Here is a 119,696-nt window from a genome sequence, read left to right on the forward strand (position 1 = left end):
AACTGTGTGGTTACCTTTCGACGGCTTTGAGATGCTCCGGCTCAAGTGGAAAAACAAAATCGAATAACATTTCATCAGGCAATGGTTTTACTCATGTGGTCTCTACCCCAAAGGTCATGGAACAAGCAAGTCTGGTGATTTAAGTTGTCTGTAAAAAAAAAAAACAACCCAATAAATGAGTTGCTCTTCGGTGGGGGAAAAAAAAAACCCTTGTTATTTCTTTTATTCTCTGGGTAAAGAAAAAATGCAAGGTTTAGTGGTTTCGACGCAAGGTTTCTAATCGTTTGCCAACACACGTTCAGAAAAACAATTGGGTTTGTCTCCAGCGAGTTGGTCTCATCGGGTGAGAACGCAGAGCAATCAACAAGCCCAGATCCAAACTGAGACCGACAGCTTGCATTTATGTAGCGCTCGTGGCCTCGAGTCAAGCTCTGTGCGAAGCTGGCGGAGTCTGACTGAGCAAGGCGGAGGGATTGAGGGAGAGAGTGCCAGCGTTGTGTGGCTAACGGCACGGCATTCATACAAAAACAGAGCGAGCTGGGCAAACTCAGCAGGTCAGGCAGCATCTATGGAGAAAGGAGAGTGAGTCAACATTTCGGGTCCACCACCACCCTTCGCCAGAGTTATTTCAGATCCCCAAATCTGAAGCGCGTGCGCCTAAAGGATCCGAAACCGAACAGCCTGTGAGCTGACTGAAGGCTCAGTGGCAAATAATGTCAGGGTCTTTCCAAGTTACACAAAACCACTTCTGTTTTGCAGCCAATGACCTTTCCTGGGTCTTCCCAGGATTTCAGACCACTGTGGCGATGACTCAACTGTCTGACAGCTCGTGACAGTCACAACAACATGCAAAGTGACTGTGAAAATGATTATTAGAGAAGAAGAAGAATAATAATAAAAATAATAATCCCTTGCATCTGATATAGCGCTTTTCAAGATAATGTGATTTACACTGAATTCTCTGCAGGATGTTCTCCAGCAGCTCCGGCTTTATTCCAATCTCGTCTTTCCTCTCAGATTCATTTGGTTTTACAGTAGAGTCCTGTCGCTCATTGGTAAAGGCACTCTTCTCGCAAGCGAGAAGACCTGGGTTCGATTCCCGGGCAGGGCAAAACCTCGGGCAAGTTTCCTTTACTCCACACACACACGCCTCTCTTTACCTAACAGTAAGTAGGAACCTGGTTGTTATTCGATTGGCGGATTGCTTTTCCAGAGGTAATAATCCCTTCAAAATAACAATAATAATAATTTGGTCACTCAATCCGCGACGGTTTGTGGGGACGCTGCTGTGCGCAATTGGCTGCTGCGTTTCGCCCACAAAATACACAGTCAATTCACTTTACAGTATATTCTGTGAAGCGCTTTGAGACGTCTCGAAGACGTGATAAGGGGCTGTATCAAATGCAAGGATTATTGCTATTGAACTGTTGATGTTCAAGCTCTGTGCGGAGCTTAACATACCTCTCCTAAGCTCTTCACAGGATGTTACTGTGAAGTGTGGTGACTGTATTTGTCGGCGAACGCAGCAGCCTTGGCTCTTGCCAACCTGTGCCTCATACTTTACGGAATTAGGTAAGCAGGATACGTTTCTCCAGAGAGAGAGAGAGAGTTTGCATTCCATTCCAACAATCTATCTCTGTAATTTCCACGTGCGGGAGGGAGGTCAGGAATTCTCAGCTCGGTTTGGATGCTCAACTCCACTGTTGTCTTGGTCGCTTTCTCAGCGTGTGTGAGATCACAAGTGCCTGTCGTGAAACCGTTGTCCTTGTGTCACACTGACATCGACTGAGCCACGGTCCGCAATACAGTGACCAGGGCACCTGGTGTGATCTCTCTGAGGTGTTAGGTATTACAAGAATAAAATAAGAAGAATCCTTGCATTTGATACCGCGCCTTATCACGTCTTTGAGACGTCTCAAAGCACTTCACAGGATACACTGTCATATTCAACCAATTGCGCACAGGAGCGTCCCACCAACAGCCGTGGATCGAGCGACCAATTTTTTTTTGGAAGGAGTTACTACCCCCGGAAAAGCCATCTGCCTATCCCCTAACAACCGGGTTCTTACTTACTGATGGGTAAACAGAGGCGTGCGGAGTGAGGAAACTTGCCCAACTGGTTGGGAATCGAACCCTGGTCCTCTCAAATTGAAGGATTATTATTATTAGTATCATCATTAATATTCCAATGAGTGACCATGTGAAAAGGGGATGTGGGAGCCCTCGGTGTCAGAGATCACCTGTGATTAAGGGTCTACTTGCAGTCAGATTATTAATAAAATGTCATGGTACTGAGAAAGCGTAGCCTGGCAGACACGAAGGAGGAAGTCACAAGACACATGATAAGGGCTGTGCTGTTGTTCGCAGCAGTACCCAGAGTTTCCCTGATTACAGTCATTTCTCATTTGCTTCTTGTGATACTCTTAGGTTCAGGAGTTCATCAGTAAATAGACTCAAAGAGAGAAAAACAGAGAGAGAGAAAAACAGAGGGAATCTGTCAACATTTTGATGGGAATTTCCAATTGTTTTATCCAAATTTGCATGTCAACTGATCATAAATCTTATCCGCTGAGAATCCCCTAATGGACAGACAGTGTCGAGGGAGTTAAAGGCAAATGTTGCCTAACAAATCTAATAGAATTTTTCGAAGAGGTGACTGCGTGGGTTGATGAGAGAAATGCGGTGGACGTTATTTACATGGATTTCAAAAAGGCCTTTGACACAGTACCGCATAAGCGATTAATCCAAAAATTAGAGGCCCACGATATTAAGGGGACAGTGGCAGTTTGGATTAGGAACTGACTGAGTGACAGAAAGCAGAGGGTGGTGGTTAATGGGTGTTTCTCGCAATGGAAGGAGGAGTGCAGCGGTGTCCCCCAGGGATCGGTATTGGGACCACTGCTCTTTCTAATATATATTAATGATCTGGACTTGGGCACAGGGAGCACTATTTCCAAGTTTGCAGATGATACAAAGTGAGGTCGGGTAGTAAACAGCGAGGAGGACTGTAACCAACTGCAGGCAGACATACAGAATGGTGGAATGGGCTGACATGTGGCACATGGATTTCAATGTGGATAAGTGTGAGCTTAGGGAGGAAAAATGATCGGAGGCAATATAGACTTGGCAGCTCAATCTTAAGGGGGGTTGAACGTACAGAGAGATCTGGGCGTTCAAGTAAGCAAATCATTAAAGGTAGCGGTGGGCAGGTAGACAAGGCAGTAAAAAAGGCATTTGGTGTACTGAGCTTTATTAGTAGGGCAGAGAGTATAAGAGTAGGGGTTATGGTTAATCTATACAAAACACTGGTTAGGCCTCATCTGGAGTACTGCATCCAGTTCTGGGCACATTACATCAGGAAGGACATTAAGGCACTGGAAAGGGCGCAGAGGAGTTCACGAGAATTCGATAACAGTTTAGTGTCTCATCCGAAGGACGGCACTTCCGATAATGCAATCCTCTCCCTCCCCCCCTCAGCACTGTATTCAAGTGGCACCTTAGACTATGTAATTCTAAGCTGAGCTGAACTGGCTCCAAGGTGACGTGCCTGGCAACGGAAGCTCGGAATTCAGCCAACCCTCCGTGGCAGTCTCTAGTCCGGTTCCTGAGCCGGGCGGGTCCGCAGTATTCCAGGGCACTGCTGATGACAGCTCAGCCCGGCCTGGCTCATCGGCAGGACCTGAAGGGCAGAGCAGTAACTGGGGGCCGGAAGTCAACTCACTCAGCTCCTGTTAACCCTGCAAGTCAAAGCCCTAGCAGGTAGGCTGGTCCTAGCCGGACAAGCAGCGGGAAAGCTTGCCGGGCAGCAATATCAACGGCTACAAGGGCTTAGCTGGTTTGACTCCAGCAGTTGCCCCAACGCACACTCCGGGGTCCCCAAGTCTGGGCTCTTGCCAACCTAATGGGGTATCTCTGGAATTTCCGTGTGTAGATGGGATGCATGGAAATCTCAGCTTGGGTTTGGATACTCTTAAGCAATGGTGATGGGTTTCTGCACGTGTCAGACACCTGGCTGACCAAACTAAACCAATAATAAAATATTTCCAAGTCTTGACGTAGGGACTTGAACCCACACAAACCTTGTGGCTTAGAGGGGGGAGAGCTACTGACGGCATCAAGCTTTACACAGGAAATCAAAACAATTGAACGTGGCTTGGAGAAGCTGCTCATCAAAAAATAATCTCATTATTTTGGGCAGTTCCTTTTTCGAGAAAGATTAGAAACCGAAACACCTATTCTCTGCCTCCAGCTGTGTAAATGGCAATGTCTCATGTACGTTCAGAGGTAACTACGTATCACCTCATGAAAATGTGGGGTGGGTTAGAGATAGTACTTAAGACTATACGTGATCGTGTAGGTGTCCGGGTAGGTTCTGTGTGTGACTTAAACAAATTGGCTGTTGAGTTTGTTTGTTCAGCATCGGTGCCTAAGCTTTCCAGTTCAACACCCCTAACTGCTGGATCTAAGGTACTCTATCTCGCTCTGTCTCACTCCCCCTCTATCTCTCTATCTCTCTCAATCTCTCTCACCTTTAAACCAAACTCTTCGACCGAGCCTATGCTTCCATCTTTTCACCCCTATCCCTCTCGCCCTCCCCTCCCCACCCCATTGGGCATCACCCACTGTAAATCGCAACCTCCCCACCGCCCCTCCCTTATATAAATATAAGATCCTTGCTTGTGAAATAGCTTCTTATCACAGGATATCACCGTGAAGTGGATTGACTGTATCTTGTCGGGAGATGCAGCAGCCATTTTGAGCACAGCAATGCCCCAGAAACAGCCGCGAATCGGTTTTATTTGGGGGGATTGTTGGCCAGGATACGGGGAGGGAGGAACTCTCTTATTATTAATGATTCTGAACGCCACGTGATTTGCATGGTTTGCAGCAACACCGAGAGACGGAGCGTGCAAGCACACACATCTGCAGCTGTGAAGCACTTTGAGACGTCTCGACGACGTGATACGGCGCTATGTCAAATGCAAGCGTTTTTATCACATTACTAACTGTAAAGTGTAGTGACTATGTATTGGTAGGTGAACGCAGCAGCCCGTTTGCCCCACAAAAGGCGGTGACGCTGGGAGAGACTCCCTTCTCTTTTCTAGTAGAATTTTCACAAAATATACAGTCAATTCACTTTACAGTGTATTCTGTGAAGCGCTTTGAGACGTCTCGAAGATAAGGCGCCGAGTAGGAACCCGGTTGTTAGTCGATTGGTTGATTACTTTTCCGGGGGTAATAATTCCTTCAAAAAAGAATAATAATAATAATAAATTGGCCACTCAATCCACAATTGTTTGCGGGACGCTGCTGTGCGCAATTGGCCGCCACGTTTCGCCCACAAAATATACAGTCAATTCGCTTCACAGTACATTCCGGGAAGTGCTTTGGGACGTCTCGAAGACGTGATAAGGCGCTGTGTCAAAATGTGACGATTATTGTTATTATTATTATTATTATTCATAACCGTCTTCACGTTGGCTCAGAGATTTGAGGTCACTTGATCTCATAGTCGTCTGATATTCTTCTTGCAAAATTAGCTCATCTTTTTATCTTTGTGTGTGGAGGTGGCAGAGTTTCAAAGACGAAGGTGATGGTAAACAGCTCAGTGATGTACGAGGCTGAGACGTTAGGCTGGTGCGTGACCACTTCCTTGCTTTCACTCTCTCTGATCTAACCTATTTTCCTGTCCTACTTTTCATCCACCTGTTCTCACTCTTCACTCTAACTCTGCAGAGATTAACCCGTACGGTCTTTCAGAGATGCGCAGGGTGTTACAGGAGCCAACCATCACCTTTCTTTCTCTCCATATGAAATGCCTCGTCACTTTTTTTTGTGTGGGGTGGGGGGAGGTTGGGGGGGGGGGGGGGTGTGGGGGTCAGCTGGGTGGGTGACCGACACCTGCGGAAACCCGTCACCATGCTAAAGAGTAGCCACGCCAAACTCAGAATAACCCGAGATGGTTATTCTCAGAGAATAGGTGTTTCTCTTACGTAATTCCGGAGAGTATTAGGTGCAGGGTGGCGAGAGCCGAGGCTCGGGGACCCCAGAGTATGCATTGGGGTACTGCTGGAGTCTAACCAGCTAAAACAAAGCTTGCCATTGAAACGAATCTCTGGCAAGCTTTCTTGCTACTTGTCCAGCTAGGACCACCCCTACCTACCCCTTAGGGCTTTGGTTTGTAGGGTTAACAGGACCTACCCCCCCAGTGACTGGTCTGCCCCTGCATGTCCTGCCAATGTCCTACCAGGTTGGCTGTGGTGCCATCAGCAGTGCCTGGAATACTGCAGACCCACCTGGCTCAGGAACCTGACTAAAGACCAGCACAGAGGGTTGGCTCGATTCTGATTTTCCGTTTGCCAAACATGTCACATTGAAGCCAGATCAGCTCCAAGGAGACACTGCTTACCTCCCCCCCACCCTCCTCCTCCAAGGAGGACAGTCACTAGTTGGTCCTTTGACAACCGACAAGTGCAGGTTTGAAGCCTCACGTCGAAATCTCTCGTCTGATTGCCCGTCGTTGGATTCACTAACTACTTGTGGTACATTGGACGTTGTTGCGTGTGAATGGGCTGCTGGGTTGTCCCACAAAATACACAGTCACCTCAATTTACAGTAAATCTTGTGAAGCGCTTTGAGACTGTTCTTCCCAATGTGAAAGGTGCCTGTGTCAAACACGTGGGTTATTATTGATTTGTTCCCCCCTCGACATTTGAGAACTCATGGATATTGAGATACCGAAAACCACAATGGGGGATAGTTCCATTCTCTCGTCATCTTCCCAGAACATCATCATAATAATAATAATTCTTGCCTTTGCTACAGTGCCTCATCGCTTCATTGAGCTCAAATGTTTCACAAGATTTTAATCACTGTGCATGATAATTGGGGGACTCAATTGGGGCTACACCAAACGCAAGGATTGTTAGATTATTATTATTTAATGGGTAAACCCGGCAGCCGATTTGCGCACAGTGGTGTCCCACAACCAGACACAAAGTGAGCGACCAATCTTATCTTGGGGTGGGGGGGGGGGGGGGTGTGGATTGTTGACCCCGAAACATGGAAAAAAATCAACCTTTTCCTTTTGCACAGGAATCTTTAACATCCACCTGCACAGCCGGACCCACCGTCTGACTGACATTTGTAGCTTCCTGCAGTTCCCAGTCAAAGTTTCCCTGTTTGGAGGGTCGCCCTGGTTTCTGTCGCTCGATGGTTTGTGGTTGAATGGACTTTTCCATAAAATCCCAAGGCAATTGACCCGATTTCCCCCACAAACAATCTCTACATCTGTCCTGTGACACCGTTCGCCCTGAGTTGGAAAAAACCTTTTTTCTTGCCCTATTGAGTTTTTGATTTTTGGTTTCAGAAAGTCACTTCCTGAATAAACGTCTACCAGCTTCGCTTCATTGGTCCACAGCTGAGGGAGTCTGTGTGGTGGTGACGAAGAGCGAGACACGCAGGGGCAGATCCAGCGAGTAGGAGGCAAAGAGTGGGAGTCAAAGAATAAGTGGGAACAGAAAGAGATAGAAGTTTAAAAAAAAGTGTGACAAAGAGAAACAGATAGACCAAACAGTCAGTCAGTCAGACAGACAGACAGAAACAGCAAGAGAGTGATTGATAGTGCGAGATAGAGAGATCAAGACCGCAGACAGGCACAAAGCTCCCAGATCCGAGAGATTGCCGAATTTGCTGGGATCGCAGACCCCGTTTCCAGGAGAAATTTAACATCGCCCCCACCGTGAGTGAACAGGTTTTTTTTTTCTTTTGTAACGTTTTCTTTAATGTCTGCGATCTCTGAAACGGTTTCCGATTCCAAACCACTGTACCATCACCTTACCCCGTCTAGGCAGCGTGCGAGGTGTGAGTGAGTGAGTGAGTGTGCGCGCGTGTGTGGGTGAGAGTGTGTCTGTGGGCACCAGTGGGCAAGTGCATGAGAGTGTGCACATGTGATTTGGTGTGCATGGGTGTGTGGCACATTAATGAGAGTGTTTGAGCACGTATGGAGGCTTAGTCTGTATGAGTGAGTTTCTGTTCGAGTCATTTATGGATGAGTTTATGTGTGAGTACCTGCTGACAGTTTCACTGGATGTTTCATTACTGAGTCTGGTTTGTGGGTCACAGGCACTGCGGTTCTGACTATTGGTTCTTTCCCGCTGCTTGTCCAGCATGGACCACCCTCCCTGCCGGAGGTTTGGCTTGCACGGTTAACGGGAGTCAAGTGGCAAGAACATGTGTCCCTCTCCAAGTCCTGCCGAAAAGTCAGAGGCTGGGCTGTGCCCGGCTCTCAGCAGCAGTGCCCTGGAGAACTGCGGACCCGACTGGCTTAGGAATCGGATAGAGAACCTCACAGAGGGTGGGCTCGATTTTGCCGTTCCGCTGGCAAGGAAGACAGCAGACTCCCCCCCCCACCCCCAAATCCTGTAGCTCAGTGGTTAGAGCACTCGCTTTGCAAGCGAGAGACCTGAGTTCAATTCCAGGCAGAGGGCGAAACCTTGGGCAAGTTTCCTTACTCCACACAGAGCCTAATAATAATCCCTCCAAAACCAAAAACAATAATAAATTGGTCATTTTCAATCTACGACTGTTTGTGGGACATTGCTGTGCGCAATTGGCTGCTGCGTTCGCCCACAAATATACAGTCAATTCACTTTACAGTGTGTTCTGTGAAGCGCTTTGGGACGTCCTCCCGACGTGAAAAGCGCTATATCAAATGCAAGGATTATTATTATTATTATTATTAAATCATTAGTTGGTCACTTTACAACTGACAACTGCAGTTTGGTCCCTCACTCGGTGGACGGCAGGTACCAGGAACTCTTCCTAGTGGACAACACAGCTCAGTGTGAAATAGGCAAGAACATTGCCACCAGCTTCCTGCCCACAACTCTATCCACTGAGCACTGGTTTCACCAGTTGGAGGTGCAGAGCTTGAGCAACAGCCGCTTACCTCTCTGCAAACCAATCAAGGTGGATTCCAAACCCCGTATGTAGAATTCATAGAATTATACAGCACAGAAAGAGCCCATTCGGCTCATCGTGTCTGCGCCGGCTCTTTCAAAAGAGCTTCCAATTCACTCCCACTCCCCCCCTCTCTCTCCCCATAGCCCTGCGAACTTGTCCTCCCCAAATAATTATCTACTTCTCTCTTAAAAGTTGTTATCGAATCGGCTTCCACCAGCCTTTCAGGCAATGTATTTCAGATCAGAACAACTCACTGTGTGAGAAAATTTCTCCTCCCCTCCCCTCTGTTTTTTTTGACAACTCTTTTCAATCGGTGCCTTTGGGTTACCGACCCACCCGCCAGCGGGAATAGTCTCTCCTTGTTCACCCTATCGAATCCCCTCATAATTTTGAAAACTTCTATTAAATCCAAGTTGTTGTTGTTGATATATTGCCTCTCCTCATTCTTCCTCTCAAAATACATCACTTCGCATTTCTCCACATTAAATGTCATCTGCCACGTGTCTGCCCGTTTTACCAGTCTGTCTGTGCCCTCTTGCAGTCTACTACTATCCTCCTCACTGTTTACTACTTTTCCAGCTTAGTATCATCTGCAAACTTGGAAATTGTACTCCCTATACCCAAGTCCAGGTCATTTATATAGATCTATGCAGCAGTGGTCCCAATACTGATCCCTGGGGGACACCATTGCACACTTCCCTCGAGTCAGAAAAACTAACGTTCACCACTACTCTTTGCTTTCTGTCTCCCATCCAGTTCTGTATCCGCTGCCACTGTCCTTTTAATACCGTGGGCTTCTATTTTGCTTACAAGTCTATGTGGCACTTTTATCAGACGCCTTTGAAAATCATCCACCCCTCTCCGTTACTTCATCAAAAAATTCTATCAGGTTTGTGAGACACGATTTGCTTTTAACAAACCTGTGTTGGTTGTTAACCCATATTTTTCGAAGTCAAAATTTATTTTGTCCCGGATTATAGTCTCTAGAAGTTTCCCCACTTCCGACGTGAGGCTGACTGGCCTGGAGTTCCCGGGTTTATCCTTCTGCCCCTTTTTGTACAGGGGAGTAATATTTGCAACCCTCCAGTCCCCTGGCACCACCCCGGTGTCCAAGGATGATTAAAAGATCGTGGCCAGAGCCTCCGTTATTTCCACCCTTACTTCCCTCAGTAACCTAGAATGCATCCGGTCCAGACCGGTTGACCTATCTGCCTTGAGCACCGATAACCTTTTTTAGTACCTCTTCTCGGTTTATTCTTATCTTGTCCAATTTCTCTCCCCTCTCCTCCGATACTGTGGCATTGGCTCTATCCTCTTCTTTTGTGAAGACAGATGCAAAGTACTCAGTCAGTACGTCAGGCGCGCCCTCTGCCTCCACAAGAAGATTTCCCCTTTGGTCCCTAATTGGACCCACCCTACCTTTGACTAACCTTTTATTCTTTATATGCTTATAAAATACCTTAGTGTTCCCTTTTACGTTACCCGCTAATCTTTTTTGATACAATCTCTTTGCATCTCTTATTTCCTTTTTAGTTCTCCTCTGTACTTTCTATACTCTGTTTGATTATCTTCTGTATTTTGAACCTGACATTTAACAAAAACCTCCTTTTTCTGTTATTTTGTCAGTCTATGTTAGGATAATTGAAGTCCCCCTTTATCACTTCTCTATTGGTTTTGCATATTTCTGAAATCTGCTGCAGATTTGCTCGTCTATCTCCTTCCTACTATTCGATGGTCTATAATATACGCCGAACAGAGTAACAGCTCCTTTTCTGTTCCTTAACTCTAACCAAATAGATTCTGTTTTGGGACTCTCCAGCACATCTGAATGTGTGTTCACAAACTCAGACTCCAGGTAATGCCTTCCAGCAGCTGTCATTCCAAGCCTCAGAAACTCCTCATCACTTTACAGTATGTTCTGTGAAGCGCTTTGAGACGTCCCGAAGACGTGATATCATAGGCAAGGATTACTATTATCAGCTATCTGACTGAACATCTGCCTTCAGTGCGGTGGGAGGACCTTTACAGGGCAGCTTGTGACATGGCTCCTTGATGCTCCAAAGGTCCAAGCCCAATGCTGTGTATAGGCTTAATCAGGATACCAGCTGCTTGAGCCAGACCCTTGTGCGAGTGAGGGTCTTTGGCGAAGAGTCATGCCCCATGGAACGCACGCACCTTGGTGCAAGGCTGTACAAGCAGATAGTACAATTAACCAGTGGACCGACCGCAGTTTAATTGAGGGACGTAAAGGAGCTGTATTTACTGCTCACGTCTCAAGTGACGCCCATTCCGATCTACCCCTGATCTAAGGTGACACTGCAGAGCAGAGCAGTGTTGGCAGACAGGCCTGTGGTTGTTTTGCACGAGTGTCTACGTTAGAGGATTTTACACAGAAACAATCACAAAAGGCCTGAAGTTGTAATGTGCAGATACATTATAGTGGAGTCCTGTTGCTCAGTGGTTAGAGTACTCGCTTTGCAAGCGAGACACCTGGGTTCAATTCCAGGCAGAGGGCGAAACCTTGGGCAAGTTTCCTTACTCCACACAGAGCCTAATAATAATCCACGACTGTTTGTGGGGACGCTGCTGTACGCAATTGGCTGCCGCGTTCGCCCACAAATATACGGTCAATTCACTTTACAGCGTATTCTGTGAAGCACTTTGAGACGTTGAGAAGATGTGAAAAGTGCTGTATCAAATGCAAGGATTATTATTATAGTATTATTATACTCTGACCCCACACCCCTCTCCCCCAACTCATATAGACCCCTGGTGACTGCTATCATTAGTGTCTGATATCTGTTTCATTTGCTGAGGTTTGTCTATATCTCTGAGGGAAACCATGGGATCGGAGCGAAAACCCACAGCACCTTTGCCTCTCAGTGTCACAATCAGCCGCCCCTCAGTCGCTGAGCAGAGCAGAGCTGAGTGACTGAGAATCTCTCACACACACACTACATACTGCGACTGGAACCCGGGCAGGACAAAAACATCGGGCAATTTTCCTTCCTCCACGCCCCTCTGTTGACCTCGCAGTATATAGGAACCCAGTGGTTAGTCGATTGGCGGATCTCTTTTCCAGGGATAATAATCCCCTTAAAAAAAAATCAATAATAATTTGGTCGCTCGATCCGCAGCTGTTTGTGGGGACACCGCGGTGCGCAATTGGCTGCCGCGTTTCGCCCACAAAAAAATACAGTCAATTCGCTTGGCAGTGTATCCTGTGAAGCGCTTTGAGACGTCTCGAACGTGATCAGGCGCCGTATCAAATGCAAAGACTATTATTGTTGTTGTTGTCATTCACACAGGGCTCCCTGTGGCTCAGCTAGTTTATCCAATCTATCTCTTCTCACCAGCAGCTATGATTATGATTATGATTATTATTATTATTATGATCTCCTCAACCTCCACGGTCTGTCCCTCAGGTTTGCAAAACCTGTGCGTGACCCAGGTGTCAGGTTTTCCTCCCCTCAGCTGTCGTTCCTATCTCACATCCAATCCCTGACCAGGTCCCCTTTCCTCCATCTCCGTCACATTGCCTGCCTCCGACCGTGCCCGTGTGCCAGCCTGGCTCAGTTGGTAGCACTCTCGCCTCTGAATCAGAAGGTTGTGGGCTCAAGCCTCGTGTTAGGACCACTTTAGTCTGAAGGCCGACACTCCAACGCAGTACTGGGGGAAGTGTTGCATCTTTGAGGTGCCGTCTTTTGGTTGAGAAGCTACACAACACACTTGCCTGTTTCAGATGCAGGTTAAAGTTCCCAGGGGGTTATTCAAAGGGAGAGGAGTTTTTCCCCATCTTCCTGGCCAGCAATGCTGCAAGTAAAATGGGTGATTCACTTTGTGGCTGTTTGTGGGACAATTGCTGCGTGCAAGTTATCTCCTGCATTCACCCACAAGATACTCGGTCACTGCGATTTGCAGTGGATCCTATGAAATGCTTTGAGGCATCCGTCTGATGGCAAAGTCGCTATGTCAAACCTGAGGATTATTTTAGTATTGATTTTATCAGTAGCTGAGACATCAGTTGTAAATGATATTATGTTTTCTCAGGACAGAACCTCAAATTCATTCCTTGTCACTGATGTTGTGCTTGAAATGAGATCCAGCCTTTCTGTACCTTTTCTTAAGCTGTGTCTCTCGACTTGTATCTGGGGTTCCTGTCCATGTCTTCCTCTTTAATTCGTGTCGTCGTGAACCTAGAGGTAAAAGTCTTAATCAGATGAATATTTATTCTAATACAGAGAATCAGACGTGACCCAAAACAGAAACCGCATCTGTTTCCTCCCTCTTCACCAAAACTTTTACTACTTCTGCACAGCTCGTTTTTGGAAACAGGAGAGCTTTTAGTTTACCTCAGTTCCCTAACTCTATCTCTCTGCCTCCCCCCTCAATTCTAGGACCGCTGCTATACTGACCGATTGCTCGTCAGACATTTAAGTCCCAGACATTCGCCCACAAATATACGGCCAATTCACTTTACAACGTGTTCTGTGAAGCGCTTTGAGACGTCGAGAAGCCGTGAAAAGCGCTATATCGAATGCAAGGATTATTATTGTTATTATTATTAAGTCTAACTTCCTTCAGTTGAATGTTGACCAGACCGAGGCTCTCCTGAACACTTTGAGACATCCTCCTGACGTGAAAGGTGCGAGATAGCTGTGCTGTGCTGGGGGGTAGCGCCGTGTTATCGGAGGTGCTGTAGACGAGACACTAAATCGAGGTGCTGTCTGGCTGTTCAGGTGGCCATCAAGGATTCCATTTTACCGTTCGTAAAAAAAAAAAAAGGGAGTTTCTCCTGGTATTCTGGCCAACCGTCTTCCAGCTAAAAATGAGTCATTGACTTTATAGTTGTTTTCGTACGACATTGTTGTGCCACAAATCGTTTGCAGAATTCACCTACAAACGCACAGTGACTCAACTTTCCAGTAAAATATTGCGAAGAGCGCTGACGTCCTCGAATTATAATTCTTGCTGGAGATGGTTTCACTCCAAAGAACGAAAGTAGCCGCGCTGAGAGACGCAGCCAAATCAAGCTCAACGCAAACCCAAGTGGTGGGGCTTTTGCAATCTTCGCAACTCGATTCGCAATTTAATCTTTTAAGCTATTTATCACACCGGAAGTTCAACGCCTCCCCAGCAAACATTACCAGAGCTTGATATACCTGTGCATCAAGCGGTGAATGCGTACATACAGCTCACGCTTACTGAAGGTACATAAGCTTTATCTGTCTGCTCAGGTGGACTTTAAAGATCCCACAGCGCAGCTCAAAAAGGCACTGGAGTTTCCCTCTCTCCCTGAAATCCTGGCCAACAATCCTCCCCCCTCTCCCTCCTCACCCCGATAAAATTAGCTGTTTGGGACACTACATTGTGCAAATTAGCTGCCGCTTTCACCTGCAAATGCACAGTCACTGCACTCTACAGTTCTGTGAAGGGCTTTAAGACGGTTTTGACAACGTAATAAGGCGCTCCATCAAAATTCAAGGATTATTATCATTGCCTTCATTTGTCGTTCTGATACACAAGAGTGTTAATTGCAGACCCTCTGATGCGATTCAGAAGGAAATGCTTTATTTATTTATAATAATGACAATCCTCACATTAGAGACGGTGCCTTCCGCATCGGCAGGAAGTCTCGAAATGCTTCAGGTCCTGAATCCGCTTCAAAGAGTATTTTGTCACCGTGTGTCTTGTAGGTCAACGCGACAGCCATTTGGCACACAACACGGGCCCCATAAATAGCGGCGAAACGAGTGACCAATTTTATCTGGCGGATTGTTGGCTGCAACGCCGGGAGAAACCCCCTTCTATTTTTGGGTCGTGCCGTGATTTGGTTGCCTCTGTCTCGGCGCAGTTAGTCTTATCCTTTTGAGTGAAACTCACTCCAGTGCTGGACGGTGAAACGAGAGAACATTAGAATCTGCGCTTGGCCCATCATTGGCCACGCGTGGCTGATCTAACCCCACTCTCCACCTCGCTCCCCTCACAACTGGAAAGGCTGAACAGGCTGGGACTCTTTTCTCTTGAAAACAGGAGGGTGAGGGGTGAGCTGATGGAGATCGTTAAAATGAGGAAGGCTTTGATAAGGGAAGATGTTTCCAATCGTGGGGTAGACCAACACCAGGGGCCATCGATATAAATCAGTCACAAGTAGGTCAAATAGGGAAGTTAGAAGAAGAGTAGGGGGGAGGTGGAACACGCTACCACAAGGGGTTGTTGAGTCAAATAGCATAGATGTGTTTAAGGGAACGATAGATGGGTACATGAGGGAGAAAGAAATGGAAGGTTCTGCTTGAAGGCTTAGTTGAGGAAGATTCGAAGCCTTCGCACCATTTCAGAGTTAAGCATTTGTATGTGTATTTGTGGGCGAATGCAGCAGTCAACTCGCACACATTCAGCCTCCCACAAACAGCAATAAAGTGCGGGACTGATTTTATTTGGGATTAATCCGGGACACCGGAAGAAACTCCCTTCTCTTTTCGAGTAGCCTCTTGGGCCTCTTTAACGTCCATCTGAACAGACTCGGGCGGAAGTCTGGTTTAACACCTCTGAACGATGGCACCTCCAACAGCGCAGCGACGGTGCTGGAGTTTCAGCCCTCGACAAAGTCTCAATGCGGGACTTTTTGAACCCACAAACTTTTTTAATCCTTTCAAGAAGGATCTACTTTAATCCTGTTTTAAAAAAAAAAGGATCGATCGCTGCCTGATCGTCAGTAGAATTCCACCTTTCAAGCAGCTTCTCTGTAAAGAACTTGCAACCTCCTCTTTAATTCGATCTTGTCATTGTCTTAAATGTTTGCCGCGTTAAAGATTATCTATCGCTGTTCGCGCTCAGAACCTGTACCTTCGCGTAACCTCTAATATTCTAAAACCATGCAACATTAATAATAATAATCCCTCCAAAAAACCAAAAACAATAATAAATTGGTCATTTTCAATCTATGACTATTTGTGGGACATTGCTGTGCGCAATTGGCTGCCGCGTTCGCCCACAAATATACAGTCAATTCACTTTACAGTGTGTTCTGTGAAGCGCTTTGGGACGTCCTCCCGACGTGAAAAGCGCTATATCAAATGCAAGGATTATTATTATTATTATTATTATAACATTATGTGCGCGTCCCACCAGACGACACGAACGTGTTCGACTTCGCGGCTGCGTGTGGGACACGCACAAATCGGACGCTGCGTCGCTCGACAGACGCACGGTCACTACACCTCAGGGCTGCCGTCAAACACAGTCCAAGCGATTAGACCAGTTGTGTGTGTGGGGGGGGGGGGGGGAGGAGAAAACAGTTGAAATATTGCTCATTGTGCTGTAATAAGGCGATTGTAACAGGAGATTGCATATTTTAAGCTGTTTCATTGTGTTCAGTCCCCGCTCACACTTTGTGGGTGGAAAGTCTCTCTCACAGAACCTCAGATAGAGAGAAGACGAAAAGCCCCCTTTCCCTCCACTCCGCCTCTCCCCCCCCAGAAACTCGACTAAGTGTCTAATAGAAACCAATCCCTGAGATCACTCACACTCTGCGCCCGTCAGATTGAAAGCGAGAGTCTGTCTGAGCAGCTGCTGGTTTCATGAGAATATCTTAAAGTGTGCTCTCTCTGCTCTTGTCCTCTCCTCTCCCCCTCCTCTCTCCCCCGACACCCCCCCCCCTCCTCGTGCTTCCAGGCATGTTGGGCTCTCAATTGCTGCACGTTCTCTCAGCCTGGCTCTCGACTCTCGAGTCAGAAGGTTTTTTTTTTAAACCCGTTTGGACTCACTAGGCTGACAGCGCAGCGCAGCGCAGTCGCAGGTTGCTGGGGTGGGAAGCACCGGGCTGTCGGGGGTGTCGTCCCTCAGGTGGACCTTGAGGTTCACGCATGACATCTCCTCTCTCATCCAATACAAAAATCCCGTTTGCAAAACGCCCTCCACGTCAGGAGGACATCCCGAGGCGCTGAACAGTCAGGGATTTAGGACCTGAGCGGGGTGGGGGGTCTTCATTTTACCCCCCCACCCCGCCTTTTCAGACCAGACTGAGCCTGTACAATAATCTTGATTAATCCTGATAACCCTTATCAATAAAACCCTATTCCTTCTCAATGAACCACTATCCCTTATCTACAATTACAATTACCTGGTGTGATAGAGCATAGATCAGGACATTCGACCCAACCGATCCAATGTCGGGGTTTATACCCCAAACTAGTCCCCACCCTTCCTAATCCCCTCTCCTATACGCCGCCATTCCCTTATCCCTTGTGTCCGCATCGAGTTTCTTAAATGTTTCTTGCAAGTGGAAACAGCCTATTAAAGTCCACCTCATTGAATTAATTCCTAACCTTAAACACTTTGATCAGGGCCCCTATGTCAGGATAGCTACAGCTGTGCCCAGGTATCGAGGAAGGAAGGTAAAAGGAGAGCGCGACTGAGAGAAGGAGAAAGATGTGCCTCAGATTACTGAGGTGTCTGAGAACGTTGAGGAGTGTTTAAGAAAGGGAAGTGAGAAACGTTGACTAATAAGTGACCAAAAGTTATTCAATGGACGTTGGATCCATTCACGTCTTCGAGACTGAGGTGGAGAGATATTTGTTGGGTCGGGGTATTAAGGGATACGGGGCAAGGGCGGGTAATTGGACTTGAGGTATTAGATCAGCCATGACCTTATAGAATGGTGGAGGGGCTGAATGGCCTCCTCCTGTTTCTACGTTTTTTATCTAAATTCCGCGTGAATTCGCTTCTCCTCTGCTCTGTGACCTGCCATTGCTTGTGAGACCACGCGCGGTGACCGAGCTCTCGACTCCTTCGTCCTCAGGCCTCCGACGTGACCATGACGGAGCTACTGGGGTTCGAGTTCACCACCGAGGATTACAACGACGTGGGAACGTTTGACCCGAATGTGGACTACCGTGACTTTGTCTCGCAGTGTGAGATGCAGGAGGTGAGGTCTTTCCGGGAGAGCTTCTTGCCCGTCATGTACGCGGTGATCTGCGTGCTGGGCGTCCTGGGGAATGGGCTGGTGGTCCTCACCTTCATCTACTTCAAGCGGCTCAAGACCATGACCGATATCTACCTGTTGAACCTGGCACTAGCGGACCTCCTCTTCCTCTTCACTCTCCCCTTCTGGGCCGTGTCCGTGGTCAAGCAGTGGATCTTCGGCCAGCCCATGTGCAGGACTGTGTGCGTGCTGTACAAGTTGAGCTTCTTCAGCGGCATGTTACTGCTCATGTGCATCAGCATCGACAGGTACTTCTCCATTGTCCGGGCCGCCTCCGCCCACCGCCACCGTTCCAGAGCCGTCTATTACAGCAAGATCATCTCCGGCGGCGTCTGGATCTTGGCCTTCATCCTGTCTATGCCCGAGCTGCTCTACAGCGAAGAGATACAGAGGGGAGGCATCTTGGTTTGTAAGCTGAGGTCCAACAACAACACCATGATGTTCACCACGAGTGCCCAGTTGGCCATGGGCTTCTTCATCCCCTTCCTGGTCATGATCTTCTGCTACTCCGTCATTGTCAAGACCCTGCTGATCTCCAGGAGCTTCGAGAAGAACAAAGCCATCAAGGTCATCTTTCGGTGGTGGTGGTCTTCATACTCTTCCAGCTTCCCTACAACAGCGTCATGCTCCTGGACACCATCAGCAGCATCAAAGCCAACATCACCAACTGCGACGTCAACAAGCGGCTGAACATGGCCCTGGATGTGACCAAGAGTTTGGCCTACGTGCGCTGCTGCCTGAACCCCTTCCTCTATGCCTTCATCGGGGTCAAGTTCCGCAAGGACCTCCTCAGGCTGCTCAAGGGGATGGGCTGCCTCAGCTCACAGAGGCTTCTGGCTTACATCAACGTCAAGTCCAGTCTCTCCAGCAAGCGAGGCTCCATCGCTACCGACACAGACAGCACCACCACCTACTCGCCCTGACCACACAGTCACTTTACACACAAGGTTTCATCAGCCGTCTGTCTTCAACAGCCTCGCAGCGCAGACACTGAACCTTTGGACTTTGGGGCAGAGCCTCGTTCGCTGAGGGAAGTGCAACAAGACTGATTCTGCCTTTTTTTTATTCCCCTGCTTTTAACCCTCGTCTCATTCACTCATTCACTCGCTCGCTCGCTCCCTCCCTCCCTCCCTCCCTCGCTCACTCACTCACTCACTCACTCACTCACTCACTCACTCACTCACTCACTCACTCACGCACTCACTCACTCACTCACTCACTCACTCACTCACTCACGCACCCTCCACACTCACCGCCCACTGACCGCACAACACTCTCTCTCCCCAACCTTCGATCACAACAAACCAACTCACAAAACCCGCACCAGTTCTGCTCTCACAGCCATATGTGCGTCGGAGACTTTACTCCGCCTGACACTGGCCTCCGGGTCAGAAAGGTTGTGGGTTCAAGCCTGGCTTGAGGACTTGAGTTCATATCTCGGCTGACAACTCCAGTGCGGTGCTGGGGGAGCACTGCGCTGTCAGAGGTGCCGATTCATCTGCCAGTTCCCAAAAGAGGAGTTTCTCCTGGTGTTTTGGCCAACAATTCCCCCCCAAATAGAATTGTTCATTCATTTCGCGGCCGTTTGTCAGACATTGCTGTGTGCAAATTGGCTGCCGCGTTCGCCCACAAATATACAGTCAATTCACTTTACAGTGCGTTCTGTGAAGCGCTTTGGGACGTCCTCCCGACGTGAAAAGCGCTATATCAAATGCAAGGAATATTATTATTATTATTATTATTGTTCATTCATTTCGCGGCCGTTTGTCAGACATTGCTGTGTGCAAATTGGCTGCCGCGTTAATAAGAATAAGAATAATACTAGTGTTTCCTACAAAATACACAGTCACTACACTTTGTAGTATATCCTGTGAAATGCAAGAGGCTTCTTGCCTCTGGAAGATATGATCTGGGCAGTTTGGCTGCTGGCGTCTCTTTTGAATGTAAGAAATCGGCTGAGATTTAAAGCTAATCAGGGAGAGAGAGTCAGACAGACGGAGAGCGAGAGCGAGAGAGACAAAGACGGAGAGAGATAGAGAGAGCGAGAGCGAGAGAGAGCGAGAGAGAGCGAGCGAACGAGGCGCTGAGAGAATAAGCTTTTAAAAATTCAAGTTAAAATCTTTGCACTCTTTAATTAATCGTTTCTCATTTTAGTAATTCCGCTTTGTGTTGGTTCAGATCCTGAGATCTGGGAACGTCTAAGCCAGAAATGTCGGCATCTGGGAATGCCCCCCCCCCCACCCCCCACCCCACCCCCCCCCCACCCCGGATCTGGGATTGCACTCGTGTTGCTTTGCTTTGCCGCCATAAGGCCGGCGTTCCGAAGGATTCCGTTTCCCAGAATAGGTTTCTCTCAGACGCTCGTGAGAAATCACAGAACAGAAAGTGACTGACATTGAAACCCGGGGGTGGGGGTAATTTGGAGGGTGTTTTTATTCTCTGTGTGAGTGTGAGTGCGCGCGAGTACGTGCCCGCGCGCGTGTTTGTCTGTGTGGTTGTGTGTCTGCGAGTTGCGTCTGAGTGCGAGAGTGCGTCTGTGGGTGTGTGTCTGTGTGTGTGTGTGTGTGTTTGTGTGAGTGTCTTGAGTGTGAGAGTGAGTCTGTATGTGTGCGTGTGTGTGAGTGTGAGAGTAAGTCTTTGTGTGTCTGTGTAAGTATGTGTGTGTGTGTGTGTATCCCTCACACAGGTAGTGTTGATGGGCGGAGTACAACACCTAAGCCCTGGTCTATTCTCCCTCGCAAACCTTCCAGTAGGTCCCAACACCCCGGTCTGAGACCGGTGATTGTGTGTTTGGGGGAAACGGAGATGGTGAGGAGGTCATTCTCTATTCAAAATAAATGTTTTTAATCGAATAAAATCCTTTATGACCGAAAACTGTCCGGGGCGAGTAAGGTGTGAGGTTTGCCGCTCGCTGTATCTCACGATCAAACGTTACTTAGAACCTCGTTCACACCCCAAAGGAGCAACTGACAGACCTCCGCTTGCAGGTTTCTCTGCAGCTCACCACACCTCAGCGCTGAACTCAGGCAGCAACGGAGATAAAAGGCAAACAGGTGCAACGTGAGCCCAGTCACTGATCCTGGACCTCGTTATTAACAGCCCTCAGCGTTCCTGGGCACTCGCGCTCCCTGTCCAGGGATGACCTGCCGGTAATTACACAAACAGAGGATGGATAAGGACTGTTATACAACAACAACAGCTTGCATTTACATCACACCCTTCACTCTGGGGGCTATATATGACCCTGCCCATCAACACTCGCTGTCCCTGACAATTACACACACATGCGCGCACCCTTGACAAATGTTTTGATGAAATTAAAATGGACTGTTGCTGTCGAGGTTCTTGTCTCGATGTAGTCTTAAACCGAGGTGTGTGTGTACAAGTGTGTAAGTGTACAAGTGCACAAGTGTGTAAGTGTATAAATCTGTAGATATAGTATAAAGGAAGAGTTTGTGAATGGTTTTCTCGCACTGCTAATGGAATATTTGTAACATGGTGACAGAATATAAATTGTTGAGACGGTGGACCGAGGTTTGAGGGGTGGCAGTGGGGTGGGGGGCGATGGGGGATGTGAGGGGGGGGTTCGGAGCAGGTGTCCACAACAACAACAACAACACATTGCATTTGTATACCGTCTTTCATTCATGTCAGGAGGACGTCCCAAGGCGCCGAACAGTCAAGGATTTATGTCCGGGGTCTGATAAAGTCCTGAGTCGCTGCTGGTGAATATCCCATGTAATACCCCATCCATCTGAACCTGCACTTTAGACTCCCTACGCTGCCATTTCAGGAACTGACTGACGTCCGCCAATACCAGGGACGAGAGGTCGTTGATCTGCCCGTGAATGTCTCCCGCTGGGTGCCCTGGCGAGGCACAGCCCTCCTGCCGGCCCCTCGCACCCTCTGCCCCACCATCGGAGGTCGCGCTTTCAGCCCCTACGCCAGTCTGAGAACCTTCCTCTTCGACCGTGCTCACGGCTACCTCCCCCCACCCCCCGCCCCCCCACCCCCCCCCCCCCCCACTCTCCTCCCCTGGCTCGGAGTCAGGCTCCATCACTGTTAAGCGCTCTGAGGCGCTACCCTGAGTAGAGGATGTAGTATCCCGATGTGAAAGGCGCTCTATAAATGCAATCTTGTTGTTGTTGTTGTTGTAACAGTTGCAGTGCAAGCAATGTAACAGAGTCACCTGCGAACATGTTCCAAGTCTCTCGTTTTAAGCTTAAAGGTGTGTCCTTTTCTGACAATAAAGGTTTGAAAGTGAACCGCGTTTGGGTGATGTTTTATCCGCCCTTCTTTCGACAGCGACTCAGGAACAGCGGGAGGCCATTCAGCCCAACCGGCCTGCTCCAACGGTTTACCAGGCCTTTGGTTTATTACAGAGTCCTGTAGCTCAGTGGTTAAGAGCACTCGCCCCGCGGGCGAGAGGACCCGGGTTCGATTCCCGGGCAGGGGGCGAAACCTTGGGCAAGTTTCCTTACTCCACACGCCTCTGTTTACCTCGCAGTAAGTAAGAATCAAATGCAAATATTATTCTTATATTATATGTCTGATTGGCTGCCGAGTGCCTCCCACAAAAATACAAGTGATTTATTTCGTCCTGGACAGCGGAGGTGAGGGGCAGCTTCTCGACGATCAAATAATAATAAGAATAATAATAATAATAATAATTCTTGCATTCGATACAGCACCTCATAAAGTCGTCGAGATGTCTCGACGCGTTTCACAAGAATGTACTGTGAAGCGAGTTGACTTGTGTGCTTTGTGGGGGAAGTTCTCGGAACATTCCCGATCTGATCACTTTTCGAAACTTCGATTGGAAAGTCGGTGTTGTTGATTTCCCAGCGGAGGAACTGGATTTTTTTTTTTGGGGGGGGGGGGGGGGGTCCACCAGCTGAGTTGTCTGCAGAAACCCCATCATCCTGTTTGTTTATCTCAGCCAAGGCCATGGATATACATCATCTAAACGTGGATATTTCCCTGTGTTTGGAATGGAATGGAATGCCACACTCTCTCTCTCTCTCTCTCTGGAATGATGAACTCATTCCAGAGAGTACAGAGAGTAGCACAACGGCAACAACAACGACAACAGCAGGATTACATTTGTATAGCGCCTTTCACGTTGGGATCGGGGAGGTCAGGGACGGCGGCTGAAGGCTATGTCGAAGAGGAGGATTTTTGAGACGCTCCTTGAAGGAGGCAGGGGAGGGAGCGAGGCGAAGGGAATGTGGGACGGAGTTCCATAGGGTGGGGGCAGAGAGGCTGAAGGCCTGACCGCCGATGGAGACGTGGAGCAGGAGGGAGCCCACGGGTAGTGGGCGCAGGATCGCAAGGATCAGGCAAGGCTTCGTGACCCCACAATGTAGAGTTAGGTCCTGCTGAAGTCTAACCAGCTAAAACCATCTAGAGCACTGTCTGGCAAGCTTCCTGCTGCTTGTCTAGCCAGCACCACCCTACCCGTCAGGGCTTTGGCTTGCTGCGTTAACAGGAGCTGAGTGGGGTGACTTCCCTGTCCCCAGTGACTGGTCTGACGTTCCAGGTCCTGCTGATGAGCCAGGCCGGGCTGTGCTGTTATCAGCTTTGCATCAGAAGCTGAGAACGTTGCTCATCCCTTCTAACATCTGTTCCATCTCTCTCTCTCTTCCCCCCCCTCTCTCTCTCTCTCTCTCTCTCGTTCCTCTCTCTTCTCTTTTCTTTCTCACCTTCCAAGCGACTCTCTTCCTTCTTTCCTTTAGTCTGTTCTTTCCGTCTTTCCCTTCTCCCTCTCCGCCTCTCTGTTTTCCTTTCTCTTGCCTCCCCCACCACCACTCTCGCTCTCTCTCTCGCTCTCTCTTTCTATTTTCTCACTCTCGCTAGCCTCTCTGTCTCTTGCCCCCTTCTCGCTCCAGCCCTCAGCCGTCCTGATGCGCTCACCTTTCCCCATTCGCTGTGATCATAAGAGGCAGTGTGTGTGTGTGTGTGTGTGTGTGCAGACGTGCTTACACAACTGTGCACCAATCTGTGTGTGTGTGTGGGGGGGGGGGGCGTGGGGGGTGGGCTGTTGTGTGCACGTGGCGGGAAGGATGTGGGAGGTGGAGGCGGGGGCTGTACATATGGGGAGTGGGAGGCTGGGGAGTGTGTGTGTGTTTTATTTTCAATTCTTAGCGAAATTAGCTCGTTTGATGAGCCGGTGATTGCTGGTGAGATTAGACCCCAGGAGCAAATGTCACCCACCCCCACCGGTCTTCCTGTTTGTAAGGAGACCGAGAACTGCTGAGAGCTGGAAATTCATCGCACTACAACAACAACAAGATTACATTTGTATAGCAGCTTTCACACCGGGCAGATTAGGACCGACCCACACGTGTCTACAAAACACCCAGGATAATTGGTCTACATTTGGGAGCAGGACTGAGACTAACCGTGGTCACCCCAACATAAGTTTGTGGAGTCCTGTCGCTCAGTGGTGAGAGCCCTCGTAATAACTCCTTCAAAAAACATAAAACATAAAAAAAATTAAGTCGCTCAATCCACAACTGTTTGTGGGACGCTGCTGTGGGCAATTGGCTGCCAGGTTTCGCCCGCAAATCATACAGTCAATTTGCTTCGCAGTATATTCCGTGGAGCGCTTTGAGACGTCTCGAAGACGTGATAAGGCGGTGTATCAAATGAGAGGATTATTATGAAGGATCATTATTATATAGAGGCAGTGCTCAGGAGAGGATGATCCCCAGTGTTAAGAGGAATGAGCTACGGGCCACAATCAGACAAGCTTGGGCTCTTCATCCCGAGAGAAAAATGACTGCGAGGGGCTCCTGATAGAGAAGTATAACATTTTAAGTGGTTTTGAAAAAGGAAACTCAGAACAGTACCTTCAGTATAAGAGTAGAACAAGAGGATATAGATTTAGAATTTGCAAAGGGGTAAGTTCAGGACAGACACCGGGAAATATTTCTTCGCTCAGAGAGGGATTAACGCGTGGAACAGAGTTGCCAGGAAATTGGGTGGAGGCCGGGAAGCTGAGACCGTGATGGGAGGACAGTGTGGTGGGTGTTCAGGCAAGATGAGATCAGATGGGTTAAGGACCGTCTTCACCCGAATCGATCCGGTGATCGATCGCTAGTTCCATAGATGGTTGTCACGCACAGAATACGCTCAGTACCCTGCGGTTATTGCACGCAGAATGTATTCCAGTACAAGAAAGATGCCGTTAGATGTATATTGTACACTAATAATAATCCTTACACTTATTGGCACCTTTTGTACCTGAAGGACGCCTCAAAACGTTTCACAGGAGACACTGTAAAGTGTGGTGACTCTTCTGTGGGCTAATGTGGAAGCTCATCTTGCGCACAGCAAATATCCCACAAAGAGCTATGACGTACGTGAGCGACCAATTTTATCGGTGCGTTGTTGGGAGGTCACTGGGAAACTCCCTTTTCTTTTTGAGTAGTCCCAGGGGATCTTTGACGTCTTCCTAACCACTTCACCATGAAGTGTTGATGCAAAAAAGCTGCCGACCTGCAACCCCTCACACTCTCACATCCAACCCCGCGCCCCCTCACACCGCACCACCCCCCGCCCCCCCCCCACCCCACACCCTACACCACCACCGTCAGCTGGTGGGCTTTCAGCCTTTCTGCTCCCAGCTCTCTGGAACTCCATCCCAGAGGTCCCCCTCCTTCTCCTATTCCAAGCCAGGCCTCCAAATGTACATCTTTGACGGTGCTTCAGGTCATCTTTCCCTTCCCCGCCTCGTCCCAGCACCTTGGGACGTCTTCCCGGCGTGAAAGGCGCTATACAAATGTCATTAAATTATGTAATCCAGCACTGGGAATGCGCTCTGAGACGCCCGTCTCTCTGTGTGCATGTAAAGTGTCTTGCCAATCCGCAGAACGATCAGTTGCTGCCCACTGGTGGATTTCATCTGTAACTATACCAAGTCGCATTAATCCAATTTGTAAACCTTGTACAGACCAACACAAAGCCAATGGGCGCAAAGCAATAATCCTATTTGTTATAAAGACCCTTGCACTTGAAGATAGCTCCTAATCACGTCTTCGAGACGTCTCAAAGCACTTCAGAGAGTGAATTAACTGCATATTTTGTGGGTGAAACGCAGCTGCCAATTGCGTACAGCAGTGCCCCACAGACACTCGTGGATTGAATGACCAAATTATTATTAATGTCCCATAAACAGCCCATGAAGGGAATGAGCAATTTTATCAGGGGGATTGTTGACCAGGACGATTCCCTTCACTTCTCGAATAGTGCTGTGGACATGTGCGTTGTTGTGCAGCTGTGACCGTGGTTTAACCCTGTGTGATCAGAAGTGAATTTGTAAAATGTGATCAGATCGGTCAAGTAAATTATTAAAAATGTTTTAGTTAAGTTGGGTGGTCTTATTGTTTATTGCTTATTGCTGTTAGCCAATTGATACCATAACTAATTCAAAGTAAAAAAAAGGTATAACCAAAACTATACTTTAAGTTAATGAGACAGTAAAACAGGAGCAAATAGGTTTAGATTTGTAAAGGGTAATTTCAGGACAGACACCAGAAGTTTTCTTTGCACATCAGGAAATTAACGGCTGGAACATGTTGCCGGGAAGGATAGTTGAAGGAGGGACCACGGAACACATTTATAAGACAGTTTAATGCTGCAATAAAATTGCTCATTCGCTTTATTGTTGATCGTGGGACGCTGGTGTGCTCAATTAGGCTGTCAGGTTCTCCAACAAAACACAGTCACTTCACAGTAAAAATCCCTTTGAGAAGTCTCGAGGATGTGATCAGGATTATGACTATTATTGTTGTGAAAGGCTTCTTTGCAGCACATTTGTAGATTTACCATAGTACAAGTGCTGCCCTGTGAGCAGGAGCGGGTTTGAACTATTTTGTGATGGTGCTGAAGGCAACACACTCGGAAATACAATTTACATTGACTCAGCGCAGTTCAGATGGGGAGGACGTCTTAAAGCTCCTTAGTGAGCTGGCTGGGCATCTGAGTCTCAGGACAGGAGGCGGGGAAACGAAAAACACACAGATTGACCTCAACATTGTGGATTAGAAGATGTCAGAATCCTGTTATTAACATAATCTGATTGCTCGAAGACCGCGCTATCGCTTACTCTGTATTCATAGCAATCTTTATTGCCCTTTAATCCTCTCACTGAAACTTTGTTGTACGAAGAAAGCAGTGGCTGTTGCACTTAACAGTAAAATCCGGTCCAGTTTGAGACGAGGTGTGGTGTTTTTGTCGGTGGGTTGGGTTTAAAGCACCCGCTGAAGTGCGAACAGACAGGAGCCAAACCCTCCACATCAAAGGGAGATAGACGGAGAGAGTCGTTGCCCCACGATAACACCGTTCTCTGTGGATAGGAAAGTGCTGATACTTTTCTTTAGAAACTTGCAAATTATAGCACTCTAAGTCACATCATAAGTTCCAAAGGTCAGGCACAAAGAAAGGCTGTTTTTACAGTCATCTCAAGAGTTTCTTCGGATGAAGAAGCTCCTTCAGCTCATTTGATCTCGTAGCCACCGTCCCGCCCTCCTGTCGTAGCATCAGCTTGTTTTTTTTCGAACGAGTCCCAGCCTCCTGGCCCGACCCGAAACACAGTCACTACACTCAACAATAATAATCCTCGCATTTGATATAGCGCTTTTCAAGTCTTCTCGACGTCCCAAAGCGCTTCACGGAATAGACTGTAAAGTGAATTGACTGTATATTTGTGGGCGGACGCGGCGGCCAATTGCGCACAGCGATGTCCCACAAACAGTCGTGGATTGAAAATGACCAATTTTATTATTGTTTTGGTTTTTTTTGGGAGGGATTATTATCCCCTTCGCAGTAAACTCCAGGTCCAGTTCGAGAGGAGACGGTTTTTTTTTTTTTGGACCACCCGATGGCCGACGCCGGCATCGGACGCGAGCGAAGATACTCCCGATAGTGACCGACGGCGGAGTGTGGGTGTCCCCGCGAAACGCCTCGCGCGCGCCTCGCGTCGGTTGGGGGTCCGCGCCTTCGCCGGGGCTCGCGCACAGGGCACAAGAGGCGTAGACGCCGCGGGGGCCCCGAGAACCCGGAGCAGAGGCGGAGCGAGAAAGGTCGGGCAGCATCTATGGAGAGAGGAAAGTGAGTCAACGTCTCCAATCCACCGCCCTCCTTCGTTCCCGCATCGTTAATACCACTTTAACCCATCACCAAACCCCCCCCCCCCTCCCCTATCCTCTCCCCCCATCTTCTCCTGTGTCTTCCATGCCCTGCCCCCCCCCCTCACCCCCTCCCCCTCCCCCCTCTCTAACCCTCTCTCTGTGTGTCAAACAGTCCAAGGCTGAGCCGGAACCTTTGTCCGGGCCCCGTGGGCTGGTCGGACCTGGGGGCCGGGGGGAAGCGGGCAGCGGGCGGACCGGAAGTCTCGGGAGGTGACGGAGCGGTTTTGAAACTCCCGCCGTTTCCGCTCGTGGCGGCGCGACCGGAACCGAACGGAACGCGGCGCGAGATGGACCCCGACACCGAGCGGCGGCCCCGCGGGGGGTACCGGTGCCGCCTGTGCGACATCAGCGCCCCGAATGGTGAGACCCGACCCCCAACCACAACCCCGACCCCAACCCCCGGCCACACACACTGCCCCACACACACACTCACACACTCCCCCCTCCCCCCCACTCCCCCCACACACACTCCCCCCTCACACACACACACTCCCTCCCCCCCCACTCCCCCCACACTCCCCCCTCACACACACACACTCCCTCCCCCCCCACTCCCCCCACACTCCCCCCTCACACACACACACTCCCTCCCCCCCACTCCCCCCCACACTCTCCCCCTCACACACACACTCCCCACACACACCACTCACACACTCCCCCTCACACACACACTCCCCCTCACACACACACTCCCCCCTCACACACACACTCCCCCTCACACACACTCACACACACACACACTCCCCCCTCACACACTCCCCCCTCACACACTGCCCCACACACACTCCCCCTCACTCACACACACTCCCCCCTCACTCCCCCCACACACACTCCCCCCTCACACACACACCTCCCCCCACACTCCCACCCCCTCCCCCCCACACTCCCACCCACACACACTCCCCCACACTCCCCCCCACACACCCTCCCCCCCACACACCCTCCCCCCCACTCACACACACACACAAAAGAGCAACGTTAAGTCAGAAGTTTGGAACAAATACATTGAAGAAAATGTGAAGAAAACGTTTTAAGTGTTCACAGGGTTGGAGCAAGTGTGACAACAACGACAACTTGCATTCACATAGCGCCCTCCACCCCGGGTGATCCCGAGCCAAGGGGAGAGGGAGTGGGGAGGGGAGGGGAGGGGACCATAGGCACAATCAAAAAGGAGACTGGTCGGGTTGTACTGCGTAAAGCAGAGGAGAGATAGATGGCGGGTGTCTTTCCTGATGCAGTTGCGGCCTTTTTTTCTTTTTAATTGCGTGTGTTTTTTTTAATGTATTTACACATATATAGCTCCCAGTTTAGAGAGTCACCTTAAAGGAAAAAAGCATCAGAAACTGATGAGTGTGAGAGCCACCAGGAAGCTGCAGGAAGAAAACAGCGTGTTTGTGAGCGGTTTCCGTAAAGGCACACCCGAACTGGAACTCAGTGACTACTTTCAAACGTTTGGCACAGTCGCAAGCATAATAATGGACAAGGACAAAGTAAGTGCAATTTGACACACAGTACAATACGAAATTATATTTGTATAGCGTCTTTCACATCAAGAGGATATCCTGAAGATTACTTAAGGGCTACAATGAACTGTAAAGAATCGTAAACGTGTGGAATAGTCCCCGAAACGAGGCACAAAAGAGAGCTAATGGACCAGAAGGAACAGTTTTTAGGGCATAAGGACTTCTTGCTCCTAGTTTTTCATTCTTCTCACTACAGTGATACTCACATAAATCTTTTATCAATTGTAAAAGTAGGAACCCGGTTGTTAGTCGATTGCCGGATCGCTTTTCCGGGGGTAATAATTCCTTTGCAAAAAAATAAATAAATTGGTCGCTTCGATCCACGACTGTTTGCGGGGACGCTGCTGTGCGCAATCGGCTGCCGCGTTTCACCCACAAAATATGCAGTCAGTTGACTTTACAGTATATCCTGTGAAGCGCTTTAAGATGTCTCGACGTGATAAGGCGCTGTATCAAATGCAAGGATTATTACAGTCACCCAAGTTGTACGTGTATCTGAGTCCTGTTCAGTCGCCTTCCCAAAAAAAAACACTTAGATTTTATTGCACTCGTCCTTATTTTATAAAGGAAATCATCTCATAATTTGTAAGGCCGTTACAGCACTTACCGGCTGCATTGAAGCTCCTGACCTGTCACCGCATGCACACTTACCAGCTGGTTGCATTGAATCGCGGGAAATTTAATCTTGACCCCCTCACGGATTGTGCACTTGCCGGCCGCGGTCACGAACAACAACAACAGCTTGCATTTATTACAGCGCCCTTCACGTGGGGTAGCTTCCCGGAGAGCCTCACAGTGGCGGAGTCTGACAACGAACTACTGCGTCCGCACTTACCGGGTGTGTGGGTTTACGCTTGCGCAGTGTGGATTATTGATTAAATCAGATATTATACGACTTGTGCAAATTTGCCCGCAACTCGGCACTTCGCGCAAATCATATTAAATGTTACGGTCACGACTGATAACAACTTGCGTGAGTTTTACTGGACTCGAATAAACGGGGTGGCCATTGGATAGAGTTCCAGAGAACGGCTGAAAACTTGCCCACCAAACCACACTCGAGACCCACATACTGCAGGCGGTTGAAAACTGGTCAGTGTTTGGTTTGGGAGCTATTATCAGGTATTCCTTGTGATATCTTGTACTAAGCAAAAGTCAAGTTAAGGGAGGGGCGGGGGAGAAATTGCATTAATTACTGTGCACGCACACTGTTTAACTTGATACTTTTGTTTTATATTAGTTTTTTTTTAAGTTGTTCATCATTAAAAAACTCTTACTTCGTTAGACTCTCATGCAGTTCCCTTGCTTGCTATCCGCAGGGCATCTATGCAATTATACAGATGGACAGCACAGAAGAAGTGAAAAGGGTGCTGTCTGTGTCCCAGCACTGTATGAACGGCCAAAAGCTGCGAGTGAAGGCCAGAGAAAAGAAAGACTTCAAATACGTCCCCAAAAAGAAGCAGGCGCCCGGCAAAAAGCAACTGATTAATTTCGAAGAACTGTCGCAGATTCTCTGCGGAGCTGCTGACGTGAGTACTCTGGAGTGTCGCTAGTCTGTTAAAAAAAGTGGATTTGTTTGTGGAGTCCTGTCGCTCAGTGATTAGAGCATTTGCCTCGCAAGCGTGAGGACCTTGGGGTTCGATTCCCGGGCAGGGCAAAACCTTAGGCAAGATTCCTTACTCCACACACACGCCTCTGTTTACCTAGCAGAAAGTAGGAACCTGGTTGTTAGTTGATTGGCGGATCGTTTTTTCATGGGTAATAATACCTTCAAAAAAGTATATTATCTAATAATAAATTGGTCACTTCGAGCCGAGAGTCCAGAGTGAGCTACATCCGGTGTGAGGCGAGGCCAGAGTGTGAGGGAATTTGGTGAGAGTGGGAATTAGATGCAGAGGGGGAAGTGGGGGCAGGCTATATATCTTTGTATCTATATAAAGTTTGTGAAGATGGTGTGACAGGTAAACTGCGAGGTCTGTCACATGTGAGAGTCAATGGAAGGGGCCTTAAGTCCGGGCGACTTCGTCTGCCGCAAGTATCTGGAAATCAGAGAGCTCCAGTGAGAGTAGCTGAGCTGGAGTCTCAGGTGAAGACGCTGCGCAGCATTAGGGATGGAGAAAACTTCCTGGACAGCTTTATCCTGGAGCCGGACACTCCCCTGAGTCCCAAGGAAGAAGAATGTAGCAGCGACGGACATGACTGGGTGACAGTCAGGCGGGCAGGCAAGCGTTCCCGAAAGAGAGGGGCTGAAGAATCCCAGACTTTAGCCTTGTCTGACAGGTATGAAATATTGGCAACCTGTGTGGACAAGGAAATCTGCGAGGAAGACGGGCAAACTGACCCCAACACCCCTGTGCAGGAGGTTAAAAATGTAATTCTTATTGGGGATGAGACAGTCGGGAGGACTGATACAGTTTTCTGTAGCCGTAGCAGGGAGACAAGAAGACTCTGTTGTCTTCCTGGGGCCAGGGTGAAGGATGTCACCGCCGGGCTGGAGATAAATTTGAGGCATGAGGGAGAGGATCCAATCGTAATGGTACATATAGGGACCAATGACATTGGTAGGACCAGTAGGGACGAGTTAAGGAGCGAGTTCCGGGAATTGGGAATTAAACTAAGGAATAGAACTTCCAAAGTGATGATATCGGGACTGTTACCTGAGCCAGGAGCTAATTGGTACAGGCAAAAGAAGATCATAGATCTGAATGCCTGGCTAAAAGAGTGGTGCGGAGAGCAGGAATTCCAATTCATGGGCCACTGGCACGAGTATTGGGGAAGATGGGAGCTTTTCCAAAGGAATGGGCTCCACCTAAATAGGGCTGGGACAAATGTCCTGGCTACACGAATAAATAGGGAGGTAGAAAGGGCTTTAAACTACTAAGGGGGGGGGGGAGGTAAAAACATAGTAAAGTATAGTCCACCACAGTTAAACTTGAGATCAACAAAAGCAAGAGAGCAGATTAACAAGGGAGAAGAGCAAAGTGTGTCAAGCCGGGAAAGGAAGTACAGTGATAGAGTGCTGGTGAATAGGGTTAATAGCCGGAAGTCAGAATTAAGGGCACTATATCTGAATGCACGAAGCATTCGTAACAAGATAGATGAATTAGTTGCACAAATAGAGACAAACCGGTATGATCTAGTAGCCATCACCGAGACATGGTTACAGGGTGATCAGGGATGGGAACTGAATATTCCCGGCTACGTGGTATATAGGAAAGATAGGCGATGTGGTAAACGAGGAGGGGGAGTGGCCCTGCTAATAAAGGATGGGATAAAAACAGTAGAGAGGAAAGATTTTAAATCTGAAAAGCAAGATGTAGAGTCAGTATGGGTAGAGATACGTAACTTCAAGGGGCAGAAAACTATAGTGGGAGTAGTTTATAGACCCCCAAACAGTGGTCAAAGTATCGCTCAAGGTATAAATCAAGAGATTAGTGGAGCATGTAGCAAAGGAAAGACACTAATTGTGGGTGATTTTAACCTGCACATAGACTGGGACAACCAAATTGGGAAAGGTAACATAGAAGAGGAGTTTATAGAATGTATTAGAGATAATTTTCTAGATCAATATGCTGAGGAGCCGACCAGGGAACAAGCCATATTAGACCTTGTTTTGTGTAATGAAACAGGGCTGATCAGCAAACTGGAACTTAAGGCTCCTCTCGAGCAAAGCGATCATAATATGATGGAATTTAGCGTTAAGTTAGAGAGGGAAGTAGTTAAGTCTGAAGCAAAAGTCTTCAATTTAACTCGAGCCAACTTTGCTGGTATGAGAGAGGATTTAGCCAAAATAAACCGGGAGACTAAACTGTAGATGTTCAGTCCATGAACATTCTCAAGTCTGAGACTGATAGATTCTTGAAAAATAGAGGTATTAGGGGATATGGGGATAGGGCAGGTAATCAGAGTTAGGTGAGAAGATCAGCCATGATCTTATTGAATGGCGGAGCACAGGCACGAAGGGCCGAATGGCCTACTCCTGCTCCTAATTCTTATGTTCTTATGTTCAATCCACGACTGTTTGTGGGGACGCTGCTGTGCGCAATTGGCTGCTGCGTTTCGCCCACAAATATTCAGTCAATTCACTTTACAGTATATTCTGTGAAGCGCTTTGAGGTGTCTCGAAGACGTGATAAGGCACTATATCAAATGCAAGGGTTATTATATCTAACGATTAACTATACGTGTTGTCTGATAGGTTGATGAGCAGCTGCAGCAATTGTTGCAGTTGTTTCAGTTCTCGGACAGCGAGCGGAGCCTGCGAGAGCTGCTCATGTCTCTGATGCAGGAGGTCTTCTCCGAGTTCTTCCCAGGTCAGTGGTCTTCACGGGGTGTTATGGGATCTTTAAGAAGTGTGCAATGCAGAATGGTCCGTATAATGTGGTCTGTTTTTACCGGTCAGTCTCTCAATAACCCCCATTCTCTTAATTCTCCCCGTAGCCCCATAAACAGTCCGGTAGCCGGTAGCCCTCCCCACTCATATCCAGTCCTTAATTCCCTGCTTCATATTGCCGTCTCTTCAGTGACTCTTCCCCTTCTGCCCCCATACACCTTCCTTCCTTATAAACTCTTCTAGTAGGTTGGTTGAATCTGTTGCAGTAGTTAATAATAATAAGCCTTGCATTTGATTTAGCGCCTGATCACGTTATCGAGACGTCTCAAAGCCCTTCACGGGATTTACTATAAAGTGGAGTGACGGATTGAGCACTGTGTTATTTCACAGATGCTGTTGCAAACTATTGATAGTTTCTCCACGGATTGTAATTTTGATTTACTGTGAGTTCAAGGCAGGTCAGTAGAGGTTGGTTGGTGGCTAACTGTTGCTTTTACTCAGGTTGCAAAATCCTGCCCTTTGGATCATCGGTGAATACCTTTGACGTTCGCGGCTGTGACATGGATTTATTCCTCGATCTTGAAAACACAAAGACTTTCCAGGCCACTGCCACGGAGGCAAAGACTGAAGTAAGTTCCACGTGTGACAACCTGCATAATGTCTAAGACTAGCACCTATATATTCACCATCTCAACCGTGGACATGTTAAAAGATTCTCTCTTGAGCTCGCATTAATGGAATACGATGGAAAATAATAATAATACATGCATTTGATATAGCCCCTTATCACGTCTTCTAGACGTCTCAAAGTGCTTCACAGAATATACTATGAATCGTATAGACTGTATATTTTGTGGGCCAAACATGGCAGCACATAGAGGTGTCCCACAAACAGTCGTGGATTGAGTGACTTTTATTAAGGAATTACTATCCCCGGAAAAGCGATCCGCCAATCGACTAACATGCGGGTTCCTACTTACTGCTAGGTAAACAGAGGCGAATGGAGTAAGGAAACTTGTCCAAGGTTTCGCCCTGCCCGGGTCTCTCGCTTGCGAGGTGAGTGCTCTAACTACTGAGCTGCAGGACTCCACGTTTAAAATGTTTAGAACAAGAGGAATGAAACTTCCTGTTGTACATTCACTCTTCCTAGAATAGGTGTTTATTTTTAGCTGTGGTTTGGACATCACCTGGTACATTGTGCTGATTTCCTTTAATTGGAACAGTGTCAAGGCAGGTGAAACAATTACAATGATGGATGGATGCCCCACAGAGCAACCTTACCTTTCTCCCTTATTCTAATTCATTCTTTTTTCCTGAAAGTATTGACATCAGGTTTTTAGGCTGTTTCGCCCTACTGGGAATCAAACCCACATCCTGTCGCTTGTGAGGCGTGAGCTCTAACCATTGTACTACAGGACTTCACTCCAAGATCTCCCAAGATTTCTCTGTCGAACAGAAAGATCTTGGGGTGGAGGTGGTGTCTCCAAAGGTGGGAGGGTGGGAGAGGCCGGGCTGGGGGTCTCTAAGATGGAGTGTGTGGGCAGACTCTCGATCAGCTTCAGTCACAATCCAGAGACAAACCCAGGAGCAGCTCTCGCTCTACCCATAACTTGTGGGTTCTATATATAATATACACATATAGATAAAGCCCATGTTTGCTCAATCTCTAGGAGGTATAAAGGTTTCAATTTTCTTTTCTATTTTTCGTGAAAATATGTTTTAAGTCCTCCCTCTAGACTTTGGTTTCCTTTTCCAAGGCTGCCACACATGGGTTAAAGTCATTAACCCACGTGGAGTCCTGTAGCTCAGTGGTTCGAGCGATTGCCTCGTAAGCAAGAGGACCTGGGTTTGATTCCCGGCCAGGGCGAAACGTTGGGCAAGTTTCCTTACTCCACACGCCTCTGTTTACCGGCAGTAAGTAGGAACCCGGTTGTTAGTCGATTGGCGGATCGCTTTAATTATCCCTTTTTTTTGAAAAAAATATTTGGTCACTCAATACCCTCAGCGCTGTTTGTGGGGACGCTGCTGTGCGCAATCGGCTGCCGAGTTTCACCCACAAAATATCCAGTCAATTGACTTTACAGTACATTGTGTGAAGCGCTTTGAGACGTCTCGGAAGTCGTGAGAAGGCGCTAGGTCAAATGCAAGGATTTTTAAGGCCATGTTTCCTCAATTTCTCGGAAGAGATGTTGAGTTTCATTTTTTTTTTCTATTTTTAGTGGCAAATCCATTAATAAGTCCTCCCTCTAGGCTTTGGATTCCTTTTTAAGAGCTGCCACACGGGCGCTGAAGTCATGAGTGTGCTTTGCGCCGTTGCAGGGAGTTCAAGGAGCCGAAAGTGACATACAGTCAGACACCCGTTCTGAGGATTCCATCTTGTCTGACATCGACCTGGAGACTTCGACTCCAGCTGAGATCCTCGAGTTAGTGGCCACTGTGCTGCAGAAGTGTGTTCCAGGCGTTCACAAAGTTCAGGCCGTCACCACGGCCAGGCTACCGGTGGTTAAATTTATCCACAAGGAATCAGGGTTGCAAGGAGACATCTCTATTAACAATAGGTACCTTATTTATTTATGCATATCTATATATATATCACACACGTACACCAGCTAAAAGGCATATTCATAACCCATCTGTGATTTTTTTTGTTTGCTGTACGTGTTTGAAAAATGGAGGAAGTCAGTCGAGTGTTGCAGTGTTTAAAATATTAATGAACGTGGCATTTTGCTCAGTGGTGGCTAAGCCGCTGAAAAGCCCTTTGGGACACAACCCAGCGTGAAAGGTGCCATATAAACACAAGCTGTTGTTGTCGTCGTCAAAAAGTGGCCTGCCGAACATTTGCGGTCATAAGGGCGAGTCTGTTTTAAAATCGATGGCATGTTTCTGTTTTTTTCTTAATTGAATATTTCTTGATTCCTGCCATAACAATAATCCTCGCATTTGATACGCCTTCGAGACGTCTCAAAGCGCTTCACAGGATATACTGAAAGTGAATTGACTGCATATTTTGTGGGTGAAACGAAGCAGCCAATTGCGCAAAGTGGTGCCCCACAAATAAGTCGTGGATTGAAGTGACCGGTTTATTATTGTGACTTTTTTTTCTCTTGAGGGATTATTATCAGGAGTGTTGTTCAAATATTTGCAAGCGAGAGACCTGGGTTCGATTCCCGGGCAGAGCGATACTTTGGGCACGTTTCCTTGCATGGACAGGTAGACTGGAAATAAAACAATAACTTGCACCTTTCACCTACGAAAATGTATCACAAGGATAGAGTTGCAGCCCAGTTGGGGGTAGATAAGGGGCAACAGCAGGAACATACTTTACAATATGTTCTGTGAAGCGCTTTGAGACGTCTCAAAGATGTGATAAAGCGCTATACCAAATGCAAGGATCATTATTAAATTATAAGTCTGAAGTAATAAGAAAAAATGGGAATTCTTAAAATATAATCAAAGCATTTTGTAATTAAAGTGTAACTGTGCCTTTGCATTGCACTGTTGGATTCAGTTACGGTAATCGTGCCTTTTAACCATACGCTGCCTGGTCGAGTCATCGCAGGCAGTCAGTCCGAGTTCAGAGACAATGTTTATTAAAGCTCCAGCGCTTCTCCGGCTGATTGTCTCCTGAAAATGCTAACTCAGCAAACACTGGCCTGCTTCATGTCCCATCCTCTGCCCATTCCCACCGTTGGTGGGCGAGCTTTCGTTCTCTGGAACTTCCCCTCCCTGCTTTCAAGACTTATCTCTTTGACTGTGCTTTCCGTCATCTTTCTCCTCCCCAATCTCTCCAGCTCCCCCCCACCCCCTCCCCCCCCCCCCCCCCCCGGCTTGGGTGCCCAGCAAACAGCTGTCCTTTCTCCCCCACATCCGCACCATGTCCGGCATTGCCTACCACCACCTCCGCAACATTGCCAGACTTCGCCGCTGCCTCACCCCTCAGGCGCTGAATAAATGTAATAAATTTCATGTCTGGAGGACGTCCCAAAACCCTGGACAGTCAGGGGTTTGGATGTGAGCTGGGGGTTGGGATCAGGAGGCAGGGAGGGTAGAAGGGAAGAGGCAGACGGCAATGCAGATTTGTCCCCCAACCCACCCGCCCCACTGGCTTCAGCCACTCTGCCCCCAACCTCTGGAATTCCATCCCCCAATCACTCCGCCTTGCCTCCTGCTTAGCCTTCTTCAAGTCCCGCCTCAAGACCCTCCTCTTTGACCATGCCATCGGCCACCCCCCTTCCCCTCCCCTCCCTTCTCCCCACCCCGACCCCAGCTCGGGTCTGAAATGCTGTACTCTGTCCAGTGCCTTGGGACGTCCTCCCGACATGAAAGGCTCTATACAAATGTAATCTTGTTGTTGTTGTTGTCTTGGTCACAGGCCTTTCATGGGTCAGTTGGACTGCTCCACAGGTTAAAAGAAACGCAACACAGGTTGTACAGTACGTCTTTGTCATATTTCCAACAAAACCTAACTGTGTGGACTGTTTCCAGGAGTATTCAAGACTTAATTGCCAATGAGTCACTCCTGCTTTCAGGAACTATATTTTTCCATCCTATTTGCGAATCCCATTCAACAATGAATGAAGCCACATGACGTTGGGTTGTTAATCTTTCAAGGAAACTCGCAATAAAATGAGGCAGTAATTAGGAGCGTCGTCAATCCAGACTTACCTGCAGTTTAGCAATCATTCATAGTTGACCTGGCTGGTTGCCTCAGCACTTCACTGGGTATCTGACCTGTGTTTTACCTGACCTGGCTGTAGCATTAACAGCAACAACTTGCATTTGTACAGTGCCCTTCACGAAGGGTAACGTCTCGTAAGTGTTTTACGTAGACAGACCCAGGCCATGAGCTGGTGGATGAGTTTGGGCCCCGTTGAAGAGATCGTTTTTTAGTCAGCTTCTGAAAATAGAGCTGGAGGGATTGAGGGAGATAGTTCCATTGGGTGTGGGTGTAGTGACTGAAGGCCAGCCACCAATGATGGCACAGGGGATGCACAGCCGGCCCTAGTTTACCAAGTAGAAGGGTCATGTCGTTGGTCGGTTGGGACACAGTGGAGAATGGCAAGGGTGGGGGTTGATGGACGTGCAAAACTTTGCGCTACAGGGAGAAATAGAGGGGATGGAAGAGCGAAACAGGAGACAACAAACACTGCAGGAATCAAACCATGGTAGCAATTAGTGACTTCAGATATTAGTCATACGTTTGAGCTTCCTTGTAACATCTTAGCTGCCTCCTCCGCTTTATAAATCAATCTCAGTGGTATCAGCGGCGATCTACGGACCTGCCACCTTGATCGCGGAAAGATGTCTTATGAGCACCTGTAACCAATTTTGCTTGGGATAACTTGGTGAATTGGTTTTCCAGGTTAGCTGTACGCAACACAAAATTCCTTCAGCTGTGCTCTTCGGTGGACCAAAGGGTGAGGCCTCTGGTTTATGCCGTTCGTCACTGGGCAAAGCAGAAGCAGCTCGCTGGTAAGGTATCACTTTTTATCTCCTGTGTAAGAATAATAATAATCCTTGCATTTGATACAGCGCCTTATCACGTCTTCTAGACGTGTCAAAGCGCTTCACAGGATATACTGTAAAGTGAATTGACTATATTTTTGTGGGCGAAATGTGGCAGCCAATTGCGCACAGCGGGGCCCCACAAACAGTCATGGATTGAAGTGACCAATTGAAGGATTGAAAGCGATCCGCCAATCGACTAACAACCGAGTTCCTATTTACTGCTAAGTAAACAGAGGCGTGAGGAGTAAGGAAACTTGCCCAACGTTTTGCCCTGACCCACCTGGGAATTGAACACAGGTCTCTTGCTTGGGAGGCGAATGCTCTAACCACTGAGCTGCAGGAATCTCTAGAGGACAAAAGCTTTCCATCAATAATCTCATCCTCGGGATGTATTGGGTGGTTCACTAATTCCCATCGTGAGATCAGCTATTTTCATATCATCATCTTAATGCTTTTTGTGGACGACTGAGATTCAATATAATAATTTACTAATATTCCTTACATATGATACTGTGCCTTTCATGTCGGGGGAGGCATCTCAAAACGTTCCAGTGTCTACGGTAAAGTGTAATTACTCTGTATTTTGTGGGATGTGGCAACCAATTCTCACAGGCTTGACGAGAACGACCGGTTTTATTTGGCGGGTTGGGATTGTGGGCTGGTTGGGGGGGGGGTGTTGGCTGCAACCCCAGAGTGCTATCATCTGAGCAAGACTGAAACCTGACATCTTTTCTTATTGAAGAAAACCTTCAAAAAGTAATTATCTAGAATTTACACCTTATTTCTTTCTTTTCCTCTCTTGTCTTAGGGAATCCCTTTGGAGGAGGACCATTGCTGAATAATTATGCAGTCACACTCTTGGTCGTTTTTTTCCTTCAGAACAGGACGCCTGCCATTCTCCCGACTGTGAACCATTTAAAAGAGCTCGCAGGTAACAGAGCTTGTACTGATCTACCGAATGCAGGCTTCGTAAACTTAGCACATCAGTAAAACCTATGATAAATAATAATAGTCCTTGAAATAGGTTTCGAGCCTTATTACATCTTCAAGCCGCCTCAAAGGGCTTCACAGAATATACTGTAAAGTGAATTGACTGTATTTTGTGGGCGAAACACAGCAGCCAATTACGCACAGCGGGACAAGACAGCAGCACCTAATGATAGAAAAGTAATAATACAACAGGAACAAAAATGAGAGCTGGAACACTATTTGAGCTCTTTTAATTTGTGAGACTGGGTTTGAATCGATGGGGTGAAAACTTTCTCATTGTTGCTTGTAAGGATTATTCAGCAAATCATATTAGATTTTGGCAAACAGCACGAAACTGCTTGCAACGTGGCACTTGTTGGGCCTTTGCAATCCCAGGAAATAATCATTAAAAAATGCAGTATATTATAGAATCATCGAATGTTACAGCACCGAAAGAGGCCCATCGTGCCTATGCCTGTTCTTTGGAAGTGCTACCTCAATCAGTCCCACTCCCCGCTATTTCCCTAAACCCCCTGCAAAATTTTCCTTTTCAAGTACCTATCCAATTCCCTTTTGAAAGTCGTTATTGAATCGGTTTCCATCGTCCTTTCAGGCTGTGCATTCCAATTGCTTTAAATTAAACATATTGATTGAGGCCCAGAAGCGTGGTGTCTAAATCAAGTCTAATTTAAAGAATTGTTTGCAGTTGGGCGGGATGTTCTAACAGCTTAACACGAGGTGGAATATTCCGCTACGGGTGTGAAATGGGAGCTTTTTTATTAAATTAGAGTCTGTGCGTTTTTTATTTAATTGACACTTTTGAGAACTATTGTAATGTGTGCAACCTTTTAGTAAATGGCAAACTGTTCTCTTTATCGAGAAGGTGAAGATCACTGTATAATTGACGGTTGGGATTGCACATTTCTGAATGATCCAAGCAAAGTGGACGCCAGTGAAAATTCTGAAAGCTTGTGTAAGTATTCAGCTGCTCCCGAATTTTATACCGAACGGTTTCTTTTTAAACATTAAAACAAACCAGTGCGCCAAGCTTTTGTTTCAGTGCCGTGAAAGTACTCAGGAGACTAGCCTGCAATGTACAGCAACAACAAAATTACATTTGTGTAGCTCCTTTCATGTCACGAGGACGTCTCAAGACGCTGGACAATCAGTGTTTCGGACCCGAGCTGGGGGTCAGGATCGGGGAGGGTGACCGAAGGCACGGGCAAGGAGGAGTAGTCTTGAGACGGGTCTTGAAGGAGGCAAGGGAGGGGGTGAGGCGGGGGGACTGCGGGATAGAGTTCCAGAGGGTGGGAGTAGAGTGGCAGATGGCCCGCCCGCCAATGGTGGGCGGGTGCATGAAGGATGCAGTATGAATGTAAGTATTGGAAGCCTAATCATTTATCGTTTCCCAATAGGTGTCCTCCTTGCAGACTTTTTTAAATTGTACGCGCAGTTTGACTTTGCCGGAACTGTTATTTCTCTGAGAGAGGGCAAAGCCCGGCCTGTAACAGAGTTCATTAAACCCGATTCACACAGACACCTCAAATTTGGGCCGATTAATATCCAGGATCCCTTTGAACTGAGTCACAACGTGGCTGGAAACATCAACGAGAGATCAGGGCAAAGGTTCAAGAGGCAGAGCGACGAGGCTTTCAAGTACTGCCGCAGCCTGCAATTCCAGAGGAAATCCAACAAGGGCAAAATGTGGGGCATCGTCAGATTGTTTCAGCCTCTGAGCAGCGCTGACTGCTCACCCGCCTCCTCCCCAGCAGTGGATCAAGGCCAAGGTAAAGAATCGACTTGCAGTGAGAACGTGTTAACTATCCCCTTCAAGCTGTCGGCCCTCTCTGAGCAAACGAGAAAAAGCCTTCACGGCTCTCTGGACTTCAGGGAGGTCTGGTTTGACAAAGTGTGTCACGCCGTCCTGTACGTCATGGAGTCTGTCCTCAAATGCAGTTGCTTCGGTCAGAGCGGCGAAGGAGACGACACAGCCGGTGGAGCGGACCGAAGCCTCGACGCGGTGGACGAGAAAGAGGACGAGGGTTTTGAGGAGGAGATTTGCTCCGGATCGAAGAGGCCGTGCGAGGCCGAGGAGCTAGCGGGAACTTCAGCGCCTAAGAAGCCAAGGCTGGGCGGCCTGAGGTACCAGGGGGAGGTGAGGTGGCACTGCTCCGTTTGGAACAAAGTCTGGGTCGGGCGCAGGAAAATGAGGCGCCAGCTCTACAGAAGCCCGAACAAAGCTGACGCAGAGACGAGCGACAACCCCGGCGTCTTAGACCTCGAAGAGAAGGTTACCGACGCCATGTTGCGACAGGAAGGGAACGAGGCGAAGCCCAGCCCGCTGTTCGAAGTCCAGCTCGTTGTCTTTCTGGTCGGAGGCAACGGGGATACCAGGACCGTGATCCGGGTCACGCCTCTGCAGCAAACCGCGCTATTTCCCGAATTCTTTCACTTCCTGCAGTTATTCGTCCCGAAAATGACTGAGAAGTACATCGAGAGATTAGACTGAAGAGAAAATAGTGACCGCTGACCGGTCATTCGCGGCGAGGGGTCGCGGCTGCCGTTTCTGCGTTCTTGCAGAAAGCTTTATTTTTCTCCCCCACTGAAGTCGAGTCCAGTCTGAGGCGGCGCTGCGCAAGGGTCGTGGGTTTTTTTTTTAGCGTGAGCTGCGAAAGACCGTATTTTCTTCTAAAACGGCGACTCGGAGCAAAATATTTGGAGCGGGTAAATCGCTGGAAGTTCTGGAAGGGAAGAACGTGGTTTAGTGCCTTGAACGTCAGAAGTCTCAAAAACGCTCCTCCATAATTCTCGTTTCTAAACGATTCTAAATCTGGGTTTCTTTTTTTTTCCCATTCTGGGCACGGTGAGATGTCGTGTGAAACTGCGTGGTTGGCTTCACGGTAGGTTCCCGATCTCGGCTGAGGCTGTCCGGAGAGAGGTAGGGAGAAAATCATCCGATGCTGGAAAAAGCTGCGAGGTTCATGGCTTATCCTGGGACTGGACAGATTGTTTTCCTTTTGACTTGCACAAGGATCTCGAACGTATCGGGAAGACTCACGAAGTCTACGCGCCGCAAAACTTGTCCAGTTCCCTTATGCCGCGTCTGCCAAAGGCGTTACGGCTGCGGTTAGTTCAATTGGGGTAACAATGTCAAACTGTCTCATTTTGAGAGAAAGAAATAAAACCGTCTGATTTAAAACTTTTTGCAGACTTTTTATTACCACGTGAACTCTGTGCCGGGAGTAATTTAATTGCTTTCTTCCCACCGACTTTATGTGAATGCACGAATTATCGTTTAATGTTTTCGGTGAATTTTAATCACGCAATGCGCTGCGGTAAGTTTACACGTGTGTCGTAAGTAATAAACCTCGCATTTGATATAGCGTCTTAACGCGTTGTCGAGATGCGTCAAAGTGCTTCACGTGATTTGCTGTACAGTGAGGTTTCTTTCGTAGACAAACACAGCAGCCGATTTGCAACCAGTCCCACAAAAGGTCATGAAGTGCGATTAATTTTATCTGCCGGAGATGGGAACTCGGATTAACGTCGTCCAAAGAAAGCGCGATTAATGGCGTCCGTGTCGCAACGCACAAGTTTTACGCCCACCATCCAGTTTTGGTTTGGGCAAAAGATCCGGTTGTAATCCGTATATAATACAGGAATCCTTTCATGGGACGCAGAAGACGATGTTGAAACGTGTCGCAATGATAATTAATAATAATCCTTGCATTTGACAGAGCGCCTTATCTCGTCACTGAGACGCCGCCGAGCGCTTCACGGGATATACTGTGACGCAGTCGGTGTTTTGTGGGGGAAATCGGATCGAAGGCACGTGGTGCAGGGCATCACGGGGGGGGGAGACGTCCAGAAACCTTCCCGAACGAACACGTGGAGAAGCTCCGTCAACAGAGCTCCCGACGACGGGTCTCCAGGAAGCGTAAGACGATCGCGGAGAATTATCACCAATTCTCTGCCTTTCCCTCCGGGACTCGCAGCGGGTCAGGGCGTCGCAAAGCCCCTCCCGGGATTTTACAGAGGATCGCCTTTCGCGGTTAATAATCCCTTCTAAGTCGTTAAATAATAATGATGATAATAATAATAATAATGATAATTGGATCGCTCGATCGGCGGCGCAGGTGCCCGCGGGAGACACAGTCACCGCACTTCACGGTGTACCCCGCGAAGCGCTTTGAGACGCCGGGGGGTCGCGTCGACGCGCGGGGACGGCGTCAATTATTAATTACCAATAATAACGACGACAATGACGACGAAACTTATCATCGCCAAAGTGCGCCGACCGCCTAATAACAATCCCTCCGAAAAAAACCAAAAAACAATAATAAAAAAAAATTGGTCATTTTCAATCCACGACTGTTTGTGGGACATTGCTGTGCGCAATCGGCCGCCGCGTTCGCCCACAAATATACAGTCAATTCACTTTACAGTGTGTTCTGTGAAGCGCTTTGGGACGTCCTCCTGACGTGAAAAGCGCTATATCAAATGCAAGGATTATTATTATTATTATTATTATTATTTTTACTCGACAGACGTTCCGAAAGGGGTTTTTCACGTCTTTTCATCCGTCCGTTCATTTAAAAAAAAAACCTAAACGTAGTCGGGTATCGTATTAGGTCGATAACGTAATTCCCGAATCGATCAGTTAATCAATGAATGAACGAACGAATGAATCCGATGTAAAAAAAATCGATGTTTGGTGCGGATTTCCCGTCGTCTGAGGGTTCCGGTAAAAAACACATCGCTGTCGTAAATAAAAGAAATACCTATATTTTTTTTTTGGATGGACAAACCCAGAGAGTGTTTGGTCCCTATTAATACACATATATATATATATATATTTTTTTTGGGGGTTATTTTTTTTTATTTGGCGTTAAATAGTTTTGTCACAAAAGTGAGGTCCCACCGAGATTTGAACTCGGATCGCTGGATTCAAAGTCCAGAGTGCTAACCATTACACCATGGGACCGGCTTGCTAGGCCGACTCGAAAAGGTCCCTCATCAAGCAAGACGGGGGCGGCGCGTCTCCCCGCCCCCCCCCTCCCGCCCCCCGCCCGCCCGCCCCCCCCCCCGCCCGCCCGCCCGCGGGGAGGATCAGCGTGAGGTAACGCCGGCGGGAGAAGGCGCGACGTTTGAGGCGAACGGACGGACGGACGAACGAACAACAACCACAACAGCGGCGGCGGCGGTTTTTATTCCCCGCCCCGACTTGGGCCAACTGCCGAGGAGGGAGCCGAAGGTTCCCGAGGGCGCCCGAGCAGCTCGGATTCCATTCGGCTGAGTTCGGCGCTGCACTCGGGGCACCGTTCGGGCCGCTGCTCGGCCACTCGGGGGTGGGGTGGGGGGGGGGGGCGGGGGGAGGGGCTTCGCTCGGCTCCGCGCGCGCTCGGCTCCGAGGGTGGGGGGGGGGCTCCACGGAGCTGCGCGCGCAGGTCAGGGCCCACGTGCTGTCAGTGCCGCGGTTCCCAAAGCCTTTCCCTTAAAGGGGACACCGTCGGCTCGAGCTGTCGAATTCCCCCCCGTTCCGTACCCCCAAAAGGTGGGGGTGAGGGGAGAGGGGAGTGGGGGGGGGGGAGAGGGGGAGGAGGGGGAGAGGGGCGCCGGATATTTCCCGTCTCCCAACCGCGTATTTGCCAACAAAGTGTCGGGGCCGCCGCCTCCCTCCGCGCCTCAGGGTCCGGGCGGCAAAATGGGAACCCGCCCTCAGTCGGTGGGGTTCACCGCGAGAAAATAATCCCTTCGAACCCCTCCCACACACCTCCACTCCCCCACACTCCCCCACACACCCCCACTCCCCCCACTCACCTCCACTCCCCCCACACACCCACTCCCCCCACACACACCCCACTCCCCCCCACACCCCCCACTCCCCCCCACTCCCCCCACTCCCCCCACACACCCCCCCACTCCCCCCACTCCGCCCCACTCCCCCCACACACCCCCACTCCCCCCACACCCCACTCCCCCCACTCCCCCCACTCCCCCCACACACCCCCCACTCCCCCCCACACCCCCACTCCCCCACACACCTCCACTCCCCCCCACACCCCCCACTCCCCCCACCACCCCCCCCCCCACTCCCCCCACACACCCCCACTCCCCCCCACACACACCTCCCCCACTCCCCCCACACACCCCCCACACACCTCCACTCCCCCCCACTCCGCCCCACTCCCCCACACACCCCCACTCCCCCCCACACACCTCCCCCACTCCCCCCACACACCCCATTCCCCCACACACTCCCCCACTCCCCCCACACACCCCCCCACCCCCCCACACACTCCCCACTCCCCCCACACACCCCCACTCCCCCCACACACCCCCACTCCCCCCACACACCTCCCACACACCCCCCCACACCCTCCACTCCCCCCCACTCCGCCCCACTCCCCCCACACACCTCCCCACTCCCCCCACACACCTCCCCCACTCCCCCCACACACTCCCACTCCCCCCACACACTCCCCCACTCCCCCCCACACACCTGCCCCACTCCCCCCCACACACTCCCACTCCCCCACACCACCTCCCCCACTCCCCCCACACACCTCCACTCCCCCCCACTCCCCCCCACTCCCCCACACACCCCCACACTCCCCACACACTCCCCCACTCCCCCCCACTCCCCCACACACACCTCCACACACCCCCACTCCCCCCCACACACACCTCCACTCCCCCCACACACGCCCCCACTCCCCCACACACACCCCCACACACACCCCCACTCCCCCCCACACACACCCCCACTCCCCCCCACACACACCCCCACTCCCCCACACACACCCCCACTCCCCCCACACACCCCCCCACTCCCCCCACACACACCCCCACTCCCCCCACACACACCTCCACTCCCCCCCACACACACCTCCACTCCCCCCACACCCCCCCACCTCCCCCACACACCCCCCCACACACCCCCACTCCCCCCCACACACACCTCCACTCCCCCACACACACCCCCACTCCCCCACACACACCTCCACTCCCCCCCACACACCCCCACTCCCCCACACTCCCCCCCCCACTCCCCCCCACACACACCTCCACTCCCCCACACACCTCCCCCACACACCCACACACCCCCACTCCCCCCACACACCTCCCCCACACACCCACACACCCCCACTCCCCCACACACCCCACTCACACCCCCACACACCCCCACTCCCCCACACACCCCCACTCCCCCACACACACCCCCACTCCCCCACACACTCCCACTCCCCCACACACACCCCCACTCTCCCCCACACACCCCCCACACACCCTCCACCCCTCCCCCAACCCCCCCACACACCCCCACTCCCCCCACACCCCCACACACACCCCAGACACACCCCCACTCCTCCTCCCCCCCCCCCCCACTCCCCCCACCCCCAAAAAAATGCTAAGAGTTTGGTCACTTGGGTGCGCAGCTGTTTGCGGGGGAGGGGGTCGCGCGGCGCCAATCGGCCACAAAACACACAGTCCGTTCACAGTGTATCCGGTGAAGCGCTTTGAGGCGCCTCGAGGACGTGATCGGGCGCTGTATGGAAGGCCGGGATTATTATTATTATTATTGTAATGAGTGCTGTGGGATCTTTAACGTTATATAATAATAATAATAATCATTGCATTTGATATAGCGCTTTTCACGTCGGGAGAGGACGTCCCAAAGCGCTTCACAGAACACACTGTAAAGTGAATTGACTGTATATTTGTGGGCGAACGCGGCGGCCAATTGCGCACAGCAATGTCCCACAAACAGTCGTAGATTGAAAATGACCGATTTATTATTGTTTTGGGGTTTTGGAGGATTACTAACGTTCACCCGATTTAGGGCATAAGGGGACGTCAGTTCAGCGTCTCATCTGATGCGTCGGCAGCTCTGGGCAATTCAGGGCTTTCCCGCCCACCGCGTCCCGTGTCCCACCGCCGCCGGCTTTCTCTGGCGCCGAACGGCGACCCTGTGATCCAGGGTTTTCACTCCCGAACCCATTCGAGGGCCGGTCCCACCGCACACGGTGTCCTGATTAGCTGGAACCCCAACTACTGGAGGGCGGTTCCACCCAATCAAAGGAAAACTGGTGCCATTTAATGCGGCTGCACCCAGGTCGAGAGCTCTGTCACGCTCACTGGCAAGTCCGCGGGGGTAAGTCTCAGCAAGATGACGATCAGGTGAGTGGTTCAGCCCCGAGCCAAGCGAAGGTCGCTGTATCCAGCGGCGTCTGTGCAGAATTTCTGAGGAGGGTAACCCACATAGGCAATCATTTGTTAAAATTACAATGGTTAATCAGTTAATCCTCGCGTTTGGTACAGTTAAGTCATCACGTTTTCGAGACGTCTCGAAGCGCTTCACAGGTTGTCCTATGAAGTGAATTGACTGTGTATCTTGTGGGTGAAGCGCGGCAGCAGCCGGTCAAGCAGTTGGATCGTTCATTTGCTGCATCGGATGCGGTGCGATCCATGTCGGGAGGGCATCTCAAAGGGCTTCCTAACAAATTACATTTGTGCAGTGCCTTTCATGTTGGGAGGACATCCCAAGGTGCTGGACAATCAATGTTTCGGACCCGAGCTGGGGGTTGGCATCAGGGAGGCGGGAAGGAGGCTGACCGAAGGCACGATTGAAGAGGAAGGTCTTGAGAGAGGTCTGGAAGGAGGTAAGGGAGGTGGCGAGGCGGAGGGACTGCCAGAATGGAGTTCCAGAAGGTGGGGACAGAGTGGCAGAAGGCCCGACCGCCAATGGTGGAGGGAGCGGGAAGGTCGGTAGAGGGTTAGGAAGTCGCAGAGGTAAGTGGGGGGAGCGAGGCCATGGAGGGCTTTGAAGGTGAGGACCGGGATCTTGAACTATATCCTCTGTGTGATGGGAAGCCGGTGGAGTCAGGCAAAGATGAATCATAGAAGTGTAGTGACTGTTTATTTTATAGGGGAACTACAGGAAATTCTGCAGTGCATTTGCTTCTTTCCCCAGTACATCAGGCAGTTCAAGACGGGAAGGAAAAATAGCATAGGTTCTCCTGAGTTTGCTGTCATGACAGCCTAGGATAGGAGTTAAAGGAGTTCCACTGTGGGGTTTAAACCCATCACTTCCTGAGCCTCTACCTCTTTGCTTGTCCTCTCTCTATCTTTCTTCAAGTTCTTAAACTTAAAAACCTACTTCTTTGACAATGCCTTTTGTCACTTTCCCCATTCCTCCTCCTCCTACCTTGCTCAGCGCCTGACCCAGTCACCGTAAAGCACTCCGGGATATTATCCTAACGTGAAGAGTGCGATATAACCTCACAGTCAGTCCGCGAATTCAGGTCATTTAAGTAAATTGGTTTCCTGGCCAAAAAAAATACCCAGATTAAATTGACCATTCACTTCAGGGCTGTTTGTGGGATGTTGTTGTGCGGAAATTAACTGCCGAGTCAGCCTACAAGATACACAGTCACTCCACCCTACTGTAGACCAAAGTATTTATTTTTAGAGGCGCGATATCAAAGGTAAGGATTACCGATGAGGAACTCTGGGACCCTACCTTGCAGATGCAAGGTGCTATATAAATGCAAGTCGTGGTTGTTGTTGTTAGAACAGAAAGGGTTGTTGGTATCATTGTCTGCAAATGTTCATTAAGAAATGCTATGATTATAAAACGTCAGGACGGTTTATGTTCAATAAACACTAAAGAAACATTATATTGTGCAACTTCTATGCTCCTTCAATTGTTGAGCCCAACAATGTAAATCAATACTGCTCGTATCTTTTTCAGGACTCAATCTAAGACTTTCTGGCTGCTCTTCATGTTAGTTGCATCGGTAACATTTCTGATCAGTCTTTACATCAACAATAGTATTATCCTGTTCAGGACGATTGCTCCCACTGAGAAGAATATCACCTCTGGAATTATCCTGAACTTCAACTTCACACCGAAAGAAAATCTGAGTGTTCTCTCTCCATATGGAAAGCACTGGTAAGATTATTAAAATAATATCATTCCTAACATTTCATAACTCACCTGTCCACACCAAGAAGATGTCTCAAAGTGATTCACAGGATTCACTGTAACGCGATGACATGGCAGTCAATTTGCACCCTGCAATGTTCCACAAACAGCCATGAAGTCAATGACTAATTATATCCAGGGGATTGTTGGCCAGGATCCTGGGAGAGACTCCCTTCTCTTTTTGAGTAATGCCATGGGATCTTTTAACGTCCACCAGAACAGGCAGAAGGATACCTTTGACAATGCAGTGCTCCTCTAGCACCGCACTGGAGTATCAGCCTGGACTGCGTGAGCTTCTAGTCCCAAGATGGGGCTTGAACCCACAAGCTTTTAACTCAGAAGCAAGAGTGTGCTACCAACTGAGCCAGGCTGATATGTGATGTGTGATATTTTTGAGATGAAAATGACCATTTCGGCCTGCCTGTTTCTTTTCCTGCATTTAAAAAAAACCTTGTCCTTGTTAGTTCTGCATTGCGTATTTTGTTTTAATTAAAATAAAACATATTGTTAGCATTGAGTGCATCACTGAGCAACCGTTGAGCATAAGGGTGCGGCATGCTTTCACTCTTTGATTCCACAAGGTCACTATCACCTTAAGATATGTTCCTGGTCAGCGATCGCTGGCATTCTGTCAATTCTCAATCTTAAGCTCATTTCTCCTGTACACACTGAATTAGGATCTGGGCTGCCTATTATGCCCATTGGTGAGGTAATGTATGAGCTTCAATTGCAAAGAATACAACAACAACAACAAAATTACATTTGTAAAGAGCCTTTCACGTCTGGAGGACGTCCCAAGGTGGATTTTTAGGGGCACTATTTGGGAGAAAAATAAGAAACGATAATAATACTTGTATTTCATAGAGCTCCTGTAACTTGTCAAAGGGCATCACTGGTTAATAATTGCAATTGCAATATGCCTTATCACATTGTTTTGATCTATATAAATGACCTGGACTTGGGTATAGAGTGTACATCTTCCAACTTTGCAGATGATACTAAGCCAGGAAAAGTAGTAAATAATGAGGAGGATAGTAACAGACTGCAAATGGACATAGACTGGTAAAATGGGCCGACATGTGGCAGATGAAGTTTAAAATGGAGAAATGCGAAATTATGCATTTTGGGAAGAAGAGGAGAGGCAATATAAGCTGATGGTACAATCTTAAAGGGGGTGAAGGAACAGAGAGACCTGGGGGTCATATAAGTAAATCTTTGAAGGTGTCAGGACAGGTAGACAAAGCTGTTAAAAAAGCATACGGGATACTGGGCTTTATAAAGAGGGGCATTGAATACAAAAGTCAGGAAGTTATGATGAACCTTTATAAAACACTGGTTAGGCCTCAGCGAGAGACTGCGTTCAGTTCTGGGCATTGCACTTTAGGAAGGATGTCAAGGCAATGGAGAGGGTGCAAAGGAGATTGACCAGGATGGTACCAGGAATGAGGGACTTCAGTGATCAGGAGAGGCGAGAGAAGCCGGGATTATTCTCCTTGGAGCAGAGAAGGTTAAGAGGAGACTTAATAGAAGTTTTCAAAATGATGAGGGGATTCGATAGTGTGAACAAGGAGAGACTATTTCCACTGGTGGGTGGGTCGGTAACCTGAGGGCACCAATTTTAAAAAAATAGGATTGATTTGGACAGCTCTTTCTTAAAGAACAGCACAGACACGATGGACCGAATGGCCTCCTTCTGTGCTATATCATTCTATGATTCTATGATTGTCGAGATGTCTCAAACTGCTTCACGGGATATTCTATAAAGTGGTTTGACTGTGTGTACTTTGTGGGGGAATCTTTAATTGCAGTAAAGTACATTACTCTGTTTGTAGGTGAACACTGCAGCCAATTTGCACAAAGCAAATTCCCACAAATATAATCTTCATAACATTGTTTGTGTTTGATACAATGCCTTTCACGTGGAAGGTCGACTCAAAATGCGTTTGAGGATTCACTGTAAAGTGTAAAGTAAAGTGACTGTGTATTTTGTAGGCAAACTGAACGATTGCTGGCCAGTACACAACCCCCTTTTCTTTTCAAGTAGTGCAATGGGACCTTTCACAACCTCCTGAACAGGTAGACGAGATCTCATTTTAATGTCTCATTCAAAGGACGGCACCTCCAAAATTGGAGTGTCACCTTAGCCTAGACTATATGACATTAAACTCCTGAGCCAGGGCTTGATCCCACTCCCTCTGATTCAGAGATGACTGTACTATACTTGTGGAATCCTGTAGCTCAGTGGTCAGAGCACGCGCTTTGCAAATGAGAGACCTGAGATCAATCCAGGCAGAGGGCGAAACCTTGGGCAAGTTTCCTTACTCCACACAGAGCCTAATAATAATCCTCCAAAACAAAACAATAATAAATTGGTCATTTTCAATCTACGACTGTTTGTGGGACATTGCTGTGCGCAATTGGCTGCCGCGTTCGCCCACAAATATACAGTCAATTCACTTTACAGTGAAGCGCTTTGGGACGTCCTCCCGACGTGAAAAGCGCTATATCAAATGCAAGGATTATTATCATACAAGACCTTTGCTAAACCTAATACATCCGGTTTGGCAATAGCCTAACATCCTGTATGTTTTTTTTCTGCCTGATATTATTACAATGAAGTGAACAATAAGTAAACTAATATATCACTTGGCTATTTACACAAACCTGCCCTAGGTTTGCCTGAAGTACCTCTTTGATTGCCTTCTGTTTGCTTCCCGTCAGTCGATTGCAAAGCCAAGCCCATGTTCTCCCCTTGCCATCCAATGACATCAGTTTGTGAAGGAGTCTTCCTTGTAATACTTTGTCAAACGCCTCTTCAAACATGCCCACAGTCACCTCGCCTTTCTCCCCAGCTTGGGGTCAAACGTCACCATTGTTCAGCTCTCCGAAATGCTGCTCCACGTGAAGGGCGATATATAAAAGCAAGTGGTTGTTGCTGTTGTTGTTGTAATGGATCTGGTATTTATCACAGTGGGTAAACTCTGTGTTCCTTCCCTCTGTGTCCCCAGGCTGTATCCCAGAAAGGCCTGCAGCTGTGAGTTTGGGATGAAATCAAAGCTTTTGGAAAGTTATTTCAAAAAGAAAGACAAGGTGTCGGTCAAAAAAAGAAGAAGCCTGGAATACGCACATTATAAAAAAAGGTTCTCTGTGTACCAACTTAAAGATTCCACCCTGTTTGAAGTGCTAACAATAATCCTCACATTTGGTACAGCACCTTTCATGTATGTCGGGAGTATGATCCAAGGAGCTTAACAGGATTTACTGTAAAGTGTGTGTTTTATGGGCAAATGTGTGTTTTATGGGCAAATGTAGCCTTGAGCTTAGCCTCAAAGCTTATCTGCCAGTGGTAAATAGACTTTGAAATGAACACAATGATTCGTGGTAGTTACTGGAATAATATTAATCCTCGTGTGCCGGCTTTTATTTGAGAGCAAGTCTCAAAGCACTTCACCTTATTTACTGTAAAATGTGGTGACTGTGTGTACAGGGCAGCCATTTTGCATGCAGAAATGTCCCATAAACTGCCATGCAGTGAATGACCAATTTTGTTTGGGCAATTAGGACACTGGGAGAAACCCCCTTTACTTCTTGAGTAGTGCTATGAGAGTGAGGTGAGGCCTCAGATAAAGCCAAACGCGGATTACCAGGTCTTAAGATTGGTTTGGCTCTTCCGATCTCAACCCTCCAGAACAGCCACCCTACAGCAACAAGCTGTTTGTTTTACCCACGCATCGTTTTACCCACTACCTCACCCCTCAGGCCACTGAAACTCTTGTTTATGCCTTCATCACCTCCAGGCTCGACTATGCAAACGCCCTACTTGTCGGCTTTCCCAACTCCTCCCTCCCACAGGCTGCAGATAATTCAGAACTGCAGTCTGTGTCCTCTCCCGCACCAGACTCCACGACCCTATCTCCCCCACTCGCACCCAACTCCACTGGCTCCCTATCCTTCAGAGGATCCAGTTCAAGATCCTGGTCCTCACCTGGAAAGCCCTCCATGGCCTCGCCCCACCCTACCTCTGCGACCTCCTAACCCCTTATCAACCCGCCCGTTCCCTCCGCTCAGCCGGCTCTGGCTACTCCACGTCCCCCGATCCACCCGACCCACCGTTGGCGGGAGAGCCTTCAGCCACTCTGCCCCCAACCTCTGGAATTCCATCCCCCAGTCACTCCGCCTCACCCCCTCCTCAGCCTCCTTCAAGTCCCGCCTCAAGCCCTCCTCTTCGACCATGCCCTCGGCCACCCCCCTTCCCCTCCCCTCCCTCCCCCCCCCCCCCCCCCGGCCCCAGCTCGGGTCTGAAATGCTGTACTCTGTCCAGCGCCTTGGGACGTCCTCCCGACATGAAAGGCGCTACACAACTGTAATCTTGTTTTTGTTGTTGTTGTTGCCTGGGGATTTAAGACGTTCCTCTCATGTGTCAATATCAATTGTATTTATGGCGGTGTTGCCTTTGGCACCATCATAAATTGCTTGCATTGGATTGTTGATGCAACGCTTTATCACATCGTTTGAGACATCTCCAAAGGCTTCACAGGATTTTTACTTTGAAGCGACTGTGTATATTGTAGGTGAATCCAGCAGCCAATTTAAAAAAAAAGAATTTGGTCACTCAATCCACGACTGTTTCTTGGACGCTGCTGTGCGCAATTGGCTGCCGAATTTCTCCCACAAAATATACAGCCAATTCACTTTACAGGATATTGTGTGAAGCGCTTTCAGACGTCTCAAAGACATGATAAGGCGCTCTATCAAGTGCAAGCGTTACTATTATTAGTTTAATTTGCACACATCAGCGTCCAACAATCAACCACAAAGCGAATGATCAATTTTATTACAGCATCGAGCTACTTTTTAAATAAGTCCCAGTGTCCCGGCCTCAACCACCCTTCCTGGAAACCTGTTCCAGTGGTTAATAATGATAGTAATAATCCTTGTATTTGATACAGCACTTATAAAGAAAAATCTCCTGAAATTGCCCTTTATAACTTTAAACCTATGCATCCTTGCAAGGTAATTTCACTGTGTGCTGATTTTGATGTCTATTTAAAAACAGGAATGAGTTGCCTTTGAAGCAAATAATTATAGCAGAAGCCAATTCTCCTCTGAGCTACCCCAGCCAAGGGGTCGAAGTAAAGCCTTTATATTCCATCGTCATCCCAGGTTAGCAAACTCTATATCCTTTTCACTGTGGGGTGAGAGGGGGTCAAGGGATGGGGAGAGAGGGAATTTAGGTGTTTTTTTTTTGTAGATATGTACATCTACATTGGCTTCCAATTTCTGTACGGATTGATTTCAAGATCCTCTCACTCGTTTTCAAATCCCTTCATGCCCTCGCACCTCCCTACCTATCTGACTTGCTTCCCCCCCACCCCCACTCCCCCACCTGCTACCCCCTCCCTCCCCACCATCAAATCCCGCCTAAAGACCTTCCTTTTTGAAAGTGCTTTTGGTCATCTCCCCCATTCCTCTCCCCCGGCTCAGGGGTCAGACTCCGCCACTGTCAAGCGCTCCGGGACTCTAGAATGCGTGAAGCATGCTATATCAATACAAGCTGTTGTTGTTGTTGAGTAAAAACCTGTTTTAATTGTTTATGCCAAAATTGATCTCTTCACTTTTAGGTTTAGGTGTACACGAGCTTCAAAGAGAGATCATCACGGTACGTGAACCCTTAACGAGACATCCATTGAGTCGATTACTGACCTACTTTACATGGAAATTCATTGGCAATTTCAGTTTGTCAAATTTAATGTCATTCATTTTGCAGGATCTTTCCCCAACCCTCACCCACCCCCACCGAAAAAAAGCGGTTGGGAAATGTTAACTGGATGGTTTCTTTTTTAGTGGCTCTCGTCAAATTTCCCAACCCCCCCCCAACAACACTTTATTCTCTTTGATATTGTGCATAAGTCCTCTGAGATGTTAAGGGCAGAATACAAATGCAAATTAATGTCATATGACTGTATATTTTGTGGGCGTAACACAGCGGCCAATTGCGCACAGCAGAGTCCCCACAAAACAGTCGTGGATTCAAGTGACCCATTTTATTATTTTGTTTTAAAGGATTATTTATTTAAGGTCAGGTTTTGAATAATTTGCCTATGAAATGCTCCCTTTATCCAGTTGCTTGTCCTGCGCATTCTGTTGGCCGCCAATGATTAAACAGCTCCAAATTGTTGCCACCTTCTAAAGTCCCAATTCTTTTCAGTACATCTGCACTCCGAATGCAAGACTGAGAAAGAAAATAAATGAAAACAATAAATGGTCTGATTTGCACATTGCATCAGTCAATGCACCACAACACTAATAGTAAATTATCCACTTTTGCTGGCCAGGTAACACTGAAAGCCTCAAAGGGAGTATTTAACACAATTGTTGATGTCCCTGAGGATTCGGTACATGGATCTGGTGAGAAAGAAATGACAATAACAAGCCCAAGTTTGGATATTGTCAACGCTATTCTCAAACATGTTACTTACACCAGCACTGTGTATCACATCAACTCGGCTGATTTAGGTAGGAACACGCATATTCTATTCATTTCTTTTCATACAGCGTCTTTCATGTTGGGAACACGCCAGGATCCAATGTAATGTTCGATGACTGTACTTCGTAAGGTTTTGTAGCAAAGGATCTGCATTATATAAAATAATAATAATCCTTGGATCTGATATGGCGCCTTATCACGTCTTTGAGGCATCTCAAAGCGCTTCACAGAATATGCTGTAAATAATTATAATAATAATAATAATCCTTGCATTTGATATAGTGCTTTTCACGTCGGGAGGACGTCCCAAAGCGCTTCACAGAAGACACTGTAAAGTGAATTGACTGTATATTTTGTGGGTGAAAAACTATTACAAAATTTGTTTATTGTGTAAAATAACTGATGGATCGCTTCTGCTGTTTTGCTGCCCTCATAATGAGCAGATAATGGATTTAGCTGTGTGGAACTTTTGTAAGATTCTTTGCAAAAATTGCCTTTTGGTCAAATGCACGTACAACCTTTTTCAACTTCTTTATTTCTAAAAGTACATTTTCAGTTTGAGAAGCACCTGGCTATTTTTTCGATTGCTATAAGGCAGCCCACTTTGCCACGCTTGTTTGATCCTGGACCAGGTAATATTATTTTATAAGAGTCCATGTGGGGGGGCGACAAGTTTGCAGAGTTATGGGGCGAGAGCGGGGGAGTGGGATTGATTTAGACAGCTCTTTTAAAAGAACCAGCACAGACATGATGGGCCGAATGGCCTCCTTCTGTGCTGTATAATTCTATGATTCTATGATGTAATGAGTATTAAACTGGGAACGTATTTTATTCACAACTAGTTTTATATAGAATTGGTAATGCTGAAGAATAAATTATATTAATATTACCCACTGTTAATGTTTTGGGATATCTGTAGTGCTTTAAATCACTGTAAATGAAATGGCTAGCAATTCAGTGAGTTATGTTTAAAAATCTGTTTGTTTTCTTTATTCCAGCCAACAGCATCAACTCCTTGGTTACAATTATAACAAAGACATTTTACAGATATCATAAGTTACAGAACTTAATAAATAGCATTCGGGCTTTTTACCCAGAAATTCAGATCATCATTGCAGATGACAATAAATATACTGAAAAGATTGAAGGACAGAACATTGAACAATACTTTATGCCTTTTGCAAAAGTACAGTAATATCTTTTCTTCAATTTATTTAAACAAAAAATAAGTTTATCCAGACACTATTAATATTTTTATTATCCTGTATACTTCTTGTCATACGACTAGTCTCATTTGCCTGGTTTTATTACTAATAATAAATAATAAATTTTAATTAATAATAATAAGAAGAAATCTTGTGTTTGGTGTAGCACTTTTCCCATTGAGAACATCTCAAAGTGCTTTACAAACATTCTGTAGTATATTTGTAGGCTAATACAAGCTTTTCCTGGGATAAATTGTCTGTATTTTTCACACACAGCCATGAAGGGAATAACCAATTTTATTTGAAGGGTTGTTGGCCAGCACTACTGGAAGAGATTCCCTTCTCTTTCCAAATAGTGCTTTAAACAGCCATCATTGCAGGCAGAAGGGAACTCGGTTTAACAGCTCATCCGAAGGACGGTACCTCCGATAATGCAGCACATCACCAGCACTGCATTGGGAGCGCAGCCTAGTCTAGGAGCTCAAAGTCAAAGTACCACCACAAATCAGAGGGTAGAGAGGGGAAGGATGGTCAAAGAGGTATGTCTTGAGACAAACTACTTTTGTTGATTAACATAGGAGTACATTAAGAAACATCATCACTCCTCATCATTCAGGATACAGTTCAAGATCCTGGTCGTCACTTTCAAAGCCCTCCATGGCCTTGCTCCGTGACCTCCTAACTTCCTCTCAACCTGCCCGCTCCCTCAATTCAGCAGACCCCAGCCTTTGCCCGCACCACCATTGGCAGGCGGGCCTTCAGCCTCTTTGCCCCCACTCTCTGGAACTCCATCCCAGAGTCCCTCCATCTTATCCCATCTGTTGCCTCCTTCAAGACCTGTCTCAAGACCTTCCTCTTCAACTGTATCTTTGGTCACCATCCTACCCCTAAACTCTCCGCCTTCCACCCCTCCTGATCCCAACCACTAGCTTGGGTGTGGATCTCCAACTGTCCAGCACTTTGGGACGTCCTCCTGGTGTGAAAGGCGCTACACAAGTGTAATGTGTTGTTGTTGTTGTCAGCACTTTTCCCCAATATCAAAATAACCAAATTGACATCTTGCTTGAACGTTACCGCTTTGTGTCTCCCAGGGCTGGTTTGCTGGAAGGAACTTGGCAGCTTCTCAGGTCACAACTAAATACCTCCTTTGGGTAGATGATGACTTCTTCTTTACCAAAAAGACAAAAATCGAGAAGCTGGTTGACGTGTTGGAAAATACAACCTTGGACTTGGTGAGTACAGGAGGTGAGGGGTTTGGGTTATTTTAGTGTTCGAATTCTGAATCAGTGAAGAATACAAATAATAATAAACCTTGCGTTTGATATAGCGCCTTATCACGCCTCCAAAACAAAAAAAACAATAATAAATTGGTCATTTCAATCTACGACTGTTTGTGGGACATTGCTGTGCGCAATTGGCTGCCGCGTTCGCCCACAAATATACAGTCAATTCACTTTGCAGTGTATTCTGTGAAGCGCTTTGGGACGTCCTCCCGACGTGAAAAGCGCTATATCAAAATTCAAGGATTATTATTATTTATTATTCGCGACGTCTCAAAGCGCTTCACAGAATGGAATTTTTGTGGGTGAAACGCGGCAGCCAACTGCGCACAGCAGCGTCCAGAGAATTTGAAGCTCATTTCCTACGGAGGATATACTGTAAAGTGCTGTGTGCTGCGTCTATTTCATGGGCGACTTGTCGCAGGAAGATTGATGTGAAGTACCTCAGGTAACCGGAATTGTCATTTCACACTACAGGTTGGTGCCTCTGTGAACGGACGCCGTTTCTTGCATAAACTTTGGTATGAGCAAGGAGACGATGATGGCGACTGCTTATTCTTGCAACCCGGCACGTACCAAGCACTCGATGGATTTCCAAATTGTGAGATAACCAGTTGTGTTGTTAACTTTTTCATGGCCAGGACAGAAAAAGTATGGAGCGTTGGCTTTGATCCTCGTTTATCAAGGATAGCTCATCCAGGTAATTGAGCCCAATAAATCCTGTTCCACATCTGTTCATGGCAGAGTTCATGGAATCAGTTGTAAAGCTAACAATAATCCTTGCATTGGATGCAGCACTTTATTACGCCTCTACAACATATGAGAAATGCCCTTTCCTTTTCCAATGGTGCCCTGGGATTAACCTTGAATTAATCTCATTTTGTAAATTGTACTGTGAACAAGCAACAAAAAGATCATTTTCCTTTATTCTTCCATGCCTTTATCGCATCCTGGCTTGACTGCACTCTGCTCACCCAACTCCTAGCTCTTCCGTACCTAAGTCCCAGACTTTCCAGAACTCTGCAACCAGTGTCCGGGCTCTGTGAACCCATCGTCGCTTGGCTCAATTGGCTCCGCATCCCCAGCCGATTGAGTTCAAGATCTCATTCTCACTTTAAAATCCCTCCACGATCTCTCCCCATCTTATCCCTGCGACTTCTTTCAACCTTTCGCTCAATGAGCATCGGCCTGCTTCACGTCGGTGGATGGGTATTCAGCCATTCTTCTCCCTCACTGGCACTCCATCCCGGAGTTCAAAGCATGTCGTAAGATATGCCTCAACCTGAAACATTTGAAAGACGTTCTCTGTAAATGTTCCGATTGTGATTCGGGAGATAAATCCAGCAGCAAATTTGCAAACAGGAGCCACAGCAATCATCAGATGAATGGCTTATTGTTTCGATCTGGAGTAATGTTGATCAGGCAATCAGAAGTAATTCCTGTTTCAGTTAAAGCCCATAGCACGGAAACCGCCCTGGTCAAGGTCACCAAGGACATCTTGACCATCTACGACCAGGGCTCCCTCTGCCTCCTCGTCCTCCTCGACCTATCGGCTGCATTCGATATAGTCGACCACTCTATCCTCCTCCACCGCTTGTCCTCCCACCTCAACCTTCAAGGCCCTGTCCTTGAGTGGTTTAGGTCGTACCTCTCCCACCGTCTTCATTTTGTCTCTGCAAACGGTTTTTCCTCCACCCCCGCACTGTCTCGTGCGGTGTCCCTCAGGGCTCTGTCCTCGGTCCCCTCCTCTTCACCCTCTATACGCTCCCCCTGTGGTGACATCATCCGCAGACATGGAGTTAACTTCCACATGTATGCGGATGACACCCAACTCTACCTTTCCTCCTCTACCCTCAACTCCACGACCACTGATGTCCTGACAGCTGTCTGTCCGACATCGAGTCCTGGACGAGAGACAACTTTCTTCAGCTCAACGTGCGAAAAACTGAGGCCCTCCTGATTGGCTCACGTCAGCGCCTCCGCACCTCAGGCGCTGACACCATCAGCATCCAAGGCTGCACTCTCCGCCTCTCAAAGCCAGTCAGGAACCTCGGCGTTTTGTTCGACCCTGAGCTGTCCTTTCTCCCTCACATCCGCACCACAACTGGCACCGCCTTCCATCACCTCCGGAACATCGCCAGACTACGGCACTACCTCACCCCTCACGCGGCTGAAACTCTGGTCCACACCTTTATCACCTCAAGGCTGGACTATGGGAACTCTCTCCTCGCGGCCTTCCCGGCCCTCCCTCCACACTGCAGGTCATTCAGAACTCTGCAGCTCGTGTACTGTCCCGCACCAGTGACCACATCACTCCCACCCTCACCCTCACCCTCACTCCCACCCTCGCCCTCGCTTGCCTCCACCGGCTCCCCATCCCCCAGAGGATCAAATTCAAGATCCTCATCCTCACCTACAAGGCCATTCACTGCCTCGCTCCCTCCTACCTCTCTGACCCACTATCCCCCTGTCTACCTGCCCGTACCCTCCGTTCCTCTGGCTCCGGTCTGCTCCACATCCCCCGCCCCAACCGCCCTACCATCGGTGGCCGGGACTTCAGCCTCTCAGCCCCGAGGCTCTGGAACTCTATCCCCCAGTGCCTTCGCCGCTTCCTCCCTTTCCTCCTTCAAGGCCGATCTCAAGACCTTTCTCTTTGACCGTGCCTTCAGCTCCCCTCTCGACTCTCTACCCCCTCCTCGCTCCCTCCCTTCCCTCCCCTCACCCTGACCATTTCCCCCTTGCTCGGGTCCCGACCCAACTGTCCAGCGCCTTGGGACATCCTCCCGATGTGAAAGGCACTCTATAAGTGCAATCTTGTTGTTGTTTATGTGACCAGTAATCTATATTAACATCTGACAACCAGTTGGGCTGAATTCCATGCTGGGGTCTCTCTGCCTTGTGCCCTCCTTTCCTGCTTTCATAACCTGCCTTAAAACCCATGTTTTCGAACCATTCTTTTCGTTTACCTTCCCTCTCCCTTCCCAGCATTGCCCCGTCCTCGACACACGCACAAATTTACGCTCCCGTCAAGTCCAGTCAGCTTTGAGGCGTCCTCGCGACATAACTTGTTGTTGCTGCCCCTAGAGTTTTTCATTGACGGACTTGGCCAGCTGTCTGTGGGATCGTGCAGTGACGTTGTGATCGGTCATCAATCAAAGGGTGAGCCGAGCAACCAAACACTGGCTGGACTTGAAAAAACATACAAAACATTCCGAAGGAAGTCTCAAACTATTTTCAAGAAATCTTTGTACTATTTCAAAAATCACCTGAAATGTATCGTCGGAAGGAATCGTTGACTGAATTTGGATTTGCTTTTGTACGCTTACGGTTTGATGCCAATCGCAGATACTTCTGGTTTTTACTTGTGAGTCAACTATTCTGTTGCCAAGAAATGAGCTAGTTTGCCCGGGCATCCAAAGCTGAGCCTCACGCAGACTCAGTGACCTTCTGACTCAGGGGAGAGTGCGTACGCAAAAAGCCTTGTTCTCGGCATTAAAAAAAGTAATAATAATCCTTGCGTTTGGTACAGTGCCTTATCACGTCTTCAAGACATCTCAAAGTACACTGTGAAGTGAATTGACTGAATATTTGGTGGCCGAAACCCTGGCAGCCAATCACGCCCAGCAGCGTCTCGCAAACAGTCGTGGATTGAGTTTTTTTTTTAAGGATTTATTACCCTCGGAAAAGGGATCCACCATTCGACTAACAACTGGGTTCCAACTTACTGCTAAGTAAACAGATTAAGGAAGTGTGGAGTAAGGAAACTTGCCCAGCATTTCCCCACTGCTGGGAATGGAACCCAGGTCTCTCTCTTGCGAGACAAGTGCTCTAACCACTGTGCTACACAATATACAGAATATACGCATTTCACCCACAAAATATACGGCCAATTCTGTGCTTTGAGACGTCTCGAAGACGTGAAAATATTCAGAGTAAATATCGAAGGTTTGGAGGCGACAAGTCAATCTCAAACATCATTTGTCTTATTTCAAAAACCGGCTGAAATGTTCTGTGTTTCATTAACGGCGGAGATGCTCAGGCGCCTTTTGGATTCAACAAGCTCTGAATATGTACGAGCCTCGAAGCTCTGGGGGATAGGGAGGATAGCATGATGGGGTTTGGATCTAATCTGGTGATGGACGTTTGCTATTTGTTGTTTCTTTTGGTGAAACAGTCAAAATAATTAATGTGTTTCTTTTCTTCTAAATTTTGGATGGGTCTGGTGTCCGGGTGCTCCGTCTACGTTCACAGCGATGTGAGAATAAAATGAAAATAAAAGCAAGTTTGCTTCACGGCAGTAACTTCACTTGAGTTAATATTTCTTAACGTTTCAATTTATAGTCGAGATTTGCGTCGATTTTTCTTTTGTTAATTGACGGAAAGCTGTTTGGAAAGCTTTAACCCTACACTTGTGTGTTTTTAGGCGATTTAGGCGATTTGGCGCACAGCAATGTCTCCACAAACAGCCGTGCAACGGGAATCGATAGCCTCCTTGTGGGAGAAACTACTGTTTCATTTCAAACAGTGCCATGGGATCTCTAATGTCCACCTCACCAGGCGCAGAAGGGAACTCGGTTTAACGTCCAAAGGACAGAGCCTCTGACAAAGATGTGAATGGGGCAGCCCAATGGCGCACAGCAATGTCTCACAACAACAAATTAGATTTGTGTAGTGCCTTTCACGTCAGGAGGGCATCCCAACAGCCATGAAGCGAAGGAGTGAATTGCCGCTCACTTCATGGATGCCCGCTCCCTCCCTCTGTTCATCGGGCTCCGGGCTGCTCCATGTCTCCCGCCCGACCCGCCCTACCATCAGTAGCCGGGCTTTCAGCCTCTCTGCCCCCACACTCTGGAACTCCATCCCACGGTCCCTTCGCCTCGCTTCCTCCCTCGCCTCCTTCAAGGCTGGTCCCAAGACCCTTCTCTTCGACTGTGCCTTTGGTCTCCCTCCCACCTCTCTGCCTTCCCTCACCCCTACCCCACCCCTCCCCCATGCTCGGGCCCCGACACTTGACTGTCCTGCGCTTTGGGACGTCCTCCCGACGTGAAAGGCGCTCTATAAATGTCATTTTGTTGTTGTTGTGGTTGTTTGTGGGACATTGCTGCGTGCTAATTGGCTGCCAGATTTCCCGACAGCATAGTTGTGAATGATCAATTGTTTTACGTTTTCAGAAAATAGGATAATGCCCAACTGTACTTGAGAACATGACATCTACAATTGCTTATTTTTTCCCCTTGAAAATCCCTACGGCATACCCCACATTAATTATTCAAACAGACTCCTCCTGCCTACTTGTTGCAACAGCCAAACTATGTTGTTTGGAAAACCTGTTAATTCAAAGCACTCGTTGAAAGTGAAAGTACTTCAATTCATTCGCAACTTAACGCAGAATGAAGCAGGAAACCTGTGCAGACAAACACAATGAACAAACTTATTCCAAGATTGGGAACGTAAGGGCTTGGAAGACAGCGTCATGGTGAGTTGTACACTCCCAAGATTATATTTGTGTAGCACCTTTCATGTTGGGAGGACTTCCCAATGGGCTGAAATTTCTTTGAGACAACTTTGCTGTAACTAAACAATCGGAAGGCAGTGATTTTTTTTTTGTCAAAATAGTCGGGAGTATTTGTGTGTCTCGGTGCGTGGAAACGGATCACGGTTTTAACTTTTCTGTCCAGATAAAATTTACTTTAGCCGCTACCTCGTCCTCTCTGACCCGCGTACTCTTCAGAGGCAAGTAAAGTCGAGCAGTCAAAATTTGTTCACCCACACCCAGTTACCTACACCGGAACAGCCCGGACAGATTTTCCGATATAAACCTTTAGCGTTTCTATATATTTCCACAAAAGATACAGGCAATTCACTTTGTAGTATATTCTGTGAAACGCTTTGTTACAACGCAAGAGTAGCAATCTACACACAAGTCATATCGATTAGGATGATACATTTAGTACAGTAAAAATCACATAAGTCCAATCTGTATAAATCGAGGAATCGCCTTTGTCCTAATTTCCTATTAAATCCACTTAAATTGAAATGCAATAGCGATATTAATAATCAAACAGCTCTTAACACCGCTACCGCCCTTATCGCGACTGGATGCCCGGCTAAAACATTTCTCACGCCTACATGAAATCGAAACGCTCGTCCATCTGTTTCCTCCCACGCACTCACCTTTCAATGTGTAACAAAGGATCCAAAGTGTCTTATTCTTCCAGGACCTGTCTTGTGAGATAATCAAATAAAACAATTAGAATAAAAAAAAGTCTAATTTGATTGCTGCTTGTATCTTTTACAGGTTACCATGGAAGCTCTGCTTGTTGATTTTTGTGATCTTGGCTTTGGTGGTTACCTTGTGGTTCACTGACACAAACAACTTAATGTTACATTGGAAGTTGCTTCACCCCAAGCACGTTAATAACCTCAAAGGCAATCCACACGTCAACTTCACACTAAAGAAAACCCTCGCGTTTCTGTCCCCGTTTGGAAAAGACTGGTAAGCTTTTTCGAATTAAAAAAAAATGGAGCAACAGAACGAGAATTGCCTGATTCTTTATTTGCATATTACAATGTTTAAGTTATGTCGCCAAAGCTGTTGCAACCGATGCTTTTGGAATCTTAATGGCACCTTCTCCGCGAGTGGATTTGGGTCAGACTACAACCACATTTAAACCACAATGCTTTAAACTAGATAATAGCAACCTTAAGCTCTCAACTCCACGACCCCCGATGTCCTGACAGCTGTCTGTCCGACATCGAGTCCTGGACGAGAGACAACTTTCTTCAGCTCAACGTGCGAAAAACCGAGGCCCTCCTGATTGGCTCACGTCAGCGCCTCCGCACCTCAGGCGCTGACACCATCAGCATCCAAGGCCGCACTCTCCACCTCTCAAAGCCAGTCAGGAACCTCGGCGTTTTGTTCGACCCTGAGCTGTCCTTTCTCCCTCACATCCGCACCACAACTGGCACCGCCTTTCATCACCTCCGGAACATCGCCAGACTACGGCACTACCTCACCCCTCACGCTGCTGAAACCCTGGTTCACGCCTTTGTCACCTCAAGGCTGGACTATGGGAACTCTCTCCTCGCCGGCCTTCCCGCCACCTCCCTCCACACTGCAGGTCATTCAGAACTCTGCAGCTCGTGTACTGTCCCGCACCAGACACCGCGACCACATCACTCCCACCCTCGCCCTCACCCTCACTCCCACCCTCGCTCGCCTCCACTGACTCCCCATCCCCCAGAGGATTGATTTCAAGATCCTCATCCTCACCTACAAGGCCATTCACGGCCTCGCTCCCTCCTACCTCTCTGACCTACTATCCCCCTACCTACCTGCCCGTACCCTCCGTTCCTCTGGCTCCGGTCTGCTCCACATCCCCCGCCCCAACCGCCCTACCATCGGTGGTCGGGCCTTCAGCCTCTCAGCCCCGAGGCTCTGGAACTCCATCCCCAGTGCCTTCGCCGCCTCCTCCCTTTCCTCCTTCAAGGCCGGTCTCAAAACCTTTCTCTTTGACCGAGCCTTCAGCTCCCCTCTCGACTCTCTTCCCCCTCCTCGCTCCCTCCCTTCCCTCCCCTCACCCTGACCATTTCCCCCCTCCTCGCTCCCTCCCTTCCCTCCCCTCACCCTGACCATTTCCCCCCAATGCTCGGGTCATGACCCAACTGTGCAGCGCCTTGGGACGTCCTCCTGACGTGAAAGGTGCTTTATAAATGGAATCTTGTTGTTGTTGTTAAGCGCTTTCAACGGGTAATGTTTCCAACGCATGCATTAAAGAACAGAAAATATAATTATTATAGACAGACAGGTGATGTAAAAGAGGGGTGACCTCTTTTACATAATGTTAACTTCGACTTGAACCAGGAAATCACGGTGTCACTAAAGTGGACGATGGAGGATATGATAAAAATTACATTTGGCAATGTCAGTGTTCACGCCATCTGTTTTCATAGGACGGATCCCAGGAAGGAATGCAGTTGTGAAATTTGGGGACAGTCAACAAATTGTGAACTTTCCTATGACAAAAAAGACATTGCAGCAGTCAAAGAAAGAAGAAAACTGGAATATGAGAAATACCAAAAGAGGTATCTTTATTAATTCAAATAATTTTATACTTCTGGCCCAATATGGGAATATATTGAAGACTTATGTAGACTTGCATTTAGCTTTATAATAATAATTCTTCATAATAATCCTTGCATTTGATATAGCGCCTTATCACATCTTCGAGACGTCTCAAAGCGCTTCACAGGATATACTGTAAAGTGAATTGACTGCATATGTTGTGGGCGAAACACGGCAGCCAATTGCGCACAGCAGCGTCCCCACAAACGATCATGGATTGAGTGACCAAATTATTTTTGTTTTGCATTTTATTTTGAAGCAGTTATTACCCCCAGAAAAGCTATCCGCCAATCGACTGAGAACCGAGTTTCTATTTACTGAACGGTAGACAGAGGCTTGTGGTGTAAGGAAACTTGCTAACGTTTCGCCCTGCCGGGAATCAAACCCAAGGTGCTCTTGCTTGCGAGGTGAGCGCTCTAACCCTTAAAGGACTCCAGAAAGTTAAGTATAGAGAGTTAAGGGCTGTTGATGGGGAAAGAAGTATGATTTTGATGTCTATTTGAAAACAGGAATGAGTTGCCTTTGAAGCAAGTAATTATAGCAGAAGCCAATTCTCCTCTGAGCTACCCCAGCCAAGGGGTCGAAGTAAAGCCTTTATATTCCATCGTCATCCCAGGTTAGCAAACTCTATTTCCTTTTCAGCAGAGAAAATGTTTGTTCTGATTTAAAAATTTCAAGATATTTATTTCTGTACTGAAAAAGAAGTAATCTTTGAATTTTATTTTAGGTTTAGGTTTGCATGAAACCCAAAGGAACATTTTCACAGTACGTAAACCTTGAATAATATTTGCATTCACATAGAATTAAGTCGAATCCCTAACAGGCATTGTGGTGCTAACTGAACACAGTATTCCAGATAGAGTCTGACCAAGTCAATATTTTTGAAGAATCATTTCCTCTCCTTTATATTCCAGCCCCCTTGAGATAGAGACCAACATCCCATTAACCTTTTGGATAACTTTTTTGCACCTGTGAGCTTGTTTTTAGCGATTTGTGTCCGTGGACATCCAAATCCATTTCCTCTTCCACAGTTCTTAGATTCTCACCATTTAGAAAATATTCTGTTTTGCTATTTTTGGATCCATAGTGGATAACCTCACATTTCTCACATTGAATTCCATCTGCCACAGTTTTGCCCACTTACTTAATCTATCTAAGCCCCTTCGTAACTTCCTGCTCCCATTTACACAATTTGCTGTGCCTCCTAACTCTGGGTCATCTGCAAATTTAGTTATAAAACTCTCTATTCCTTCATCTAAGTCATTTATATATATATAAATAAGGCCCCAGAACAGACCCCTGGGGAACACCACTTGCCATGTCCTGCCAATGGAATCCCGCAAGGATTATTATTAATATTATGTCACATCGGAAGGTATCTCAAAGTGCTTCACAGTACATATCGTAAAGTGGAGTGACTGTGTTTTGTGGGTGAATGCCATCTTTATCAATTACCAATTTGTTCACCATTGACAATGGTGACAGTAATTGACAGTGATTGTTTCTTGTTTCCTGGCCAGGTAACCTTGAAAGCCTCACAGGGAGTATTTAATACAATTGTTGAAGTCCCTGAAGATTCGGTACATGGATCTGGTGAGAAAGAAATGACAATAACAAGCCCAAGTCTGGATATTGTCAACGCTATTCTCAAACATGTTACTTACACCAGCACTGTGTATCACATCAACTCGGCTGATTTAGGTAAAACTGATTTTCAGAGAATCATAGAATCTTATAGCAAGAAGGAGGCCATTCGGTCCATCGTGTCTGTGCTGGCTCATTGAAAGAACCACCCAATCAGTCCCATTCCCCTGCTCTTACCCCATAACCGTGCAATTTTTTCCTTTTCAAGTACTTATCCAATTCCCTTTTGAAAGCTATAATCAAATTTGTTTCCCCCACACTTTCAGGAGTGCATTCCAGACCGTAACAACTCTCTGGGTAAAAAAAAATCTCCTTTTCTTCTGTCTGGTTCTTTTGCTAATTATCTTAAATTGATGGCCTCTGGTTACCAACCCACCCACCACTACCCACCTATTTACTCTATCAAAACCCCTCATAATTTTGAACACCTCTATTGAATCTCTCCTTAATTTTCTCTGCTCTGAGGAGAACAACAATCCTTGGTCTCTCCATATAAGTGAAGCTCCTCATCCCTGATATTGTTCTGGTAAATCTGTTTTGCACCCTCTCCAAGGCTTTGACAACCTTCTGAAAGTGTGGTGCCCAGATTTGGACACAATACTCAAGCTGAGGCCTAACCAGTGATTTGTAAAGGTTCAGTACAAGTTCTGTGCTTTTACTCTATGCCTCTATTGATCAAGCCAATGATCTCATAAGCTTTCAACAACAACAAGAAGATTACATTTGTGTAGCGCCTTTCATGTCGGGAGGACGTCCCAAGGCGCTGGACAGAGTACAGCATTTCAGACCCGAGTTGGGGTCGGGGGGGGAGAAAGGAGGGAAGGGGAAGGGGGGGGGGTGGCATGGTCGAAGAGGAGGGTTTTGAGGCGTGACGAGGCTAAGGAGGGGCCGAGGCGGAGTGATTGGGGGATGGAATTCTTGAGGTTGGGGGCAGAGTGGCTGAAGGCTCTCCCACTAATGGTGGGGCGGGTGGGTCGGGGGACATGAAGCAGCCAGAGCCGGCTGAGCGGAGGGAGCTGGCGGGTTGGTAGGGGGTTAGGAGGTCGCAGAGGTAGGGTGGGGCGAGGCCATGGAGGGCTTTGTAGGTGAGGACCAGGATCTTGAACTGGATCCTCTGAAGGATAGGGAGCCAATGGAAATCAGGCAAGAGTGGGGGAGATGGGGTCGTGGAGTTTGGTGCGGGAGAGGACACGGGCTGCAGAGGTAGTTCTGGGTTATCTGCAGCCTGTGGAGGGAGGAGTTGGGAAGGGCGACAAGCAGTGCATTTGCATAGTCGAGCCTGGAGTCCTGTAGCTCAGTGGTTAGAGCACTCGCTTTGCAAGTGAGAGACCTGAGTTCAATTCCAGGCAGAGGGCGAAACCTTGGGCAAGTTTCCTTACTCCACACAGAGCCTAATAATAATCCCTCCAAAACCAAAAACAATAATAAATTGGTCATTTTCAATCTACGACTGTTTGTGGGACATTGCTGTGCGCAATTGGCTGCCACGTTCGCCCACAAATGTACAGTCAATTCACTTTACAATATATTCTGTGAAGCGCTTTGGGACGTCTAGAAGACGTGAAAAGCGCTATATCAAATTCAAGGATTATTATTATTATTAAGGCATGAACAAGAGTTTCAGCGGCCTGAGGGGTGAGGCAGTGGCGGAGTTGGGCAATGTTACAGAGGTGAGGGAAGGCAGTGCGGGTCATGGCTTGAATGTGGGGGAGAAAAGACAGTTGAGGGTCGAACAAGACACCTCGGTTCCTGACTGTTGGTGAGTTGCAGTGAGTAACCATGGAGGTTGATGTTGCCGGAGCTTGAGGTGCAGAGGCGCTGACGTGAGCCATTCAGGAGGGCCTCAGTCTTGTTCACATTCAACTGAAGGAAATTTGCCCTCATCCAGGCTGTGATGTCCGACAGCTTTGTCACCTGCCACCTTCAAAGATTTGCTTATGTGGACCCCAAGGTTTCTCTGTTCCTGTTCCCGGAATAAGCTCTGCCTCGCCCCTCCCTTGCCTCTTTTAAGGTCCGTCTCAAGACCTTGCCTTTGGCCACCCTCCCACCCCAGACCCTCTACCCCACTTGATTCCAACCCCCAGCTCGGGGGCAAAGCCTTAACTGTCCCGGGTCTTGGGATGTTCTTCCTACGTGAAAAGCGCCATATAAATGTAATGTTATTGTTAATCTGCCTTGTACATTTATTATATTTGATTCTGTTTTTCCTTTGTAAAAGTGCATTTTCAGTTCGAAAATCACGAGGCTTTGTTTTCGATCGCTATAAGGCAGCCACCCATGCCACACCTATTCGATCCTGGACCAGGTAATGAATAGTCAGTAAGACAACGCATAACAAAATATTAAACTGGAGACTATTATTATTAATAACTACCATCCTACATCGAATAGCAATAGGGAACCTGATTGTCAGTTGATTGGCGGATCTCTTTCCTGGTGTAATAATCCCTTAAAAAAAAAATAATTTGTCACTCAATCCATGACCATTTGTGGGACACCACTGTGTGAAATTGGTTGCTGTGTTTTGCCCATAAAATACACAGTCAATTCACTTTGCAGTATATTCTGTGAAGCGCTTTGAGATGTTGCGAAGATGTGATAAGGCGCTGTATCAAATGCAAGGATTATTATTATTACACGTGCCAATGATTATGCTAAACTGCATCGTTATGGGGTATTTTTCCTCTTTGCTTTGAACTGATTTGCGTATTTATCTCTCTTTCAGGCAACAACATCAACAACTTGGTCACAGTAACAACAAAGACATTCTTAAGATATAATAAACTTCAGATCTTAATAAATAGCATTCATCAGTTTTACCCAAACATTTCAATAATCATTGCAGATGACAGTGCTAACCCTGAAAAAATTGAAGGACCGAACATTGAACAATACTTCATGCCATTTGCAAAAGTACAGTAATACTCTGGTGACAACTTGGTTCAATTGGTAATACTCTTGCTTCTGGGTCAGAATATTTCGGATCTGACTTGAGAATCATAGGCTAGGCTTGCACTGCAGGGTGGTACGGTGCTGGGGGGAAACTACTGCATTGTACTGAGGTGCCGTCCTTTGGTTGAGATGTTAAATGGAGGACCTTTCTGGCTCTTCAGACAGCCGTTAAATATACTGCCGTACTACTCGAAAGGAGAAGGGAGTTTCTTAGAGTGTTGTGGCCAACAAGTCTTAATAACAGGTTGGTCAGTCACGTCACAGCTGTTTGAGGGACTTGTCTGTGAAAATAATTGGTTGCTACGTTTGCCTACCATATGCACAATCACTACACTTGACCACACTTACCCGTGAAAGTGAACGCCTTTCATGTCAGTATGACGTTTCAAATCACTTCACAAGGTTTACTGTGTATTTTGTGGATGAACACAGCAACCGGGAGGTGAATGACCAATTTATCTGAGGGAGTGTTGGCCAGGACACCAAGAGAGACTCCCTTCTCTTTTACTAGTGTAATGGGATCTTCAAGGCCCACAGACAGAACTTGGTTTAACATCCCATCTGGAGGATAGTGACAATCCTCCTTAGGGTGGAGGTAATCGGGGTCTATTTTGAGCTGACTGGCTTTAAGGTGACATGCCTGGCAATGAAATGTCAGAATGGGGCCAGCTCTCTGTGGTGGTCTTGGTAGTCCGATTCCTGAGCCAGGTGGGCCTGCAGTATTCCGGGGCACTGCTGATGACAGTACACCAGTCTAGCTCATTGGCAGGACCTGGAAGCAATGAGTATTGCAAACTGACTTCCACAGACTTTTAACGTGAGCAAAACTAGGTTAAATGAAGCCAAATCGACATCGCTCTTGAAATGTTAGCACTCTGTGTCTCCCAGGGCTGGTTTGCTGGAAGGAACCTGGTAGTTTCTCAGGTCACGACTAAGTACCTCCTTTGGGTAGATGACGACTTTTTATTCACCACTGAGACAAAAATCGAGAAGCTGGTTGACGTTTTGGAAAATACAAACTTGGACTTGGTGAGTACGGGAGGCGAGGTGGGGGGGGGTGGGGGGTTTGGATAAAATAAAATTAAAGAAATTGCAGAAATGAACTTACAGCGTTTAGTGATGGGGTTATGCTACATTGTCAGAGATGCCATCCTTCCAAAGAGGTGTTAAACTCAAATGCCCGCCTGCCTGTTCGGATGGATGTGAAAGATCCTGCGGCTCTGTTCAAGAAGAGATGGGAGTTTCTTCTCAAGAAGAGCCGACATTAATCGCCCAGTTAAAAATTAGTTCAATTACTTCAATACCGCGAGTGGGACATTTCTGTGTGCAAATTGGGCTGCCGATTTGCCTTCGAAAATCAACACTCACAATAGAATTTGCACCCCGTAGTTTGGATGATTTTTCCGTTATATTTTTCATGCTTTTTGCGCCAAGTTACAAAGCCGTGAAAAAGTGCTTTGTTTTCCCAATGCCTGTGTGACGCTCCTCAAATAATTGGACGGGTCATTTTCTCTCCCTCATAGGTTGGTGGCTCGGTGAATGGAAATCTTTTCCGGCATAAACTGTGGCACAACGAGGGCAATGAAGAAGGGGGTTGCTTGTTCCGACAGTCAGGCATTTACAGAGTTTTGGATGGATTTCCAAAGTGTGGGTTAACCAGTGTGGTGGTAAACTTTTTTCTGGCCAGGACAGATAAGCTACGGAGTGTTGGCTTCGATCCTCTTTTGTCAAGAACAGGCCACACAGGTAAATCGTGGAGTCCTGGGGTATATTATCTAGAGCGCTTGCCTCGCATGCTAGAGGACCCGGGTTCGATTCCCGGACCTTTCCTTACTCCATATGCCTCTGTGTATTTAGCAGTAAGTAATAACCCGGTTATTGGTTGATTGTCGGATTGATTTTACGGGGCGTAATAAGTCTCTTAATTTTTTTAAAATCATAATAATGATTTGGTCACTTCAATCCATGACTGTTTGTGGGACACTGCTGTGCGCAATTGGCTGCTGTGTTTCGCCCCAAAATATGCGGTCAATTTATTTATCACGGTAAGTTCTGTGAAGCGCTTAGTTGGAGGTGCTGTCCTTCGGATGAGGCGTTAAACCTTCTGCCTGTTCGTGTGGATGTTAAAAATCCCATGACACGATTCGAAAAGAATATGGAGTTCTTCCCGGTGTCCTGGCCAACAAGAACAACAACAAAATTACATTTGTATAGCACCTTTCACGTCAAATAAATCAATAAAATAACATAAAATCGGTCATTCACTCTATTGCTGTTTGTGGGACGTTGCTGTGCTCAAACTAGCTGCTGTGTTTGCCACAAAATCCACTTTACAGTATATCCTGTGAAGCGCTTTGAAATGTCTTGATGACATGATGAAGCGCTATACAAAATGCAAAGATTATTATTATTATCATTATTAAGCACTGTCGGGAGTTTGGGAACCGATCATAGACTGTGATTTCATTAACGATTTGCATCTTTTAATTATTTCGCAGAAGCTTTCATTGACGGTCTCGGTCGCATTCTGGTGGGATCGTGTTCCGATGTCGTGATCAGTCATCAGTCAAAAAAGGTTGAAAACATTGATCAGAATCAGAAAAATATTCAGAGTAAATATCGAAGGTTTAGAGGCGACAATCAAGTCAATCTCAAACATCATTTGTTTTATTTCAAAAACCGGCTGAAATGTTCTGTGTTTCATTAACGGCGGAGATGCTCAGGTGCCTTTTGGATTCAACAAGCTCTGAATATGTACGAGCCTCGAAGCTCTGGGGGATAGGGAGGATAGCATGATGGGGTTTGGATCTAATCTGGTGATGGACGTTTGCTATTTGTTGTTTCTTTTGGTGAAACAGTCAAAATAATTAATGTGTTTCTTTTCTTCTAAATTTTGGATGGGTCTGGTGTCCGGGTGCTCCGTCTACGTTCACAGCGATGTGAGAATAAAATGAAAATAAGAGCAAGTTTGCTTCACGGCAGTAACTTCACTTGAGTTAATATTTCTTAACGTTTCAATTTATAGTCGAGATTTGCGTCGATTTTTCTTTTGTTAATTGACGGAAAGCTGTTTGGAAAGCTTCAACCCTACGCTTTTCGTGCCATTGAGTTGTCTCAAAGGGTTTTCACGGGATTTTGCTGTGAAGTGTAGTGACTGTGTGTTTTTGTAGGCGAACGGGGCAGCCAATTGGTGCACAGCAATGTCCCCACAAACAGCTGTGCATTGAGCAACCAACCTCAATTGTGGAATTGTTGGCTTCCTCGCTGGGAGAAACTGCCTTGTCATTTCAAATAGTGCCATGGGATCTCTAATGTCCACTTCACCAGGCGCAGAGGGTTACCATCTTATTCGAAGGGTGAAGCCTCTGACAAAGCCTCAGGAGCTGATAGTCTCAATGTGATGCCCCCCCACTCTCTCACTCCATTCCAACAATCTGTCTCTGGAATTTCCATGTGTATGTGGGACGCAGGGAATTCTCAATTTGGTTTGGATACTCTTACGTAACTTAAGCATCCGTTCCACAGTCCCTCTGCCTCGCCCCCTCCCTTGCCTCCTTCTAGACCAAGCTCGAGACCCTCGTCTTCGACCGTGCCCTTGTTCACCCTCCTACCCCTCCCCTCCCCTGCCCTCCACCCCTATCTGATCCCAACCGCCAGCTTGGCTGTGGATCCCTGACCGTCCAGCGCCTCGGGATGTCCTCCTGATGCGAAAGAGGCTACACAAATGCAACTTGTAGTTGTTGTTGACGGTTTTCCGCCTGCGTCAGACACCCGGCTGATCAAAAATACATTACCGTGACTATCACTGGCCCTAGTGCTGATAACACCTCTGCTTAGCTTGATAGGGTGGCTCAGTCCTATCAGAGCCTTCCTGAGTCGTGCTCCTCCGCAATCCCCTCAGTGTATTGCGTGTGTGTGTGGGGGGGGGGGGGTCAACGGCGGTACTGATTACTCAGCTTCTCATACTCTCCGCAGAACTGAATCTCGTTAGTTTGGTCAGCCGGGTGTTTGGCACACGTGGAAACCCGTCACCATTCTTAAGGGTCTCCGAACCAGACTGAGAGTCTCACAAACGCACGCCTTCGGAATGGAACGTGTTCTGTCTCTTCCCCCTGGAGGGGTGCGCCTCAGTTAGTTCTGGATAGTATTAGGTGCAGGTTGGCAAGAGGCAAGGATTGGGGAATTTTGGAGTGTGCGTTGGGGGTATTTACAGGAGTGAAAGCAGTAAAGGCAGAGAAACTTACACCGTTCAGTTCTCACAAACATCATCTCCTACGTCTGACTTATTAGCTGCATTATCCTCTCTAACTCCACGTCTAATCTGAAGTTAAACGATCATCTTTCGGCTGAGCCTTTTTTTAGCTGCGGAATCAGCGAGTTCTTCCTTAATGTTCTTCAACACAACATTTAACAAGTCAAATTGCTTTATTCTTTTACGGTCTCACCACAGTTGTTTTTAGGCTTCAAATAATGAGCAGTAAATCTCAGATTCTCCTGTCATTCATTGCTGTTTGCTGCATATTCATCAAAACCAACGACCAGGCAATTGATCGCCTTCGCTTCACACAACAATAACAACAACTTGCATTTATATAGTGCACTTCACGCCAGACAGCAACTCGGGAGTACTTAATTGCTATTCTCACTTGCTGGGTGTCAGACTGGCTCAATCGGACATATTCTTCCCTCTGTTGGAGGCAGAAGGTTGAGGGTTCAAGCCTCACGTCGGGACTTGGGACTTATAAAGTCTAAACATGGTTTAATGCAGTGCTGGGGGTGACTGCTGCATTGTTGGTGGTGCTGTCCTTCGGATGAGACATTAAACCCGAGGTCCCATCTGTCTGTTCAGGTGGATGTTAAAGACTCCTCGGCACTATTCGAAAAAGAGAAGGGATTTTCTCCCGGGGTCCCGTTGACAACTTGCCTAATAAAAATAAGTCTCTAACTTCATAACTATTTGTAGAATGTTGCAGGGCTCAAATTGTCTACCATGTAAAGCCCACAAAACACAATAAGATCCCGTGAAGCACTTTGAGATCTCCTCCTGACCTAAAAGGTGCTGTATTAAATGAAAGGATTATTATTATCATTATTATTTTGTGAATTTTGTTTGGAAGGGTATAAAAGCTCGGAAGAATTCCAAACCCAATAAGCAAACTTGGTTTGTTACTGAAAGTCCAAAGTGAAGCAGATTCTGCGGACTAACAACTGTAATTAATCCTCACATTAATCTGAAGGAAACTACAAATAAATCCTCAGTAAAGTAGTTCAATAAGGGTAAGAAGGCTTGTAGTATGACGTAGATTGCAAGCAGCTTTTCTCTGATGAATTATGTCAGTGCACATTAGGAGCAAATGTTTACTTTGAGCCAAAATATGTAATTAACCAGGAGAATATTGAGAGGTGCAGGCAGGCATCAATCAAGTTATTAAAAGCAGGTTAGTTAGATTAATTATCGCTATTAATAATCATCCTTACTGTAATTATTTTACCAACGCCCACCAAGGAAGGCAAGCAAACGGCTCTTTCAGCTTAATATTCTTTGAGTTGCCCGAATCAGACAAGCTAATTATTCTATTATCAGATTAAAGGTTTGCGCCATTTGCTCTGGTCGACTGGGTCTGGACCAGAGGTGGAGAACAGCAGCGTTGTAGGCAGTCTGCGAAAGCATCGAGTCCGGAGTCTCCACTAAAGCAGGAACTCTCTCAATATCTCCAGGTGAACTCATTGTTTCCATTTGACTGTAACTGGGTTTACGCATGTCCTTAGGTGTGAGCAGGTTAACGCCAAGCTGGTAACTCATACCAACAGTTCATTCCTGCTACAGTTTGCACGTTTACTAAGAACCGTTGTTTTAAGTGGGAATGAAAGTTGGCTTCGCTGTTAATTTTGTGCAAAAAATGCTTCCTTCGAAATGTTACCCGCGATGAGTGGAATACAGTGGACGGGTTGGAGTTTTTCCAATGAGTGGGGGGGAAACGGGAGGGATTTAAGTTTGTGTGGAGTACAAACACCAACACTAACTAGTTGGGCAGAATTGTTTGCTTCTGTGCCGTGACATGGTAAATGCTTCCAAAACAGTGCTGAAAGGTAGACAACTTATGTCTCCCTGTTGCTTAAGGGTGAGATGACAGACATATCGGAAATAGACATGTTAAAAATGCAAGTGGAGCAGCTCCGGAAAGAACTGAAAGCAGAACGAGGAATGGTAATACTAAGCTAGTCTGGAACCTTGGCATTTTGTTTGACCCTCAACTGTCCTTCCTACCCCAAATCCGTGCCGTGTCCCGCTCTGCCTGCCCCCATCTCCGCAACGTCGCCCGGCTCTGCCACTGTCTCACACCGCAGGCCGCAGAAACCCTCGTACACGCCTTCATAACCTTCGGGCTCGACTACGCAAACTCCCTGCTTGTCGGTCGCACCCCAACGCCTTCCTCCACAGGCTGCAGATCATCCAGAACTCTGCAGCCCGTGTCCTCTCGCGCAACAGGCTCCGTGACCCTATCACCCCCATCCTCGCCCGACTGCACTGGCTTCCCATCACACAGTTCAAGATCCTGGTCCTTCAAAGCCCTCCATGGCCTTGCTCCCCCTTACCTCTGCGATCTTCTAACCCCCTACCAACCTGCCTGCTCCCTCCACACAGCGGGCTCTGGCCTGCTCATGTCCATTGGCGGGCGGGCAGGCCTTCTACCACTCTGCCCCCACCCTCTGGAACTAACTCCCAAAGCCCCTCCACCTCGCCCTCTTCCTTGCCTCCATCAAGACCCGTCTCAAGCCCCTCCTCTTCGACCATGCCTTCGGTCACCCTCCTTCCACCCCCTATTCTGGGCCCTGCCCTGCCCGATACTGATTGTCCAGCGCCAATGTGTGCAACTGCTCGCTTGTCCTTTCGCCCGGCAAAACATCCCGTGTTCTTCAAGCTGTCGCAAGCAGACGCTGCCCTGTGGACTGACCGATGTAATTACCCCCTGCTGTTTTCCCCCCACTGCCTTTTGCAGGTGTCTAAAAGCGCCACGGAACTGAAAGACTGGATGGAAAGCATGGCAGCAGAGGACATGCTGCTGAAGGGAATACCAGAGGACCAGAACCCATTCAAAGAGAAGGGGGGGTGCGTTCTATCGTAATACTACGAGCACTTGGGCTCCTTTATAATTTGACAGAAACTGGTAGTTAACTGGTAGATTGATGCACTCTCGAGGCGATGTGACCGGTACTTGGTTTTTGGAAAGATGACAGCAACCTCCCCATCCCTGACTGTCCAGGTCCTTGGGACGTGTTCCTGACTTGAAAAGCGCTAATACGAATGCGATTTGTTGTAGTTGTCGTGTTTCGAATTTGCCGCGTGGCATGTAGACTCTGACAAGGTCCAGGCAGACCAAGTAGTCTGTCCGATTGAGGCAGGCAAAGGACACTTTGATTGAGATGGAAACTGGTTCCATTTTAGCATGAAAAATAACCCCCACCCCACCCCACCACCAAGAAACTCGACATACGCACAAACGAATAGTCCTCTAAAACTCAGTTAACTTGAAAACACACTCAAAAAAGCATCGCGAAATTGAAATTGCGTACGATGTTTGATACGGCCATCAAATTAACTCTCCGTTTGTAATCTTGAAGTGTCGGTTACCGCCCACGGAATAATACGGGACTATTTAAGAAAGCACCGGGATTCTTCAGGCCAAGACATTCCGTGTGTCGATGAGGATATTTATTGTGTATCATTGTAATGCTCTGTTGTATTCGGACCTGTCGATCGCCAATAAAACTGGGAATAGACAATGCATGTGGTATACGTTCCTGCCGTTAGCGTTAATTATAATAATCCTTGCATTTGATGTAGCGCCTTATCACATCGCTGAGACGCCTCAAAGCGCTTCACAGGATGTACTGTAAAGTGGAGTGACTGGGTGTTTCTGTGGACGAAACGCGGCAGCCAGTGGCACACGGCAATGTTCCACAAACAGTTGCGGACTGACTGATCAATCATTTTTTATTTGGGGGGATTTTTGGCCAGGACACAGCGAGAGAGAAACTAAACTCCCTTTACAAACAGCGCCATGAGATTCCGGTTAGGGTTAGTATCATTTATAACAACAACAACAACAACAACAAGATTCCATTTATAGAGCGCCTTTCACGTCAGGAGGACGTCCCAAGGCGCTGCACAGTTGGGTCATGACCCGAGCAGGGGGGAAATGGTCAGGGTGAGGGGAGGGAAGGGAGGGAGAGAGGAGGGGGGAAATGGTCAGGGTGAGGGGAGGGAAGGGAGGGGGCGAGGAGGAGGAAGAGAGTCGAGAGGGGAGCTGAAGGCACGGTCAAAGAGAACTCTTTATAACAGGTGGCCAATGGTAATTCCCGCATCACAGCTCATTATCTAAGGCAAGTAGACTTTGATACTAATGTGAAAAAAGGATCAACAGTGAGAAGAGAGATAGCACCTCAGAGCCTTGAACCCACACAGCGTTTCCAAGTAACTATTGGCAGACTTTTTCCTGTTGTTTCATGGGTTTTGGGGGATTAAAGTAGCACATGGGTTCAAGTGGAGGAATATTTACGTCCATTTCCTGTGGCTCGAAGAAGTTATAAAGTTTGTAACAAGCGAAAGTGGAGGGAAAGGAAAGGGGACAAATGATGGATAAGAGACACTTCCTATTTCTTAGCGCAAAACACCGCAGGTGCTGGAAATCTGAAACAAAAACAGAAGTGGATGGAAAGACTTCAACAGGTCAGGCAGCATCTATGGAGAAAGGAAAGTGAGTCAATGTTTCGTGTCCATGACCCTTCATCGGAAAACTTTCTTTTTTCCGTAGATGCTGCCTGACCTGCTGAGTGTTCCCAGCGACTTCTGTTTTTGTTTTACGTCCTATTTCTTTCTCCGTTCATTTTGAAAAATCATTATATTTTTACAAGACACGGAGTGCCTTTTGCCTAAGATCAAGCATTGCTTTAACTCTGCTTGATTACCGGGGAGCTTGGTTTGAGGGGTTTGATGTTGTGAGGAGACTGGTGTCCTCAATTGAGTTGAGTCAGTGGAACTGGGCTATTTATGCAATTGGAAAATGGGATAAAGCACTCCGGGACACTAGCCCGCTTGAAGGGTGTTATATAAATGCAAGTTGTTGTTGGATAATTCGGACTGGGGGGGTTGGAATACAATAAATCAAATGTACCTGTGGCATGTACAGAGTGCACAGTATGTAGAATCATAAGAATCATAGATTATTCCAGCAAAGAAGGAGGCCATTCGGCCCATCGTGCCTGTGCCGGCTTTTTGAAAGAGTTACCAAACCAGTCCCACTCCCCCTCTCTTATAAAATCATAGAAGCTAAAGCACAATAGTGAGGGTGTCACTGAGTTAAGCAGTTCATCGGGGCAATGGCATTGGAGCTTTCAACCCGAGGATTCAATATTGTAGTGAATTTTAGGAGTAAAAACCCAGTTTTTATAAAACAACTATAAATCCAAGTTGTTGTTGTTGACTGTGCAAGTAGATCCAGGAAAGGCAAATATACATCTGACCCTAATCCTGTATAGACAGAACCTGCCCTCGTGTGAGGTAGCAGCAAGCATTTACCTGCCAATTCTGATGCCAATATCATAAAGCCCTCACCTTCAGATGAGACGTTAAAACCGAGCTCCCATCTGTGCCTATTCAGGTGGACGTTAAAACATTCCCCACGGTGCTATTCAACAAGAAAAGGGAGTTTATCCCGTGTTTTGGTCAATAATCCCCTGGTCATTCATAGGGCCAAGTGGCTGGTGGGGCCAAGTGGCTTATGGGCCAAGTGGCTTATCAGGGCCAAGTGGCTTATCAGGGCCAAGTGGCTTATCAGGGCCAAGTGGCTTATCAGAGCCAAGTGGCTTATCAGGGCCAAGTGGCTCGTATCAAATATCATTTAGATCCAGATTTGTATGTTGAAGCATTTGAAATATTATTTCATTCGACATTTTTAAAGAAATTCCATGAGTTTCTATTTTGGTGATTAGTTGTGCAAAAATTGGGTTAATTATCATTTTACTTCAGTTTAAATTTTAGTTCGTTTGACACTTTTACAGAAATTGGACGAAACGTTATTCTTGTGCGTGTTTGTGCATTAATTGTACTATAGAAATTTAATTGGACACTTCTACAGAAATTCCACGAAATCTGATTTCATTGCATAGGTGTCTTGTTCGACCCTCAACTATCTTTTCTCCCCCACATTCAAGCCATGACCCGCACTGCCTTCCCTCACTCCGTAACATTGCCCGACTCTGCCACTGCCTCACCCCTCAGGTCGCTGAAACTCTTGTTCATGCCTTCATCACCTCCAGGCTCTCCTGTGCAAACGGCCTTCCCAACTCCAGAGTTTTGAATGAGTTGGATATTGTGAATAGTGGAGCTGGGGAGACCGTCATGGCGTGCGTTGGAATAACCCAAGTGGGAGGTGACAAACTCATGCATGAGGGTTTCGGCTGCATTTGGGATAAGGTACGGTTGGGCAATGTTGCAGAGGTGGAAGAAGGCGGTCGTGGTCAGGGACTGAATGTGGGGGAGGAAGGACAGCTAGGGATTGAACTGGATGCCTAGGTTGCGCACTGTTTCGGTGTGTTTGAGGGAGAGCCCAGGGAGGTTGAGGATCTTACTTGTGTCCTCTGTCATCCTCGCATCTAGGAATTGAGCACAGATGTGAAAACAGAGAAGAGAAAGGCACTCCTGGACATCTGATTAGCTCAAGACTAAGAAACAGGAATCCTCCCAACTAGCTGTCCATATCTCTTTCTCCTTATCAATTATTGTCCCATGCGAAAATAGCCTGTTCAAAGATCGCGAGGAGCCTGTGAAGGGTCGGGTCTATCTCTGTAACAAGGGGAGATGGAGTTAGAAAGCATAAAAGATGTAACTTTGGAATAGTTTGAATCATCGTAGGAGGAACGATCATCATAGTGAGGCAGCTGGTGTTGAGCGACTTCCCCACTGGGATCGGGTAATATCGGTTTCATTGAAGTTTTGTAACTTAACGGTATAACAATTGTATGTGTTGAAGCATTAATCTTTGAATTGTGTATGATATTAAAAGATTCGTAATCCACACCACCTGTCAAGTCTCTTTATGGCGAACCTTACAAATTGGCCAGCCAGTCAGGAGGAGTCCGTGTAATTGATCTTGGTTTAACTGAGTAAGTGATGTAGGTGGGTTTTGAAAAGCTAGGATGGCAAACTGGTCGATTGGGAAGAAGGGACTGTAATGCAAGACCCAGGGGTGAGAGATGGGATGCTCCTATTGAGAAAAGGTGACCATGGAAGCTACAAGGGCTTTCGAGAAAAAGTCGTCTGGGATTGCGGGCAAGGAAGGATTACTCCTAATGATGACCAACGAGGCTATAAGGAGATGCTAAAATTGGTTGAAAAGATTGATGTGGCGGCTGAGATAAAAGGGAATTTTGAAGATTCTGACGGTGTTAGTGGACCTGTGCTGTCACCTTGACCCACTCGAGGTGGGGACTGGACATTTCGTAATCCCAGAATTCTGGTTTGTCTCCCAATTAACCAACGAAAATCGCAAAGACAACATGGAATGTTTTGCTGACATAGAACTGATTCTATGGATTCTCAAGGATATTGGTAACACCAGTACATAAAGGTTGTCAAGGACAAAAGGAGGATAAAAGCAAACTGTTGAATGTCTCACTGCAGACTTGGCGTACGTGAACAAAAAGGTCTGAGCCTGAGAATGTCTTGAAAAAAAGAGATATTCGAGAACCAAATTAACAAGTTGATTCCTGATCTGAGCCGCTGTATCAATCAGATTAATTAATTGCACCGAATTTTATTACTCATGTTTTATGGCTTTGTTATTGCCCAGGACATTGTTTTGGTATAACTCTTTGTGTTATCTCCGTTCTTCACTTAAGAAACCAACTTGCAATTTGGCCATTTACAGTTAGTTAGTTTAATAAATCAGAGATAGATAAATGAGAGATCGAAAATCTTATTTGCTCACGCTCAAGGTGCGGATTGTAAGATTATGGTTAAAATCATTGTTTGACACCCAGGGTGTGTGCAAGGACTGGGAGCAATATCTTGATTGAACTTAAGGAATGTGTTTTAAAACTTGGACCAGAAAAGGTAGTTGAGGTCTATCTGTTTGGGCCCGTGACACGTTTGATATGGTTGGATGTTGTTCCTTTCGCTTTTTGGAAGATTGGGGTTTAACAAAAATGTGTAATATCCTTTGGTTAGGACTTTGTCCTGATTTATTGAACTCTTGGTGCCTTGCAGTCTGATTGGGAGAAGATTTTATGACTTCAGTTAACGTCAACTATTAACTGCCAAAGTGAACTTTTCACACTTGTTATGAAAGGCTTCCAGAACAACTCCCAAGTTCTGAAATGAAACCTTGAAATTAAACCTACGGGGTTCCCCGAGTAAAGAAATGTGATGTCTGGGAATATAATAATAATAATAATAATCCTTGCATTTGATATAGCGCTTTTCACGTCAGGAGGACGTCCCAAAGCGCTTCACAGAACACACTGTAAAGTGAATTGACTGTATGAATGGCTAATGGAACTTTGGATTTGATTAGACAAAACAACCTTTGGATTCCATTTTTGGATGTAAGGTTCACATGGGCTAAATTGGGGTATGAATGAAAGAGGTAACTTTGGAATAGTTGGAGTTGTGTGGAGGGCCAGCGATCTTCCCATTGAAATCGATATCGATTCTACTGTATCTATGGTCTCAGTTTTAAGAATAAGTTAAGCTATTTGTATCACTTAATAAATCTTGGATTATTACACCACCATATTGGTTGTCTCCATCCAAATCTTTTAAACATCCCAAGGCATTGTCTGTAATTGAACCACAATATCCATCTACTGCTTGAAACCAACACTGAAGGACACCCAACATTCAATGAGGTTTCAATGTTCAAATGAGGGATGACTGAACGTCAAGTAACAAGGATGGAACCAAGAACCGTGAAGAACGGAGAATAAAGACAGAGTTCAGCATTCATTTTTGTCCTGACATAGCAAACATAAATTTGTCGGTGGAGAAGATTAGTCTTCTAAAAAATAAAAATAAAGAAAAATAAGAAAAATAAGAAAAATAAAGCCCTAACACAGTTTCCCTCACCTCAGAGTGCTCAGCCTGTCAGAGCACTCCCAAAACAATTCAATCAGCTCTTAGTTATTAAGAAGTTGAACATTAAGTGCTTCTAATGCTCTGACTGAAAGCTTTGCATATCTCAGGGATGAGGAGAGACGCTACATTCATTTAGAATGTATTTTTAAAACACTTAAATACCTTGTTCTGACTCAATAGATGGGAATAAAAAAAACGAATGACACCTAGAACATACAGTATTCTCATCTCCTCGTTTCTCTTAAGATCCGATTTTGTTTTGAAAATCTTTAACTGTTTGAGAATCGTATTCGTTATTCGAAATGTAGTTTCTCAACAAAAGTCCCGAATGAGTTCCCATTTACGTGTGGAAACTGTTCTGGAAGTAGTTTGGATGGGAAGGAGTATCTGTACGTTGACATAACAAACTTCTCTAAACTGAGAGATGGTCCCATTTTGCACGATTCCAACCCTTTATTAAAGAATTCTGTTAGGAAATTCCATATTTTGGACCTCTTTGCTACCGAAGATGTTTCAGAGGTTCAATATGAAACACTAGGTGGAGATGTTCAACTAAGGAAAATACTGACGACCATTTCCTTGTTGCAGTCTCTTGATACCAAACAGTCCATGAGCCTTACAGAACGCAGCAGGCGTGTTGTCCATCATATACACTGGGGAGAGGGAATAAGTAACAAATAGAACATTTCACAAGTGAAAAGTGAACCTATACGCAGTACCGGTCGAGAATTTCTTCTGATTGAAGGGCAAACAGATTATACTGTTCATTGCTTGTCCACTTTTTGTTGCTGTCCAGTGATTAGCTGCTGACATTGGGCTGGAAGTATCTCTTGCACTTATGTATGTACATAAAAAACTCTCTGTACTTAGCTCTCACTCTCATCTGTCACTACACCACTAAAGTGACTCCACTGCATCCATTAATGACATACAGTGTAAATGATGTATATTGTAGTTCTGAGGAAACCCAGTTAATACCTTTAAAGATGCATTTGTTTATCGCTTACACATTTAAGGGTTGAACAGGATGCTGAGATTCCATAAGGTCTCCACGAGATGTAGAATGCATCCTTGAAGGGTGACGCTGTCAGCACCTGAGGTATGGAGGTGCTGACAACAAACAACAACAACAACTTGGATTTACATAGAGCCCTCCACGGCGGATGGCGTCTCAGAGCGCTTTACAGTAACGGATCCTGGAGCCCGAGCCAGGGGGAGGGGCAGGAAGGTGCCCAAAGGCGCGGTCGAAAAGAAAGGTCTTCAGCCGAGACCTGAAAATAGGAAGAGAGGGGGCGAGGCGAAGGGAGTGAGGAAGGGAGTTCCAGAGCCTCGGGGCGTAGTGGCTGAAGGCACGGCCGCCGAGGGTGGAGCGGAGGACTCCGAGGACAAGGAGGAGGCCAGACCCGGAGGAACAAAGGCAACGGGTACTGTTTTGAGGAGGGAGGAGGTCAGAGAGGTTGGGGGGTGCAGAGGAGTGGAGGGATTTGAAGACAAAGGTGAGGATCTAGAAGTCGATCCTCTCTGGGACAGGCAGCCGGTGCAATCTGGCGAGGACTGGGGTAATCGGGGAGTGGAGTTTGGTGCGGGCGGCAGAGTTTTGTATAATCTGGATTTTATGGATGGTGGTGAAGGGGAGACTGGCGAGGAGGGCATTTGAATAGTCCAGCCGAGAGGTGACAAAGGTATGGACCAGGGTTGCAGCGGCTTTTGGAGAGAGGTATTTGCGGAGACGGGCGATGTGTCAGAGGTGGAAGAAAGCGGTGCTGGTGAGTGACCGGATGTGGGGGAGGAAGGATAATTGGGAGTTGAACCTGATGCCTAGGTTGTGTACGGGTTCGGAGAGTTTTAGGGGGAGGTCGGGTAGGGGCAAAGGTGTGTAGGGAGAGGTAGGAAGGGACTGTGGTATAAAGGCGGAGAGGAAGCTGAGGGAATCTCCTTGAATTTGGATTCAAGGAAGTCCAACATTTTCTCGCAGTTGTAATTGGAGAAGAAGCTGGCGAGGCGCGGGAGAAGGCGGTTAGTGGAGGAGAAGAGGAGCTGGGGTTGTCCTTGGCCTCCAAGATTATTTTGGAGTAGAAGCATGATTTGGTGGAGGTGAGGGCAGAGTGGTAAGCCTTGGTATGGTCTAGCCAGATCTGCCGATGGACTGTTAGGCGTGATTTGATCCAGGTAAATATGGTGGCACACACTTGTGCCTTGAGAGATCGGAGAGGCTGGTGTACCAGGGGGATTTACGGGAGTTGGAGGCGGTTCGGTCGGTGAGGGGTATTATTCCTGGACGTACTGAAGAAGGAACAGTGCATCATACAAGTGCCAGTGAACTTTGAACACAGAAAACGTTCTAAATTTGTTTCACAGAGAATTGAAGGGACAAAGAGACCACAAAGTATAGTGGGTTTTTTAGGGAAGCATTGTGTTCTTTATTATCAGCTAGCTGGTACCGTTACAGCCTTGCTTGCAACCAATTTCAGTTAATCAACCTTCTCTCTTTCGTTTGCCATTTTTATTTGTCCGGGAAAGGCTTGATCTTCACTTCTTAGGCATCTTTATCCCTTAAGATTAAGAAAATGTGCTATTGAACCCGTTCCTGTTCACATATTCGCGCACATATCCTTTTGAGAGGACTCCTGTGGGAGAACTCCTGTTGGGAGGACTCAGTGGGAAGATTCAGTGGGAGGACTCATGGTTGGGAGGACTCCTGTTGGTGTCTCTATGTCAATCAGTTAGACAGACATACAGATAGACATTTTGTCTTTATTAGTATAGATATATTTCTCTGGAAGGGTGTGTGACCTCTGTCGCTACTTGGAGATCTCTGCCCCCCACCATCCCACCACCCACCTCGCCCATTCTCTTCTCAAGCTCTGACTGTGCTGAGATGTTGGATTTCTTCGAGTCCAAAATCAAGGGGATCCCTTCAGCTGCCTCCGGCCTCCCTCCACATCTCCCCCAACACTCCGACCCCTACCCATCTCTCCCTCCACATTTTCGAACCCATCTCCCCCTCCTCTCTGATCACCACCATATCCAGCATGAAACATACCACCTGCTCCCTTGGCCCCATCCCCACCCCTCTCCTGACTTCCCCGCTCCCATCTCCTCGCCGCCTCTACTCTCCAAAACCATCAATCTCTCCCTTTCATCTGGTACCATTCCTGTCCCCCTGAAAACAGCTACAATCACCCCCATCCTGAAAAACCCTTCCCTGGACTCAACCTGCCTCCTAACTACTGGCCCATCTCCAACTTTTCTTTTCTTTTCAAGGTCCTTTGAAAGATCTTTCCAACAAGGCATAAATCATGTCTCCACATCAATCGGTTTTGTTCTTGGTGGACACACAGACGCACATTTTGTCTTTATTAGTATAGATGAGGAAATGCTGCATTTAAATACCCACATTGTTTGATCGTTTAAAATTCCAGCTACAAATGGCACAACGTTCCCAGGTTGTGATGATTGACTGTCAGTCGCTGTTAGATGCTCTGTGTCATTCCCAGGAGAAGCACATGGGGAATGGGACACAGCTGTGTGAACAGCAGCTCCCTGCACATTAGGAGATGCATCAAAGCTTTGAAGGCAGACAGCAATTTGTTTTGTTTAAATAAATATTCTCTAGAATAGAAGCTGCGCAGCTAACCTACTGTTGGACATTTAAGTCCTCAGCCAGTCCAGAGTGTAAAAAGCAGTAGGTTTAATGGTAAATGGTTTCATAGGCTAAGACAAGGTGGAATTTGGACCTCATGTGAGGCTTAAGTTGATAGTGTTAGATGTTTGATGAACAACAACTTGAATTTATTTAGTGCCCTTTATCCAGAGTTTTAGAGCGCTGTTAAACATTGGAACTGGGCTTGAGGACAGGCAAATCCTTTCCCATTATTCAAAGAGTGAGACAAGAACCTGGAAAGTACTGACCAGGTAGTCTAACATCTTTAGTCGTGAAATGCTGAATGCAGACCACATGAGAAGCTGACAATGTGGTTCAATACATAGTGATTTGATAGGCAACAGACATTATTTACTATTCCTGTTACGAATTGCTGCCTATTTATCATACAAGGGTGTCTTCTGAAACGTATAGAAATCTAAGATGGAATCTACGTCCATCCCAAAATAAGTGCATTTCGTTGAAGTATGCAACATATCATTAATATTTACCCGAGTCTATGAAACGAATAATCCCAAATAAGCAATTTAAAGCAGCTTAGCAAGGCCTCGATATACATTTCACAAGATCCTTTCACATTTATTTTGAAATGGGCAATCTGTTATGCTTGCCAGTGCTGCTAATACATGGGTTTGGTGTCAATTGTAGCCTTAGGGAAGTACAGTCTCAGCATGCTGACATGGCAGCTTCCTAAATTGTGAACTGCATTTGCTTTTCACTCTAGTTTTAGACCAAGTGCGGATCTTATTGCAGAATCCAAGAGGAGAAATAAAAATGTATATCTGCAGTTACTCAATTCCGTCTAGAAATCCGATGATATAATAAGGCCCTTTATATCTGGATATTTCTCTAATTATAGAAATTGCAGTCGTTGAAGTCATGCAGAGACTTTGTGATGGGAGGGAATAGCTGGCAACGATCTTGTTATATCACTTGCTGATTCATTGAATAAGTTCGTTAGACTTGCCTCTGAGTGAGAAGGTTGTGGGTTTGAGCCCCTCGTTGGGACTTATAACCCATGTTGGGTTTTGCTAACTGTGTCCTGGATTTTGTGGGAATGGCCTCCAACAACTAAATCGTGTACAGCAACCAATAGCAGAGTCATGCTCAAATAGTGGGTGGTGCTCTGTTGGACGATGTCAATCAATCCTCAATGGATCAATCCATGGGCAATCAATGGAACATTTTGTAACTATATTGATCAAAGCCCTTCTACTTTATTACTTGCATCCTCGCAAAGTATAGGATTTTTGGTTCTTTGGGTTGTCTTAGTAAGGTGGGGTGGTGCCATTGCTCTTTTCTTAAGGGAGGCTCGAATCCCTGGTCTAAGCTGACACTCCAGCGCAGTCCTTGAGGCACGATGCGTTTTCGGAGATGCGGTTCTTTGGATGAGGCGTTAAACCGAAAGTTCCCATCGCACTATTCAAAGAAAGAAGGAACCTCCTCATAGTTTACTAAGACAACACAAAGAACTGCAGACTGAAAAGCCGATATGTGCACAGATCACTCATGCCATGTCACACAAAAACACATGGCACGAGTGACCAATTTGACTTGGGGGATTGTTGGCCAAGACACCAGGAGAAACTTCCTTCTCGTTTCGAATTATAGTGAAGGACAATCAAACCTGACATACTCTCCAGAGCACAGGAGTAGGACTTTCAGTCGGCCGAGCCCGTCCCTCCAATCTATTGGATCATTTGAGATATTTTAATTGCATTTCTCTTCCTTTTCTCATATCCCTTAATCTCCTTGCTTCCAAAAAATCTATTTACTTTTTAAAATCCCAATCGATTATATATCTTAGACCTTATTGGGCAGTGCATTCTCCATTCTCACAGATTTCTGTACAAAGGAATGTTTTCTGATCTGCCTTTTTTTATTCCATAGCGTTACTTTAAGAGAGTACACTATACCCATGTAAAGCTAGATCACCCAGGCTGTGAAATACCTGGCTTTGCCTGTGACATTATTAATTCCTTGGCACAAAGCAACTGAATTTTGCTATTGATTCCAATGGACGATCGTTGGAATCGTGGAGCGTTTCATTGCCTGAATTTACTGCAGTTTCTGGAGATTTAAGACACAGCAATGAGGTTTACACATGGAAAAATGCCCTTTGGATGAGGTCAGCAATGTCCTGCTGTGATGGTTCTCACCCCTCTGTGTACCCTGCGAATGTCAGTAATGCAAAGCCTCCGCATTAACTCCTAACTCCATGAGTGCAAACTGCTGCTCTCGGGTAATTTGACTATTTTGGAGACACACACGACGACAAGTATTCCTGATTGGCTTACTGGCCCTGCGATCGAGATGCTTTCTCCAAGTGCCTATCTCCCCCTCCTCTCACCACCACCATAACCCATATGAAACACACCGCCTGCTCCCTCTACTCCATCCCTCCCCCTTCCTTACCTCCCAGCACCATCTCCTTGCCCCTCTACTCTGTCCTTGGTCCCCTCCTCTTCAACATCTATGTGCTGTCTCTTGGTGACATCATCCGCAGACATGAATGCAGATGACACCCAACTATACCTCTCTGCCTTCACCCTTGACTCAAGGACCACTGCTGTCCTGACAGAATGTCTGTCAGACATCAAGTCCTGGATGAGAGCAAACTTTCTTCAGTTGAATGTCAACAAGACCGAGGCCCTCCTGATTGGCTCCAGTCAGCACCTCCTCACCTCAGGCGCTGACAACATCTCTATCCATGGTTGTACACCCCCAGTCAGGAACATTGGTGTCTCAACTATTGTTTCTACCCCACATCTGCGCCATGACCCGCTCTGCCTTCCCCCATCTCTGCAACGTCGCCCGGCTCTGCCACAGGCCACCGAAACCCTCATACACGCATTCATTACATCGAGACTTGACTATGCAAGCTCCCTGCTTGTCGGCCTCCCCAACTCCTCCCTCCACAGGCTGCAGATCATCCAGAACTCTGCAACCCATGTCCTCTCCCGCACCAGGCTCCGTGACCCTATCATCCACATCCTCGCCCGACTCCACTGGCTTCCCATCACACAGAGGATACAGTTCAAAATCTTGGTCCTCACCTTCAAAGCCCTCCACGATCTTGCTCACCCCCACTACCTCTCCAAGCTCCTAACCCCCTACCATCCTGTTCGCTCTCTCCACTCAGTAGGCTCCGGTCTGCTTCACGTTCCCCACCTCGCTCGCCCCAACATCGGCCGGCGGGCCTTCTGCCACTCTGCCCCCACCCACTGGAACTCCATCCCGGAGTCCCTCCGCCTCACCCACTCCATCGCCTTCTTCAAGACCCGCCTCAAGACCCTGCTCTTCGACCGTGCTTTTGATACCCCTGTTTCCTCCCTGCCCCCCGACCCTCCCCTCAGCTGGAGTCCGTAACTCTGTCTGTCCAGCGCCTTGGGACATCCTCCCGACGTGAAAGGCGCTATATAAATGTAATTTTGTTGTTGTTGTTATTGCCACTAAGTATGGCACTTCTTACTTTAATGTGTTTTATCTACCTCCCTTCCTAAGGATATAACAGACTCTAAGGCAATACTGAGCAAGTACAACGGATGTTTATTAACTAACTAGCTGTACCCTTGCAGCTTTACTTGCAACCAAAGGATCCGATAATGGAATGTAGATTGACACACAGATAGACTCACTTACTTATCTTTGATTTTCGCTTAGGCATCTTTATAGTGATCAATATAAATGTTCAATTTATAATCACTGGGATGAAATCTCAATGTGAAAGGCGCTTTAAAAATGTAATTTTGTTGTTGCCGCAGCTTAGCTTCGTCTGTGTTCCTTATTTTGTTCCTGTCGCTTAGCTACGTGCGTGCTCCGTGATGCAGGATGCCACAATGGCACGGTCAGCCATATTAGCACCAGGTATAACTGCAGCGTGTGTGTACATACGTACGTGCTCTGCGACGTGCGATGCCACTGTGATGACTCGGCAGCCACCAGGTGTAACTGCAGCGAAAAGCGCAAAACTGAAAAGAACTCATGAACGATAGGAGATACCCGCGAAGAAAATATGCCCACGTCACTCCCAGTTGCAAGAACCTTTCCGATGAGGTATAAATCATGTCTCTACGTCAATCGGTCTTCTTGAAGTGCAGACATACATTGTCGTTTTATCAGTAGTGAAGATAGAAGACAGGTTGTTTCTCTTTCTATCTTACTTCTAGCCCACAGTGAATCAAATAAACACAACAATGAAACAGGTCCAACAATATCCAAATAATAAATGTTAGTAAAATAAGAATAAAGACCCATCTTGGGTTGGAGGTAGTCCCCCTCAATTCAGGCACTGTACCATTAAAAGTTGGGCTGAGGGAGCCCGCAACTACGAGGTAAGCCACGCCTGCTCCTTAGGTAGGCACATGGCTCGTCCCGTTAAATAAAGTCTCAGCGTGGTTTTTTTTCTCGCGCAAAACACAACATTACTTGTTGCAAGTAATTGTTTCTCTCTCTCTCTAAGCCCCCGGTGTCTCCATAGCTGCTGCAAAACCAGACATGTTTGGTCTTGTTTGAGGACTTAACCCTCTTAGAGGGTCAGGCAACCCCCAACATATAGATTAGTAATATTCATACATACGATATTATTATATACAATATATCTGATACAATTTATACAGGATAAAGTACGCAAAAAATAGAGTAACGGTGGCACTGCCCATAGTAATACCCCAGTGTCAGGAGGGATTGACTTTGGATTGACTTTGGATTGATTTTATGAAGGAGGTGTATAACGTTGATCCAGGGAAATGATTCACTGTGGCAAAGGATTTAAATGACAGGAAAGACAACTTGAAATTTATCCGGTTAGCAATAGTGAAAGGAATCCAAATGGAACTTGAATACTGTAGACAGCTCTGGTCACCGTGACACAAGGGCGATACCCAGGCTCTGGAGACAGTGCAGAGGAAGGGCAATGTCTGATCTATGCAGTGTTCGACTTCACAGAGGTGTATAACATTATCAATGGGATTGAAGAAAACCCACATTAATACTTTACCATTATAATAATTCTTGCGTTCGATACAGCTTTATCACGTCGTTCAGCCATCTCAAAGCGCTTCGCAGAATATATCGCAAAGGGGATTGACTGTATTTTGTGAGCAGAACTCAGCAGTCCGTTGCACACAGTAGTGAATCGAGAGATTTTTGAGGGATTATTACCTCCAGAAAGTGAGCCACCCTAAGTGGGATTCTAACCTGGGTTTTCTCGCGAGAGCGCTAACCACTACCCTGAGTAATCCTTTTTCATAATCCTCATGAAAAAGGATTAGCAGAGCGATTGCCTTTAAATAATTGAGATATTTGACTTATTCAAAACTCGTATCGCTACTCATGTAGCTCACATCGCACTGGCCAAATCTTTAAAGTCCTTCCCCGCCTTCCTGCAGGTGCTCCCTGTCATCTCTGACGTGCTGTGATAAGTCCAAGTTGTTGTTGAGGTTTTATCTAAATTTCTTTTTATCAGATTAACAAAGAGTTTTCACTTTGTTCCTTACTCCTAAATGTTTTATATGGAGAAAGCAACAGATTTTATAGGGCAAGTCCATTCTCTAATGAATCTATTTGGCATAGGTTAATTAGCTTCAATAATGTGATTAATATGACTATATTATAATTGATTTATGTTTGATAAGGACCAGGCTGAGGGTGTTTGAGTTATAATGGAAGTACGATTTCTGCAGGAAGGATTGACTTTGGATTTTGCCTAATTTAAAATTCTAAGTTAGGTCTAATAAACATAATCAGTATAATATTTCTAATAGCATTATAACGCTATCCAGCATCAATGTTTCATAACAAGAACACGCAAAGGTTTCTTCACTTCTTAATGAAAACGCGAACAATGTTTATTTTGACATCACCTATTCTTCTCTGCTGTATCCTTACCTTGTTTTGTGTTAAGGTCTAACGATAGAGCAGATCTATTTCAATGCACTGTCCGGAGGGACTTCATTCTGCTGGCTGGCTGCAAACTATTATTAATTTTACCTGATATCATGAGTTTGGTGCAGGTAAAAGCCAGTAGGGGTCTAAAGTTTGGATTGGGCTAATAGTTTGTGGACTAACTATGCAAGTGGCCTTAAATTATGATATTGACTAATGAGAAGAATGACAGAAACTTGTGCAAATATTGCAACGTTGAACTGTGATTTGCTGGACACTTGTCACAGAGCACCTACGTATGCAATGCACGCACACGCACACACGCCCACTGCAGTTACACGTGGTGTCTGCGCCAACTCCTAATGGCGCTGTGGCATCATGGGTCACAGAACACGTATGTACGCAAGCATGCAGCACGCCTGCACTCAGTCGAAGCCAAGCAGCGGGAGCAAGATAAAGATGCCTAAGCGAACATCAAGCCTTTCAAGGACAAATGAAAACTCCAGACAAAAGAAAGAAGGCCGATTAAGTGAACCCGAAGGACAAAGGACAGCACGGCTGCATTGAATTAACTCGAGGACCTGCTGGATCGCACAGTAACCCTCGTCGGTTAGCGTAGCCTTGATAAGATCTTCTATTGTTTATGAGCTATGACCCCTTTGATAGGATCTTCTATCTTTCATGAGCTATGACCCAAACAAGCTCATCGCGCACGTATGGCGGTTTTGCTTAAGGTGCACACACAGTTAAATGGTTCGTGAGTGCTATCGCTGAAATCTACATTCCACATTGAACCCTTTGGTGGCGAACGTAGCCGCAAGGGGTATAGCTGGTTGTAAATAAACATGCAGCAAGGTCTTTTTAACGGCCATGCGGTGAGAAGCTAATTAATCTGGAGGATTGTCGGCCACGACAATGAGAGAGACTTCCACCTTCTCTTTTCGAATAATGTCATGGAATCTTTAATGTTGCTCAAATGGGGCTGTGTTGAATGGTAAGACAATTGGGCTGCCTGATTAATGGGCTTCAGTTGTAATTAAAGGCTGTATCGCTGAAGTAAGTCTCTGGTTTCTGAATTATTTACTGGAACTGTATACAGCAAATTCTAAAAGCTATGGACTGTTTCAGATTAGAGCACTGTTCATTCATTCATAGTGTGTGCATCATTTCATGTCACTGCAGTTGGAAGAAAAGAAATTCAATCACACTGAAAGATACTATATTGCCAGTTCAATTGATTCCAACCATCTGCTGCTTCTCAAATGTCTATTTCCACACTCTTCCGTGAAATGGGCCCACAAAATATACAGTCAATTCACTTTACAGTATATTCTGTGACGTACTTTACGATGTCTCGCATACTTGATAAAGCGCTATATCAAATGCAAGGATTATTATTATAAAGTATTTCTTGTTTTGCCCCTTTGCTCAGAGGTTTGTGAAAAGTGCGGAATTCAGGACCACAAGTCCCTGTTGAGTTTGGAGAGATAGAATCATTCGAAAAGGAAACAGAAAAAAAGACCTGAGCAGTAAATAATAATAATAATAATAATCCTTGCACTTTCACGTCTTCTGGATGTCTCAAGGAGTTTCACGGAATATACTATAAAGTGAATTGATTGTATATTTGTATATAAAATATACAAAACACAGCAGCCAATTGCGCACAGCAGTGTCCCACAAACAGTCGTGGATTGAAATGACCAATTTTATTATTTTTTGGAGGCGTTTTTATCAGGCGAGTGGGGTAAGGAAACTTGCTCAAGGTTTCGCCCTGACCTGCCGGGAGTCAAACCCAGGTCTCTCGCTTGCGAGGCGAGTGCTCTAACCACTGAGCTACAGGACTCCACAAATTAATGGATGTGGGGAAATACCTGAAAATTGGAACTGATAACAAAAGGGTGACGCAGAAATCAGTTAGTAGTTTCTATGTATGCCATCATTTGACATCTGTCTGCAAATTCTCTCGCCTGTTTGTCTTCCTGCAATGTTCTGCAAATTTATGTCACCGTTTACCATGCACCCCAGTTTGGTGTCATCTGCAAATGTTGACACCAGACCTCCTATACCTGATTCCAAATCATTTATGATAAATAATAATTATTGCATTTTTAATTGCACCTTTCGCATCTTCGAGATGTCTCAAAGCACTTTACAGAATATATTATCAGTGAATTGGCTGTATATCATGTGGACGAAATGCAGAAGCCATTTACGTAGATGGTGAACAGAAGTAATCCTAACATAGGTCCCTGTGGAACTCTTCCTATCTTTTGCCACCTGAGAAGATGCCCTTAACTCCTACTATTTGCTATCGGTTTCGTAACCATTCTTTAATCCATTCTGCTGCCTCTCCCACGATACCACAGGCCACTATTTTAGTCATGAGCCTCTCATGTGGCACTTTATCATAGGTCTTGTGGAAATCCAGATAAACCACATCCACTGCGTTTCCCTCGTCAACTTTATCAGTTACATGTAACTCAATGCTGGCTGCTCGCAATTAAATTCTCCTCTCGACGAATAGTTACTTCATCTTTTATTATAGATTTAAATACTTGCCCACAGCCAACGTAAGGCTGACTGGCCTGTAGTTTCCGGAATTAACATCCAATCAATCTGTAATTTCATCATTACACATTCATTATCAGCGCAACCTGCAAATTTGTTGCCTCTTCAACCCATTTATAATATTCTCTTAAATGTCTTTCTTTACAACTTATTCAACGCATGTAATACCCACTGCATAAACCAGTTCCACTTGACACCTTTCATTACTGCTAACTGGCTAAATTTCAAGTTGTCTTTCCTGTTATTTAAAGCCTTTGCCACAGTGAATAATTTTCCTGGATCAACTTTATACATCTCCTTCACAAAATCAATCCAAAATCAATGCTTCCTGACTGTGGTTAAAATGCTGCCTTCTACAGCTCTATATCAAGTGGCCCATTAGTGCTGCAGGTAGACTGCTATTTCTTTGCCTGGCTCGTTGCTGCTTGGACGTCTAATCCTGTACTGTACTCCCAATCCTGTACTGTACTCCCAATCCTGTATTGTACTCCCAATCCTGTACTGTATTCCCAATCCATTCCTGCAATTGGTAAAGGATCTCTCCAATTCTTGTATGAACTGCTAAATAGAACGCTTTATCTCAATGGAGAAAGGAATATTTCTTTAATTTCAGAGTAGTTGGAGATGAGAGGAACTGAAGGCTGGCAAGGTAAACCCTCTACACCAGTCTATTCTCAAAGATAGATGGCTGACACCCAGAGTAACTCCTTCAAACAAAGAACGGTTTGTCCTGGCCAACAATTCTCCGGATAAATTGGTCATTCCCCCTCATGGCTGTTCGTGGGACCTTGCTATGTCTAATTGGCTGCCACTTTGTCAGCAAATTCACAGTTACTGAACATGTCAGCTATTCCCTCTAACACATTTGGAGATTCGGGTGCTATGGAAATGGATGAGAAATTGTGGACATTTAATTGAAGATTGTTCTTGTGATTTGGCTCCACAAAGAGTTGGGAGCGTCAATGTCAGCACAGTTTTCTTGCTCCCTGCTTTTCTGCCTCCTGATCCTCTTTCATTGGTCCTAATTAATTGGTCCTGATTTTCTTAATAGGATCCAACATCTTCCCCTTTTTGGTTTCTTCCTATTTTTTCGCTCTGTGTCTCAGTCTTGTTCAATTGATCTTCCTGTTGTTTTATTACTCTTCCTGACTGGTGGTTCTCAATGCTTCCGCCACCCTCAGACCTTCCTTCTTTTTCTTCCTCTGTCCTTCTTTGGTGTATTTCCCATAACGTTCTTCTATAAATTTTTCATTTATCACTTTTAATCCAATATGTTCTTGTTCTTTTTTTAATCTTTCTTCCAAATTTCTCCGTTTGTCCAACCTTCTGTTTTTTTTAGGTTTTTGTTCCTAAACCATATTCTCTGTCCCCTTTGTAAAAGTTTTCTCCTTTCCTGGTTCAGTTTGTGGTTTCCCTTCATTTCTATTGTGTTGTACCTGGGGTCGCAATTTTTTATCTTCTGAGATTAACAAATCTCTTAACCATCTTGACATCGGTATTTGTCACTAATTATCTCCCTTTGTATTCCATGCCGGGCAAATATTTCTGGTTTTTCTCCACTATAGTTTCAGATGTTGCGTCATTCAACTCCATATATTCACAATATCTCGATGTCCGTTATTATTAATAGTTTTTGTTGTTTTAATAAAACGAATCAGTTCCTATTTTAGTCCAAGCTTTACTTGGTTTCTCATGCCATGCAATTGGTTTGTGTCTTTCCCGGTTTTGATATCTCGCAAATGTTTCACATTTTCCAATATAGTCCTCTATCTGACAAGTTATGCCTGACCAAAACATTACTTCTCTTGCTCTTCTTTTTTCCTTTTCTGTTTCCCAACGTCCTTCATGTACGTTTCTCAATACTTTATTCCCTAATTCTTTTGGTATAATTATTCTATCCCCTCGATATATGATGCCTTTTTGCTGGCATATTTAATTTCTGTTCTCGCTTCTGGTGCCTCTCTTCCATTTTTAGACCATCCCTTTTTCAGCATTGTCTGAACTGCCTTAATTATCCTCTCTCTTTCATTTGCTTCTCTAATCTCTATCTCCTTTCTTGTGGCTTTTGCTACTTCCCATACCTTGAATTCCATTTATTTTCTAATTGCTTGGCCTCTTCGTTCGCCTTTTGATTGGTGGCTCGATAGACTTGTACTGAAATTCAATGCTATATCTCTGTAGCCTTATTCTCATCCTTTGTATTCTTGGCGGTGTTTCATTTAAGCCTTTTTCTCAGAATGGCCTCCAATGGTGTGTGATCGTTGTCTATAATCACTTTTTTTTCCAAAATACATATGGCTTGAATCTTTCACACCCAAACACCGCAGATAAACACTCCTTCTCTAACTGGGCATCTCTTTTCTCCATTTCCGAGGAAGCCCTGGATGCATATGCTATGATTGCAGACTTGCAAACGATCATAATTCAGAGCAAAAGACTGTGACGTCATCTGTACCTTGGCTTGTGAGCCTTAGCTACCCAGGATAGTGCCATAATCTTATGTGGCCTCAGGATCTCCTCCCCTTGATTCCAGAGGGCGATCTTCAATTTCATCGCCTCCTCATACGAGATGCACGTCACCTCGGGTGGGTGGGGGGGTGGGCTTGCACTACCAGTGGTTCCACCCCCTTCTTTCCTCATTTCCTCTCCTTCTCTGTCACAGAAAATCTCTCCTTTTCCAAACTCCTCGGTACTAGGGATTCTCCCTTCTGCTCTTCTAAGTGTTAGGGATTCTCTCCGCTCTGCTCTTGTCGATCTCCAGGACTCATTCTCCGAGCTCTGCTCTCCTCTCCGCTGCTTCACTTTCATCGCTCTCCTTCGTGGCTTTTCTGCTTCCCGCCGGGTCTTTGGGCCCTACCTTCGCGGTCTCACAGCTTCCCGCCACGTCTTTACACCATCACTCGCCTTTGGCTCCACTTCCTTGACCGTCTGAGCCCCCGCTATCTTATTTCCACTCCCCACTCTATCCTTCTCTGCTATTTTCCCCACTTTGCTTCACAGCAGCTCTCTCACTTTTCTCCTCCTCCTCCTCCTCTCTTTTCCTTACCATTTTCTCAGTCCCACTTTCCTCTCCTTTCCACTTCTCTTGTCTCCACCACCATTTCTCCTCTCGCTTCTACTATTACTTTCCCCCCCTCTGCTTTCAGCGTTCCTGCCGTTTTCACTCCTACTTCTTGTTCTATGTCTCCTGGTGTTTTTATACACCTTGCTTTCTGTTTCTCCTTCTTCCAAGCTACCAGTCTTCTTCTTGCTCTCCTTCACCTTCGCACTCCTGTTCTTTTTCCCCATGACTAGGCAAAAATGTAACCAGGTTTTCCCTGAACAGGGAAAAATCCTACCTCTTGCCCATCCTTTCTCTGATCTCCTCTCAAGCCTACCTGATATAAGATCCCCCGCCCCCCACCCCACCCCCACTCTCTTTTCCCTCATCTCAAAATTATTTTATTCTCAACTCACTTTTTTTCAAACAAATATATATGTATTTGGTATATATAAAAAATATATTCAGCTTTCTCTCTATTCAGAGAAATATATTCAGCTTTGTCTAACAAACCTGTATTCTATGTCCCTATTTATAAAGCCTAATATCCCGTATGCTTTTTTAACAGCTTTGTCTACCTGTCCGGCCACCTTCAAGGATTTACTTATATGACCCCCAGGTCTCTCTGTTCCTTCATCCCTTTAAGTTTGTACCATCAGCTTATATTGTCTCTCATTCTTCCTACCAAAATGCATCACTTTGCATTTCTCCACATTAAACTTCATCTGCCACATGTCTGCCCACGTTACCAGTCTGTCTGTGCGCTCTTGCAGTCTGTCACTATCCTCCTCAGTGTTTACTACTTTTCCTAACTTAGTATCATCTGCAAACTTGGAAATTGTACTCGCTATACCCAAGTCCGGGTCATTTATATAGATCAAACACAATAGTGGTCCCAATACCGACCCCTGGGGGACACCATTGCACACTTTCCCCAGTCAGAAAAACAACCGTTCCTTCCCCTACTCTCTGCTTTCTGTCTCCCAGTCAGTTCTGTATCCTCTGCCACCGTTCCTTTAATACCGGGGGCTTCTATTTTGCTTTCAAGTCTCTTATGTGGCACTTTATCAAACACCTTTTGAAAATCCATATAAACTACATCCACTGCACTACCTTCATCCACCCTCTCCGCTACAGGTTTGTTAGACACGATTTGCCTTTAACATCTCCGTGTTGGCTGTCCTTTATTGAACCATATTTTTCTACCTCCTTTATCTCCCTTGGGACGTCCTCCCGACGTGAAAGGCGCTCAATAAATGGAATCTTGTTGTTGTTGTTGTTGTTGTATTTAGCACCTCCTCACAGTGCGTCTCCAAAAAAAAATGATGTTGGACTCCAGCACTAGGTCATTCATTCTTATCCTGTCTTGGAACTGGGCCCTAATCTCATATGGGATCAGGACCCTCCTCCCCCTCAAGTCCATCATTTCCATTGGGGTTGAGCTTCCACTGCTCCGTGCCCCCCACACCCCCTTTCTTTTCTCATTTATTTTGCTTCTGCGTCCCGTTTGGTCGCAAAAAATGTCTCCTCTCCGCCAGGGATTCTCTCCTCTCTGCTGCCCTCGGTGCTGGGGATGGGGGCAACGTTGCATTTCACCCACAAAATTACAGTCAATCCATTTTACAGTATATCCTGTGAAGCACTTTGAGGCGTCTCAACGATGTGATAAGGTCCTGTATGAAATGCAAGGATTATTATTATTATTACGATCTGTCATGTTTCAATAAACGTCACTCATTCTGTCTCTTTCTTCCCAGATGCAAACATAAACATTGCCCTTTGCAGGTACTTATCAGCTGGGTCTCTGTGCAGATGTTACCTAATTTATTTCACTCCGCTCACACAGTGAATTACACGTGTGTGGGTGGGCTCTGAGGACTGGTTACACAGTAATAATAGATATTTGCAGTCAGTTGGAGCTCCATACATCAGACCCTGATGAGATTTGTTTTGAATAATAAATTCATACAGTTCGCAACCTCCACCCACAAAAAGGAATAAAAACACAACAGAACAATTCTACATTTGCTGTCGTTCCTAATACCAGATGCACGAATGGTACCTTTACCGGAGCAGCTTCTCAGAGCACTGCATACACTATCTGTTTACAGGGAGGTTCTAAAACTGTGAACACCTAACACAAGCAAACCAGAGAGAGCGAGGAGGTGACTGTAAGCACGGTCGAAGGGGAAGGTTTTCTGGAAGAGGAACTTCTCAGTCCCTCTGCCTGGTCCCTTCCTACCCCACCTGAAGATGGGGAAGGAAGGAGCAAGGCAGATGGATTGAGGGAGAGAGTCCAAAGTTTCAGGGCACAGTGGCTGAAAGCACGGCCGCTATTTGTGGAGCAGAGGGGACGAAGGAGGAGGCCAGAATCAGCCGAGCAGAGGCAGCGGGTAGTGGAGTAAGCAGGTCGAGGAGGTTGGGAGGTCCCAGGGTGGGAAGAGGTTTGTAGACGAGTGCGAGGATCTTGAAATCGATCCGATCTGTGATAGGGAGCCAGTGGAGCCTGGTGTGATCGGGGTATGGAGTTTAGAGCAGTTGAGTATACGAGCAGCGGAGTTTTGTGGATAGTGGGGTTGGGAAGACCGGCGAGGAGGGCATTGGAATAGTTGAGGTGGAACGTGACGAAGGCGTGGATGAGGGTTTTGGGTGTGTTGATTGTGAGGTACAGTCGGAGGTAGCCAATGTGGCAGAGATGGAGGAAAGTGGTCAAGGTCATGGTGTGGGATTGGATGGACAGCTGGGGATCGAACCTGATGCCTAGATATGCACAGGTTCGTTAAGGTTTCGGGATGGGTCGGGTAGGTTGAGGAGGTCAGAGCTGAAGGAGAGAAGACGTTGATGGGAGGCAAGCTTCCGTCTTGTCAACATTCAATGGCAGGAAGTTGGCACTCGTTTTCCAGCAACACTTGAAAATGCCAGAACACTGTCGATTGGCTGAGGAACCGCAGTTTCCTACGGTAAGGAGCAGGAGCAAAGTGCGAGAGAAAAGCTGTAGAACAGTGTACAGTTAGAGATGGGAAAAACAGGAAACTCCAAGAGGATAATATGGAAAAGGCAAGCTTTGGGATGACTTTCATCGCATTAGCCTGAACCAGAAACAAACCCAGAAGAAAATAGTTGATGTTCTAAGCAACTGGATTATCAAATGCAGGGATTAATTAGTTACCCTGCACCAGCCCTTGTCTTTCACTTTAGCCAAAATGGACTCCCATCACTTCCATATTAAATACAGCAAACGTTGCCATCAAAATAGCTCCACAATACTGAGTTTTGAATCTGTTGGAATTGATTTTTAAATGGAATAAGTGAGTCGGCGACACACACACTCGCCGAGGCTCAGGGAGCAGAAGGTATCGACGGTAATTGATATTCAGATCGCAAACTACATCCTTTGTAAGACGATTTCCAAGAGGCAAATTATTCATGCAAGTCATCTGAACAGCTAAGTAAGTTTAAAGGACCACAGTATGCATCAATCAGTTTCTTTTTGATCTGAAATGCTTTCCATACCACGAATTACTTTTTGTCATGTTCACAATCTTAGGTTTCCCCTTCCTCAGCTCCATCTGACCTTCACGCCTCTGTTGCCTCGAGGCTCCTTTCACAGTCTGATCCCCTGTCCTCTAGACTCTCCTCCCCTATACTCCAGCCTCTCCCACTCCTGTATTCTAGCCTCTATCTTTCCCCATGTCCTCTAGCCTTTCCTCCCCTGTACTCCAACCTCTATCCTCCGCCTGTACTCTACCTTCTCTTTCCCCTGTGCTCTAGCCTTTCATCCCCTGTACTCCAGCCTCTCTCCTCCCCTGACCTCCAGTCTCTCCTCCCCTCCCCTCCCCCCCGTACTCTAGCCTCTCCTCTGCTGTCCTCTAGCCTCTCCTCCCCTGTCCTCTAGCATCTCCTCCCCTGCCTTATGCCTTTCCTCCTCTGTCCTCTAGCGTCTCCTCCCCTGTACTGTAGCATCTATCCGCCCCTGTACTGTAGCCTCTCCGCCTCTCTACTCTAGCCTCTATCTTCCCTGTACTATAGCCTCTAACCTCCCCTGTACTATAGCTTCTAACCTCCCCTGTACTGAACAGACTCCCAATAGTTCAGATGAAGAAAGTCCTTCAGACGAGATACATTCAGTATCCAGAATACCCATTCTGCCGACTTTCCATTATGGCATCAAACGGTTTCTTAAATGAGTCCAGTGTCTCATCCTCCACTACCACCTTTCCTGGTAACCTCTTCCAGTGGTTAATTACCTCCTGTGTAAAGAATTACATTCTACAACAAATGTGATTTGCCGTCTGCTTTCTGACGCTATATGGCTGTTTATCTCTCTCCTCACTTCTCTATTTCTCTTCCTCGGAATGTAAATAATGTTGATCAGTCAATCTCAAGCCATTGAGGTTTCAAAGTAATTGCAAATATTTTATAGAAGCTCAGCTGAAACCCTCAGGCTCAACTTTATTTCACATGGTTAGAACAAGTTAGCCATCATCGTCACTACGCATCAAAACAGTGCACGTATCACCTGCTGTTTCACAACACAGACAGTTTGCTTTCGTATCACAAAATTATTTGGAACCATTGCCCATTAATTCTAAACGACGCATTCCGTATGCCGAGATGAAGCCCTATTTCATGACATGGTTTTTCCAGGTCAAAGTATTCAGCGAGACATGAGGAATTGAGACTGAGTTTAATCATGAAATCAAAATATCACTTGCAAAGACCTTCACGCTCAGTTTATGCATCTGGAGGTGAAACAATGCCACTTCCAGAAGCCGGAGTTACACTTCCCATGACAATTAAAGTGTATGAGGTTGAGATTTTTTTCCACACGTACTATTAAAGGGCTATTCCAATATCTCGTGCTTGGTTATGTTAACGTCATTAAAGATGTGGATTCAGAACTGGTTGTTTAATGACATTGAAAAATGTCATTTCTTCGGTAGCCTTTACCCTTTCAGGGAGAATTTCTGAACGAAGACTGATTGCAATCTGCACTATCGTGGTGCTGAAACCACCTCCTCAAGAGAGAAAGGACTTATCTTTTTAACACCTAATCATGTCAAGACATTTCCCAATGTAGTGACTGCTTTTGTAGGTCTGTAGTCTTTGTCCCGCTGTGGAATCGCTGTGCCTTCTGTGGCAATCGTAATCTGCATTGCACCCTCAATCCCCCAATCACACAGAGCAGTCATCTTTGGTGTCTTCATTGAAACTCAGTACAGGCTGAGGGATGAAAGACATGTAATGCTTGCAAGATTAAATTGCTCATTGTAAGATTAAATTGCTCACTTCGTGGCTGTTTGTGGACACTGCTGTATCCAAACTGGCTGACCCGTTTGCCTACAAATAAACAGTCACTACACTTTACGGTAAAATCCTACAAACTGCTTTGAGACATCTCGATGTGATAAGATACTGAATCAAGTGCAAAGATTATGATTATGATGATAATAATTATTATTATTATTATTATTATTATTATTATTATTATTATTATTATTATTATGTGTAATGGGTTTGAGTAATCTCAATTTAGTTTATAGTGGAAGTGAGTCCACAGCATAAAAGTGCCTATGATTGAGACCGAAGCCTCAGAGAAATCGTGAATTAACCTCGCCAATCTTTTTTGCTTGCTGGTTGTTGTTATAATATTTGGTATACATTTTAAAGAGCAACTCCTGGCTTGCAATCTTGATAGCACAAGCCTTTTAAACGGGAAATGTTTTTTAAACTGTCAACGTGTCACATCTTCTCAATCCAAAGTTCCGAAAATATATTTTCTTAACCGATTGGGACTAGAATGAACAAGGTACAGGTACCAAGCGATGGCAGATATCTCCTGTGTTGACGCAGTAGATAGTCGGTGCAAAGACTCAATGGCGAATATTTTGAGCTCTGCGGTTTGGCCTAAATCGGGCACCGCTGTAAAAAGCGTTGTTTTTCTGCTCGGCAAACAGGAAATAAGCGGGATCCATTCCGATTTTCCTGTCTCAGTGCAGGTCCTAATATTGGTTTATTGTCGCTGTGCATTGTAAGGTCAATATCTTGAAGTGCAAAGCTGATCCGGAATATTCATGATCGGGGGTGGATCAGGCTGTGTTGAGCAACTTGACTGGTAGGAAAATACATAAGTAAAGCCAGCATGTTTTTAGACTAATGAACTCCGAGCCCGCAATGAGTAATTACATTTTGGCTTGTGATCAAAACATTCATTTTCTCTAATCATAAAGTTATGCAAACCAAGTGCTACATTACACGTACGCCTCCTGTTACTGGTTTGGATCAAACGGGGTAGAACTAATCACGGGAAGCACTCCATGTTCAAGCGCTCCAAGGCACTACCCCGCATGAAGGGAGCGATATAAATGTACGTCGTTGTTGTGTCCGTGTCAGGAAGAATATAAATAGCAAGAAAAAGTTGGATGAGCAAGCATTTTCTTCTGGACAAGCGTAATAGATTATTGCTGGCGGTAACTACAATTTCAGTGACAATCTGGTCAACTTTAATACGCACTGTACTCTCCTCTCTAACACTCCTCTCTGATGCATTCCAGCATAAATCTGAATCACTTATTATTGTTCTCTGAGCATATGCTATTTGATTTCTACCTGGTCTCATTTGGCAAAGTGGAATCTCAGTGTAGCTGAACGTCAGTGATATGGCTTGTTATTATAAATCAGCCTGATTTCTAATGGAAAATAATGTTATAATCCTTGCAATTGTTAGTGCTTTAATCAGCGTGCTAGCCAGAAAACCCCCTACAAGTACAGCAGGATATATGAGGAGGCCCAAGTGCCCATTTTTTGGAGTCTCATTGATTAAAGTAAGTCACTGAACGAAAGCGATATCTTCCACATTATACGAAGAGATCTCGGAACTAATAGGTTCTGTGGTTTCTCCACTCGGGAGCCAATTGCTTTCTCGCTGAATAAATGATACTCATCGTTTGCTACTGAAGGAAACACAATGTAAGATCAGCATTAATAATTAAAACAGACCCTGAAATTTTAAACAGCCTTCTCATAAAGAAATCAAAATGCAGTCAGTGTAACAGCACCATTTTCTTTGTTTTGAGTGAGGCATTTACCAGGTCATTGCCACGTCCAGGAGGAAGAACTGAACTCTTTCTCCTTAATCTCTCCAGAACTATCAGAGTATTCTTTCACCAAAAATAGAATATATTAAGGACAGCAAAGCCTCGAGCGGGTACAGCTTTCGGGTCACGTAGATCAAAGCTCTGATTCTAAGGAATCAGGTTCTAAAGATAGGCTTTGATCATTTGGAACAGAGAAAGTTAAGTGATGTTTTCGAAAATTCTGAAAGGTTTTGAGGAATGAATGGTGAAAAGTTATTCCCACAGGTTGGTGAATTAGTCATATGGGGAATCAGGTTAAGATTAAGAATAAGGTTCACATTTATAATTATAATAATGATCCTTGCATTTGATATAGCGCCTTATCACGTCTCCAAAAAGTTCAGAGAAACGTTAGACAATATTTTTTATGCAGAGGGTTATTAAAACGTGCAAAATCGAAGCTTAGACTATTAAAAAATATCAAAGCGAATTGGACATGTATTTGATCGGGAACATTATAAAAGGTTTTAGGGAAAGAGCATGGAATTGGAGTTGGACTTCAGCGGATGAGCTCGCTGCAAGATGGGCTAATTTGGCTAAATGATGGCCTTTTTCTATTTTTATAGTTGATTTATTGGATATCATAAGATCGTATGAGAGATTTGGATGAAAAAAAGCTCTTTGACCATTTGATCTCATCCTTCCAGAACACCTACCCTAACCTCCTGCCATCACAGCACCAAATAGTAATAATAATCATACTTGCATTTGAAATAGCGCTGAGATATCTCAAAGCGCTTCACAGAATATATTGTAAAGTGGATTATCTGCATATTTTATGGGCGAAATGCGGCAGCCAATTGTGTATGGCAGTGCCCCACAAATAGTCGTGGAATGAGTGACCAAATTATTATTATTCTTCTTTGAAGGGATTATTACCCCCGGAAAAGCGTTTAGCCAATCGACTAACAACCAGGTTCCTACTTACCTCTAGGAAAACAGAGGCCTGTGGAGTAAGGAAACTTGTCTAACATTTTGCCCTGCTCGGGAATCGAACTCAGGTCCTTTTGCTTGCGAGGCGAGTGCTCCCACCAATAGGCTACAGGACTCCACGAATGAGCAGGCAAAGAAGTGTTTCGGCGTTGGTCTTGTGTTCTGAGTTTACAGTGATTTTTTTCCTTTTCAAAAAAATTAACATCGTGCCTATAACATTGTAAACATCTCAAAGCTTTCCGAAGCTCTATCCACGTATTGTAACCAGCCTGAGAAGAGTATCTTCCAGGGATATTTCATTACTTGTCTGAGTGAAACTTCCCACTTGGGGCTGAATTGCGACAGACAACCCAAGCTACCGAGATCATACTGCGCAGAAAACATTTCGCCTGAGATCCTTGAAGTAGAACAACAACAACGATGCCAAAATTACACTTGTACAGCGCCTGTCACGTCAGGAGGCAGGACAGTGAGTTCACACCAGCAGAAACGAAGCCAAGAGATGAAATTATGGTGTGTGATTCCACCACAGGACCAGGACTAACCACTTGAGAATCTCAAGGGTGCCTCAAAAGCAGTTTCAGCCACACTGGAATTTTTTATTTCTAAAAATGTATATAATTTGAATACTGATCTTCTTTTCTTACAATTTATTTTAATTATGCCACAGAGTAAAAGCCTGATACCAACGACAACTTAAGAAACACAGAAATCTAGTACAGATGGAGGCCATTCGGCCCATCGAATCCAGCCTGGCTCTCGGAGCCTGGAAATCAATTCAATTTATAACAATCCTTCTTTATAACTTACCTTTATATAGAGATTTTCACATAGAAAAGAAAAATTAACGAGAGCCTTACATTATTTTTACACTTGGCCATTTAAAATTATAAAGGGAATAACGAGAGTGTTAGAAAACCTCAAGAACAGAGAATTCGCACCGCGCTGAAGAGAGTGAGCAAAAATAGAAGAACCAAATGAATCTGAGAGCGTTGCATTCCGGGGTAAACAGCTTCATCCTGATCTTTGCCGATAATAATGTTATCATCCTGTTTGAGACGCTTGGTTAGGTCTGTTACACTCGTGTTCAAACACAGGGGAAAATTCTTAAATGAACAGCCTCAGCAATGTATACACCGCTTATAGGTTCAGAGGTGTCGGCTTGGTTTGGCCGGTAGCACCATTGCTGCTAGGTCAAAGGATTGAGGGTTCAAGCCCTCATGGAGGTACTTAATCTCATGTCAACCTTCAGGTGAGATGTGAAATCAAGTTCCCAGGTAGACGTTAAAAAAAGGAAATTGTGCTGGTCAACATCTAACTTCATGGCGTGTGTAGGACCTTGCTATTTGCAAAATGGCTGCAAAATTATTAGCACAAGATGTAAAAAATGTATGTTCTTTCTTAAGTGGGGTACTTTCCTGGATAGGGTGCTCGCCTTGCGAGAGAGAAGACCCGGATTTGATTCCCGGGTGGGACGAAGACTTAGGCAGGTTTCCACGCACCTCTGTTTACACAGCAGTAAGTAGGAACCTATTGTTAGTCATTTGGCAGATCGCTCTTTGGGGTAATAATCACTCAAAAAAAATCTGGTCACTCAATCCACAACTGTTTGAGGGTCACTGCTCCGTGCAATTCCCTGCTGGGTTTTGCCTACAAAATACAGTCACTCCACTTTACAATGTATACTGTGAAGCGCGTTGAGACGTCTCAACGATGTCATAAGGCGCTGTCTCAAATGAAAGGATTATTACGAGTATGATGTTGGAACAACGTTCACCTTACGCTCAGCTCCAGTTTAGAGTAAAAGCCGACACTGTTTGCAGGCGTTTGCGATTAGCTCGGCAGGTGGCACCTCACCTCACTTCAGGAAACAACAGCAAGGTGGACAGCGGAGAAGACGTTGCAGACAGCACCAATTCTTCCCATACAATGTCATTACCACACAACAGCACTGGGTCATAAAAGACCAGTTAAAAATCACAGCTCTCAGTCTCTTTCAAAATATCTTTCTCTGAAGCTGACTCACTGACGAGATGGGTTTCCAATTCAGAAGCTGACAGTCTTTGTCCTCGATTTAGATTGTATTCTGACTTGTGTCTGGACTAAACAATATCGCGACCTCCTTCACCGACAGCTCCCTTTCCCCGGGTGTTACAGCCTCTCCAGCTGATTGAAAATTGCTGTCATCTGCCTTGTTAATTCAGTGACTGATGAAATGTAATAAGTTTGTCCTTTTCGCTCGGGCTGTTTACTCTCTGTCTAAGTTCTGGAATTGTCAGAACATGATTCTCTTGTATAGGGATAGGCAAATTAATACAAATGAATACATCTCACGCTCTACTGAGAACCCATGTGGTCGGCCAGAGCTAATTTTAGGTCAGAATTCTCTCTCTGATAGTTTAAATTCTTAAAAGGAAATCAAATCCCATTCCGTATTTTTGCCTGTTCCCTCGCTTTCAGAAGCTTTGCAATGCAATGGCCCTCATGATTTTAATTCTCCATTCACTGTTTTATAATAATAATAATAATAATCTTTGCATTTGATATAGCGCTTTTCATGTCTTCGAGACGTCTCAAAGCGCTTCACAGAATATACTGTAAAGTGAACTGACTGTAGATTTGTGGGCGAAACGCGGCAGCCAATTGCGCACAGCAGCGTCCCACAAACAGTCGTGGATTAAAGTGACCAATTTTATTATTTTTTTTTCTCGAGGGATTATTATCAGGCGTGTGGTGGAGTAAGGAAACTTGCCCAAGGTTTCGCCCGGCCGGGAATTAAACCCAGGTCTCTCGCTTGCGAGGCGAGTGCTCTAACCACTGAGCTACAGGACGCCACAAAAATCTTTTGTGTATTTTATAGAATCTGTGGGGGGGCCATAGCAGCTGGGTGTAGATTGAATTTCTGCAGCTTACTCCAAACTAACGGCATCGTGTTTGTCTTTGACAATTGGCAAGCTTTAAGTTAACAGATTTGTAGGAACATAGAATTGCAAAAGACCATTTGTTGGTAATATCAGGATCTAATATGCAATATTTGCAAACTTGCCATATCAGCATAAGGCTTTCTTGTCTACCCATAGATCCTTTATTGTACCTTTCTAAAGTGTCGCGCAAATGAGTACCTTTCATCTCTTTGGGTTCCACCAATCTCTCAGTTAGAACTCAGTTGTGAAGAGCAAGGCCCCAAAAGGTGAATTTGTGAAATTAATAATATAATAATAATCCTTGCATTTGATATAGCGCTTTTCACGTCGGGAGGACGTCCCAAAGCGCTTCACAGAACACACTGTAAAGTGAATTGACTGTATATTTGTGGGCGAACGCGGCAGCCAATTGCGCAAAGCAATGTCCCACAAACAGTCGTAGATTGAAAATGACCAATTTATTATTGTTTTGGGTTTTGGAGGGATTATGTTACTTGTGTGCATTTATCCACAAAACACAGAGTATCTCCACTTCACAGTACAGTACAGTATATCCTGTAAAGTACATCCAACGTGTTTAAAGTCCTGATGTGAAAGGCACAATACCAATTGGAAGGAATATTCTTATGAAAGAAAACCCTTTCACGGGAGGTTATTGCAGGTTCGCTTGTTAGCTTCTGGTATGTATGTTGAGGGAAAATAATTAACAGGTTTAGACGTCGATATTAGAGGAGGTTCTTGAGGCCTTGGCCTGAAGACTATTTTGTCTTAAATGCAAATTTAAGACACACTGCAGAATTGTGGAAAAATTCTTAGTTTTAATCTGGAAAGCAGTTAGTTTTAGCAACTGTGGAAAATCACTGAATTTAACAAATCTGTGAATCATTTTAAGACAAATTGGTCTTACAGGCTACGACTTAAGTGGATTTTCAGGGAGTGTGGGCAGGGGCAGTGGGGTGGGAGGGGGGTTAATAGGTAACCTTTCAATATAGCAGAAGGAAGGCTTCTTCATTAACTCTACAACGTAATAGCTACATAATAATAAGGGCATGAAAAGCTCTCAGTTGGGCATGACTGGAGGGAGGAGGCAAGCTGAGGAAGCCACAGTCTGGTGTGGTCCATTATGGTCGGCAAAAGATAGAGAAAGGAAAACGACAGGTGATTCACAATCATCCATAGATACAATCACACCCTCCACAAGCCACCGTTCAGGATGTGAGGAGACACTTGCGTGGCCCATGGAGGAGGTTGCAACACCAGCTACATGGGGGGAAATGACTTGCTCACAAGCCTATTATTTTTCTTTTGTGGTCGCAGTGAATTCGCCGGGACCCCGAGCTGTGCAGCCAACAGGCTCAACACGCTGTAATGCCTGATGACATTTTCAAAGGGAATTCAATCACGGTTACTTGAACAGTTGAAACTGGAGGGGCTGTAGGGCAGAACGAGTTTCACGCTGAGTTCGATTAATTATTCCTCCGGAGCAGGTTATTTAAAGTTTGATAAAGAAGCTGATATATATAAAAAAATAAAGAATTAAATAGATGAAAATCTTCTTGTATGACACGGAAGTAAGAATAGATACCGATTCGTCACTTTAACGTTACATATTTTATACTTACATAGACCTCTAGCTTTCATTTTTTTCCTGAGAAGCACACAGAGGGATAGGACAATTAACAGGTTTAATTTTTACAGAGCTGTTCCTATGAAAGCACTTTTATTGTGTGCAGCTGGAGGTTATATTAACCTGTGGCGGGTTACAATACCTGCCGGTAAGATTGCTAATCATAGTTTAAACAATGAAATATTATGTTTCACATTCTGGGCTATGATTTACTGTCGATAGCACATTAAGGTGTTCAATGGAAATGTCAGCGTTGAAGTGAGTGCCTGGAAGTGACCCACTTAACATTCTTTTAGTACATCTGACTTGGATTTCACTCATCCCTAATTTTATTGAAGGACCCTACAGAGAGGCCCCCAAATAGGCTAAATGTTTTATCTATGTGCTAATCCATTGTGGCTGTGTGCACGACACACAAATCATATCTTACGGCTTTTCATTGCACGTCCTCTATTAACACCAGAAATAGTCGGAGCCGAGAGTTTACACTGCAAGCACGTTACAAATCGCGTTTGCAATGCTGGACTCTGCCCAATGAGCTGAAGGCAAAAACTAAAGTCCCAATAAGTTGAACCTTTTTGATGAATTTCTATCACAGTTTTTGATGAATTTCTATCACAGTTTTTGATGAATTTCTATCACAGTTTTGAGCGTTTGGTTTTAGTTTTTTTTCCCCCAATTCTCCTACAGGAACTATAATATAAATATTAAACCTTGTATTACATATATTGTCAAAACATTTCAAAGCGCTTCACAGGTAATTGTGGCAAGTGTGGTCGCTGTGCATTTGTAGGCCAACAGGGCAGTCATGAGGAGCCAACACCAGCACAGATACAATGAGGAAAGAGAAGCGTCTCAAGAACAGCCATGATGAAGAAAGCCTTGCAGCTCATCTGATTTCATTCTTCCAGAACATCCACCTACCACTCCCCCATCACAACAACATTACCCTTCACGTGAGGTTGCATCTTGGAGTTAACATTGGTGGACCTTGACGAGAGAGGAGGGGTGATCACAGGCAGGGCAAAGAGGAAGGTCTTTTTTTGGTACGCTCTGAAGATGAGCAAGTAGGAGGGATGGTGGAGGAAATAAGGCAGAGTTTTGGGTCATAGTGGCTGCCAATAGTGGAAAGGGAGGGGACAAGGAATGTGCAGGAGACCGGGGCCAGCTGAGCGAAGAAGAGTTGGTGTGAGGTTGGAGAGGTAGGGAGATGCCAGGGCATGAAGTGATTTGTAGACAAGTTTGAGGATCTTGAAATTGATCTGATCTGCAAAAAGAGTCAGTGGAGCTTGCAAGGACTAGGGTGATGGGACTGTGGAGCCTGGTGTAGGTGAGAACATGGGTGGTGGAGTTCTAAATAACTGGATTTTGTGACTGCTGGAGCTGTCCAAACCCAGCTTAATGCTGTGATGCTTCCAATGCCCTACTTGCATTGGAAACATCACAGCATTAAGCTGGTTTTTTTTTAGAGGCAAGGACACCGGGCTTATTTGAAAAAAAACAACTTGATGGGAGGACAGTCCGTTGGGGATTCTGGGAGGATGAGAGCAAGTGAGCTGAAGGGTCTTGTTCAGTCACACCAAACTTCTGACATGAAGGCCAAATGTGCCGTGCTGTAAACATCTTATAATTCTGTGTCCATGGTTGAGATCCTGCGTAATAGAGTATAATGCTTCAAAAGAGCTTGTTTTTTTACAAGCAGAAGAAAGGCCGGATTATTCCTCAAGGTGGTGCATGATTAGAAGCAATTCTACAAATGCCTTGACCGTTGAAACATTTGTTATTATCCCTCAATGCAATCTACTCATGGAGAGTCCTGTCATCGGGCCACAGAGCCAACCTTTCGCACTGAACAGATGAGCTGTGCAGTGATCCGACCGCATTGTAAATTCTAAGAGGAATCCTGGATTCTACAAGTCAGATGTGAAAGTTGAAAGCTTCTCTTAATAATGAATGAGATCAAACGAGTGCTTTTTTTTTTCAGGCTGCTTCTAATAGAATTTTCAAGCGACGTGGCAAGAGAAGGATGAACCCCTCCCATTAGGGAAGGCACGTTTCACCTCTGCTTCCGTTAATGGGAAATCAGATACACCAAGTCAATGGGTCATGAGGGCACATGTACAGGCTGTCGAAACGCACATAGAATCATACAGCACCGAAGGAGGCCATTTGGCCCATTCTGTCAGTGCCAGCTCTTTGAAAAGAGCTATCCAAATCAATCCCACTCCCCCGCTCTCTCCCCGTAGCCCTGCAAACTTGTCCGCCACAAATAATTATCTACTTCTCTCTTAAAAGTTGTCACCGAATCGGCTTCCACCAACCCTTTCAGGCAATGTTTTCCAGATCCGAACAACTCGCTGTGTGAAAAAAATCCTCCTCCCCTCCCCTCTGTTTCTTTCAACGACTATTTTAAAATTGATATCCTCGGGTTACTAACTCACCCGCCAGTGGGAATAGTGTCTCATTGTTCACCCTATCAGATCGCCTCATCATTTTGAAAACTTCTATCAAGTCTCCTCTTAACCTTCTCTGCTCCAAGGAGAATAATCCCAGCGTCTCGAGCCTCTCCTAATAACTGAAGTCCCTCATTCCTGGTACCATCCTGGTCAATCTCCTTTGCACCCTTTGAGATGAAATGGAGGCGGTTGGTTGACATAGAACTCGAACCATGCGAGTATGGATGAGGGAGGAGAGGCGGTGGAGGAGGATGGCGTAGTTGACTGTCGAATGCGGCAGAGAGATCCAGGAGGACGAGGAGGCAGAGGAACCCCTGGTCACGGATAGAGAGGATGTCATTTGTGTCTTTGGCAAGTGCTGTCTCTGTGCTGTGGGCAGGGTGGAAACCGGACTGCAGGGGCTCGAAGAGGGAGCGGAGGGAGAGGTGTGACCGAAGTTGACCTGCAACAATGCTTTCCAGGACTTTGGCAAGGAAGGGTAGGTTGGAAATGGGACGGTAGTGTGAGAGATTAGAGGGAGGGGTGTGATAACCCATGACTAATACTTGCCAGAATTAGGTAAGCAGGTTGCATCCCTCCAGGGAGAGTGTGTGCACTCCGTTCCAATAAATATCTCTGGAATCTTCACGTGTAGGTGGGATGCATGGAAATCTCAGCTGGGTTTGGAAATCCCTAAGCGTGAATCAGACACCCGGCTGACCGAAAAACAAGTGGGGCCCGAAACCACAACCTTCTCATCCAGAAGTACGGCTGCCACGACTTGGGAGTTTAAAATTGTAACCACCGTTACACTTTGACCAAACGCGTTTCATTTTAATCTGGAGTTGGAAATGCAATTAGCACAACAATCACAGTAATCGGTCTCTGAACAGCGGTCCAAGTTCCAGCAATTCATTCCGACTCTTTAGAATCCAATGATTAGACGCATTATCAAAGCCACACTTCAATAAAGATCATAAATTATACAGGGGGAATGTCGCTAGAATTATTGTTTAAAAAAAGGAGTTAAAATCATTTTAAATTGTTCCCATCTTGTCATGACTAACACTTTACACTTGGCCTGAGATGGCAATTTAACCCGGGCTGTGACGAATTCCAGACTTGTCCTACCATCACGCCATAGCTAACGAACGCCTCTACAATATTCCACGCATTCACAACGAATCAAGGGCTCTGGGACGTTACCCTGCGTGAGTGGCCGCTACATAAATGCGAGTTGTTGTTGTTGTTGTTGAACCTGCCCGCGCAGAACTGTGTCATGGCTGTTCTGCTCTGGACCCAGGTTCTCACTTTCACCAATGTCGCAAGTTTATGCTGGGTTCCTTCCTCATCCGAGATCCATGCTGGCATCTTGTGCTCAAGTCTTGAAGGAACATCTTTTCTGGGGATAATAATCCCTTCAAATAATAATAATAATAATAATAATTTGGTCACTCAATCCACGACTGTTTGTGGGGCACTGCGGTGCGCAATTGGCTGCTGCATTTCGCTCCCGAAGTATACGGTCAATTCGCTTTACAGTCTATTCTGTGAAGCGCTTTGAGACGTCTCGAAGATGTGATAAGGCGCTAAATCAAATGCAAGGATTATTATATACATAACGTTGGCCAGCCAGGAATCTGAGCACTCATGGACAAGCCCTCGCATTGTCCAGCTGCTGAGAAGCACCAGAAGCAGCGTTTCTCTCCTGCAGTCTGCAATGAACACCAGCAAGACACGGGTTCTACCAGAGCACTCTGGTAGAGCTCTGAGACACAGCGCTCAGAGCGTTGAAACCCAATAATTGGCTCAGAACACATGAACTATATCCTCGGATTCTTAGAGAGGGAGAGACAAGGCAGGAGACATGCTCCTGACCGACCAGATCATGCACCTCCTTATTAGCCATTCACAGGACGACATCGCTCGTAATAATCTATAATGTTCGTTTTCCATAATGGATTTAAGAACTGATGATTAAAGACTGGTGTATCTGCGCGAGAAAATCTTTCATATTTCAAATGTAAAATGATTATCGGACATTACGAAGGATTCAATCAATTAACTTTGAGCTGTTCTTCGAATGTCGGAAGACATGCTTGGTGTCTTCCACTGCTCGGTGATGTTTCCCAGGTTGGACAACCTGGCCAACAACACAATGAGTACCCCGCCCCCTCCCCCTTCCCCTACGCTGCCGCTAGCCCCCGCAATCTCCACGGCTGTTGCTGACTATCCCCTGCTAACCGCCTGCCTCAAGTCTCGGTGTGGGCATCTTGGCTGCTACCCCGACCCAAATGCCCCCATCCCTGCAACTCTCCCACTCTCTCCTTCTCTCTCTCTCCGTCCTCCTCGCCTCCTGTCCCCACTTGACTGTCCCACAGCCTCCCTCTGCTCCAGCCTGGGAATCCCTCTGCCGGGTTCACCCTGGCACTCGGCTTGGCTGTCCAGCAGCAGCTACACTGACTGCCCCATTCTCCACCATTACCGCAAACCCCACCGGACCCAGACCCCGGGGCCAACCTCTCCTCCCTCGTCCTCATTCTCATCCTCTCTGCCAATCCTCCCACTGTTCCTTCCCGTCTCACACATTCCCCTGGCAACTGTCTTCTCCGCATCACGGGCCTATAAAATGTCCACTCCCTCTGCAACAAGGCTCTGACCATCAATGACCTCATCGTTGATGAAACCTGGATCACCTCAGGCGATACCTTCCCCCTCACTGAGACCACACCACCTGGCTATACCTCCCACCAAACCCAAGTCACAACCGCCATGACAGTGGTGTGGCCCTCATCTCCAGGATGTCATTTGCTCTGTCCTTTTACTCCTGTGGCTCATTCCCCTCACTTGAGCACCTTATACTCTACCAATCCTCCAATCTTTCCTTCAAAATTCTCCTTGATTACCCCGCCCACCCCCCACCCCACCAAACCTCGCCCACCTTTATCTCTGACCTTTCAAGCCTCCTAGCTTCCCTCTGCCTCTGTTCTGAAAGCCTTCTCGTCCTCGGCAACTTCAACTTTCACTTCACCCCCTCCTGCTCTATCCCCTCGGACGTCTCCTCTCTCCTCTCCTCTTACAACCTCTCCCTCCACATCCACTCTACCACCCACATTCATGGCCATCCACTTGACCTGGTGCTAACCTGGAGCCTGGGTGTCTCGGATATCACAATCACAGACAAAACCATCTCCCATCACCATTTCATCTCCTTTAACTCCTCAATCCCTCTCCCCACCACCACCAAACCCATCTCCATCTCCAACCGCCCCTTGGAAAAAAAGTTCCCTGCAATCCCTCTCCACTGCCTTACAGTCATCTGAACTCCTCCCTCTCTGGCCTACTTCCCACACTGATTTATCCTCCTCGCTCACTCTCCTCCACAACTCCCTCTACACCACTCTTCATGCCCTTACCCCCCTCACCTCCCGAACCGCCTCCTACTCACGAACCTCACCCTGGTACACCAGTCGCCTCCACTCCGTTTGTGGGACACAGCTATTTGCAATTGGCGGCTGCATTTCACCCACAAAATATACAGTCAATTCACTTTACAGTACATTCTGTGAAGTGTTTTGAGAGTATCGAAGATGTGATAAGGGCTCCATATCAAAATGTAAGGATTAGTAATGTTAAGAGTTTGTGATGAAGTAACGGAGAGGGTGGATGAAGGTAGTGCAGTTGATGTAGTTCATATGTTTTTTGAAAAGATGTTGATAAAGTGCCAAAAAAGAGATTTGTAAGCAAAATAGATGTCCACGGTATTAAAGGGACAGTGGCAGCGGATACAGAACTGGATGGGAGACAGAGAGCAGAGAGTGGTGGTGAACTGTTGTGTTTCTGACTCGAGGGAAGTGTGCAGTGGTGTCCCCCAGAGATAAGTATTGGGATCACTGCTGTTTGTGATCCATATAAATGACCCTGGACTTGGGTATAGGGAGTACAATTTCCAAGTTTGCAGATGATACTAAGCTGGAAAAGTAGTAAAGGAGAATAGTAACTTACTGGGAGAGGACATAGACAGATTGGTAAAATGGGCAGACAGGTGGCAGATGACGTTTAATGTGGAGAAATGCAAAGTGATGTGGAGGGAGTTTGGAAGAATGAGGAGAGGCATTATAAGCTGATGGGACAACCTTAAAGGGGGTGAAGGAACAGAGAGACCTGGGGGTTCATATAAGTAAATCTTTG

At 46.4% G+C, this 119,696-nt stretch overlaps 5 protein-coding genes and 2 non-coding genes across 9 annotated transcripts; 6 read left to right on the top strand and 1 right to left on the bottom strand.

Moving 5' to 3' along the window:
* The first annotated feature begins 4,260 nt into the window (after positions 1-4,260).
* LOC103189118 (chemokine (C-C motif) receptor 7) lies at positions 4,261-19,031 on the top strand. Its single transcript, XM_042343470.1, is given in 4 exon segments — positions 4,261-4,284; positions 7,370-7,741; positions 17,765-18,518; positions 18,521-19,031. Coding segments are annotated over 2 exon segments (1,089 nt in total). The 5' UTR covers positions 4,261-4,284; positions 7,370-7,741; positions 17,765-17,779; the 3' UTR covers positions 18,871-19,031.
* Positions 19,032-28,316: 9,285 nt separating this feature from the next.
* tut1 (terminal uridylyl transferase 1, U6 snRNA-specific) lies at positions 28,317-43,691 on the top strand. Of its 2 annotated transcripts, none has more exons than XM_042343351.1 (10): positions 28,317-28,500; positions 29,440-29,630; positions 30,983-31,192; positions 33,862-33,976; positions 34,498-34,625; positions 36,316-36,554; positions 39,359-39,468; positions 40,313-40,435; positions 41,354-41,446; positions 41,889-43,691. In XM_042343351.1, exons 1-10 carry the CDS (start codon positions 28,428-28,430, stop codon positions 42,980-42,982), a joined length of 2,376 nt encoding a protein of 791 aa, XP_042199285.1. In that variant the 5' UTR covers positions 28,317-28,427; the 3' UTR covers positions 42,983-43,691. The 2 variants fall into 2 exon arrangements, with proteins under 2 accessions (XP_042199285.1, XP_042199286.1); XM_042343352.1 differs by having other exon boundaries at positions 41,357-41,446.
* trnat-cgu lies at positions 35,791-35,864 on the top strand. Its single transcript has one exon. It is a non-coding gene; the product is annotated as a tRNA-Thr (tRNA).
* A 1,694-nt stretch (positions 43,692-45,385) lies between the features above and the next one.
* trnaq-uug lies at positions 45,386-45,457 on the bottom strand. The gene has a single exon. It is a non-coding gene; the product is annotated as a tRNA-Gln (tRNA).
* Positions 45,458-48,264: 2,807 nt separating this feature from the next.
* LOC103189117 (beta-1,4 N-acetylgalactosaminyltransferase 2) lies at positions 48,265-62,944 on the top strand. 2 transcript variants are annotated; one of them, XM_007909410.2, is made up of 11 exons: positions 48,265-48,654; positions 50,228-50,428; positions 53,470-53,601; positions 55,518-55,624; positions 56,083-56,120; positions 56,797-56,977; positions 57,494-57,580; positions 57,947-58,134; positions 59,245-59,385; positions 59,911-60,133; positions 62,518-62,944. In XM_007909410.2, exons 1-11 carry the CDS (start codon positions 48,644-48,646, stop codon positions 62,727-62,729), a joined length of 1,521 nt encoding a protein of 506 aa, XP_007907601.1. In that variant the 5' UTR covers positions 48,265-48,643; the 3' UTR covers positions 62,730-62,944. The 2 variants fall into 2 exon arrangements, with proteins under 2 accessions (XP_007907601.1, XP_007907602.1); XM_007909411.2 differs by having other exon boundaries at positions 48,265-48,628.
* Positions 62,945-64,823: 1,879 nt separating this feature from the next.
* LOC103189126 (beta-1,4 N-acetylgalactosaminyltransferase 2-like) lies at positions 64,824-75,120 on the top strand. Its single transcript, XM_042343437.1, is given in 11 exon segments — positions 64,824-64,909; positions 65,732-65,929; positions 67,387-67,518; positions 68,068-68,199; positions 68,612-68,621; positions 69,079-69,259; positions 71,421-71,507; positions 71,928-72,115; positions 73,043-73,183; positions 73,678-73,900; positions 74,653-75,120. Coding segments are annotated over 11 exon segments (1,587 nt in total). The 3' UTR covers positions 74,862-75,120.
* Positions 75,121-78,279: 3,159 nt separating this feature from the next.
* LOC103189115 (guanine nucleotide-binding protein G(I)/G(S)/G(O) subunit gamma-T2-like) lies at positions 78,280-79,281 on the top strand. Its single transcript, XM_007909409.1, has 2 exons — positions 78,280-78,362; positions 79,156-79,281. Exons 1-2 carry the CDS (start codon positions 78,282-78,284, stop codon positions 79,279-79,281), a joined length of 207 nt encoding a protein of 68 aa, XP_007907600.1. The 5' UTR covers positions 78,280-78,281.
* Positions 79,282-119,696: the final 40,415 nt, after the last annotated feature.

Source organism: Callorhinchus milii, unplaced genomic scaffold (genome assembly GCF_018977255.1).
Source record: "Callorhinchus milii isolate IMCB2004 unplaced genomic scaffold, IMCB_Cmil_1.0 Scaffold23, whole genome shotgun sequence".
In the NCBI taxonomy this organism is placed as follows: Eukaryota; Metazoa; Chordata; class Chondrichthyes; order Chimaeriformes; family Callorhinchidae; genus Callorhinchus; species Callorhinchus milii.

What these genes read in the sequence shown, in the direction of transcription:
- tut1 (XM_042343351.1), top strand. Translation starts at nt 28,428, where the DNA reads ATGGACCCCGACACCGAGCGGCGGCCCCGCGGGGGGTACCGGTGCCGC. An exon ending in TAATAATGGACAAGGACAAA is followed by an intron (nt 29,631 to 30,982) that starts GTAAGTGCAATT and finishes TGCTATCCGCAG; the next exon opens with GGCATCTATGCAATTATACA. An exon ending in TTCTCTGCGGAGCTGCTGAC is followed by an intron (nt 31,193 to 33,861) that starts GTGAGTACTCTG and finishes GTTGTCTGATAG; the next exon opens with GTTGATGAGCAGCTGCAGCA.
- LOC103189117 (XM_007909410.2), top strand. An exon ending in CATCAACTCGGCTGATTTAG is followed by an intron (nt 56,978 to 57,493) that starts GTAGGAACACGC and finishes TATTTCTAAAAG; the next exon opens with TACATTTTCAGTTTGAGAAG. An exon ending in AAAATACAACCTTGGACTTG is followed by an intron (nt 59,386 to 59,910) that starts GTGAGTACAGGA and finishes TTCACACTACAG; the next exon opens with GTTGGTGCCTCTGTGAACGG.
- LOC103189115 (XM_007909409.1), top strand. Translation starts at nt 78,282, where the DNA reads ATGACAGACATATCGGAAATAGACATGTTAAAAATGCAAGTGGAGCAG. An exon ending in TGAAAGCAGAACGAGGAATG is followed by an intron (nt 78,363 to 79,155) that starts GTAATACTAAGC and finishes TGCCTTTTGCAG; the next exon opens with GTGTCTAAAAGCGCCACGGA.